Source organism: Metopolophium dirhodum, chromosome 3 (genome assembly GCF_019925205.1).
Source record: "Metopolophium dirhodum isolate CAU chromosome 3, ASM1992520v1, whole genome shotgun sequence".
Classification (NCBI taxonomy): domain Eukaryota; kingdom Metazoa; phylum Arthropoda; class Insecta; order Hemiptera; family Aphididae; genus Metopolophium; species Metopolophium dirhodum.
In genome coordinates, this window is record NC_083562.1 from 31,245,299 (window position 1) to 31,354,824 (window position 109,526).

General features: G+C 38.5%; 26 protein-coding genes across 26 annotated transcripts; 9 read left to right on the forward strand and 17 right to left on the reverse strand.

Annotated features, from left to right (window-relative positions):
* Window positions 1-3,265: 3,265 nt before the first annotated feature.
* On the reverse strand, window positions 3,266-3,803 carry LOC132940514 (histone H2A-like). Its single transcript, XM_061008168.1, has one exon. The coding sequence runs from the start codon at window positions 3,705-3,707 to the stop codon at window positions 3,330-3,332; it is 378 nt and encodes a 125-aa protein (XP_060864151.1). The 5' UTR covers window positions 3,708-3,803; the 3' UTR covers window positions 3,266-3,329.
* Window positions 3,804-4,079: 276 nt separating this feature from the next.
* Window positions 4,080-4,545, forward strand: LOC132940513 (histone H2B-like). Its single transcript, XM_061008167.1, has one exon. It carries the CDS (start codon window positions 4,116-4,118, stop codon window positions 4,494-4,496), a length of 381 nt encoding a protein of 126 aa, XP_060864150.1. The 5' UTR covers window positions 4,080-4,115; the 3' UTR covers window positions 4,497-4,545.
* Window positions 4,546-10,746: 6,201 nt separating this feature from the next.
* On the reverse strand, window positions 10,747-11,228 carry LOC132940516 (histone H4). The gene has a single exon (XM_061008170.1). It carries the CDS (start codon window positions 11,098-11,100, stop codon window positions 10,789-10,791), a length of 312 nt encoding a protein of 103 aa, XP_060864153.1. The 5' UTR covers window positions 11,101-11,228; the 3' UTR covers window positions 10,747-10,788.
* Window positions 11,229-14,725: 3,497 nt separating this feature from the next.
* LOC132941942 (histone H2A-like) lies at window positions 14,726-15,444 on the reverse strand. The gene has a single exon (XM_061010202.1). It carries the CDS (start codon window positions 15,165-15,167, stop codon window positions 14,790-14,792), a length of 378 nt encoding a protein of 125 aa, XP_060866185.1. The 5' UTR covers window positions 15,168-15,444; the 3' UTR covers window positions 14,726-14,789.
* Window positions 15,445-19,689: 4,245 nt separating this feature from the next.
* Window positions 19,690-20,155, forward strand: LOC132940975 (histone H2B-like). Its single transcript, XM_061008810.1, has one exon. It carries the CDS (start codon window positions 19,726-19,728, stop codon window positions 20,104-20,106), a length of 381 nt encoding a protein of 126 aa, XP_060864793.1. The 5' UTR covers window positions 19,690-19,725; the 3' UTR covers window positions 20,107-20,155.
* Window positions 20,156-23,633: 3,478 nt separating this feature from the next.
* LOC132941404 (histone H1A, sperm-like) lies at window positions 23,634-24,350 on the reverse strand. Its single transcript, XM_061009442.1, has one exon. It carries the CDS (start codon window positions 24,284-24,286, stop codon window positions 23,672-23,674), a length of 615 nt encoding a protein of 204 aa, XP_060865425.1. The 5' UTR covers window positions 24,287-24,350; the 3' UTR covers window positions 23,634-23,671.
* A 2,006-nt stretch (window positions 24,351-26,356) lies between these two features.
* LOC132940336 (histone H4) lies at window positions 26,357-26,755 on the reverse strand. Its single transcript, XM_061007863.1, has one exon. It carries the CDS (start codon window positions 26,708-26,710, stop codon window positions 26,399-26,401), a length of 312 nt encoding a protein of 103 aa, XP_060863846.1. The 5' UTR covers window positions 26,711-26,755; the 3' UTR covers window positions 26,357-26,398.
* A 4,649-nt stretch (window positions 26,756-31,404) lies between these two features.
* LOC132940331 (histone H3) lies at window positions 31,405-32,440 on the forward strand. Its single transcript, XM_061007859.1, has one exon. The coding sequence runs from the start codon at window positions 31,444-31,446 to the stop codon at window positions 31,852-31,854; it is 411 nt and encodes a 136-aa protein (XP_060863842.1). The 5' UTR covers window positions 31,405-31,443; the 3' UTR covers window positions 31,855-32,440.
* Window positions 32,441-34,763: 2,323 nt separating this feature from the next.
* LOC132940334 (histone H2A-like) lies at window positions 34,764-35,301 on the reverse strand. Its single transcript, XM_061007861.1, has one exon. The coding sequence runs from the start codon at window positions 35,203-35,205 to the stop codon at window positions 34,828-34,830; it is 378 nt and encodes a 125-aa protein (XP_060863844.1). The 5' UTR covers window positions 35,206-35,301; the 3' UTR covers window positions 34,764-34,827.
* A 1,296-nt stretch (window positions 35,302-36,597) lies between these two features.
* Window positions 36,598-37,063, forward strand: LOC132940332 (histone H2B-like). The gene has a single exon (XM_061007860.1). It carries the CDS (start codon window positions 36,634-36,636, stop codon window positions 37,012-37,014), a length of 381 nt encoding a protein of 126 aa, XP_060863843.1. The 5' UTR covers window positions 36,598-36,633; the 3' UTR covers window positions 37,015-37,063.
* Window positions 37,064-40,541: 3,478 nt separating this feature from the next.
* On the reverse strand, window positions 40,542-41,251 carry LOC132940329 (histone H1A, sperm-like). Its single transcript, XM_061007857.1, has one exon. The coding sequence runs from the start codon at window positions 41,192-41,194 to the stop codon at window positions 40,580-40,582; it is 615 nt and encodes a 204-aa protein (XP_060863840.1). The 5' UTR covers window positions 41,195-41,251; the 3' UTR covers window positions 40,542-40,579.
* Window positions 41,252-43,265: 2,014 nt separating this feature from the next.
* Window positions 43,266-43,663, reverse strand: LOC132940337 (histone H4). The gene has a single exon (XM_061007865.1). It carries the CDS (start codon window positions 43,617-43,619, stop codon window positions 43,308-43,310), a length of 312 nt encoding a protein of 103 aa, XP_060863848.1. The 5' UTR covers window positions 43,620-43,663; the 3' UTR covers window positions 43,266-43,307.
* Window positions 43,664-48,210: 4,547 nt separating this feature from the next.
* LOC132940330 (histone H3) lies at window positions 48,211-49,253 on the forward strand. Its single transcript, XM_061007858.1, has one exon. It carries the CDS (start codon window positions 48,257-48,259, stop codon window positions 48,665-48,667), a length of 411 nt encoding a protein of 136 aa, XP_060863841.1. The 5' UTR covers window positions 48,211-48,256; the 3' UTR covers window positions 48,668-49,253.
* A 2,322-nt stretch (window positions 49,254-51,575) lies between these two features.
* On the reverse strand, window positions 51,576-52,113 carry LOC132940335 (histone H2A-like). The gene has a single exon (XM_061007862.1). It carries the CDS (start codon window positions 52,015-52,017, stop codon window positions 51,640-51,642), a length of 378 nt encoding a protein of 125 aa, XP_060863845.1. The 5' UTR covers window positions 52,018-52,113; the 3' UTR covers window positions 51,576-51,639.
* Window positions 52,114-52,389: 276 nt separating this feature from the next.
* Window positions 52,390-52,855, forward strand: LOC132941039 (histone H2B-like). The gene has a single exon (XM_061008888.1). The coding sequence runs from the start codon at window positions 52,426-52,428 to the stop codon at window positions 52,804-52,806; it is 381 nt and encodes a 126-aa protein (XP_060864871.1). The 5' UTR covers window positions 52,390-52,425; the 3' UTR covers window positions 52,807-52,855.
* A 4,986-nt stretch (window positions 52,856-57,841) lies between these two features.
* LOC132941415 (histone H1A, sperm-like) lies at window positions 57,842-58,551 on the reverse strand. The gene has a single exon (XM_061009459.1). The coding sequence runs from the start codon at window positions 58,492-58,494 to the stop codon at window positions 57,880-57,882; it is 615 nt and encodes a 204-aa protein (XP_060865442.1). The 5' UTR covers window positions 58,495-58,551; the 3' UTR covers window positions 57,842-57,879.
* A 2,015-nt stretch (window positions 58,552-60,566) lies between these two features.
* Window positions 60,567-60,999, reverse strand: LOC132941502 (histone H4). Its single transcript, XM_061009589.1, has one exon. The coding sequence runs from the start codon at window positions 60,918-60,920 to the stop codon at window positions 60,609-60,611; it is 312 nt and encodes a 103-aa protein (XP_060865572.1). The 5' UTR covers window positions 60,921-60,999; the 3' UTR covers window positions 60,567-60,608.
* Window positions 61,000-64,548: 3,549 nt separating this feature from the next.
* On the reverse strand, window positions 64,549-65,086 carry LOC132941500 (histone H2A-like). Its single transcript, XM_061009587.1, has one exon. It carries the CDS (start codon window positions 64,988-64,990, stop codon window positions 64,613-64,615), a length of 378 nt encoding a protein of 125 aa, XP_060865570.1. The 5' UTR covers window positions 64,991-65,086; the 3' UTR covers window positions 64,549-64,612.
* A 4,256-nt stretch (window positions 65,087-69,342) lies between these two features.
* On the forward strand, window positions 69,343-69,808 carry LOC132941499 (histone H2B-like). The gene has a single exon (XM_061009586.1). It carries the CDS (start codon window positions 69,379-69,381, stop codon window positions 69,757-69,759), a length of 381 nt encoding a protein of 126 aa, XP_060865569.1. The 5' UTR covers window positions 69,343-69,378; the 3' UTR covers window positions 69,760-69,808.
* Window positions 69,809-73,286: 3,478 nt separating this feature from the next.
* Window positions 73,287-73,996, reverse strand: LOC132941498 (histone H1A, sperm-like). Its single transcript, XM_061009585.1, has one exon. It carries the CDS (start codon window positions 73,937-73,939, stop codon window positions 73,325-73,327), a length of 615 nt encoding a protein of 204 aa, XP_060865568.1. The 5' UTR covers window positions 73,940-73,996; the 3' UTR covers window positions 73,287-73,324.
* A 2,013-nt stretch (window positions 73,997-76,009) lies between these two features.
* Window positions 76,010-76,491, reverse strand: LOC132941501 (histone H4). Its single transcript, XM_061009588.1, has one exon. The coding sequence runs from the start codon at window positions 76,361-76,363 to the stop codon at window positions 76,052-76,054; it is 312 nt and encodes a 103-aa protein (XP_060865571.1). The 5' UTR covers window positions 76,364-76,491; the 3' UTR covers window positions 76,010-76,051.
* Window positions 76,492-79,988: 3,497 nt separating this feature from the next.
* LOC132941153 (histone H2A-like) lies at window positions 79,989-80,609 on the reverse strand. The gene has a single exon (XM_061009091.1). It carries the CDS (start codon window positions 80,428-80,430, stop codon window positions 80,053-80,055), a length of 378 nt encoding a protein of 125 aa, XP_060865074.1. The 5' UTR covers window positions 80,431-80,609; the 3' UTR covers window positions 79,989-80,052.
* Window positions 80,610-80,802: 193 nt separating this feature from the next.
* Window positions 80,803-81,268, forward strand: LOC132941248 (histone H2B-like). The gene has a single exon (XM_061009209.1). It carries the CDS (start codon window positions 80,839-80,841, stop codon window positions 81,217-81,219), a length of 381 nt encoding a protein of 126 aa, XP_060865192.1. The 5' UTR covers window positions 80,803-80,838; the 3' UTR covers window positions 81,220-81,268.
* Window positions 81,269-90,897: 9,629 nt separating this feature from the next.
* Window positions 90,898-91,815, forward strand: LOC132940636 (transcription initiation factor TFIID subunit 11-like). The gene has a single exon (XM_061008352.1). The coding sequence runs from the start codon at window positions 90,898-90,900 to the stop codon at window positions 91,408-91,410; it is 513 nt and encodes a 170-aa protein (XP_060864335.1). The 3' UTR covers window positions 91,411-91,815.
* A 1,761-nt stretch (window positions 91,816-93,576) lies between these two features.
* Window positions 93,577-98,807, reverse strand: LOC132940637 (uncharacterized). The gene is made up of 9 exons (XM_061008353.1): window positions 98,741-98,807; window positions 97,206-97,372; window positions 96,914-97,123; window positions 96,541-96,739; window positions 96,263-96,415; window positions 95,917-96,176; window positions 95,714-95,834; window positions 93,861-94,112; window positions 93,577-93,755 (listed from the first exon to the last, which is right to left on the reverse strand). Exons 2-9 carry the CDS (start codon window positions 97,329-97,331, stop codon window positions 93,577-93,579), a joined length of 1,500 nt encoding a protein of 499 aa, XP_060864336.1. The 5' UTR covers window positions 97,332-97,372; window positions 98,741-98,807.
* Window positions 98,808-98,810: 3 nt separating this feature from the next.
* LOC132940639 (uncharacterized) lies at window positions 98,811-100,288 on the reverse strand (the record flags this gene model as incomplete). The annotated part of the gene is made up of 4 exons (XM_061008354.1): window positions 100,043-100,288; window positions 99,553-99,736; window positions 99,062-99,306; window positions 98,811-98,996 (listed from the first exon to the last, which is right to left on the reverse strand). Coding segments are annotated over exons 1-4 (861 nt in total), but the record flags the coding sequence as incomplete, so codon positions are not given.
* Between the last annotated feature and the right edge of the window lie 9,238 nt (window positions 100,289-109,526).

Genomic DNA, 109,526 nt, shown 5'->3' on the forward strand with positions numbered 1-109,526 from the left:
AAACAGTTGGCCACCAAAGCCGCACGTAAGAGCGCACCCGCCACCGGAGGAGTGAAAAAACCACATCGTTACCGTCCGGGAACCGTTGCCCTCCGTGAAATCCGTCGTTATCAGAAGAGCACAGAACTTTTGATCCGCAAATTGCCGTTCCAACGTCTAGTGCGCGAGATCGCCCAGGACTTCAAGACCGACCTGCGTTTCCAGAGCTCCGCGGTCATGGCGTTGCAAGAAGCTAGCGAGGCATACTTGGTAGGTCTGTTCGAAGACACCAATCTTTGCGCGATCCACGCCAAGCGTGTCACCATCATGCCAAAGGACATCCAGTTGGCCCGTCGCATCCGCGGTGAACGTGCTTAACTTTGATCATCGTCATTAGTTACCATACCTTAAAAAGGCCCTTTTCAGGGCCACCAAAACGTACTTGTATTCTGGCGATGGGGATGAATAGTGATTGTTAATATTACACTAGCGGCAGTATAATTATATTATTACATAATTATTATACCTGATATGAGACAATAATAAATAAAAAAAAACCCTGTCCAGAATTATTAGATTGGGAATCGAGTAAATTCGACGGTGCCGACTATCGTCTGTTTATTTATAGATGTTCGTGTCACGCTCTCTGGGGAAGTTTGATAAACAGGTACGCCATTCACCATGTAAACATTGACGTTTTTATTACTGATTATCGATGACTAAACAACAATTATCCAGGATTCTCGGTGTTTATGTGGCTTCAATTAAGTAAAATTCCGAAAGACCCATGTTGACATTGTAGACGGGTATAATATGGTTAGGTATAACTTACTCAGTCGCTCACGTGTTAATATTAATATTTTCATAACCACGGATCGACAGACAACACATAATAATGGAATTGCAAAGGGGTTATTTTTAGAATGTTTTTACCAAATTTCTTGTTATCGACGGTAATAGCCGCGTCACGTTATTTACAATACAGTCAAGTGTACTAATCACGATACTTTATCGCGTCGTGATTTCCCAAATAACCGAAAACAGATATTAGAATAATATACTTCAGAATATATTTCATTGTTTAATTGCTAATCATCTGATTACCCCGATAATTCGTGCTATATTAATTTCTTGGTTTATTCGATTGACGTCTTGTCGTCAAATTATACAATATAATATTATACTAGCTTTAATTGTAATGTCACAATCGAACCAAAAGTGAACAATCGTCGTTGCTAGGCTTTAAAATATTATTGCCTATTTACAGTTAATACCGGGTGATTCTTTTATCAAACAACAATCAATATTTCATAAAGTGTAAATTTTTTAGTCTTTTATTTTTACATTCCAAAGCGGAATCTTTTTCTTGGTATTTCGATACACGAAAATCGAATTTGGGGCGAGTAGTTTATGAGTTATACGTGTTTAAAGTTTTTGATGAGCGGAGTGGAGTGGTACGGAGTCACCCAGCGAAATGTTTATCCACTTCTATGTATCGAAATGCTAAGAAAAATATTCTGCTTTGGAATATAAAATTAAAAAACACTATAATATGTTGTCATATACATAAAAGTAAAAAACTTAAAAAATTATAAGTATAAAAAAATATTTTTTTTAATAAAAACGTTGTTTTATGAGCGACTTGAAACAATGTAAAAAAATTTTTTCAAAAAATTTACACTTTACGAAGTATTGAGTGTTGTTTGACAAAAGAATCACCCGGTATAGTTAATGCCTACAATAATATGATACAAATTTAATGAAAACTCGTAAAGGTGTAACTATAAAATACTAGTCTACATGGGTTAATCAATTGCCTCATGATACATTTTGTTGATTTTGAATATACAAAAAAAATATATTTTGATTATTCATAAAATAATCAAAACTCATCCTGGTCCGACTTATATTGAAACAAATTTTCCGATTGTTGTTGAAAGTATTAAGACGCTTGATACTTCAGGTTTGCTACTCATGGGTAAGGTAGGTGCAAAGTTAAGCCTTTTTCTCGGTCTTCTTGGGCAAGAGCACTGCTTGGATGTTGGGCAACACACCACCTTGAGCGATGGTCCCTCCGGACAACAATTTGTTCACCTCCTCGTCGTTCCTGATGGCCAATTGTAAATTCCGATAGGTTAGGTTAGGTTAGGTTAGGTTAGGTTTCCAAATGTCTTGTTATCGACGGTAATACCCGCATCACGGTATTTACAATACAGTTAAGTCCTAATCTCGATACTTTATCGCGTCGTCATTTCCCAAATAACCGAAAACAGATACATATTAGAATATTTTTAGAATATATTTTGTATTTCATTGTTTGATTGCTAATCATCTGATTACCTCGTGCTATATTCATTTCCGGGTTTATTTGATTGACGTCTTGTCAAATTATACAACATAACTAGATTATTTTTAATGTCACAATCAAACCGTCAAAATATTTTGTTCTACTTATACAGTTAACACCGGGCGATTCTTTTATCAAACAACAATCAATATTTCATAGTGTAATTTTTTTTTTTTTTTACGTCGTTTCAAGTCGCTTATAAAACAACGTTTTTATTAAAAAAATTATATTTTTAAATATTTTTTATCCTTATAATTTTTTAAGTTTTTTACTTTTTTATACGACAACATAGTGTTTTTTAATTTTATATTCCAAAGCAGAATATTTTTCTTGGTATTTCGATACATGAAAATCGAATTTGGGACGAGTAGTTGATGAGTTATAAGTATTTAAAGTTTTGATGAGCGGAGTGGAGTGTTACGGGGTTACCCCGCGAAATGTTTGTCCACTTCTATGTATCGAAATACTAAGAAAAATATTCTGCTTTGGAATATAAAATTAAAAAACACCACGTGTCGTATAAAAGAGTAAAAAACTTAAAAAATATGAAAACGTTGTTTTGTAAGCCGCCATCGCCAGTGGTCAGCGTAGCCATATTTGAGTAAAATTAGCGTCTAATTCGAAACATTCGTTTGACGACGAGCCATCTTATTTTGACAGTGTACCTATAATAATTCGATGTGATCATTTTTTTGTAATCCGATTTTTAAGGTTAAAGGCCACAAGACGTGACGGCTTCCTCGAAATATGAAGGAAATGGAATGAAGTCACTTGAGAATCGTTATCCAAGTATATTTAATGTAAGATCGCGCCCGGTCTCGATTAAAAAATGTCAAGGCATTCGCTTAAAAATCTGAAAGCAACAACAGCTACACGTGTAGTACTACCTACACTGCCTAGTGCATCTGCTGAAAAAACTTCGGACCGACGTTTGTTTTGATTTTGGTGGCCCTGAAAAGGGCCGTTTTATTAACTGTGTTTGTTGGGTAAGGGGTATCGAAAGTTAAGCCTTCTTCTCGGTCTTCTTGGGCAAGAGCACGGCTTGGATGTTGGGCAACACACCACCTTGAGCGATGGTCACTCCGGACAACAATTTGTTCAACTCCTCGTCGTTCCTGATGGCCAATTGCAAATGTCTGGGGATGATACGAGACTTCTTGTTGTCACGGGCCGCGTTACCGGCCAACTCCAAAACTTCAGCTGCCAAGTACTCCATGACGGCGGCCAGGTATACCGGTGCTCCGGCTCCGACACGTTCGGCGTAGTTTCCTTTTCTCAACAGACGATGGATACGACCGACCGGGAACTGGAGTCCGGCGCGGGACGACCTGGTCTTGGATTTGCCTCCCTTCGATTTTCCTGCTTTGCCGCGTCCGCTCATGATTTTTATAGTGCTTGGTATGGTTCAGATTCGATACTAGATGAGACTGATGTATAATTTTCCTGAAATTTTCGTTTATATAGTAAAATTGTGGATAGCAATTCTGTGATTGGACAGAGATAACAACACTACGATACTACGTCACACCGTTCGGTTGATTTTCATTACCAAACGTTGTGGTTTTCGTTCGGCATAATCGTGAAACGTACTCGTGGAGAAATTTCCATTTTCCGTTGTTATGGACTAATCGACGATTCTATTTATACCGTCATCACTGTGGGTTTTTACACCAATAAACGAACGGCATGTCGCTTGGATTTGGTAATATATACCCAGTGATGTAATATCAAATTATCACTCAGTACACAACGTTTCAGTAGTCAACAAGTCTATTTACAACTATTCGAAATGGCTCCAGGAGGAAAATCGGCGGGCAAAGCAATGAAGAAGTCGTCCGGCAAGGCACAAAAGAACATCGCCAAGTCCGACAAGAAGCGCAAGCCCAAGAGGAAAGAATCGTACGCAATTTACATCTACAAAGTGTTGAAACAAGTACATCCCGACACCGGAGTCTCGTCCAAAGCCATGAGCATCATGAACAGCTTCGTCAACGACCTGTTCGAGCGCATCGCCGCCGAATCCAGTCGTCTGGCCCACTACAACAAACGTTCGACCATTACCAGCCGGGAAATCCAAACTGCCGTCCGACTCTTGTTGCCCGGTGAATTGGCCAAGCACGCCGTCAGTGAAGGAACCAAGGCTGTGACCAAGTACACCAGCTCCAAATAAGTCTCCCGTTTTGTGAAATATCATTACTCAACTAAAACGGCCCTTTTCAGGGCCACCAATCGCTATAAAATTTCTGTTCTCTCTAACAACCATTATTTTTGAACTAAAACTATCGCACGTAGAATATTTTGAACATTTGCAGTGTGTACAGAGCGGGGAGCACTGCGTGATTATCGGGATAGTTAACGAAAAAAAATGCTGTCCGGTTACGTAAGAAATTTACTGAAACATCGAGTTCTGTGATAGAATGATGTAATATCATCGTGTATTATTATAAATGCGATGGATATTAATAGACGTTGTGCGGGTTTTACCGTCGAAAACAAGAGAATTGGCAAAAACATTCTAAAAATATCCAATCGTATGGGCACGGCAAATTTCATTATTATGTGTTAACTGTCGGTCGATAAGTGGTAATGAAAAAATTAACGTTAATATATTTGAGCGACTGTGAGTAATATCTATACCTAACCAGACTGTAATGTCAACATGGGTCTTTCGAGTTTTTAATTAGATACAATCGGTATCTTACGTAATTGAAGTCATATAAACACCGAGAATCCTGGATAATTATTGTTTATTTATCGACTATCAGTAATAAAAATATATTTATAACAATGTCAATGTTTACTCGGTAAAAGGCGTACCTATTCATCAAACTTCCCCAGAACGCGGGACAAAAGTATCTATAAATAAACAGACTATAATCGGCTGCTAGTGTCGTGTATAATTATAATGTATGTTTTATACGTCGTGGTCTCGTGGATATTGTTACACTGTTGAATTATTCGATTCCCGACAGTTATCCAAATTAGATAATATAGTCTATCCAAATAACAAAAATGACCATCCGCCAAATTCTGGTTCAAGTGCCACGGTTGTACCAAAAGTAAGGAAAGGCGCCCAGGAAACGCAAATAGTCGGGTAAAAAAGAAATTCACGAAAAAAAATGGCGTCCGGTTATTCAAGGATTTTATCGGTCCCTATGATGTTTCTTGGAAAACATATAATAGTATACTATAAATTCGATGGATATTCGTATCATTAATAGCCGCCGTGCAGCTATTACCGTCGAAAACAAGAGAATTGGCAAAAACATTCTAAAAATATCCAATCGTATGGGCACGGCAAATTTCATTATTATGTGTTAACTGTCGGTCGATAAGTGGTAATGAAAAAATTAACGTTAATATATTTGAGCGACTGTGAGTAATATCTATACCTAACCAGACTGTAATGTCAACATGGGTCTTTCGAGTTTTTAATTAGATACAATCGGTATCTTACGTAATTGAAGCCATATAAACACCGAGAATCCTGGATAATTATTGTTTATTTATCGACTATCAGTAATAAAAATATATTTATAACAATGTCAATGTTTACTCGGTAAAAGGCGTACCTATTCATCAAACTTCCCCAGAACGCGGGACAAAAGTATCTATAAATAAACAGACTATAATCGGCTGCTAGTGTCGTGTATAATTATAATGTATGTTTTATACGTCGTGGTCTCGTGGATATTGTTACACTGTTGAATTATTCGATTCCCGACAGTTATCCAAATTAGATAATATAGTCTATCCAAATAACAAAAATGACCATCCGCCAAATTCTGGTTCAAGTGCCACGGTTGTACCAAAAGTAAGGAAAGGCGCCCAGGAAACGCAAATAGTCGGGTAAAAAAGAAATTCACGAAAAAAAATGGCGTCCGGTTATTCAAGGATTTTATCGGTCCCTATGATGTTTCTTGGAAAACATATAATAGTATACTATAAATTCGATGGATATTCGTATCATTAATAGCCGCCGTGCAGCTATTACCGTCGAAAACAAGAGAATTGGCAAAAACATTCTAAAAATATCCAATCGTATGGGCACGGCAAATTTCATTATTATGTGTTAACTGTCGGTCGATAAGTGGTAATGAAAAAATTAACGTTAATATATTTGAGCGACTGTGAGTAATGTCAACATGGGTCTTTCGAGTTTTTAATTAGATACAATCGGTATCTTACGTAATTGAAGCCATATAAACACCGAGAATCCTGGATAATTATTGTTTATTTATCGACTATCAGTAATAAAAATATATTTATAACAATGTCAATGTTTACTCGGTAAAAGGCGTACCTATTCATCAAACTTCCCCAGAACGCGGGACAAAAGTATCTATAAATAAACAGACTATAATCGGCTGCTAGTGTCGTGTATAATTATAATGTATGTTTTATACGTCGTGGTCTCGTGGATATTGTTACACTGTTGAATTATTCGATTCCCGACAGTTATCCAAATTAGATAATATAGTCTATCCAAATAACAAAAATGACCATCCGCCAAATTCTGGTTCAAGTGCCACGGTTGTACCAAAAGTAAGGAAAGGCGCCCGAGGAAACGCAAATAGTCGGGTAAAAAAGAAATTCACGAAAAAAAATGGCGTCCGGTTATTCAAGGATTTTATCGGTCCCTATGATGTTTCTTGGAAAACATATAATAGTATACTATAAATTCGATGGATATTCGTATCATTAATAGCCGCCGTGCAGCTATTACCGTCGATAACAAGGAATTTGGTAAAAACGTTCTAAAATAACTCATCAATGAAAAACCTATAGAAATACCGATACAAGCAATAATGTACCGACGTAATTAAAATGTTATTATCATGTTAAATCGTTTATTACGTCACCGAGTTAGCAAATTGTCCGTGTCGATAAATATTTAATTCAATTCAAGTCTAAAATGGTAAATTTGAGCACCCAAAATAAAATTAAAACAAACTTACGCGTAAAACACCGACTCTTCGACGAAACGTAGAGATGTGTCATAATATGTATCAAGGACAGACGTTCAGATAGTCCGCCGCCGAAGAAACAGCTGCCTTCGTCCCGCTCCGAACTGAAATTTGAAAGTAATCGAAATATTTGATCGAAAATAACCCGAACGTAACGAAATGTGCGAGTTTTAGTTATATTCTTTACCGCTTAACGACTTGTCTTTCTATTCACGTCTCGGTTTATTTGAATTATTAGAACGTCAACACAATTGGCGATTGTCACAGGTGATATAAATATAACATTATAATTTGATAATAAATAATATTCATGTCGTTAATAGCCAGTGTGCGGGTCACAAGGAATTTGGTAAAAACATTCTAAAAATAACTGATCAATGAAAAACCTATAGAAATACCGATACGGGCAATAGTATCTCGACGTAATTAAATGTTATTATTAGTCTGCTATAAATAACATTGAATTTGGGAATTCCTTAACAATTGTAACCGATGTTTTTATTTTAATTAATTGCAATATAATCCAAACCGCAACTGGGTGCGTTCATCACCCGTCCATAGTCTGAAACGACCAAACGCGAACACACTTTTATAAAATATGTTTTTCTAAATCACGCGTCATACCAAAATCGTACACAGCTTACAAAAAATGTACGAAAAAATATAGTTGGTGAGAGAAGTGCGAGTCATAAAATTGGTGGTCCTGAAAAGGACCGTTTTTAAGGGAGGAAGAGGGATAGTATTTTTACTACCGCACTACTTCTTTTTGGGAGCCTGCGTGTTTTCTTGATCGGAGTCTTCTTCGATTTGGGTTTGACGGCGGCCGGCTTTTTCGCTTTGGCTGGGGCCTTCTTTGGTGTAGTCGCCTTGGGCTTCGCCGCAGCGGTCTTTTTCGCTTTTTTGGCTGCTGGTTCACCCGCCGCGGGTTTCTTGGCGGCTACGAGCTTCTTCTTCTTCGGTGTCTCCGGCGGCTTTGACTTTTTTGACGATGGATTTCTTCTTTTTGGCTACAACGGCCTTTTTTCGGCTTGACCTCGGCGACGGGCAACTTGAAGTGTCCCGAAGCGCCGGTTCCCTTGGTCTGGACGACGGTACCGTTGGCGACGGCGGCTTTCAAAACTTCCTGATGAAAGGCGCCAGCTTGGCGGGGTCGACTTTGTAGTTGGCGGCCAAGTATTTCTTGATGGCCGTGTAACGACGAACCCTTTCTTCTCCTTGAGCTCCTTGATGGCCGACGTGACCATCACGGCGGTGGTCGGGTGCAACGCAACGGTCTTCTTGACTTTAGAAGCCGACAACTTCTTCTTGGCAGGGGGACTTCTTCGCGGCCGGCGATGCGGCGGACTGGAGCCGGAGTTGTGGCGACGGTGTCTGTCATGTTGATGATGAAATTGTTCAGGTATATATTTAAAACGATGGATAATTCGACTGTTAACTGCGGCGATACCAAGTGTGTTAAAAAAAATGTGTAAATATATACAGTGCACCGTGCCAACTAGTAAACCAGTGTGATTCGCGTCGTCCTCCGAGCTACGGTTGTACAATCGTTTTTCACAATATCTCAACGGGAAATGTTGGTAAAAAATCTGGCTTTGAACTTTTTCGGAAAGCTAACTAAATTCTAAACGATCGCCAATGGTTATTGCATCGCCACCCAGTACCACGAAACCACCACGAGTCGTTATTTCCACACTTTCCGACCGGGTTTTCGTAAACCGTATTTGAAGGTCTGCCGTATGACTGAAACCAGTCGAAAATTTACAAAAATATTTTGGATTAATTCTCCACGAGTTCCCCGAGACCATAGAATTTGCAGATTTCCAATCGATCGATTTCCCGACGAACAGCGGCTGTTCGAATATGACGGTTTTAGGACTCTGCTACGGCACGGCGTCACCGGCGTTTCTACCTGAAATTTTAACGAGGCAGACCTTATCAATAAATCTCGTCTTCATCGTACTTAACCGAAATCATGTTGAATAAATAATAATTATAATGACACATTGTGAGAGGACTTCGGCCGAAACTCAATGCAGATTACCAACAATTTATGTTCATTTGTATGCACTTTTTGTCCCGACCTACCGATGGACCTGATAGCGTGATAAGACGTCTGAAAACTGATTTGGATACATTAAAATATTTACTTGAGATCGATAACAACACATTTTCTCGTTCCTAAACTCCTGACGTTAGGTTAGGTTAGGTTAGGTTAACGTTTCCTAAACTCCCGACGTTAGGTTAGGTTAGGTCAGGTTAACGTTTCCTAAACTCCTGTCGATTTTGTTTAAATATTAAATATTTTCCAAAATTTTAAATTCAAATAAAATAAATAAATAATCTTAAAATGTGTGCTGATCGACCTCAAGACAAGTAGTCATATTAACAACTGCAAATAGGTGTTCAGGAGTCTCATCGCGTTATATCTGGATAGACGAAAAGTTAAAATAAAAAAATAAAAATGAACGTGAATTGTTTACGGTTCACCTGCGCAACGTCGTGGCCTGTACACGTACACGCATTTGTTGTGTCCGTCTTACAAGTGATAAAGTACATGAAAAAATTCACGCAATGCCCTCAGTTAATTCGAAGTTTCGTTGTAATTAGTTAAAATAAAACCATGGATTAAGAATTTCCCAAATGAAATTTTATTTATAACTGCATCAATGATTTAACTTATAATGACATTTAATTACGTCGAGATATTATTATTATTCCCCGTCCCGGTATTTCTATAGAAACAAATTTTCTGAATTTTAGTTCCTACAACAATAATTTACATTTTCTACGTTTTTGGACACCCTTTTTGCAAGTATTCTCAATATCATTCTTTGAGGTTTTTCATTGGTGAGTTATTTTTAGAATGTTTTCACCAAATTGTTTGTTATCGACGGTAATACCCGCACAACGGCTATTAATAATATGAATATCTATCGTGTTCATAGCACCTATACTATTATCCATGTCATCATGGTTAATCTATCACATTATAGGAACCGATGTTTCTTGTAATATAACAATTATAATGTACATAATGAAATTCGAAAAAAAAACATTCTAAAAATAAATCATTAAACAAAAACCTCTTAGCTTATTCATGGTAGGTTCACGAAACGAATGACGTAGTGAAATAGTGAATCACCACTGGAATTCGCAAAAAAGCTTTTTTTGTAATATTGAATTCAAAGTCCCGCAATATAATAATATCATAACAAGATTAAGGTTATTTCTATGTTTTGACTTACGGTAGTATTTCAATTATAATCATGAAAAAAAAAAATATTATAGAATATAATCTGTTATATTCGGAACGTTATTCCGCGTGTTTTTTTTCTTAAACAAATTGGGAATTATCATTTACGCCAACGAATAACCAACTTGAACGGAATATTTCTTTACTCTAAGGTTTTATAAGCGAGATATATTATGGCATCATCATATGGTGGCCCTGAAAAGGGCCTTTTTAAGATGTTTTTAAACTTCAGCAGTAAGTATTTAACCTCCGAAACCGTACAGAGTACGACCTTGTCGTTTGAGAGCGTACACGACGTCCATGGCGGTGACGGTCTTCCTCTTGGCGTGCTCGGTGTACGTGACTGCGTCACGGATCACGTTTTCCAGGAATACCTTCAGAACTCCACGGGTCTCTTCGTAGATCAAACCGGAAATACGTTTAACACCGCCTCGGCGAGCCAACCGACGGATGGCGGGCTTGGTGATTCCCTGGATGTTATCACGGAGCACTTTACGATGACGTTTCGCGCCTCCTTTTCCCAGACCTTTTCCTCCTTTGCCTCGTCCTGTCATTTTGAATGTTGGAAATAGTGTTGGACAACTTGCTCGGATGTGAACTGAACGTTGACTGATACTTTTCTTCAGGTCGCAGTCCCTTTTAAACGTTTCTCACGACACCGAACCACCAATCGGAACCATGACCGGTTATCCCCCCACCCCCGCCGCTAAAATTCTAAACGTTAAACATCGTCCAATGAGGACGACGCATACCGTTCCCATTTACGTATATATACCGGTCGACAGTGTGTTCGAACCACATCAGTCGTCCGACATCCACGTTTTGCACACCAACCCAGAACAATCTAATCCAGCAGCGCAATGGCACGTACCAAGCAGACAGCTCGTAAATCTACCGGCGGAAAGGCGCCCAGGAAACAGTTGGCCACCAAAGCCGCACGTAAGAGCGCACCCGCCACCGGAGGAGTGAAAAAACCACATCGTTACCGTCCGGGAACCGTTGCCCTCCGTGAAATCCGTCGTTATCAGAAGAGCACAGAACTTTTGATCCGCAAATTGCCGTTCCAACGTCTAGTGCGCGAGATCGCCCAGGACTTCAAGACCGACCTGCGTTTCCAGAGCTCCGCGGTCATGGCGTTGCAAGAAGCTAGCGAGGCATACTTGGTAGGTCTGTTCGAAGACACCAATCTTTGCGCGATCCACGCCAAGCGTGTCACCATCATGCCAAAGGACATCCAGTTGGCCCGTCGCATCCGCGGTGAACGTGCTTAACTTTGATCATCGTCATTAGTTACCATACCTTAAAAAGGCCCTTTTCAGGGCCACCAAAACGTACTTGTATTCTGGCGATGGGGATGAATAGTGATTGTTAATATTACACTAGCGGCAGTATAATTATATTATTACATAATTATTATACCTGATATGAGACAATAATAAATAAAAAAAAACCCTGTCCAGAATTATTAGATTGGGAATCGAGTAAATTCGACGGTGCCGACTATCGTCTGTTTATTTATAGATGTTCGTGTCACGCTCTCTGGGGAAGTTTGATAAACAGGTACGCCATTCACCATGTAAACATTGACGTTTTTATTACTGATTATCGATGACTAAACAACAATTATCCAGGATTCTCGGTGTTTATGTGGCTTCAATTAAGTAAAATTCCGAAAGACCCATGTTGACATTGTAGACGGGTATAATATGGTTAGGTATAACTTACTCAGTCGCTCACGTGTTAATATTAATATTTTCATAACCACGGATCGACAGACAACACATAATAATGGAATTGCAAAGGGGTTATTTTTAGAATGTTTTTACCAAATTTCTTGTTATCGACGGTAATAGCCGCGTCACGTTATTTACAATACAGTCAAGTGTACTAATCACGATACTTTATCGCGTCGTGATTTCCCAAATAACCGAAAACAGATATTAGAATAATATACTTCAGAATATATTTCATTGTTTAATTGCTAATCATCTGATTACCCCGATAATTCGTGCTATATTAATTTCTTGGTTTATTCGATTGACGTCTTGTCGTCAAATTATACAATATAATATTATACTAGCTTTAATTGTAATGTCACAATCGAACCAAAAGTGAACAATCGTCGTTGCTAGGCTTTAAAATATTATTGCCTATTTACAGTTAATACCGGGTGATTCTTTTATCAAACAACAATCAATATTTCATAAAGTGTAAATTTTTTAGTCTTTTATTTTTACATTCCAAAGCGGAATCTTTTTCTTGGTATTTCGATACACGAAAATCGAATTTGGGGCGAGTAGTTTATGAGTTATACGTGTTTAAAGTTTTTGATGAGCGGAGTGGAGTGGTACGGAGTCACCCAGCGAAATGTTTATCCACTTCTATGTATCGAAATGCTAAGAAAAATATTCTGCTTTGGAATATAAAATTAAAAAACACTATAATATGTTGTCATATACATAAAAGTAAAAAACTTAAAAAATTATAAGTATAAAAAAATATTTTTTTTAATAAAAACGTTGTTTTATGAGCGACTTGAAACAATGTAAAAAAATTTTTTCAAAAAATTTACACTTTACGAAGTATTGAGTGTTGTTTGACAAAAGAATCACCCGGTATAGTTAATGCCTACAATAATATGATACAAATTTAATGAAAACTCGTAAAGGTGTAACTATAAAATACTAGTCTACATGGGTTAATCAATTGCCTCATGATACATTTTGTTGATTTTGAATATACAAAAAAAATATATTTTGATTATTCATAAAATAATCAAAACTCATCCTGGTCCGACTTATATTGAAACAAATTTTCCGATTGTTGTTGAAAGTATTAAGACGCTTGATACTTCAGGTTTGCTACTCATGGGTAAGGTAGGTGCAAAGTTAAGCCTTTTTCTCGGTCTTCTTGGGCAAGAGCACTGCTTGGATGTTGGGCAACACACCACCTTGAGCGATGGTCCCTCCGGACAACAATTTGTTCACCTCCTCGTCGTTCCTGATGGCCAATTGTAAATTCCGATAGGTTAGGTTAGGTTAGGTTAGGTTAGGTTTCCAAATGTCTTGTTATCGACGGTAATACCCGCATCACGGTATTTACAATACAGTTAAGTCCTAATCTCGATACTTTATCGCGTCGTCATTTCCCAAATAACCGAAAACAGATACATATTAGAATATTTTTAGAATATATTTTGTATTTCATTGTTTGATTGCTAATCATCTGATTACCTCGTGCTATATTCATTTCCGGGTTTATTTGATTGACGTCTTGTCAAATTATACAACATAACTAGATTATTTTTAATGTCACAATCAAACCGTCAAAATATTTTGTTCTACTTATACAGTTAACACCGGGCGATTCTTTTATCAAACAACAATCAATATTTCATAGTGTAATTTTTTTTTTTTTTTACGTCGTTTCAAGTCGCTTATAAAACAACGTTTTTATTAAAAAAATTATATTTTTAAATATTTTTTATCCTTATAATTTTTTAAGTTTTTTACTTTTTTATACGACAACATAGTGTTTTTTAATTTTATATTCCAAAGCAGAATATTTTTCTTGGTATTTCGATACATGAAAATCGAATTTGGGACGAGTAGTTGATGAGTTATAAGTATTTAAAGTTTTGATGAGCGGAGTGGAGTGTTACGGGGTTACCCCGCGAAATGTTTGTCCACTTCTATGTATCGAAATACTAAGAAAAATATTCTGCTTTGGAATATAAAATTAAAAAACACCACGTGTCGTATAAAAGAGTAAAAAACTTAAAAAATATGAAAACGTTGTTTTGTAAGCCGCCATCGCCAGTGGTCAGCGTAGCCATATTTGAGTAAAATTAGCGTCTAATTCGAAACATTCGTTTGACGACGAGCCATCTTATTTTGACAGTGTACCTATAATAATTCGATGTGATCATTTTTTTGTAATCCGATTTTTAAGGTTAAAGGCCACAAGACGTGACGGCTTCCTCGAAATATGAAGGAAATGGAATGAAGTCACTTGAGAATCGTTATCCAAGTATATTTAATGTAAGATCGCGCCCGGTCTCGATTAAAAAATGTCAAGGCATTCGCTTAAAAATCTGAAAGCAACAACAGCTACACGTGTAGTACTACCTACACTGCCTAGTGCATCTGCTGAAAAAACTTCGGACCGACGTTTGTTTTGATTTTGGTGGCCCTGAAAAGGGCCGTTTTATTAACTGTGTTTGTTGGGTAAGGGGTATCGAAAGTTAAGCCTTCTTCTCGGTCTTCTTGGGCAAGAGCACGGCTTGGATGTTGGGCAACACACCACCTTGAGCGATGGTCACTCCGGACAACAATTTGTTCAACTCCTCGTCGTTCCTGATGGCCAATTGCAAATGTCTGGGGATGATACGAGACTTCTTGTTGTCACGGGCCGCGTTACCGGCCAACTCCAAAACTTCAGCTGCCAAGTACTCCATGACGGCGGCCAGGTATACCGGTGCTCCGGCTCCGACACGTTCGGCGTAGTTTCCTTTTCTCAACAGACGATGGATACGACCGACCGGGAACTGGAGTCCGGCGCGGGACGACCTGGTCTTGGATTTGCCTCCCTTCGATTTTCCTGCTTTGCCGCGTCCGCTCATGATTTTTATAGTGCTTGGTATGGTTCAGATTCGATACTAGATGAGACTGATGTATAATTTTCCTGAAATTTTCGTTTATATAGTAAAATTGTGGATAGCAATTCTGTGATTGGACAGAGATAACAACACTACGATACTACGTCACACCGTTCGGTTGATTTTCATTACCAAACGTTGTGGTTTTCGTTCGGCATAATCGTGAAACGTACTCGTGGAGAAATTTCCATTTTCCGTTGTTATGGACTAATCGACGATTCTATTTATACCGTCATCACTGTGGGTTTTTACACCAATAAACGAACGGCATGTCGCTTGGATTTGGTAATATATACCCAGTGATGTAATATCAAATTATCAATTTTCCGCGGATGCCCACATCTCTTGACGATAAAACCCAAAATCGCACCACCAACAACCAAACCCCAAACCCTGCCACCGACAACTCAATCTTTTACACCACCCCTGCCCCCACCAACAACTACAATAAAACCCCAAACCCGCTCGTACGCTGCAGCCACCACCGGCCAAGCGCCCCCACCACCACCACCACCACCACCAAAACCGACCAGTCCCGAAGCCCCACAAATTAACCTGTCCCTCATTTTAAACCTCCTGACCAACCTCTTAACAGCCATAGTAAACAACCAGGACCCCAAAACCCTGATACAAACAGCAATACAATCATTCTTAAACATACTATCCCCCCAAAATGGATAACTTAAAAATTCTATTTTGGAACTCAAACGGCATTAACCACAAACTTGACGAACTGCGCTCTTTAGCACTAAAACTGAAAACCGACATAATCCTACTTAACGAAACCCACCTAAAACCCTCGGCCAGACTTCACATTCCTAACTTTTTTACGTACAGGAACGACCTGCCGCCCGTGCGGGGCTCGCCCGCCCACGGAGGCACGGCCGTTCTCGTCAACCGACGTATCGTTCACCAACCAGTTACTCTAAACACAACCATCCAAACCTCTTCCATCCTCGTACAACTCAACGGCCACGAAGTACTTATTTCAGCCGTATACAAACCACCCGGAACCCTACTAACGACAAACGACCTCGACCTTTTGACAAAGAGTGCCGAATGGCAAATTTCGGCAGGCGACTTCAACGCCAAACATCCGCTGTGGTATAGCCACACGACTAACGCTGCCGGCCGTGTCCTCTTTGACCACGCACAACAATCGGACTACTCTGTAACTGCTCCCTCTTCTCCCACACATTTCCCGACATGCACACGATACAGACCTGACATACTCGACATCGCCCTCGTACGACTACCCTATCAAACCCAAATCACTAACCTCAACGAACTATCTTCCGACCACAACCCCATTCTTCTAGATACACTCTGCACTCCGATCTCTTCTTCTCCACCGGTTACGAATCGGTTTATTAACTGGAAAAAATACACGACAACTCTCGCGAACTTACCGAACTCAACCACTCAACCGACCAACGACCGCGAGTCTATCGACCTGGCAATCGAAAACCTCACAAAACATATCCAACAAGCGGTTGAATCCAGCGTATACGTACCGACACGCAAACACCCGTCCACTGTAGTACCAGACTACATTAAACTGGAAATACAAGACAAAAACCGTATACGCCGTGAATGGCAAATAAACCGCGACCCGACAATTAAACGACAACTAAACGCCAAAATATCTCTCATACGTACCTTACTCGCAACGCACAATACTGACCAATGGGACATCTTTCTTAACTCACTAGACCACCAAGACGGTTCAATATACAAACTCAACAAATGTCTCTTACACAAACGTCCAGCATCTCACCCACTAACCGGCCCCGACGGCCTAGTTTTTCCGGCCAACGAACGAGCAGAGCTGATAGCCGACTCGCTCGAACGTCAATTTCAAACAAACCCCGGCCCCGACTTACCAGACGTAACCGCTCACTCCCAGTACCTACAAGGCCTTGACATCACCCGATCTAACCTCTTTACCACTCCCGGCCAGATACAAGACATAATTCGCAACCTTCGCAAAAAGAAAGCCCCAGGTGACGACCTCATCACCAACACGGCTCTTAAATTCCTACCGAACAACGTTATACTGTCCCTTACTCGGATCATCAACAGCGCCTTCAGAATCTGCTACTTTCCCCTTGCCTGGAAAAAAGCAGTCATCATCTCCATTCCCAAACCTGGCAAAGACCATAAACAACCCGAAAACTATAGACCAATCGCCCTCCTCTCCTCCCTGTCCAAAATTTACGAACGACTCATCCTCACCCACCTACAAGACAAACTCAAAAACAAAATCCGTCCCGAACAGTTCGCCTTCAGACCCGAACACTCGACCACACTACAACTGACCAAACTCACCCACCAACTGAGCGAAAACTTTAACAACGACTTAAACACTGCTTCCGTCTTCCTCGACGTGGAGAAAGCCTTCGACCGCGTCTGGCACGAAGGCCTACTCTACAAACTCTCCAAACTCAACATCTCGTTAGAAATCGTAAAAATCATCCAATCCTTTCTCACCGACCGTACTTTTACCACTAAAATCGAACATTCCTTCTCTACTACCAGACACGTACTCGCAGGAGTCCCTCAGGGCTCCTGTCTCTCACCGACGCTATACTTGACGTACATTAACGACATTCCAACGACTCCTAAAGCCAACCTCTCGCTCTTCGCTGACGACACGATGTTCTTTACTAGTAACAAAAACCCCAAACGTGCAACCATACAACTACAACACCAACTCAACCTCGCGTCCAACTGGTTCCACAGGTGGCGAATCAAAATAAACCCGACCAAAACAGTAGGAGTCCTCTTCGGGCGTTCTAATACAACCCACATTCCACCTCTAACCATCGATAACCAACCCGTTAACTGGTCAAAACAGGCCAAATACTTAGGCGTCACGATTGGACGTAAACTTACATTCAACCAACACATTCAAGACGTAACCAAAAAAGCTACCCGCGTCCGTGGTATGCTTTACCCCTTACTTAACCGTACCAGTCCCGTTCCGCTGAAAACAAAACTTAACATACTTAAACTCTACGTGACCCCTATACTTACATATGCTGGCTCTTCCTGGGCACCCTTTATCGGCCCCTCCCATTGGAGACGTATTGAATCCGTCCAAAACATCGGCATACGCACGATAACCGGTATGCCCACTATCGTTAGAAACTCGGCCCTTTTAAAATCAGCCAACTTCAAATCTATTCAAAATTCCATTTGCTCTCAATCAAAAACAATGTTCTACAAAAACTCTTTTTCCGAATACGATCATATCCGCCTCTTAGGTAAAACCCACTCCCCTCCAACCACCAAACGTTTACTCAAACCATACCCATTAAATTGGACTGACTAACATAACTGAACCTACCAATCAACCCCAAAATCCATCCACTAGTAGAGGCACAAGCCTGGAATAGTAAACGGCATAGCCACCCCTCCCAAAGCAAAGCAAAGCAAAGTCAAATTATCAAATTCAAAATTGGTACCCCAATCCACTTAATTAAGCTTATCCAATCGTTCTTATCCGACAGATATTTTAACGTTCGTGTCGATAATTCTGTCTCCAGTAACCGTCCAATCAGAGCAGGTGTGCCACAAGGCTCCTGCCTGTCACCATACCTATACCTGATATACACAAACGACATACCTGTTAACGCTAACAGCAGTCTCGCTTTATTCGCCGACGACACCATGTTTCTAGCCTCAAATCGTAACCCTAAATACGCAATTAATGCACTTCAAAGGCAAATTAACCTGGCCTTAACATGGTTCAAAAACTGGAGGCTAGGCATCAACACAAGTAAGACAGTAGCTATTTTGTTCAACAAAAACACCACGTTTAATTTGAGTCAAATTACCATGGCAGGTGTACCCATCCCGTGGACAAACCATGCAAAGTACCTTGGAGTCACTTTCGACAAATACCTAACATTCAACAACCACGTCAAAAATACTCTCGTCAAAGCGCGCAGATGCAAAAATATGCTCAACCCAGTCCTAAATAGCCGCAGCCCAGTGCCGCTCAAATCCAAAATTCAAATCTATCTCATGTACATAAGACCTCTCTTAACATACGCCGCCGAGGCCTGGGGCCCTTGTATTTCGCCATCTAACTGGAATCTCATTGAATCAGTTCAGACCAGTTGCGTACGGTCCAGTGCTGGCCTCTTGAGATTCGTATCAAACCAGAACATTCGTGACTCTGCCAGAATAAAAACCATACATGAAGTAGTAAAGGATAATTCAAAAAGACTATTCTATCAAAACACCTTCTCAAACCACAATCATATTAAAAACTTGGGCCGTGATGAAGCCGTATCGACAATAAGATCAACTCCTAAAATACGACCATTCGATTGGTCACAGTCATAGTATACCTAAACCTACCTGCCATATCATTCATCTCTTAATAGGCATCCGCCTGAAAAGAGCACATAGACCAATCTATGGTCGTCCTACTTGCAATGCAATGCAAAAAATCAAATTATCACTCAGTACACAACGTTTCAGTAGTCAACAAGTCTATTTACAACTATTCGAAATGGCTCCAGGAGGAAAATCGGCGGGCAAAGCAATGAAGAAGTCGTCCGGCAAGGCACAAAAGAACATCGCCAAGTCCGACAAGAAGCGCAAGCCCAAGAGGAAAGAATCGTACGCAATTTACATCTACAAAGTGTTGAAACAAGTACATCCCGACACCGGAGTCTCGTCCAAAGCCATGAGCATCATGAACAGCTTCGTCAACGACCTGTTCGAGCGCATCGCCGCCGAATCCAGTCGTCTGGCCCACTACAACAAACGTTCGACCATTACCAGCCGGGAAATCCAAACTGCCGTCCGACTCTTGTTGCCCGGTGAATTGGCCAAGCACGCCGTCAGTGAAGGAACCAAGGCTGTGACCAAGTACACCAGCTCCAAATAAGTCTCCCGTTTTGTGAAATATCATTACTCAACTAAAACGGCCCTTTTCAGGGCCACCAATCGCTATAAAATTTCTGTTCTCTCTAACAACCATTATTTTTGAACTAAAACTATCGCACGTAGAATATTTTGAACATTTGCAGTGTGTACAGAGCGGGGAGCACTGCGTGATTATCGGGATAGTTAACGAAAAAAAATGCTGTCCGGTTACGTAAGAAATTTACTGAAACATCGAGTTCTGTGATAGAATGATGTAATATCATCGTGTATTATTATAAATGCGATGGATATTAATAGACGTTGTGCGGGTTTTACCGTCGAAAACAAGAGAATTGGCAAAAACATTCTAAAAATATCCAATCGTATGGGCACGGCAAATTTCATTATTATGTGTTAACTGTCGGTCGATAAGTGGTAATGAAAAAATTAACGTTAATATATTTGAGCGACTGTGAGTAATATCTATACCTAACCAGACTGTAATGTCAACATGGGTCTTTCGAGTTTTTAATTAGATACAATCGGTATCTTACGTAATTGAAGTCATATAAACACCGAGAATCCTGGATAATTATTGTTTATTTATCGACTATCAGTAATAAAAATATATTTATAACAATGTCAATGTTTACTCGGTAAAAGGCGTACCTATTCATCAAACTTCCCCAGAACGCGGGACAAAAGTATCTATAAATAAACAGACTATAATCGGCTGCTAGTGTCGTGTATAATTATAATGTATGTTTTATACGTCGTGGTCTCGTGAATATTGTTACACTGTTGAATTATTCGATTCCCGACAGTTATCCAAATTAGATAATATAGTCTATCCAAATAACAAAAATGACCATCCGCCAAATTCTGGTTCAAGTGCCACGGTTGTACCAAAAGTAAGGAAAGGCGCCCAGGAAACGCAAATAGTCGGGTAAAAAAGAAATTCACGAAAAAAAATGGCGTCCGGTTATTCAAGGATTTTATCGGTCCCTATGATGTTTCTTGGAAAACATATAATAGTATACTATAAATTCGATGGATATTCGTATCATTAATAGCCGCCGTGCAGCTATTACCGTCGAAAACAAGAGAATTGGCAAAAACATTCTAAAAATATCCAATCGTATGGGCACGGCAAATTTCATTATTATGTGTTAACTGTCGGTCGATAAGTGGTAATGAAAAAATTAACGTTAATATATTTGAGCGACTGTGAGTAATATCTATACCTAACCAGACTGTAATGTCAACATGGGTCTTTCGAGTTTTTAATTAGATACAATCGGTATCTTACGTAATTGAAGCCATATAAACACCGAGAATCCTGGATAATTATTGTTTATTTATCGACTATCAGTAATAAAAATATATTTATAACAATGTCAATGTTTACTCGGTAAAAGGCGTACCTATTCATCAAACTTCCCCAGAACGCGGGACAAAAGTATCTATAAATAAACAGACTATAATCGGCTGCTAGTGTCGTGTATAATTATAATGTATGTTTTATACGTCGTGGTCTCGTGGATATTGTTACACTGTTGAATTATTCGATTCCCGACAGTTATCCAAATTAGATAATATAGTCTATCCAAATAACAAAAATGACCATCCGCCAAATTCTGGTTCAAGTGCCACGGTTGTACCAAAAGTAAGGAAAGGCGCCCAGGAAACGCAAATAGTCGGGTAAAAAAGAAATTCACGAAAAAAAATGGCGTCCGGTTATTCAAGGATTTTATCGGTCCCTATGATGTTTCTTGGAAAACATATAATAGTATACTATAAATTCGATGGATATTCGTATCATTAATAGCCGCCGTGCAGCTATTACCGTCGAAAACAAGAGAATTGGCAAAAACATTCTAAAAATATCCAATCGTATGGGCACGGCAAATTTCATTATTATGTGTTAACTGTCGGTCGATAAGTGGTAATGAAAAAATTAACGTTAATATATTTGAGCGACTGTGAGTAATATCTATACCTAACCAGACTGTAATGTCAACATGGGTCTTTCGAGTTTTTAATTAGATACAATCGGTATCTTACGTAATTGAAGCCATATAAACACCGAGAATCCTGGATAATTATTGTTTATTTATCGACTATCAGTAATAAAAATATATTTATAACAATGTCAATGTTTACTCGGTAAAAGGCGTACCTATTCATCAAACTTCCCCAGAACGCGGGACAAAAGTATCTATAAATAAACAGACTATAATCGGCTGCTAGTGTCGTGTATAATTATAATGTATGTTTTATACGTCGTGGTCTCGTGGATATTGTTACACTGTTGAATTATTCGATTCCCGACAGTTATCCAAATTAGATAATATAGTCTATCCAAATAACAAAAATGACCATCCGCCAAATTCTGGTTCAAGTGCCACGGTTGTACCAAAAGTAAGGAAAGGCGCCCAGGAAACGCAAATAGTCGGGCAAAAAAGAAATTCACGAAAAAAAATGGCGTCCGGTTATTCAAGGATTTTATCGGTCCCTATGATGTTTCTTGGAAAACATATAATAGTATACTATAAATTCGATGGATATTCGTATCATTAATAGCCGCCGTGCAGCTATTACCGTCGATAACAAGGAATTTGGTAAAAACGTTCTAAAAATAACTCATCAATGAAAAACCTATAGAAATACCGATACAAGCAATAATGTACCGACGTAATTAAAATGTTATTATCATTTAAATCGTTTATACGTCACCGAGTTAGCAAATTGTCCGTGTCGATAAATATTTAATTCAATTCAAGTCTAAAATGGTAAATTTGAGCACCAAAATAAAATTAAAACAAACTTACGCGTAAACACCGACTCTTCCGACGAAACGTAGAGATGTGTCATAATATGTATCAAGGACAGACGTTCAGATGTCCGCCGCCGAAGAAACAGCTGCCTTCGTCCCGCTCCGAACTGAAATTTGAAAGTATCGAAATATTTGATGAAAATAACCCGAACGTAACGAAATGTGCGAGTTTTAGTTATATTCTTTACCGCTTAACGACTTGTCTTTCTATTCACGTCTCGGTTTATTTGAATTATTAGAACGTCAACACAATTGGCGATTGTCACAGGTGATATAAATATAACATTATAATTTGATAATAAATAATATTCATGTCGTTAATAGCCAGTGTGCGGGTCACAAGGAATTTGGTAAAAACATTCTAAAAATAACTGATCAATGAAAAACCTATAGAAATACCGATACGGGCAATAGTATCTCGACGTAATTAAATGTTATTATTAGTCTGCTATAAATAACATTGAATTTGGGAATTCCTTAACAATTGTAACCGATGTTTTTATTTTAATTAATTGCAATATAATCCAAACCGCAACTGGGTGCGTCTCACCCGTCCATAGTCTGAAACGACCAAACGCGAACACACTTTATAAAATATGTTTTTCTAAATCACGCGTCATACCAAAATCGTACACAGCTTACAAAAATGTACGAAAAAATATAGTTGGTGAGAGAAGTGCGAGTCATAAAATTGGTGGTCCTGAAAAGGACCGTTTTAAGGGAGGAAGAGGGATAGTATTTTACTACCGCACTACTTCTTTTTGGGAGCTGCGGTTTTCTTGATCGGAGTCTTCTTCGATTTGGGTTTGACGGCGGCCGGCTTTTTCGCTTTGGCTGGGGCCTTCTTTGGTGTAGTCGCCTTGGGCTTCGCCGCAGCGGTCTTTTTCGCTTTTTTGGCTGCTGGTTCACCCGCCGCGGGTTTCTTGGCGGCTACGAGCTTCTTCTTCTTCGGTGTTCCGGCGGCTTTGACTTTTTTGACGATGGATTTCTTCTTTTTGGCTACAACGGCCTTTTTCGGCTTGACCTCGGCGACGGGCAACTTGAAGTGTCCCGAAGCGCCGGTTCCCTTGGTCTGGACGACGGTACCGTTGGCGACGGCGGCTTTCAAAAACTTCCTGATGAAAGGCGCCAGCTTGGCGGGGTCGACTTTGTAGTTGGCGGCCAAGTATTTCTTGATGGCCGGTAACGACGAACCTTTCTTCTCCTTGAGCTCCTTGATGGCCGACGTGACCATCACGGCGGTGGTCGGGTGCAACGCAACGGTCTTCTTGACTTTAGAAGCCGACAACTTCTTCTTGGCAGGGGACTTCTTCGCGGCCGGCGATGCGGCGACTGGAGCCGGAGTTGTGGCGACGGTGTCTGTCATGTTGATGATGAAATTGTTCAGGTATATATTTAAAACGATGGATAATTCGACTGTTAACTGCGGCGATACCAAGTGTGTTAAAAAAATGTGTAAATATATACAGTGCACCGTGCCAACTAGTAAACCAGTGTGATTCGCGTCGTCCTCCGAGCTACGGTTGTACAATCGTTTTTCACAATATCTCAACGGGAAATGTTGGTAAAAATCTGGCTTTGAACTTTTTGGAAAGCTAACTAAATTCTAAACGATCGCCAATGGTTATTGCATCGCCACCCAGTACCACGAAACCACCACGAGTCGTTATTTCCACACTTCCGACCGGGTTTTCGTAAACCGTATTTGAAGGTCTGCCGTATGACTGAAACCAGTCGAAAATTTACAAAAATATTTTGGATTAATTCTCCACGAGTTCCCCGAGACCATAGAATTTGCAGATTTCCAATCGATCGATTTCCCGACGAACAGCGGCTGTTCGAATATGACGGTTTTAGGACTCTGCTACGGCACGGCGTCACCGGCGTTTCTACCTGAAATTTTAACGAGGCAGACCTTATCAATAAATCTCGTCTTCATCGTACTTAACCGAAATCATGTTGAATAAATAATAATTATAATGACACATTGTGAGAGGACTTCGGCCGAAACTCAATGCAGATTACCAACAATTTATGTTCATTTGTATGCACTTTTTGTCCCGACCTACCGATGGACCTGATAGCGTGATAAGACGTCTGAAAACTGATTTGGATACATTAAAATATTTACTTGAGATCGATAACAACACATTTTCTCGTTCCTAAACTCCTGACGTTAGGTTAGGTTAGGTTAGGTTAACGTTTCCTAAACTCCCGACGTTAGGTTAGGTTAGGTCAGGTTAACGTTTCCTAAACTCCTGTCGATTTTGTTTAAATATTAAATATTTTCCAAAATTTTAAATTCAAATAAAATAAATAAATAATCTTAAAATGTGTGCTGATCGACCTCAAGACAAGTAGTCATATTAACAACTGCAAATAGGTGTTCAGGAGTCTCATCGCGTTATATCTGGATAGACGAAAAGTTAAAATAAAAAAATAAAAATGAACGTGAATTGTTTACGGTTCACCTGCGCAACGTCGTGGCCTGTACACGTACACGCATTTGTTGTGTCCGTCTTACAAGTGATAAAGTACATGAAAAAATTCACGCAATGCCCTCAGTTAATTCGAAGTTTCGTTGTAATTAGTTAAAATAAAACCATGGATTAAGAATTTCCCAAATGAAATTTTATTTATAACTGCATCAATGATTTAACTTATAATGACATTTAATTACGTCGAGATATTATTATTATTCCCCGTCCCGGTATTTCTATAGAAACAAATTTTCTGAATTTTAGTTCCTACAACAATAATTTACATTTTCTACGTTTTTGGACACCCTTTTTGCAAGTATTCTCAATATCATTCTTTGAGGTTTTTCATTGGTGAGTTATTTTTAGAATGTTTTCACCAAATTGTTTGTTATCGACGGTAATACCCGCACAACGGCTATTAATAATATGAATATCTATCGTGTTCATAGCACCTATACTATTATCCATGTCATCATGGTTAATCTATCACATTATAGGAACCGATGTTTCTTGTAATATAACAATTATAATGTACATAATGAAATTCGAAAAAAAAACATTCTAAAAATAAATCATTAAACAAAAACCTCTTAGCTTATTCATGGTAGGTTCACGAAACGAATGACGTAGTGAAATAGTGAATCACCACTGGAATTCGCAAAAAAGCTTTTTTTGTAATATTGAATTCAAAGTCCCGCAATATAATAATATCATAACAAGATTAAGGTTATTTCTATGTTTTGACTTACGGTAGTATTTCAATTATAATCATGAAAAAAAAAATATTATAGAATATAATCTGTTATATTCGGAACGTTATTCCGCGTGTTTTTTTTCTTAAACAAATTGGGAATTATCATTTACGCCAACGAATAACCAACTTGAACGGAATATTTCTTTACTCTAAGGTTTTATAAGCGAGATATATTATGGCATCATCATATGGTGGCCCTGAAAAGGGCCTTTTTAAGATGTTTTTAAACTTCAGCAGTAAGTATTTAACCTCCGAAACCGTACAGAGTACGACCTTGTCGTTTGAGAGCGTACACGACGTCCATGGCGGTGACGGTCTTCCTCTTGGCGTGCTCGGTGTACGTGACTGCGTCACGGATCACGTTTTCCAGGAATACCTTCAGAACTCCACGGGTCTCTTCGTAGATCAAACCGGAAATACGTTTAACACCGCCTCGGCGAGCCAACCGACGGATGGCGGGCTTGGTGATTCCCTGGATGTTATCACGGAGCACTTTACGATGACGTTTCGCGCCTCCTTTTCCCAGACCTTTTCCTCCTTTGCCTCGTCCTGTCATTTTGAATGTTGGAAATAGTGTTGGACAACTTGCTCGGATGTGAACTGAACGTTGACTGATACTTTTCTGCTTTGCTTTGCTTTGAAAGGGATGGCTATGCCGTTTACTATTCCAGGCTTATGCCTCTACTAGTGGATGGAAATTAAGAAGAAATGGTTAAATTTATTGTTCTGTCCAAGAGAGTGGGTAGGGTTTCAATTTACGTTTAGTATTTGGGGGAGGGTGTGTTTTACCTAGAAGTCGGATGTGAGTATGATTCGAGAAAGAATTTTTGTAGAACATTGATTTGGTTTGGGAACGAATGGAGGTTTGAATAGATTTGAAATTTGTCGATTTTAGAAGGACCGAATTTCTAACGATAGTGGGCATACGCGTTATGGTGCGTATGCCGATGTTTTGGACGGATTCGATTTGGTTCCATTGAGAGGGTCCTATAAAGGGTGCCCAAGAAGAGCCAGCGTACGTTAGGATTGGTGAGACGTAAAGTTTTAGTATGTTAAGTTTCGTTGTCGTTGGGACGGGGCTAGTGCGATTTAGTATGGGGTAAAGCAAACCTCGGATGCGGGTGGCCTTTTTGGTGATGTTTTGAATATGTTTGCCGAAAGTGAGTTTGCGCCCGATGGTGACGCCGAGGTATTTTGCTTTGTCGGACCAGTTAATGGAGTGGTTGTCGAGTAGTAGTGGTGGTACGTGGGTGGTATTTGAGTGTCCGAAAATGATACCTACAGTTTTGGTCGCGTTTATTTTGATTCGCCATCGGTGAAACCATGTGGTTGCAAGGTTAAGTTGGTGTTGTAACTGTATGGCGGCTCGTTTTTGGTTGTGGTCGTAAGTAAAGAACATCGTGTCGTCGGCGAATAACGAGAGATGAGCTTTTGAAGTCGTCGGAATGTCGTTTATGTAGGTCAAGTAGAGAGTTGGTGATAGGCAGGATCCTTGAGGGACGCCTGCGAGAATGTGTCTGGTGGACGAGAAAGAGTCTTCGATTTTAGCGATAAAAGTGCGGTCGGTGAGAAAGGATTCTATAATTTTAATGATTTCGGTCGGGATGTTGAGTTGAGAAAGTTTGTAAAGGAGTCCGGCGTGCCAGACTCTGTCGAAAGCTTTCTCCACATCAAGAAATATAGAAGCGGTGTTAATGTTGTTGTTAAAGTTCTGGCTGAGTTGGTGAGTGAGTTTGGTCAGTTGGTGGGTAGTAGAGTGTTCGGGTCTGAAGGCAAACTGTTCTGGGCGGATTTTGTCACGGAGTATGTTTTGCAGGTGAGTGAGTATGAGTCGTTCGTAGATTTTTGATAGGGAGGAAAGCAGAGCGATTGGGCGGTAGTTTACGGGTAGTTTGTGGTCTTTGCCTGGTTTGGGAATGGAAATTATGACTGCTTTTTTCCAGGCAAGTGGAAAGTAGCAGATTCTGAAGGAGCTGTTTATAATTTGCGTTAGGGATAGTAAGATATTGTTGGGAAGAAATTTAAGAGCCGTGTTGGTGATGAGATCATCGCCTGGGGCTTTCTTCTTGCGAAGGTCGCTTATGATTTTTTGAACGGTGCCGGGGGTGGTGAACAGGTTAGATTTTATAGTATTGTGGTTTTGTAGTGAATGGTAGTACGCGGTCACTTCTGGTATGTCGGGACCGGGGTTGGTTTGGAATTGTTGTTCGAGAGAGTCCGCTATCAGCTCGGCTCGGTCTTTGGCCGGAAAGACAAGACCGTTTGGCCCGGTCAGAGGGTGAGAAGCTGGACGTTTATGAAGGAGGCTTTTGTTGAGTTTGTAAATGGAGTTGTCTTGTTGGTCGAGAGAGTTTAGGAAGGAGTCCCATTGGTCAGTTTTGTGAGTTAGAAGTAATGTACGAATTAGTGCGATTTTGGCGTTAAGTTGGCGTTTAACGGTTGGGTCACGGTTTCTCTGCCATAGACGGCGTAGTTGGTTTTTTCCAGTTATTTCTAGTTTTATGTAGTCGGGAAGTAAGAGGGACGAGTTTTTGAGTTTAGGAGTAAATACGCTAGCTTCGATAGCGTGTTGCAGGTTTTTGGTCAGACAATCGACTGCTAGGTCAATTGAATGTTTGTCATTTGTCGGTGGTACGGGAGAGTTTGGTAAGTTGGTAAGGATCGTTTTGTATTTTGTCCAGTTAATGAAGCGGTTAGTAGTAGGAGGAGACGATGAGATCGGAGTACATAGAGTCTCCAGAAGTATAGGGTTATGGTCGGAAGATAGTTCGTTGAGGTTTTCGATTTGGGTCGGGTATGGTAGACGTGCGAGGGCGATGTCGAGTACGTCGGGTCTGTGACGGGTGTAAGTGGGAAAATGTGTGGGGGAAGAGGGGGCAGTAATGACATAGTCCGAATGTTGAACGTGATCGAAGAGAACACGGCCGGCTGCGTTTGTTGAGTGGCTGTACCACAGTGGGTGTTTGGCGTTGAAATCGCCTGCCGATATTTGCCATTCCGCGCTTTGGGTAAGTAAGTCTAAGTCAGGTGTCGAGAGAGTGGCGCCAGGTGGTTTGTATACCGCTGATACAAGTATTTCATGGTTGTTAAGTTTGATAAGGACTGAAGAGGTTTGAATGGTTGTGTTAAGAGTCATAGGTTGGTGGACGATGCGACGGTGAATAAGGACGGCCGTGCCGCCGTGAGGGGGCGAGCCCCGGGTAGTCGGTAGGTCGTTCCTGTACGTGAAGTAATTTGGAATGTGAAGGTTGGTGGAGGGAGATAGACGAGTTTCGTTAAGTAAGATTATGTCGGTTTTTAGTTGGAGCGCGAGAGCTGTTAGTTCATTAAGTTTGTGTGTAATACCGTTGGAGTTCCAAAACAGGATTTTTAAGTTATTCATTGGGAGGCGTGAGAATTGTCAGGAATGCTTTTATGGTCGTTTCCATCAGTGTTTTGGGGTCCTGGTTGGTTGCCAGGGCAGTCAGTAGGTTGGTCAGGAGGTTTAGAATCAGGGACAGGTTGATTTGTGGTGCTTGGGGAGTGGGGGAGGTGGAAGCTGCTCCGGCAGTTGCAGTAGCGTAGGACAGGGTGGGCCTAGGTGCAGGTGGGGGAGGTGGTGTTTTTTGAATAGGAAGGGTTTTGTTTGGTTTTTGGACGGTTTGGGCCTGAGTTTGTGGTTTTGGTTGGTTTTGGGCCAGTAAGTGGGGGCAACCTCGGAAATTTGCGGTATGTGATCCGCCGCAGTTGCAGCATGTGGGGGCCTGTTCGCGGGTTTTTTGGCAGTCGCTAGCCAAGTGGTTTCCTGCACATTTCACACATCTGGGTGGGTGACCGCAGTTGCGTGAACCGTGGCCGAAGCGTTGGCACGAAAAGCATTGGGCTGGGCCGGAGGGTTTGAGGGGTTCGACGGAAATTTGTATATAGAAGAGATTGTTTAACAGGAAAATGTCTTTTGAATTTGGATTTGACGCGATGTGTACCACACAAATTGGCATCGGTTTTTCCGGGGTGCCGAAACGGCGGATGAATTTAACGGAGAATCCAAGGGTTTCCAGCTCCCCTTGGATTTCGTCGACCGGGATATCATGTGGGATGCCCTTCAGCACGACTTTGATGGATCGTTCTTCGGGGAGTGAAAAGGTGTGGAATTCGATACCATGATGCAGTAGGGTTTTCTGGATTAGTCGGAAAAGGGTCGCGTCAGAAGTTTGGACGGTGACTTGGCCGTTGGAGGACGATTTGGCGGTTAGAGAGGTAGGGGCAAGGTTTGGGAGGGCGTAGATCACGGGAGCGATCTTCCGCCAGGAGCCGGAGCTTAGCATAATTGGTGGTGGTCTAGCGGATGTAGGTTTAATCGGAGTTTTTGGTGTGTTTGGTGCGGAAGTAGATTGATTAGATGCGGTGGTGGTTTGATTTGGTGTGGAGGTTATTTGGTTTAGTGAGGAGGAGGTTTGGTTTTGTACGGAGGTGGTCTGATTTTGTGCGGAGCTATTTGTTTGGTTTGGTTTAGGTACGGAAGTTAATGTATCTGTAGATTGTACGGAAGTTAGTGAGGATCGAGAGTGTTGTGTCGAGGCGCTTGAGTCAGAGAAGGAGTCTAACGTTTCGGAGTCGGAAGTTTTTGATGGTGTTGGAGAGGGAGGAGCAGAACGCTGACGTGCGAATTTTAGTAGGTGGTTGGTAGGGGGGTTACCCCCTTTGCGTTTTTTGCCCATGTTTGATTGGCGTGGGTTTGTTTAGGGAGGGGATGGGTTGCTGTGGCTATGTGAGGGCGCGGCCCCACGACAGCTATAACGGAGGGACGTCGCTTCCGCGACGGCTTACTTGTGGGCGCTGGTGCCCTGTTGGAGAGCGGTGAAAACGGCTGTTTGAGTTGAAGGTTCGTGGTGTGAACCGTAGGCGCTGGAGCCCTGTTGAAGCAGTGAGAACGGCTGTTTTGAGGTTGTGGGTTCGTGGTGTGAACCGTGGGCGCTGTTGCCCTGTTGAAGCGGTGAGAACGGCTGGCTGTAGAGTAGTTGGCAGAGGACGTCTTGCTCGGATGTGAACTGAACGTTGAATGATACTTTTCTTCAGGTCGCAGTCCCTTTTAAACGTTTCTCACGACACCGAACCACCAATCGGAACCATGACCGGTTATCCCCCCACCCCCGCCGCTAAAATTCTAAACGTTAAACATCGTCCAATGAGGACGACGCATACCGTTCCCATTTACGTATATATACCGGTCGACAGTGTGTTCGAACCACATCAGTCGTCCGACATCCACGTTTTGCACACCAACCCAGAACAATCTAATCCAGCAGCGCAATGGCACGTACCAAGCAGACAGCTCGTAAATCTACCGGCGGAAAGGCGCCCAGGAAACAGTTGGCCACCAAAGCCGCACGTAAGAGCGCACCCGCCACCGGAGGAGTGAAAAAACCACATCGTTACCGTCCGGGAACCGTTGCCCTCCGTGAAATCCGTCGTTATCAGAAGAGCACAGAACTTTTGATCCGCAAATTGCCGTTCCAACGTCTAGTGCGCGAGATCGCCCAGGACTTCAAGACCGACCTGCGTTTCCAGAGCTCCGCGGTCATGGCGTTGCAAGAAGCTAGCGAGGCATACTTGGTAGGTCTGTTCGAAGACACCAATCTTTGCGCGATCCACGCCAAGCGTGTCACCATCATGCCAAAGGACATCCAGTTGGCCCGTCGCATCCGCGGTGAACGTGCTTAACTTTGATCATCGTCATTAGTTACCATACCTTAAAAAGGCCCTTTTCAGGGCCACCAAAACGTACTTGTATTCTGGCGATGGGGATGAATAGTGATTGTTAATATTACACTAGCGGCAGTATAATTATATTATTACATAATTATTATACCTGATATGAGACAATAATAAATAAAAAAAAACCCTGTCCAGAATTATTAGATTGGGAATCGAGTAAATTCGACGGTGCCGACTATCGTCTGTTTATTTATAGATGTTCGTGTCACGCTCTCTGGGGAAGTTTGATAAACAGGTACGCCATTCACCATGTAAACATTGACGTTTTTATTACTGATTATCGATGACTAAACAACAATTATCCAGGATTCTCGGTGTTTATGTGGCTTCAATTAAGTAAAATTCCGAAAGACCCATGTTGACATTGTAGACGGGTATAATATGGTTAGGTATAACTTACTCAGTCGCTCACGTGTTAATATTAATATTTTCATAACCACGGATCGACAGACAACACATAATAATGGAATTGCAAAGGGGTTATTTTTAGAATGTTTTTACCAAATTTCTTGTTATCGACGGTAATAGCCGCGTCACGTTATTTACAATACAGTCAAGTGTACTAATCACGATACTTTATCGCGTCGTGATTTCCCAAATAACCGAAAACAGATATTAGAATAATATACTTCAGAATATATTTCATTGTTTAATTGCTAATCATCTGATTACCCCGATAATTCGTGCTATATTAATTTCTTGGTTTATTCGATTGACGTCTTGTCGTCAAATTATACAATATAATATTATACTAGCTTTAATTGTAATGTCACAATCGAACCAAAAGTGAACAATCGTCGTTGCTAGGCTTTAAAATATTATTGCCTATTTACAGTTAATACCGGGTGATTCTTTTATCAAACAACAATCAATATTTCATAAAGTGTAAATTTTTTAGTCTTTTATTTTTACATTCCAAAGCGGAATCTTTTTCTTGGTATTTCGATACACGAAAATCGAATTTGGGGCGAGTAGTTTATGAGTTATACGTGTTTAAAGTTTTTGATGAGCGGAGTGGAGTGGTACGGAGTCACCCAGCGAAATGTTTATCCACTTCTATGTATCGAAATGCTAAGAAAAATATTCTGCTTTGGAATATAAAATTAAAAAACACTATAATATGTTGTCATATACATAAAAGTAAAAAACTTAAAAAATTATAAGTATAAAAAAATATTTTTTTTAATAAAAACGTTGTTTTATGAGCGACTTGAAACAATGTAAAAAAATTTTTTCAAAAAATTTACACTTTACGAAGTATTGAGTGTTGTTTGACAAAAGAATCACCCGGTATAGTTAATGCCTACAATAATATGATACAAATTTAATGAAAACTCGTAAAGGTGTAACTATAAAATACTAGTCTACATGGGTTAATCAATTGCCTCATGATACATTTTGTTGATTTTGAATATACAAAAAAAATATATTTTGATTATTCATAAAATAATCAAAACTCATCCTGGTCCGACTTATATTGAAACAAATTTTCCGATTGTTGTTGAAAGTATTAAGACGCTTGATACTTCAGGTTTGCTACTCATGGGTAAGGTAGGTGCAAAGTTAAGCCTTTTTCTCGGTCTTCTTGGGCAAGAGCACTGCTTGGATGTTGGGCAACACACCACCTTGAGCGATGGTCCCTCCGGACAACAATTTGTTCACCTCCTCGTCGTTCCTGATGGCCAATTGTAAATTCCGATAGGTTAGGTTAGGTTAGGTTAGGTTAGGTTTCCAAATGTCTTGTTATCGACGGTAATACCCGCATCACGGTATTTACAATACAGTTAAGTCCTAATCTCGATACTTTATCGCGTCGTCATTTCCCAAATAACCGAAAACAGATACATATTAGAATATTTTTAGAATATATTTTGTATTTCATTGTTTGATTGCTAATCATCTGATTACCTCGTGCTATATTCATTTCCGGGTTTATTTGATTGACGTCTTGTCAAATTATACAACATAACTAGATTATTTTTAATGTCACAATCAAACCGTCAAAATATTTTGTTCTACTTATACAGTTAACACCGGGCGATTCTTTTATCAAACAACAATCAATATTTCATAGTGTAATTTTTTTTTTTTTTTTACGTCGTTTCAAGTCGCTTATAAAACAACGTTTTTATTAAAAAAATTATATTTTTAAATATTTTTTATCCTTATAATTTTTTAAGTTTTTTACTTTTTTATACGACAACATAGTGTTTTTTAATTTTATATTCCAAAGCAGAATATTTTTCTTGGTATTTCGATACATGAAAATCGAATTTGGGACGAGTAGTTGATGAGTTATAAGTATTTAAAGTTTTGATGAGCGGAGTGGAGTGTTACGGGGTTACCCCGCGAAATGTTTGTCCACTTCTATGTATCGAAATACTAAGAAAAATATTCTGCTTTGGAATATAAAATTAAAAAACACCACGTGTCGTATAAAAGAGTAAAAAACTTAAAAAATATGAAAACGTTGTTTTGTAAGCCGCCATCGCCAGTGGTCAGCGTAGCCATATTTGAGTAAAATTAGCGTCTAATTCGAAACATTCGTTTGACGACGAGCCATCTTATTTTGACAGTGTACCTATAATAATTCGATGTGATCATTTTTTTGTAATCCGATTTTTAAGGTTAAAGGCCACAAGACGTGACGGCTTCCTCGAAATATGAAGGAAATGGAATGAAGTCACTTGAGAATCGTTATCCAAGTATATTTAATGTAAGATCGCGCCCGGTCTCGATTAAAAAATGTCAAGGCATTCGCTTAAAAATCTGAAAGCAACAACAGCTACACGTGTAGTACTACCTACACTGCCTAGTGCATCTGCTGAAAAAACTTCGGACCGACGTTTGTTTTGATTTTGGTGGCCCTGAAAAGGGCCGTTTTATTAACTGTGTTTGTTGGGTAAGGGGTATCGAAAGTTAAGCCTTCTTCTCGGTCTTCTTGGGCAAGAGCACGGCTTGGATGTTGGGCAACACACCACCTTGAGCGATGGTCACTCCGGACAACAATTTGTTCAACTCCTCGTCGTTCCTGATGGCCAATTGCAAATGTCTGGGGATGATACGAGACTTCTTGTTGTCACGGGCCGCGTTACCGGCCAACTCCAAAACTTCAGCTGCCAAGTACTCCATGACGGCGGCCAGGTATACCGGTGCTCCGGCTCCGACACGTTCGGCGTAGTTTCCTTTTCTCAACAGACGATGGATACGACCGACCGGGAACTGGAGTCCGGCGCGGGACGACCTGGTCTTGGATTTGCCTCCCTTCGATTTTCCTGCTTTGCCGCGTCCGCTCATGATTTTTATAGTGCTTGGTATGGTTCAGATTCGATACTAGATGAGACTGATGTATAATTTTCCTGAAATTTTCGTTTATATAGTAAAATTGTGGATAGCAATTCTGTGATTGGACAGAGATAACAACACTACGATACTACGTCACACCGTTCGGTTGATTTTCATTACCAAACGTTGTGGTTTTCGTTCGGCATAATCGTGAAACGTACTCGTGGAGAAATTTCCATTTTCCGTTGTTATGGACTAATCGACGATTCTATTTATACCGTCATCACTGTGGGTTTTTACACCAATAAACGAACGGCATGTCGCTTGGATTTGGTAATATATACCCAGTGATGTAATATCAAATTATCAAATTCAAAATTGGTACCCCAATCCACTTAATTAAGCTTATCCAATCGTTCTTATCCGACAGATATTTTAACGTTCGTGTCGATAATTCTGTCTCCAGTAACCGTCCAATCAGAGCAGGTGTGCCACAAGGCTCCTGCCTGTCACCATACCTATACCTGATATACACAAACGACATACCTGTTAACGCTAACAGCAGTCTCGCTTTATTCGCCGACGACACCATGTTTCTAGCCTCAAATCGTAACCCTAAATACGCAATTAATGCACTTCAAAGGCAAATTAACCTGGCCTTAACATGGTTCAAAAACTGGAGGCTAGGCATCAACACAAGTAAGACAGTAGCTATTTTGTTCAACAAAAACACCACGTTTAATTTGAGTCAAATTACCATGGCAGGTGTACCCATCCCGTGGACAAACCATGCAAAGTACCTTGGAGTCACTTTCGACAAATACCTAACATTCAACAACCACGTCAAAAATACTCTCGTCAAAGCGCGCAGATGCAAAAATATGCTCAACCCAGTCCTAAATAGCCGCAGCCCAGTGCCGCTCAAATCCAAAATTCAAATCTATCTCATGTACATAAGACCTCTCTTAACATACGCCGCCGAGGCCTGGGGCCCTTGTATTTCGCCATCTAACTGGAATCTCATTGAATCAGTTCAGACCAGTTGCGTACGGTCCAGTGCTGGCCTCTTGAGATTCGTATCAAACCAGAACATTCGTGACTCTGCCAGAATAAAAACCATACATGAAGTAGTAAAGGATAATTCAAAAAGACTATTCTATCAAAACACCTTCTCAAACCACAATCATATTAAAAACTTGGGCCGTGATGAAGCCGTATCGACAATAAGATCAACTCCTAAAATACGACCATTCGATTGGTCACAGTCATAGTATACCTAAACCTACCTGCCATATCATTCATCTCTTAATAGGCATCCGCCTGAAAAGAGCACATAGACCAATCTATGGTCGTCCTACTTGCAATGCAATGCAAAAAATCAAATTATCACTCAGTACACAACGTTTCAGTAGTCAACAAGTCTATTTACAACTATTCGAAATGGCTCCAGGAGGAAAATCGGCGGGCAAAGCAATGAAGAAGTCGTCCGGCAAGGCACAAAAGAACATCGCCAAGTCCGACAAGAAGCGCAAGCCCAAGAGGAAAGAATCGTACGCAATTTACATCTACAAAGTGTTGAAACAAGTACATCCCGACACCGGAGTCTCGTCCAAAGCCATGAGCATCATGAACAGCTTCGTCAACGACCTGTTCGAGCGCATCGCCGCCGAATCCAGTCGTCTGGCCCACTACAACAAACGTTCGACCATTACCAGCCGGGAAATCCAAACTGCCGTCCGACTCTTGTTGCCCGGTGAATTGGCCAAGCACGCCGTCAGTGAAGGAACCAAGGCTGTGACCAAGTACACCAGCTCCAAATAAGTCTCCCGTTTTGTGAAATATCATTACTCAACTAAAACGGCCCTTTTCAGGGCCACCAATCGCTATAAAATTTCTGTTCTCTCTAACAACCATTATTTTTGAACTAAAACTATCGCACGTAGAATATTTTGAACATTTGCAGTGTGTACAGAGCGGGGAGCACTGCGTGATTATCGGGATAGTTAACGAAAAAAAATGCTGTCCGGTTACGTAAGAAATTTACTGAAACATCGAGTTCTGTGATAGAATGATGTAATATCATCGTGTATTATTATAAATGCGATGGATATTAATAGACGTTGTGCGGGTTTTACCGTCGAAAACAAGAGAATTGGCAAAAACATTCTAAAAATATCCAATCGTATGGGCACGGCAAATTTCATTATTATGTGTTAACTGTCGGTCGATAAGTGGTAATGAAAAAATTAACGTTAATATATTTGAGCGACTGTGAGTAATATCTATACCTAACCAGACTGTAATGTCAACATGGGTCTTTCGAGTTTTTAATTAGATACAATCGGTATCTTACGTAATTGAAGTCATATAAACACCGAGAATCCTGGATAATTATTGTTTATTTATCGACTATCAGTAATAAAAATATATTTATAACAATGTCAATGTTTACTCGGTAAAAGGCGTACCTATTCATCAAACTTCCCCAGAACGCGGGACAAAAGTATCTATAAATAAACAGACTATAATCGGCTGCTAGTGTCGTGTATAATTATAATGTATGTTTTATACGTCGTGGTCTCGTGAATATTGTTACACTGTTGAATTATTCGATTCCCGACAGTTATCCAAATTAGATAATATAGTCTATCCAAATAACAAAAATGACCATCCGCCAAATTCTGGTTCAAGTGCCACGGTTGTACCAAAAGTAAGGAAAGGCGCCCAGGAAACGCAAATAGTCGGGTAAAAAAGAAATTCACGAAAAAAAATGGCGTCCGGTTATTCAAGGATTTTATCGGTCCCTATGATGTTTCTTGGAAAACATATAATAGTATACTATAAATTCGATGGATATTCGTATCATTAATAGCCGCCGTGCAGCTATTACCGTCGAAAACAAGAGAATTGGCAAAAACATTCTAAAAATATCCAATCGTATGGGCACGGCAAATTTCATTATTATGTGTTAACTGTCGGTCGATAAGTGGTAATGAAAAAATTAACGTTAATATATTTGAGCGACTGTGAGTAATATCTATACCTAACCAGACTGTAATGTCAACATGGGTCTTTCGAGTTTTTAATTAGATACAATCGGTATCTTACGTAATTGAAGCCATATAAACACCGAGAATCCTGGATAATTATTGTTTATTTATCGACTATCAGTAATAAAAATATATTTATAACAATGTCAATGTTTACTCGGTAAAAGGCGTACCTATTCATCAAACTTCCCCAGAACGCGGGACAAAAGTATCTATAAATAAACAGACTATAATCGGCTGCTAGTGTCGTGTATAATTATAATGTATGTTTTATACGTCGTGGTCTCGTGGATATTGTTACACTGTTGAATTATTCGATTCCCGACAGTTATCCAAATTAGATAATATAGTCTATCCAAATAACAAAAATGACCATCCGCCAAATTCTGGTTCAAGTGCCACGGTTGTACCAAAAGTAAGGAAAGGCGCCCAGGAAACGCAAATAGTCGGGTAAAAAAGAAATTCACGAAAAAAAATGGCGTCCGGTTATTCAAGGATTTTATCGGTCCCTATGATGTTTCTTGGAAAACATATAATAGTATACTATAAATTCGATGGATATTCGTATCATTAATAGCCGCCGTGCAGCTATTACCGTCGAAAACAAGAGAATTGGCAAAAACATTCTAAAAATATCCAATCGTATGGGCACGGCAAATTTCATTATTATGTGTTAACTGTCGGTCGATAAGTGGTAATGAAAAAATTAACGTTAATATATTTGAGCGACTGTGAGTAATATCTATACCTAACCAGACTGTAATGTCAACATGGGTCTTTCGAGTTTTTAATTAGATACAATCGGTATCTTACGTAATTGAAGCCATATAAACACCGAGAATCCTGGATAATTATTGTTTATTTATCGACTATCAGTAATAAAAATATATTTATAACAATGTCAATGTTTACTCGGTAAAAGGCGTACCTATTCATCAAACTTCCCCAGAACGCGGGACAAAAGTATCTATAAATAAACAGACTATAATCGGCTGCTAGTGTCGTGTATAATTATAATGTATGTTTTATACGTCGTGGTCTCGTGGATATTGTTACACTGTTGAATTATTCGATTCCCGACAGTTATCCAAATTAGATAATATAGTCTATCCAAATAACAAAAATGACCATCCGCCAAATTCTGGTTCAAGTGCCACGGTTGTACCAAAAGTAAGGAAAGGCGCCCAGGAAACGCAAATAGTCGGGCAAAAAAGAAATTCACGAAAAAAAATGGCGTCCGGTTATTCAAGGATTTTATCGGTCCCTATGATGTTTCTTGGAAAACATATAATAGTATACTATAAATTCGATGGATATTCGTATCATTAATAGCCGCCGTGCAGCTATTACCGTCGATAACAAGGAATTTGGTAAAAACGTTCTAAAAATAACTCATCAATGAAAAACCTATAGAAATACCGATACAAGCAATAATGTACCGACGTAATTAAAATGTTATTATCATTTAAATCGTTTATACGTCACCGAGTTAGCAAATTGTCCGTGTCGATAAATATTTAATTCAATTCAAGTCTAAAATGGTAAATTTGAGCACCAAAATAAAATTAAAACAAACTTACGCGTAAACACCGACTCTTCCGACGAAACGTAGAGATGTGTCATAATATGTATCAAGGACAGACGTTCAGATGTCCGCCGCCGAAGAAACAGCTGCCTTCGTCCCGCTCCGAACTGAAATTTGAAAGTATCGAAATATTTGATGAAAATAACCCGAACGTAACGAAATGTGCGAGTTTTAGTTATATTCTTTACCGCTTAACGACTTGTCTTTCTATTCACGTCTCGGTTTATTTGAATTATTAGAACGTCAACACAATTGGCGATTGTCACAGGTGATATAAATATAACATTATAATTTGATAATAAATAATATTCATGTCGTTAATAGCCAGTGTGCGGGTCACAAGGAATTTGGTAAAAACATTCTAAAAATAACTGATCAATGAAAAACCTATAGAAATACCGATACGGGCAATAGTATCTCGACGTAATTAAATGTTATTATTAGTCTGCTATAAATAACATTGAATTTGGGAATTCCTTAACAATTGTAACCGATGTTTTTATTTTAATTAATTGCAATATAATCCAAACCGCAACTGGGTGCGTCTCACCCGTCCATAGTCTGAAACGACCAAACGCGAACACACTTTATAAAATATGTTTTTCTAAATCACGCGTCATACCAAAATCGTACACAGCTTACAAAAATGTACGAAAAAATATAGTTGGTGAGAGAAGTGCGAGTCATAAAATTGGTGGTCCTGAAAAGGACCGTTTTAAGGGAGGAAGAGGGATAGTATTTTACTACCGCACTACTTCTTTTTGGGAGCTGCGGTTTTCTTGATCGGAGTCTTCTTCGATTTGGGTTTGACGGCGGCCGGCTTTTTCGCTTTGGCTGGGGCCTTCTTTGGTGTAGTCGCCTTGGGCTTCGCCGCAGCGGTCTTTTTCGCTTTTTTGGCTGCTGGTTCACCCGCCGCGGGTTTCTTGGCGGCTACGAGCTTCTTCTTCTTCGGTGTTCCGGCGGCTTTGACTTTTTTGACGATGGATTTCTTCTTTTTGGCTACAACGGCCTTTTTCGGCTTGACCTCGGCGACGGGCAACTTGAAGTGTCCCGAAGCGCCGGTTCCCTTGGTCTGGACGACGGTACCGTTGGCGACGGCGGCTTTCAAAAACTTCCTGATGAAAGGCGCCAGCTTGGCGGGGTCGACTTTGTAGTTGGCGGCCAAGTATTTCTTGATGGCCGGTAACGACGAACCTTTCTTCTCCTTGAGCTCCTTGATGGCCGACGTGACCATCACGGCGGTGGTCGGGTGCAACGCAACGGTCTTCTTGACTTTAGAAGCCGACAACTTCTTCTTGGCAGGGGACTTCTTCGCGGCCGGCGATGCGGCGACTGGAGCCGGAGTTGTGGCGACGGTGTCTGTCATGTTGATGATGAAATTGTTCAGGTATATATTTAAAACGATGGATAATTCGACTGTTAACTGCGGCGATACCAAGTGTGTTAAAAAAATGTGTAAATATATACAGTGCACCGTGCCAACTAGTAAACCAGTGTGATTCGCGTCGTCCTCCGAGCTACGGTTGTACAATCGTTTTTCACAATATCTCAACGGGAAATGTTGGTAAAAATCTGGCTTTGAACTTTTTGGAAAGCTAACTAAATTCTAAACGATCGCCAATGGTTATTGCATCGCCACCCAGTACCACGAAACCACCACGAGTCGTTATTTCCACACTTCCGACCGGGTTTTCGTAAACCGTATTTGAAGGTCTGCCGTATGACTGAAACCAGTCGAAAATTTACAAAAATATTTTGGATTAATTCTCCACGAGTTCCCCGAGACCATAGAATTTGCAGATTTCCAATCGATCGATTTCCCGACGAACAGCGGCTGTTCGAATATGACGGTTTTAGGACTCTGCTACGGCACGGCGTCACCGGCGTTTCTACCTGAAATTTTAACGAGGCAGACCTTATCAATAAATCTCGTCTTCATCGTACTTAACCGAAATCATGTTGAATAAATAATAATTATAATGACACATTGTGAGAGGACTTCGGCCGAAACTCAATGCAGATTACCAACAATTTATGTTCATTTGTATGCACTTTTTGTCCCGACCTACCGATGGACCTGATAGCGTGATAAGACGTCTGAAAACTGATTTGGATACATTAAAATATTTACTTGAGATCGATAACAACACATTTTCTCGTTCCTAAACTCCTGACGTTAGGTTAGGTTAGGTTAGGTTAACGTTTCCTAAACTCCCGACGTTAGGTTAGGTTAGGTCAGGTTAACGTTTCCTAAACTCCTGTCGATTTTGTTTAAATATTAAATATTTTCCAAAATTTTAAATTCAAATAAAATAAATAAATAATCTTAAAATGTGTGCTGATCGACCTCAAGACAAGTAGTCATATTAACAACTGCAAATAGGTGTTCAGGAGTCTCATCGCGTTATATCTGGATAGACGAAAAGTTAAAATAAAAAAATAAAAATGAACGTGAATTGTTTACGGTTCACCTGCGCAACGTCGTGGCCTGTACACGTACACGCATTTGTTGTGTCCGTCTTACAAGTGATAAAGTACATGAAAAAATTCACGCAATGCCCTCAGTTAATTCGAAGTTTCGTTGTAATTAGTTAAAATAAAACCATGGATTAAGAATTTCCCAAATGAAATTTTATTTATAACTGCATCAATGATTTAACTTATAATGACATTTAATTACGTCGAGATATTATTATTATTCCCCGTCCCGGTATTTCTATAGAAACAAATTTTCTGAATTTTAGTTCCTACAACAATAATTTACATTTTCTACGTTTTTGGACACCCTTTTTGCAAGTATTCTCAATATCATTCTTTGAGGTTTTTCATTGGTGAGTTATTTTTAGAATGTTTTCACCAAATTGTTTGTTATCGACGGTAATACCCGCACAACGGCTATTAATAATATGAATATCTATCGTGTTCATAGCACCTATACTATTATCCATGTCATCATGGTTAATCTATCACATTATAGGAACCGATGTTTCTTGTAATATAACAATTATAATGTACATAATGAAATTCGAAAAAAAAACATTCTAAAAATAAATCATTAAACAAAAACCTCTTAGCTTATTCATGGTAGGTTCACGAAACGAATGACGTAGTGAAATAGTGAATCACCACTGGAATTCGCAAAAAAGCTTTTTTTGTAATATTGAATTCAAAGTCCCGCAATATAATAATATCATAACAAGATTAAGGTTATTTCTATGTTTTGACTTACGGTAGTATTTCAATTATAATCATGAAAAAAAAAAATATTATAGAATATAATCTGTTATATTCGGAACGTTATTCCGCGTGTTTTTTTTCTTAAACAAATTGGGAATTATCATTTACGCCAACGAATAACCAACTTGAACGGAATATTTCTTTACTCTAAGGTTTTATAAGCGAGATATATTATGGCATCATCATATGGTGGCCCTGAAAAGGGCCTTTTTAAGATGTTTTTAAACTTCAGCAGTAAGTATTTAACCTCCGAAACCGTACAGAGTACGACCTTGTCGTTTGAGAGCGTACACGACGTCCATGGCGGTGACGGTCTTCCTCTTGGCGTGCTCGGTGTACGTGACTGCGTCACGGATCACGTTTTCCAGGAATACCTTCAGAACTCCACGGGTCTCTTCGTAGATCAAACCGGAAATACGTTTAACACCGCCTCGGCGAGCCAACCGACGGATGGCGGGCTTGGTGATTCCCTGGATGTTATCACGGAGCACTTTACGATGACGTTTCGCGCCTCCTTTTCCCAGACCTTTTCCTCCTTTGCCTCGTCCTGTCATTTTGAATGTTGGAAATAGTGTTGGACAACTTGCTCGGATGTGAACTGAACGTTGACTGATACTTTTCTTCAGGTCGCAGTCTCTTTTAAACGTTTCTCACGACACCGAACCACCAATCGGAACCATGACCGGTTATCCCCCCACCCCCGCCGCTAAAATTCTAAACGTTAAACATCGTCCAATGAGGACGACGCATACCGTTCCCATTTACGTATATATACCGGTCGACAGTGTGTTCGAACCACATCATCATCATTTATTCAACGTTCAGTTCACATCCGAGCAAGACGTCCTCTGCCAACTACTCTACAGCCAGCCGTTCACACCGCTTCAACAGGGCAACAGCGCCCACGGTTCACACCACGAACCTACAACCTCAAAACAGCCGTTCTCACTGCTTCAACAGGGCTCCAGCGCCCACGGTTCACACCACGAACCTTCAACTCAAACAGCCGTTTTCACCGCTCTCCAACAGGGCACCAGCGCCCATAAGTAAGCCGTCGCGGAAGCGACGTCCCTCCGTTTTAGCTGTCGTGGGGCCGCGCCCTCACATAGCCACAGCATCCCATCCCCTCCCTTTAACACACACACCCACGCCTATCAAACATGGGCAAAAAACGCAAAGGGGGAAACCCTCCTACCAACCACTTACTTAAAATATCACGTCAACGTTCTGCTCCCCCCTCTCCAACTCCGTCAGGAACTTCTGGCTCCGAAACTCTAGACTCCTTTTCTGACTCAAGCATCTCGACTCAACACTCTCATTCCTCACTAAACTCCGTACTATCTACAGATACATTACTTCCTGCATCAACCAACCCCGTCCCAACAACCCAATCACCGTACAAATCTCCAACAATCCCCAGACCACCTCCCATAATCCTGAGCTCCGTTTCCTGGCGTAAGGTCGCGCCCACCATTTACGCACTCCCCAACTTGCAACCAAGCTCTCTGTCGGCCAAGGCCTCCGGCGAACGGGTGACCTTAAAGGCCGCCGATGCGACCCTTTTCCGGCTAATCCAAAAAACTCTACTGAAACTTAGTATCGAATTCCACACCTTTTCACTCCCCGAAGAACGATCCCTTAAGGTAGTTCTGAAGGGAATACCCAATGACATAACCTCTGATGAACTCAAGGACGAACTTGAGTCCCTGGGTTTTTCCGTTAAATTCGTCCGCCGCTTTGGAACCCCAGACAAACCAATGCCTATATGTCTCGTGCATATCGCTGCCAACCCGACTGCCAAGGATATATTTCTCCTCACTAACTTGTTCTACTTAGAAATCTCGGTCGAACCCCTTAAACCCTCCGGCCCAGCCCAGTGCTTCTCGTGCCAACGCTTTGGCCATGGTTCCCGTAACTGTGGTCACCCGCCACGGTGTGTTAAATGCGCTGGTAACCACGCTGCCAACGTCTGCCCCAAAACCCCTGAACTTGCTCCGACTTGCTGCAACTGTGGCGGTCCGCACACGGCAAACTTTCGAGGCTGCCCCCACTTCTTGGCCCAAAAACAGCAAGTATCTCCACCACCGAACCAAAAGTCCGCCCAACAACAAGTCTCACAGCCAATCCCGACCTCTCCTCCACCACCACCTCCCCACCAGCAAAACTCTACAATCACTTACTCTGCAGCAACTTCTAAATCAGCGAACACTTCTCTAGTTTCTCCAATCCCACAATTTAACTTACCAATTATTCTCAACCTGCTCACCAACCTACTGACTGCACTATCTAACAATCAAGATCCAAAATCACTCATAGAAACTACAATTAAAACATTCCTGTCCATTCTCTCACCCCCAAATGAATAACTTAAAAATCCTATTTTGGAACTCCAACGGCATCAAAAACAAACTCAACGAACTACGCTCCCTCGCTCTCCTACTGAAAACTGACATAATCCTACTAAATGAAACCCGTCTATCTCCTTCTACCCAACTTCACATTCCAAATTTCTTCACATACAGGAATGACCTGCCGCCCGTCCGCGGCTCGCCTGCTCACGGCGGCACGGCTGTTCTAATCCACCGACGCATCATTCATCAACCTATAACTCTTAACACACTCATTCAAACCTCTTCTGTCCTCATCCAACTAAACGGCCACGAAGTCCTTGTATCAGCGGTATACAAACCACCAGGTGCAACACTCACGTCTCACGACTTGGACTTGTTGACCCAAAGTGCCGAATGGCAAATCTCTGCAGGTGACTTCAACGCCAAACACCCTCTCTGGTTTAGCCACTCGACAAACGCTGCCGGTCGCGTACTTTTCGACCACGTTCAACAATCGGACTATACCATCACTGCTCCCTCATCCCCCACACACTTCCCGACAAACGCTAGATACAGACCTGACATACTTGACATCGCACTCGTTCGACTACCTTATCCTACTCACATCGACAACCTCAACGAGCTATCTTCTGACCACAACCCTATCCTTCTGGAGACCTTGTGTACTCCGGTATCATCGTCCCCTCCAACGACTAACCGCTTCATTAACTGGACAAAATACAAGACAATCCTATCCAACTTACCAAGCCCAACTGAACGACCGACCATCAACAGTGAGTCAATCGACTTGGCAATTGATACTCTCACCAAAAACATACAACACGCGATCGAAGCTAGCGTATTTACCCCTAAACACAAAAACTCTTCCTTTTTACTACCTGACTACATAAAACTTGAAATAACTGAAAAAAACCAATTACGCCGTCAATGGCAAAGAAACCGTGACCCGACTACCAAACGTCAACTTAACGCCAAAATCTCACTAATCAGAACTTTACTCGAAACTCACAAAACTGACCAGTGGGACATTTTTCTTAATTCTCTTGACCATCAGGACGGCTCTATATACAAACTAAACAAATGTCTCCTCCACAAACGTCCTGCATCCCACCCTCTCACCGGCCCCAACGGTCTAGTTTTTCCGGCCATCGATCGAGCCGAGCTGATAGCTGACTCTCTCGAACTCCAATTCCAACCAAACCCTGGTCCCGACCTTCCAGAAGTTTCTGCCCACTCCAACTTACTTCGAAACATAAGTATCACCAAATCTAATTTATTCACCACCCCTGGCACAATCCAAAAAATCATAAACAACCTCCGCAAAAAGAAAGCCCCTGGTGTCGATCTCATCACCAACACTGCTCTTAAATTTCTACCGAATAACATTCTATTTTCCCTAACACAAGTTATAAATTGCTCCCTCAGAATTTGCTACTTTCCACGTGCTTGGAAAAAAGCAGTAATAATTTCCATCCCTAAGCCGGGTAAAGATCACAAACTTCCCGAAAATTACCGACCTATCGCTCTACTCTCCTCAATATCAAAAATTTACGAACGAATCATCCTCTCTCACCTTCAAACCAATCTTCGAGACAAAATCCGCCCAGAACAATTTGCCTTCAGACCTGAACACTCTACCACTCTACAACTGACCAAACTTACTCACCAACTTAGTCAGAACTTTAACAAAAACGTTAACACCGCCTCCATTTTCCTTGACGTGGAAAAAGCCTTCGACCGGGTCTGGCACGTCGGCCTCCTCTACAAACTGTCCCAACTCAACATCTCGACTGAAATCGTTAAAATCATCGAATCCTTTCTCACTGACCGCACTTTTGTCACAAAAATCGAAGACTCATTCTCGTCCACCAGACACATACTCGCAGGCGTCCCTCAAGGATCCTGCCTCTCACCTACTCTCTACTTGACTTACATTAACGACATACCAACAACTCCTAAAGCTCACCTCTCACTATTCGCTGACGACACTATGTTCTTTACTTTCGACAAAAACCCGAAACGTGCAGCCATACAATTACAACACCAACTCAACCTAGCTACCACATGGTTTCATCGCTGGAAAATCAAAATAAACCCTACCAAAACAATAGGTATTCTTTTCGGACGTTCCAATACTACTCACATCCCACCACTACTACTCGACAACCATCCAGTGACTTGGTCCAATCATGCCAAATACCTCGGCGTTACAATAGGACGCAAACTCACCTTCGACAAACACGTTCAAGACATCACCAAAAAAGCCACTCGCGTCCGCGGAATTCTTTACCCCATTCTCAACCGTTCTAGCCCTGTCCCAAAATCTTCAAAGCTCAATATTCTAAAACTCTACGTCTCTCCAATTCTTTCATATGCTGGCCCCTCTTGGGCTCCTTTCATCGGTCCCTCACATTGGAGACGTATCGAATCTGTTCAAAACATCGGCATTCGCACGATAACGGGTTTACCCACTATCGTTAAAAATTCGGTCCTTCTAAAATCGACAAATTTCAAATCTATTCAAAACTCCATTCGTTCCCAAACCAAATCAATGTTCTACAAAAATTCTTTCTCGAATCATACTTACATCCGACTTCTAGGTAAAACACACCCTCCCCCAAATACTAAACGTAAATTGAAACCCTACCCACTCTCTTGGGCAGACCAATAAATCTAACCATTTCTTCTTAATTTCCATCCACTAGTAGAGGCATAAGCCTGGAATAGTAAACGGCATAGCCATCCCTTTCAAAGCAAAGCAAAGCAAAGTTCGAACCACATCAGTCGTCCGACATCCACGTTTTGCACACCAACCCAGAACAATCTAATCCAGCAGCGCAATGGCACGTACCAAGCAGACAGCTCGTAAATCTACCGGCGGAAAGGCGCCCAGGAAACAGTTGGCCACCAAAGCCGCACGTAAGAGCGCACCCGCCACCGGAGGAGTGAAAAAACCACATCGTTACCGTCCGGGAACCGTTGCCCTCCGTGAAATCCGTCGTTATCAGAAGAGCACAGAACTTTTGATCCGCAAATTGCCGTTCCAACGTCTAGTGCGCGAGATCGCCCAGGACTTCAAGACCGACCTGCGTTTCCAGAGCTCCGCGGTCATGGCGTTGCAAGAAGCTAGCGAGGCATACTTGGTAGGTCTGTTCGAAGACACCAATCTTTGCGCGATCCACGCCAAGCGTGTCACCATCATGCCAAAGGACATCCAGTTGGCCCGTCGCATCCGCGGTGAACGTGCTTAACTTTGATCATCGTCATTAGTTACCATACCTTAAAAAGGCCCTTTTCAGGGCCACCAAAACGTACTTGTATTCTGGCGATGGGGATGAATAGTGATTGTTAATATTACACTAGCGGCAGTATAATTATATTATTACATAATTATTATACCTGATATGAGACAATAATAAATAAAAAAAAACCCTGTCCAGAATTATTAGATTGGGAATCGAGTAAATTCGACGGTGCCGACTATCGTCTGTTTATTTATAGATGTTCGTGTCACGCTCTCTGGGGAAGTTTGATAAACAGGTACGCCATTCACCATGTAAACATTGACGTTTTTATTACTGATTATCGATGACTAAACAACAATTATCCAGGATTCTCGGTGTTTATGTGGCTTCAATTAAGTAAAATTCCGAAAGACCCATGTTGACATTGTAGACGGGTATAATATGGTTAGGTATAACTTACTCAGTCGCTCACGTGTTAATATTAATATTTTCATAACCACGGATCGACAGACAACACATAATAATGGAATTGCAAAGGGGTTATTTTTAGAATGTTTTTACCAAATTTCTTGTTATCGACGGTAATAGCCGCGTCACGTTATTTACAATACAGTCAAGTGTACTAATCACGATACTTTATCGCGTCGTGATTTCCCAAATAACCGAAAACAGATATTAGAATAATATACTTCAGAATATATTTCATTGTTTAATTGCTAATCATCTGATTACCCCGATAATTCGTGCTATATTAATTTCTTGGTTTATTCGATTGACGTCTTGTCGTCAAATTATACAATATAATATTATACTAGCTTTAATTGTAATGTCACAATCGAACCAAAAGTGAACAATCGTCGTTGCTAGGCTTTAAAATATTATTGCCTATTTACAGTTAATACCGGGTGATTCTTTTATCAAACAACAATCAATATTTCATAAAGTGTAAATTTTTTAGTCTTTTATTTTTACATTCCAAAGCGGAATCTTTTTCTTGGTATTTCGATACACGAAAATCGAATTTGGGGCGAGTAGTTTATGAGTTATACGTGTTTAAAGTTTTTGATGAGCGGAGTGGAGTGGTACGGAGTCACCCAGCGAAATGTTTATCCACTTCTATGTATCGAAATGCTAAGAAAAATATTCTGCTTTGGAATATAAAATTAAAAAACTCCGCTCATCAAAAACTTTAAACACGTTATAACTCATAAAACTACTCGCCCCCAAATTCGATTTTCGTGTATCGAAATACCAAGAAAAAGATTCCGCTTTGGAATGTAAAAATAAAAAGACTCAAAAAATTTACACTTTATCGAAGTATTGATTGTTGTTTGACAAAAGAATCACCCGGTATAGTTAATGCCTACAATAATATGATACAAATTTAATGAAAACTCGTAAAGGTGTAACTATAAAATACTAGTCTACATGGGTTAATCAATTGCCTCATGATACATTTTGTTGATTTTGAATATACAAAAAAAATATATTTTGATTATTCATAAAATAATCAAAACTCATCCTGGTCCGACTTATATTGAAACAAATTTTCCGATTGTTGTTGAAAGTATTAAGACGCTTGATACTTCAGGTTTGCTACTCATGGGTAAGGTAGGTGCAAAGTTAAGCCTTTTTCTCGGTCTTCTTGGGCAAGAGCACTGCTTGGATGTTGGGCAACACACCACCTTGAGCGATGGTCCCTCCGGACAACAATTTGTTCACCTCCTCGTCGTTCCTGATGGCCAATTGTAAATTCCGATAGGTTAGGTTAGGTTAGGTTAGGTTAGGTTTCCAAATGTCTTGTTATCGACGGTAATACCCGCATCACGGTATTTACAATACAGTTAAGTCCTAATCTCGATACTTTATCGCGTCGTCATTTCCCAAATAACCGAAAACAGATACATATTAGAATATTTTTAGAATATATTTTGTATTTCATTGTTTGATTGCTAATCATCTGATTACCTCGTGCTATATTCATTTCCGGGTTTATTTGATTGACGTCTTGTCAAATTATACAACATAACTAGATTATTTTTAATGTCACAATCAAACCGTCAAAATATTTTGTTCTACTTATACAGTTAACACCGGGCGATTCTTTTATCAAACAACAATCAATATTTCATAGTGTAATTTTTTTTTTTTTTTACGTCGTTTCAAGTCGCTTATAAAACAACGTTTTTATTAAAAAAATTATATTTTTAAATATTTTTTATCCTTATAATTTTTTAAGTTTTTTACTTTTTTATACGACAACATAGTGTTTTTTAATTTTATATTCCAAAGCAGAATATTTTTCTTGGTATTTCGATACATGAAAATCGAATTTGGGACGAGTAGTTGATGAGTTATAAGTATTTAAAGTTTTGATGAGCGGAGTGGAGTGTTACGGGGTTACCCCGCGAAATGTTTGTCCACTTCTATGTATCGAAATACTAAGAAAAATATTCTGCTTTGGAATATAAAATTAAAAAACACCACGTGTCGTATAAAAGAGTAAAAAACTTAAAAAATATGAAAACGTTGTTTTGTAAGCCGCCATCGCCAGTGGTCAGCGTAGCCATATTTGAGTAAAATTAGCGTCTAATTCGAAACATTCGTTTGACGACGAGCCATCTTATTTTGACAGTGTACCTATAATAATTCGATGTGATCATTTTTTTGTAATCCGATTTTTAAGGTTAAAGGCCACAAGACGTGACGGCTTCCTCGAAATATGAAGGAAATGGAATGAAGTCACTTGAGAATCGTTATCCAAGTATATTTAATGTAAGATCGCGCCCGGTCTCGATTAAAAAATGTCAAGGCATTCGCTTAAAAATCTGAAAGCAACAACAGCTACACGTGTAGTACTACCTACACTGCCTAGTGCATCTGCTGAAAAAACTTCGGACCGACGTTTGTTTTGATTTTGGTGGCCCTGAAAAGGGCCGTTTTATTAACTGTGTTTGTTGGGTAAGGGGTATCGAAAGTTAAGCCTTCTTCTCGGTCTTCTTGGGCAAGAGCACGGCTTGGATGTTGGGCAACACACCACCTTGAGCGATGGTCACTCCGGACAACAATTTGTTCAACTCCTCGTCGTTCCTGATGGCCAATTGCAAATGTCTGGGGATGATACGAGACTTCTTGTTGTCACGGGCCGCGTTACCGGCCAACTCCAAAACTTCAGCTGCCAAGTACTCCATGACGGCGGCCAGGTATACCGGTGCTCCGGCTCCGACACGTTCGGCGTAGTTTCCTTTTCTCAACAGACGATGGATACGACCGACCGGGAACTGGAGTCCGGCGCGGGACGACCTGGTCTTGGATTTGCCTCCCTTCGATTTTCCTGCTTTGCCGCGTCCGCTCATGATTTTTATAGTGCTTGGTATGGTTCAGATTCGATACTAGATGAGACTGATGTATAATTTTCCTGAAATTTTCGTTTATATAGTAAAATTGTGGATAGCAATTCTGTGATTGGACAGAGATAACAACACTACGATACTACGTCACACCGTTCGGTTGATTTTCATTACCAAACGTTGTGGTTTTCGTTCGGCATAATCGTGAAACGTACTCGTGGAGAAATTTCCATTTTCCGTTGTTATGGACTAATCGACGATTCTATTTATACCGTCATCACTGTGGGTTTTTACACCAATAAACGAACGGCATGTCGCTTGGATTTGGTAATATATACCCAGTGATGTAATATCAAATTATCACTCAGTACACAACGTTTCAGTAGTCAACAAGTCTATTTACAACTATTCGAAATGGCTCCAGGAGGAAAATCGGCGGGCAAAGCAATGAAGAAGTCGTCCGGCAAGGCACAAAAGAACATCGCCAAGTCCGACAAGAAGCGCAAGCCCAAGAGGAAAGAATCGTACGCAATTTACATCTACAAAGTGTTGAAACAAGTACATCCCGACACCGGAGTCTCGTCCAAAGCCATGAGCATCATGAACAGCTTCGTCAACGACCTGTTCGAGCGCATCGCCGCCGAATCCAGTCGTCTGGCCCACTACAACAAACGTTCGACCATTACCAGCCGGGAAATCCAAACTGCCGTCCGACTCTTGTTGCCCGGTGAATTGGCCAAGCACGCCGTCAGTGAAGGAACCAAGGCTGTGACCAAGTACACCAGCTCCAAATAAGTCTCCCGTTTTGTGAAATATCATTACTCAACTAAAACGGCCCTTTTCAGGGCCACCAATCGCTATAAAATTTCTGTTCTCTCTAACAACCATTATTTTTGAACTAAAACTATCGCACGTAGAATATTTTGAACATTTGCAGTGTGTACAGAGCGGGGAGCACTGCGTGATTATCGGGATAGTTAACGAAAAAAAATGCTGTCCGGTTACGTAAGAAATTTACTGAAACATCGAGTTCTGTGATAGAATGATGTAATATCATCGTGTATTATTATAAATGCGATGGATATTAATAGACGTTGTGCGGGTTTTACCGTCGAAAACAAGAGAATTGGCAAAAACATTCTAAAAATATCCAATCGTATGGGCACGGCAAATTTCATTATTATGTGTTAACTGTCGGTCGATAAGTGGTAATGAAAAAATTAACGTTAATATATTTGAGCGACTGTGAGTAATATCTATACCTAACCAGACTGTAATGTCAACATGGGTCTTTCGAGTTTTTAATTAGATACAATCGGTATCTTACGTAATTGAAGTCATATAAACACCGAGAATCCTGGATAATTATTGTTTATTTATCGACTATCAGTAATAAAAATATATTTATAACAATGTCAATGTTTACTCGGTAAAAGGCGTACCTATTCATCAAACTTCCCCAGAACGCGGGACAAAAGTATCTATAAATAAACAGACTATAATCGGCTGCTAGTGTCGTGTATAATTATAATGTATGTTTTATACGTCGTGGTCTCGTGGATATTGTTACACTGTTGAATTATTCGATTCCCGACAGTTATCCAAATTAGATAATATAGTCTATCCAAATAACAAAAATGACCATCCGCCAAATTCTGGTTCAAGTGCCACGGTTGTACCAAAAGTAAGGAAAGGCGCCCAGGAAACGCAAATAGTCGGGTAAAAAAGAAATTCACGAAAAAAAATGGCGTCCGGTTATTCAAGGATTTTATCGGTCCCTATGATGTTTCTTGGAAAACATATAATAGTATACTATAAATTCGATGGATATTCGTATCATTAATAGCCGCCGTGCAGCTATTACCGTCGAAAACAAGAGAATTGGCAAAAACATTCTAAAAATATCCAATCGTATGGGCACGGCAAATTTCATTATTATGTGTTAACTGTCGGTCGATAAGTGGTAATGAAAAAATTAACGTTAATATATTTGAGCGACTGTGAGTAATATCTATACCTAACCAGACTGTAATGTCAACATGGGTCTTTCGAGTTTTTAATTAGATACAATCGGTATCTTACGTAATTGAAGCCATATAAACACTCCTGGATAATTATTGTTTATTTATCGACTATCAGTAATAAAAATATATTTATAACAATGTCAATGTTTACTCGGTAAAAGGCGTACCTATTCATCAAACTTCCCCAGAACGCGGGACAAAAGTATCTATAAATAAACAGACTATAATCGGCTGCTAGTGTCGTGTATAATTATAATGTATGTTTTATACGTCGTGGTCTCGTGGATATTGTTACACTGTTGAATTATTCGATTCCCGACAGTTATCCAAATTAGATAATATAGTCTATCCAAATAACAAAAATGACCATCCGCCAAATTCTGGTTCAAGTGCCACGGTTGTACCAAAAGTAAGGAAAGGCGCCCAGGAAACGCAAATAGTCGGGTAAAAAAGAAATTCACGAAAAAAAATGGCGTCCGGTTATTCAAGGATTTTATCGGTCCCTATGATGTTTCTTGGAAAACATATAATAGTATACTATAAATTCGATGGATATTCGTATCATTAATAGCCGCCGTGCAGCTATTACCGTCGAAAACAAGAGAATTGGCAAAAACATTCTAAAAATATCCAATCGTATGGCACGGCAAATTTCATTATTATGTGTTAACTGTCGGTCGATAAGTGGTAATGAAAAAATTAACGTTAATATATTTGAGCGACTGTGAGTAATATCTATACCTAACCAGACTGTAATGTCAACATGGGTCTTTCGAGTTTTTAATTAGATACAATCGGTATCTTACGTAATTGAAGTCATATAAACACCGAGAATCCTGGATAATTATTGTTTATTTATCGACTATCAGTAATAAAAATATATTTATAACAATGTCAATGTTTACTCGGTAAAAGGCGTACCTATTCATCAAACTTCCCCATCCAGAACGCGGGACAAAAGTATCTATAAATAAACAGACTATAATCGGCTGCTAGTGTCGTGTATAATTATAATGTATGTTTTATACGTCGTGGTCTCGTGGATATTGTTACACTGTTGAATTATTCGATTCCCGACAGTTATCCAAATTAGATAATATAGTCTATCCAAATAACAAAAATGACCATCCGCCAAATTCTGGTTCAAGTGCCACGGTTGTACCAAAAGTAAGGAAAGGCGCCCAGGAAACGCAAATAGTCGGGTAAAAAAGAAATTCACGAAAAAAAATGGCGTCCGGTTATTCAAGGATTTTATCGGTCCCTATGATGTTTCTTGGAAAACATATAATAGTATACTATAAATTCGATGGATATTCGTATCATTAATAGCCGCCGTGCAGCTATTACCGTCGAAAACAAGAGAATTGGCAAAAACATTCTAAAAATATCCAATCGTATGGGCACGGCAAATTTCATTATTATGTGTTAACTGTCGGTCGATAAGTGGTAATGAAAAAATTAACGTTAATATATTTGAGCGACTGTGAGTAATATCTATACCTAACCAGACTGTAATGTCAACATGGGTCTTTCGAGTTTTTTAATTAGATACAATCGGTATCTTACGTAATTGAAGCCATATAAACACCGAGAATCCTGGATAATTATTGTTTATTTATCGACTATCAGTAATAAAAATATATTTATAACAATGTCAATGTTTACTCGGTAAAAGGCGTACCTATTCATCAAACTTCCCCAGAACGCGGGACAAAAGTATCTATAAATAAACAGACTATAATCGGCTGCTAGTGTCGTGTATAATTATAATGTATGTTTTATACGTCGTGGTCTCGTGGATATTGTTACACTGTTGAATTATTCGATTCCCGACAGTTATCCAAATTAGATAATATAGTCTATCCAAATAACAAAAATGACCATCCGCCAAATTCTGGTTCAAGTGCCACGGTTGTACCAAAAGTAAGGAAAGGCGCCCAGGAAACGCAAATAGTCGGGTAAAAAAGAAATTCACGAAAAAAAATGGCGTCCGGTTATTCAAGGATTTTATCGGTCCCTATGATGTTTCTTGGAAAACATATAATAGTATACTATAAATTCGATGGATATTCGTATCATTAATAGCCGCCGTGCAGCTATTACCGTCGAAAACAAGAGAATTGGCAAAAACATTCTAAAAATATCCAATCGTATGGGCACGGCAAATTTCATTATTATGTGTTAACTGTCGGTCGATAAGTGGTAATGAAAAAATTAACGTTAATATATTTGAGCGACTGTGAGTAATATCTATACCTAACCAGACTGTAATGTCAACATGGGTCTTTCGAGTTTTTAATTAGATACAATCGGTATCTTACGTAATTGAAGCCATATAAACACCGAGAATCCTGGATAATTATTGTTTATTTATCGACTATCAGTAATAAAAATATATTTATAACAATGTCAATGTTTACTCGGTAAAAGGCGTACCTATTCATCAAACTTCCCCAGAACGCGGGACAAAAGTATCTATAAATAAACAGACTATAATCGGCTGCTAGTGTCGTGTATAATTATAATGTATGTTTTATACGTCGTGGTCTCGTGGATATTGTTACACTGTTGAATTATTCGATTCCCGACAGTTATCCAAATTAGATAATATAGTCTATCCAAATAACAAAAATGACCATCCGCCAAATTCTGGTTCAAGTGCCACGGTTGTACCAAAAGTAAGGAAAGGCGCCCAGGAAACGCAAATAGTCGGGTAAAAAAGAAATTCACGAAAAAAAATGGCGTCCGGTTATTCAAGGATTTTATCGGTCCCTATGATGTTTCTTGGAAAACATATAATAGTATACTATAAATTCGATGGATATTCGTATCATTAATAGCCGCCGTGCAGCTATTACCGTCGATAACAAGGAATTTGGTAAAAACGTTCTAAAAATAACTCATCAATGAAAAACCTATAGAAATACCGATACAAGCAATAATGTACCGACGTAATTAAAATGTTATTATCATTTAAATCGTTTATACGTCACCGAGTTAGCAAATTGTCCGTGTCGATAAATATTTAATTCAATTCAAGTCTAAAATGGTAAATTTGAGCACCAAAATAAAATTAAAACAAACTTACGCGTAAACACCGACTCTTCCGACGAAACGTAGAGATGTGTCATAATATGTATCAAGGACAGACGTTCAGATGTCCGCCGCCGAAGAAACAGCTGCCTTCGTCCCGCTCCGAACTGAAATTTGAAAGTATCGAAATATTTGATGAAAATAACCCGAACGTAACGAAATGTGCGAGTTTTAGTTATATTCTTTACCGCTTAACGACTTGTCTTTCTATTCACGTCTCGGTTTATTTGAATTATTAGAACGTCAACACAATTGGCGATTGTCACAGGTGATATAAATATAACATTATAATTTGATAATAAATAATATTCATGTCGTTAATAGCCAGTGTGCGGGTCACAAGGAATTTGGTAAAAACATTCTAAAAATAACTGATCAATGAAAAACCTATAGAAATACCGATACGGGCAATAGTATCTCGACGTAATTAAATGTTATTATTAGTCTGCTATAAATAACATTGAATTTGGGAATTCCTTAACAATTGTAACCGATGTTTTTATTTTAATTAATTGCAATATAATCCAAACCGCAACTGGGTGCGTCTCACCCGTCCATAGTCTGAAACGACCAAACGCGAACACACTTTATAAAATATGTTTTTCTAAATCACGCGTCATACCAAAATCGTACACAGCTTACAAAAATGTACGAAAAAATATAGTTGGTGAGAGAAGTGCGAGTCATAAAATTGGTGGTCCTGAAAAGGACCGTTTTAAGGGAGGAAGAGGGATAGTATTTTACTACCGCACTACTTCTTTTTGGGAGCTGCGGTTTTCTTGATCGGAGTCTTCTTCGATTTGGGTTTGACGGCGGCCGGCTTTTTCGCTTTGGCTGGGGCCTTCTTTGGTGTAGTCGCCTTGGGCTTCGCCGCAGCGGTCTTTTTCGCTTTTTTGGCTGCTGGTTCACCCGCCGCGGGTTTCTTGGCGGCTACGAGCTTCTTCTTCTTCGGTGTTCCGGCGGCTTTGACTTTTTTGACGATGGATTTCTTCTTTTTGGCTACAACGGCCTTTTTCGGCTTGACCTCGGCGACGGGCAACTTGAAGTGTCCCGAAGCGCCGGTTCCCTTGGTCTGGACGACGGTACCGTTGGCGACGGCGGCTTTCAAAAACTTCCTGATGAAAGGCGCCAGCTTGGCGGGGTCGACTTTGTAGTTGGCGGCCAAGTATTTCTTGATGGCCGGTAACGACGAACCTTTCTTCTCCTTGAGCTCCTTGATGGCCGACGTGACCATCACGGCGGTGGTCGGGTGCAACGCAACGGTCTTCTTGACTTTAGAAGCCGACAACTTCTTCTTGGCAGGGGACTTCTTCGCGGCCGGCGATGCGGCGACTGGAGCCGGAGTTGTGGCGACGGTGTCTGTCATGTTGATGATGAAATTGTTCAGGTATATATTTAAAACGATGGATAATTCGACTGTTAACTGCGGCGATACCAAGTGTGTTAAAAAAATGTGTAAATATATACAGTGCACCCGTGCCAACTAGTAAACCAGTGTGATTCGCGTCGTCCTCCGAGCTACGGTTGTACAATCGTTTTTCACAATATCTCAACGGGAAATGTTGGTAAAAATCTGGCTTTGAACTTTTTGGAAAGCTAACTAAATTCTAAACGATCGCCAATGGTTATTGCATCGCCACCCAGTACCACGAAACCACCACGAGTCGTTATTTCCACACTTCCGACCGGGTTTTCGTAAACCGTATTTGAAGGTCTGCCGTATGACTGAAACCAGTCGAAAATTTACAAAAATATTTTGGATTAATTCTCCACGAGTTCCCCGAGACCATAGAATTTGCAGATTTCCAATCGATCGATTTCCCGACGAACAGCGGCTGTTCGAATATGACGGTTTTAGGACTCTGCTACGGCACGGCGTCACCGGCGTTTCTACCTGAAATTTTAACGAGGCAGACCTTATCAATAAATCTCGTCTTCATCGTACTTAACCGAAATCATGTTGAATAAATAATAATTATAATGACACATTGTGAGAGGACTTCGGCCGAAACTCAATGCAGATTACCAACAATTTATGTTCATTTGTATGCACTTTTTGTCCCGACCTACCGATGGACCTGATAGCGTGATAAGACGTCTGAAAACTGATTTGGATACATTAAAATATTTACTTGAGATCGATAACAACACATTTTCTCGTTCCTAAACTCCTGACGTTAGGTTAGGTTAGGTTAGGTTAACGTTTCCTAAACTCCCGACGTTAGGTTAGGTTAGGTCAGGTTAACGTTTCCTAAACTCCTGTCGATTTTGTTTAAATATTAAATATTTTCCAAAATTTTAAATTCAAATAAAATAAATAAATAATCTTAAAATGTGTGCTGATCGACCTCAAGACAAGTAGTCATATTAACAACTGCAAATAGGTGTTCAGGAGTCTCATCGCGTTATATCTGGATAGACGAAAAGTTAAAATAAAAAAATAAAAATGAACGTGAATTGTTTACGGTTCACCTGCGCAACGTCGTGGCCTGTACACGTACACGCATTTGTTGTGTCCGTCTTACAAGTGATAAAGTACATGAAAAAATTCACGCAATGCCCTCAGTTAATTCGAAGTTTCGTTGTAATTAGTTAAAATAAAACCATGGATTAAGAATTTCCCAAATGAAATTTTATTTATAACTGCATCAATGATTTAACTTATAATGACATTTAATTACGTCGAGATATTATTATTATTCCCCGTCCCGGTATTTCTATAGAAACAAATTTTCTGAATTTTAGTTCCTACAACAATAATTTACATTTTCTACGTTTTTGGACACCCTTTTTGCAAGTATTCTCAATATCATTCTTTGAGGTTTTTCATTGGTGAGTTATTTTTAGAATGTTTTCACCAAATTGTTTGTTATCGACGGTAATACCCGCACAACGGCTATTAATAATATGAATATCTATCGTGTTCATAGCACCTATACTATTATCCATGTCATCATGGTTAATCTATCACATTATAGGAACCGATGTTTCTTGTAATATAACAATTATAATGTACATAATGAAATTCGAAAAAAAAACATTCTAAAAATAAATCATTAAACAAAAACCTCTTAGCTTATTCATGGTAGGTTCACGAAACGAATGACGTAGTGAAATAGTGAATCACCACTGGAATTCGCAAAAAAGCTTTTTTTTGTAATATTGAATTCAAAGTCCCGCAATATAATAATATCATAACAAGATTAAGGTTATTTCTATGTTTTGACTTACGGTAGTATTTCAATTATAATCATGAAAAAAAAAATATTATAGAATATAATCTGTTATATTCGGAACGTTATTCCGCGTGTTTTTTTTCTTAAACAAATTGGGAATTATCATTTACGCCAACGAATAACCAACTTGAACGGAATATTTCTTTACTCTAAGGTTTTATAAGCGAGATATATTATGGCATCATCATATGGTGGCCCTGAAAAGGGCCTTTTTAAGATGTTTTTAAACTTCAGCAGTAAGTATTTAACCTCCGAAACCGTACAGAGTACGACCTTGTCGTTTGAGAGCGTACACGACGTCCATGGCGGTGACGGTCTTCCTCTTGGCGTGCTCGGTGTACGTGACTGCGTCACGGATCACGTTTTCCAGGAATACCTTCAGAACTCCACGGGTCTCTTCGTAGATCAAACCGGAAATACGTTTAACACCGCCTCGGCGAGCCAACCGACGGATGGCGGGCTTGGTGATTCCCTGGATGTTATCACGGAGCACTTTACGATGACGTTTCGCGCCTCCTTTTCCCAGACCTTTTCCTCCTTTGCCTCGTCCTGTCATTTTGAATGTTGGAAATAGTGTTGGACAACTTGCTCGGATGTGAACTGAACGTTGACTGATACTTTTCTTCAGGTCGCAGTCCCTTTTAAACGTTTCTCACGACACCGAACCACCAATCGGAACCATGACCGGTTATCCCCCCCCACCCCCGCCGCTAAAATTCTAAACGTTAAACATCGTCCAATGAGGACGACGCATACCGTTCCCATTTACGTATATATACCGGTCGACAGTGTGTTCGAACCACATCAGTCGTCCGACATCCACGTTTTGCACACCAACCCAGAACAATCTAATCCAGCAGCGCAATGGCACGTACCAAGCAGACAGCTCGTAAATCTACCGGCGGAAAGGCGCCCAGGAAACAGTTGGCCACCAAAGCCGCACGTAAGAGCGCACCCGCCACCGGAGGAGTGAAAAAAACCACATCGTTACCGTCCGGGAACCGTTGCCCTCCGTGAAATCCGTCGTTATCAGAAGAGCACAGAACTTTTGATCCGCAAATTGCCGTTCCAACGTCTAGTGCGCGAGATCGCCCAGGACTTCAAGACCGACCTGCGTTTCCAGAGCTCCGCGGTCATGGCGTTGCAAGAAGCTAGCGAGGCATACTTGGTAGGTCTGTTCGAAGACACCAATCTTTGCGCGATCCACGCCAAGCGTGTCACCATCATGCCAAAGGACATCCAGTTGGCCCGTCGCATCCGCGGTGAACGTGCTTAACTTTGATCATCGTCATTAGTTACCATACCTTAAAAAGGCCCTTTTCAGGGCCACCAAAACGTACTTGTATTCTGGCGATGGGGATGAATAGTGATTGTTAATATTACACTAGCGGCAGTATAATTATATTATTACATAATTATTATACCTGATATGAGACAATAATAAATAAAAAAAAACCCTGTCCAGAATTATTAGATTGGGAATCGAGTAAATTCGACGGTGCCGACTATCGTCTGTTTATTTATAGATGTTCGTGTCACGCTCTCTGGGGAAGTTTGATAAACAGGTACGCCATTCACCATGTAAACATTGACGTTTTTATTACTGATTATCGATGACTAAACAACAATTATCCAGGATTCTCGGTGTTTATGTGGCTTCAATTAAGTAAAATTCCGAAAGACCCATGTTGACATTGTAGACGGGTATAATATGGTTAGGTATAACTTACTCAGTCGCTCACGTGTTAATATTAATATTTTCATAACCACGGATCGACAGACAACACATAATAATGGAATTGCAAAGGGGTTATTTTTAGAATGTTTTTACCAAATTTCTTGTTATCGACGGTAATAGCCGCGTCACGTTATTTACAATACAGTCAAGTGTACTAATCACGATACTTTATCGCGTCGTGATTTCCCAAATAACCGAAAACAGATATTAGAATAATATACTTCAGAATATATTTCATTGTTTAATTGCTAATCATCTGATTACCCCGATAATTCGTGCTATATTAATTTCTTGGTTTATTCGATTGACGTCTTGTCGTCAAATTATACAATATAATATTATACTAGCTTTAATTGTAATGTCACAATCGAACCAAAAGTGAACAATCGTCGTTGCTAGGCTTTAAAATATTATTGCCTATTTACAGTTAATACCGGGTGATTCTTTTATCAAACAACAATCAATATTTCATAAAGTGTAAATTTTTTAGTCTTTTATTTTTACATTCCAAAGCGGAATCTTTTTCTTGGTATTTCGATACACGAAAATCGAATTTGGGGCGAGTAGTTTATGAGTTATACGTGTTTAAAGTTTTTGATGAGCGGAGTGGAGTGGTACGGAGTCACCCAGCGAAATGTTTATCCACTTCTATGTATCGAAATGCTAAGAAAAATATTCTGCTTTGGAATATAAAATTAAAAAACACTATAATATGTTGTCATATACATAAAAGTAAAAAACTTAAAAAATTATAAGTATAAAAAAATATTTTTTTTAATAAAAACGTTGTTTTATGAGCGACTTGAAACAATGTAAAAAAATTTTTTCAAAAAATTTACACTTTACGAAGTATTGAGTGTTGTTTGACAAAAGAATCACCCGGTATAGTTAATGCCTACAATAATATGATACAAATTTAATGAAAACTCGTAAAGGTGTAACTATAAAATACTAGTCTACATGGGTTAATCAATTGCCTCATGATACATTTTGTTGATTTTGAATATACAAAAAAAATATATTTTGATTATTCATAAAATAATCAAAACTCATCCTGGTCCGACTTATATTGAAACAAATTTTCCGATTGTTGTTGAAAGTATTAAGACGCTTGATACTTCAGGTTTGCTACTCATGGGTAAGGTAGGTGCAAAGTTAAGCCTTTTTCTCGGTCTTCTTGGGCAAGAGCACTGCTTGGATGTTGGGCAACACACCACCTTGAGCGATGGTCCCTCCGGACAACAATTTGTTCACCTCCTCGTCGTTCCTGATGGCCAATTGTAAATTCCGATAGGTTAGGTTAGGTTAGGTTAGGTTAGGTTTCCAAATGTCTTGTTATCGACGGTAATACCCGCATCACGGTATTTACAATACAGTTAAGTCCTAATCTCGATACTTTATCGCGTCGTCATTTCCCAAATAACCGAAAACAGATACATATTAGAATATTTTTAGAATATATTTTGTATTTCATTGTTTGATTGCTAATCATCTGATTACCTCGTGCTATATTCATTTCCGGGTTTATTTGATTGACGTCTTGTCAAATTATACAACATAACTAGATTATTTTTAATGTCACAATCAAACCGTCAAAATATTTTGTTCTACTTATACAGTTAACACCGGGCGATTCTTTTATCAAACAACAATCAATATTTCATAGTGTAATTTTTTTTTTTTTTTACGTCGTTTCAAGTCGCTTATAAAACAACGTTTTTATTAAAAAAATTATATTTTTAAATATTTTTTATCCTTATAATTTTTTAAGTTTTTTACTTTTTTATACGACAACATAGTGTTTTTTAATTTTATATTCCAAAGCAGAATATTTTTCTTGGTATTTCGATACATGAAAATCGAATTTGGGACGAGTAGTTGATGAGTTATAAGTATTTAAAGTTTTGATGAGCGGAGTGGAGTGTTACGGGGTTACCCCGCGAAATGTTTGTCCACTTCTATGTATCGAAATACTAAGAAAAATATTCTGCTTTGGAATATAAAATTAAAAAACACCACGTGTCGTATAAAAGAGTAAAAAACTTAAAAAATATGAAAACGTTGTTTTGTAAGCCGCCATCGCCAGTGGTCAGCGTAGCCATATTTGAGTAAAATTAGCGTCTAATTCGAAACATTCGTTTGACGACGAGCCATCTTATTTTGACAGTGTACCTATAATAATTCGATGTGATCATTTTTTTGTAATCCGATTTTTAAGGTTAAAGGCCACAAGACGTGACGGCTTCCTCGAAATATGAAGGAAATGGAATGAAGTCACTTGAGAATCGTTATCCAAGTATATTTAATGTAAGATCGCGCCCGGTCTCGATTAAAAAATGTCAAGGCATTCGCTTAAAAATCTGAAAGCAACAACAGCTACACGTGTAGTACTACCTACACTGCCTAGTGCATCTGCTGAAAAAACTTCGGACCGACGTTTGTTTTGATTTTGGTGGCCCTGAAAAGGGCCGTTTTATTAACTGTGTTTGTTGGGTAAGGGGTATCGAAAGTTAAGCCTTCTTCTCGGTCTTCTTGGGCAAGAGCACGGCTTGGATGTTGGGCAACACACCACCTTGAGCGATGGTCACTCCGGACAACAATTTGTTCAACTCCTCGTCGTTCCTGATGGCCAATTGCAAATGTCTGGGGATGATACGAGACTTCTTGTTGTCACGGGCCGCGTTACCGGCCAACTCCAAAACTTCAGCTGCCAAGTACTCCATGACGGCGGCCAGGTATACCGGTGCTCCGGCTCCGACACGTTCGGCGTAGTTTCCTTTTCTCAACAGACGATGGATACGACCGACCGGGAACTGGAGTCCGGCGCGGGACGACCTGGTCTTGGATTTGCCTCCCTTCGATTTTCCTGCTTTGCCGCGTCCGCTCATGATTTTTATAGTGCTTGGTATGGTTCAGATTCGATACTAGATGAGACTGATGTATAATTTTCCTGAAATTTTCGTTTATATAGTAAAATTGTGGATAGCAATTCTGTGATTGGACAGAGATAACAACACTACGATACTACGTCACACCGTTCGGTTGATTTTCATTACCAAACGTTGTGGTTTTCGTTCGGCATAATCGTGAAACGTACTCGTGGAGAAATTTCCATTTTCCGTTGTTATGGACTAATCGACGATTCTATTTATACCGTCATCACTGTGGGTTTTTACACCAATAAACGAACGGCATGTCGCTTGGATTTGGTAATATATACCCAGTGATGTAATATCAAATTATCAAATTTTTGATATTGAGGAGAGTAGAGCGATGGGTCGGTAATTTTCGGGAAGTTTGTGATCTTTACCCGGCTTAGGGATGGAAATTATTACTGCTTTTTTCCAAGCACGTGGAAAGTAGCAAATTCTGAGGGAGCAATTTATAACTTGTGTTAAGGAAAGTAGAATGTTATTCGGTAGAAATTTAAGAGCAGTGTTGGTGATGAGATCGACACCAGGGGCTTTCTTTTTGCGGAGGTTGTTTATGATTTTTTGGATTGTGCCAGGGGTGGTGAATAAATTAGATTTGGTGATACTTATGTTTCGAAGTAAGTTGGAGTGGGCAGAAACTTCTGGAAGGTCGGGACCAGGGTTTGGTTGGAATTGGAGTTCGAGAGAGTCAGCTATCAGCTCGGCTCGATCGATGGCCGGAAAAACTAGACCGTTGGGGCCGGTGAGAGGGTGGGATGCAGGACGTTTGTGGAGGAGACATTTGTTTAGTTTGTATATAGAGCCGTCCTGATGGTCAAGAGAATTAAGAAAAATGTCCCACTGGTCAGTTTTGTGAGTTTCGAGTAAAGTTCTGATTAGTGAGATTTTGGCGTTAAGTTGACGTTTGGTAGTCGGGTCACGGTTTCTTTGCCATTGACGGCGTAATTGGTTTTTTTCAGTTATTTCAAGTTTTATGTAGTCAGGTAGTAAAAAGGAAGAGTTTTTGTGTTTAGGGGTAAATACGCTAGCTTCGATCGCGTGTTGTATGTTTTTGGTGAGAGTATCAATTGCCAAGTCGATTGACTCACTGTTGATGGTCGGTCGTTCAGTTGGGCTTGGTAAGTTGGATAGGATTGTCTTGTATTTTGTCCAGTTAATGAAGCGGTTAGTCGTTGGAGGGGACGATGATACCGGAGTACACAAGGTCTCCAGAAGGATAGGGTTGTGGTCAGAAGATAGCTCGTTGAGGTTGTCGATGTGAGTAGGATAAGGTAGTCGAACGAGTGCGATGTCAAGTATGTCAGGTCTGTATCTAGCGTTTGTCGGGAAGTGTGTGGGGGATGAGGGAGCAGTGATGGTATAGTCCGATTGTTGAACGTGGTCGAAAAGTACGCGACCGGCAGCGTTTGTCGAGTGGCTCAAAAGTCGAGTGGCATCAAAAATTTACGAACGAATCATCCTCTCTCACCTTCAAACCAATCTTCGAGACAAAATCCGCCCAGAACAATTTGCTTTCAGACCTGAACACTCTACCACTCTACAACTGACCAAACTTACTCACCAACTTAGTCAGAACTTTAACAAAAACGTTAACACCGCCTCCATTTTCCTTGACGTGGAAAAAGCCTTCGACCGGGTCTGGCACGTCGGCCTCCTCTACAAACTGTCCCAACTCAACATCTCGACTGAAATCGTTAAAATCATCGAATCCTTTCTCACTGACCGCACTTTTGTCACAAAAATCGAAGACTCATTCTCGTCCACCAGACACATACTCGCAGGCGTCCCTCAAGGATCCTGCCTTTCACCTACTCTCTACTTGACTTACATTAACGACATACCAACAACTCCTAAAGCTCACCTCTCACTATTCGCTGACGACACTATGTTCTTTACTTTCGACAAAAACCCGAAACGCGCAGCCATACAATTACAACACCAACTCAACCTAGCTACCACATGGTTTCATCGCTGGAAAATCAAAATAAACCCTACCAAAACAATAGGTATTCTTTTCGGACGTTCCAATACTACTCACATCCCACCACTACTACTCGACAACCATCCAGTGACTTGGTCCAATCATGCCAAATACCTCGGCGTTACAATAGGACGCAAACTCACCTTCGACAAACACGTTCAAGACATCACCAAAAAAGCCACTCGCGTCCGCGGAATTCTTTACCCCATTCTCAACCGTTCTAGCCCTGTCCCAAAATCTTCAAAGCTCAATATTCTAAAACTCTACGTCTCTCCAATTCTTTCATATGCTGGCCCCTCTTGGGCTCCTTTCATCGGTCCCTCACATTGGAGACGTATCGAATCTGTTCAAAACATCGGCATTCGCACGATAACGGGTTTACCCACTATCGTTAAAAATTCGGTCCTTCTAAAATCGACAAATTTCAAATCTATTCAAAACTCCATTCGTTCCCAAACCAAATCAATGTTCTACAAAAATTCTTTCTCCAATCATACTTACATCCGACTTCTAGGTAAAACACACCCTCCCCCAAATACTAAACGTAAATTGAAACCCTACCCACTCTCTTGGGCAGACCAATAAATCTAACCATTTCTTCTTAATTTCCATCCACTAGTAGAGGCATAAGCCTGGAATAGTAAACGGCATAGCCATCCCTTTCAAAGCAAAGCAAAGTCAAATTATCAAACTATTTGCTGATACGTACCAAGAACAGTTCACACCAAATCGTGGCCCAGTCCTCCCCGAAGTAATTAGCAGCCTAACATCTATCTTTGACGCACAAGTCAGTAGTAATGATTACACAACCCCTGGGTCCATCAAAGACATCATAAACCATCTACCCAAACGGAAAGCCCCCGGCGAAGATCATATCACGAATAACGCACTTAAAAACGCTCCGAATAATTTTATTCTCAGGCTAACGCATATATACAACGGTTGCATTCGACTTTGTTTCTTCCCGGACGACTGGAAAAGAGGTCAGATCATAACCATACCTAAACCGGGGAAAAACCACGCTGACCCCGTTAGTTACCGTCCTATCACGCTCCTACCCACTATTGCCAAGATGTTTGAAATAATCATCCTCAGAAAACTAAAGTGCCAAACTGAGCACCTGATCAGAGATGAACAGTTTGCCTTCCGTCGTCAACACTCTACCGTTCTTCAACTAATTAAGCTCACGGACCAGCTCTGCAAAAATCGAAACGACAAAAAATTCACTCCGGCTATTTTTCTCGACGTAGAAAAGGCCTTCGATAAGGTCTGGCACGAAGGTTTACTCCACAAGCTATTCAAAATTGGTACCCCAATCCACTTAATTAAGCTTATCCAATCGTTCTTATCCGACAGATATTTTAACGTTCGTGTCGATAATTCTGTCTCCAGTAACCGTCCAATCAGAGCAGGTGTGCCACAAGGCTCCTGCCTGTCACCATACCTATACCTGATATACACAAACGACATACCTGTTAACGCTAACAGCAGTCTCGCTTTATTCGCCGACGACACCATGTTTCTAGCCTCAAATCGTAACCCTAAATACGCAATTAATGCACTTCAAAGGCAAATTAACCTGGCCTTAACATGGTTCAAAAACTGGAGGCTAGGCATCAACACAAGTAAGACAGTAGCTATTTTGTTCAACAAAAACACCACGTTTAATTTGAGTCAAATTACCATGGCAGGTGTACCCATCCCGTGGACAAACCATGCAAAGTACCTTGGAGTCACTTTCGACAAATACCTAACATTCAACAACCACGTCAAAAATACTCTCGTCAAAGCGCGCAGATGCAAAAATATGCTCAACCCAGTCCTAAATAGCCGCAGCCCAGTGCCGCTCAAATCCAAAATTCAAATCTATCTCATGTACATAAGACCTCTCTTAACATACGCCGCCGAGGCCTGGGGCCCTTGTATTTCGCCATCTAACTGGAATCTCATTGAATCAGTTCAGACCAGTTGCGTACGGTCCAGTGCTGGCCTCTTGAGATTCGTATCAAACCAGAACATTCGTGACTCTGCCAGAATAAAAACCATACATGAAGTAGTAAAGGATAATTCAAAAAGACTATTTTATCAAAACACCTTCTCAAACCACAATCATATTAAAAACTTGGGCCGTGATGAAGCCGTATCGACAATAAGATCAACTCCTAAAATACGACCATTCGATTGGTCACAGTCATAGTATACCTAAACCTACCTGCCATATCATTCATCTCTTAATAGGCATCCGCCTGAAAAGAGCACATAGACCAATCTATGGTCGTCCTACTTGCAATGCAATGCAATCAAATTATCACTCAGTACACAACGTTTCAGTAGTCAACAAGTCTATTTACAACTATTCGAAATGGCTCCAGGAGGAAAATCGGCGGGCAAAGCAATGAAGAAGTCGTCCGGCAAGGCACAAAAGAACATCGCCAAGTCCGACAAGAAGCGCAAGCCCAAGAGGAAAGAATCGTACGCAATTTACATCTACAAAGTGTTGAAACAAGTACATCCCGACACCGGAGTCTCGTCCAAAGCCATGAGCATCATGAACAGCTTCGTCAACGACCTGTTCGAGCGCATCGCCGCCGAATCCAGTCGTCTGGCCCACTACAACAAACGTTCGACCATTACCAGCCGGGAAATCCAAACTGCCGTCCGACTCTTGTTGCCCGGTGAATTGGCCAAGCACGCCGTCAGTGAAGGAACCAAGGCTGTGACCAAGTACACCAGCTCCAAATAAGTCTCCCGTTTTGTGAAATATCATTACTCAACTAAAACGGCCCTTTTCAGGGCCACCAATCGCTATAAAATTTCTGTTCTCTCTAACAACCATTATTTTTGAACTAAAACTATCGCACGTAGAATATTTTGAACATTTTCAGTGTGTACAGAGCGGGGAGCACTGCGTGATTATCGGGATAGTTAACGAAAAAAAATGCTGTCCGGTTACGTAAGAAATTTACTGAAACATCGAGTTCTGTGATAGAATGATGTAATATCATCGTGTATTATTATAAATGCGATGGATATTAATAGACGTTGTGCGGGTTTTACCGTCGAAAACAAGAGAATTGGCAAAAACATTCTAAAAATATCCAATCGTATGGGCACGGCAAATTTCATTATTATGTGTTAACTGTCGGTCGATAAGTGGTAATGAAAAAATTAACGTTAATATATTTGAGCGACTGTGAGTAATATCTATACCTAACCAGACTGTAATGTCAACATGGGTCTTTCGAGTTTTTAATTAGATACAATCGGTATCTTACGTAATTGAAGTCATATAAACACCGAGAATCCTGGATAATTATTGTTTATTTATCGACTATCAGTAATAAAAATATATTTATAACAATGTCAATGTTTACTCGGTAAAAGGCGTACCTATTCATCAAACTTCCCCAGAACGCGGGACAAAAGTATCTATAAATAAACAGACTATAATCGGCTGCTAGTGTCGTGTATAATTATAATGTATGTTTTATACGTCGTGGTCTCGTGGATATTGTTACACTGTTGAATTATTCGATTCCCGACAGTTATCCAAATTAGATAATATAGTCTATCCAAATAACAAAAATGACCATCCGCCAAATTCTGGTTCAAGTGCCACGGTTGTACCAAAAGTAAGGAAAGGCGCCCAGGAAACGCAAATAGTCGGGTAAAAAAGAAATTCACGAAAAAAAATGGCGTCCGGTTATTCAAGGATTTTATCGGTCCCTATGATGTTTCTTGGAAAACATATAATAGTATACTATAAATTCGATGGATATTCGTATCATTAATAGCCGCCGTGCAGCTATTACCGTCGAAAACAAGAGAATTGGCAAAAACATTCTAAAAATATCCAATCGTATGGGCACGGCAAATTTCATTATTATGTGTTAACTGTCGGTCGATAAGTGGTAATGAAAAAATTAACGTTAATATATTTGAGCGACTGTGAGTAATATCTATACCTAACCAGACTGTAATGTCAACATGGGTCTTTCGAGTTTTTAATTAGATACAATCGGTATCTTACGTAATTGAAGCCATATAAACACCGAGAATCCTGGATAATTATTGTTTATTTATCGACTATCAGTAATAAAAATATATTTATAACAATGTCAATGTTTACTCGGTAAAAGGCGTACCTATTCATCAAACTTCCCCAGAACGCGGGACAAAAGTATCTATAAATAAACAGACTATAATCGGCTGCTAGTGTCGTGTATAATTATAATGTATGTTTTATACGTCGTGGTCTCGTGGATATTGTTACACTGTTGAATTATTCGATTCCCGACAGTTATCCAAATTAGATAATATAGTCTATCCAAATAACAAAAATGACCATCCGCCAAATTCTGGTTCAAGTGCCACGGTTGTACCAAAAGTAAGGAAAGGCGCCCAGGAAACGCAAATAGTCGGGTAAAAAAGAAATTCACGAAAAAAAATGGCGTCCGGTTATTCAAGGATTTTATCGGTCCCTATGATGTTTCTTGGAAAACATATAATAGTATACTATAAATTCGATGGATATTCGTATCATTAATAGCCGCCGTGCAGCTATTACCGTCGAAAACAAGAGAATTGGCAAAAACATTCTAAAAATATCCAATCGTATGGGCACGGCAAATTTCATTATTATGTGTTAACTGTCGGTCGATAAGTGGTAATGAAAAAATTAACGTTAATATATTTGAGCGACTGTGAGTAATATCTATACCTAACCAGACTGTAATGTCAACATGGGTCTTTCGAGTTTTTAATTAGATACAATCGGTATCTTACGTAATTGAAGCCATATAAACACCGAGAATCCTGGATAATTATTGTTTATTTATCGACTATCAGTAATAAAAATATATTTATAACAATGTCAATGTTTACTCGGTAAAAGGCGTACCTATTCATCAAACTTCCCCAGAACGCGGGACAAAAGTATCTATAAATAAACAGACTATAATCGGCTGCTAGTGTCGTGTATAATTATAATGTATGTTTTATACGTCGTGGTCTCGTGGATATTGTTACACTGTTGAATTATTCGATTCCCGACAGTTATCCAAATTAGATAATATAGTCTATCCAAATAACAAAAATGACCATCCGCCAAATTCTGGTTCAAGTGCCACGGTTGTACCAAAAGTAAGGAAAGGCGCCCAGGAAACGCAAATAGTCGGGTAAAAAAGAAATTCACGAAAAAAAATGGCGTCCGGTTATTCAAGGATTTTATCGGTCCCTATGATGTTTCTTGGAAAACATATAATAGTATACTATAAATTCGATGGATATTCGTATCATTAATAGCCGCCGTGCAGCTATTACCGTCGATAACAAGGAATTTGGTAAAAACGTTCTAAAAATAACTCATCAATGAAAAACCTATAGAAATACCGATACAAGCAATAATGTACCGACGTAATTAAAATGTTATTATCATTTAAATCGTTTATACGTCACCGAGTTAGCAAATTGTCCGTGTCGATAAATATTTAATTCAATTCAAGTCTAAAATGGTAAATTTGAGCACCAAAATAAAATTAAAACAAACTTACGCGTAAACACCGACTCTTCCGACGAAACGTAGAGATGTGTCATAATATGTATCAAGGACAGACGTTCAGATGTCCGCCGCCGAAGAAACAGCTGCCTTCGTCCCGCTCCGAACTGAAATTTGAAAGTATCGAAATATTTGATGAAAATAACCCGAACGTAACGAAATGTGCGAGTTTTAGTTATATTCTTTACCGCTTAACGACTTGTCTTTCTATTCACGTCTCGGTTTATTTGAATTATTAGAACGTCAACACAATTGGCGATTGTCACAGGTGATATAAATATAACATTATAATTTGATAATAAATAATATTCATGTCGTTAATAGCCAGTGTGCGGGTCACAAGGAATTTGGTAAAAACATTCTAAAAATAACTGATCAATGAAAAACCTATAGAAATACCGATACGGGCAATAGTATCTCGACGTAATTAAATGTTATTATTAGTCTGCTATAAATAACATTGAATTTGGGAATTCCTTAACAATTGTAACCGATGTTTTTATTTTAATTAATTGCAATATAATCCAAACCGCAACTGGGTGCGTCTCACCCGTCCATAGTCTGAAACGACCAAACGCGAACACACTTTATAAAATATGTTTTTCTAAATCACGCGTCATACCAAAATCGTACACAGCTTACAAAAATGTACGAAAAAATATAGTTGGTGAGAGAAGTGCGAGTCATAAAATTGGTGGTCCTGAAAAGGACCGTTTTAAGGGAGGAAGAGGGATAGTATTTTACTACCGCACTACTTCTTTTTGGGAGCTGCGGTTTTCTTGATCGGAGTCTTCTTCGATTTGGGTTTGACGGCGGCCGGCTTTTTCGCTTTGGCTGGGGCCTTCTTTGGTGTAGTCGCCTTGGGCTTCGCCGCAGCGGTCTTTTTCGCTTTTTTGGCTGCTGGTTCACCCGCCGCGGGTTTCTTGGCGGCTACGAGCTTCTTCTTCTTCGGTGTTCCGGCGGCTTTGACTTTTTTGACGATGGATTTCTTCTTTTTGGCTACAACGGCCTTTTTCGGCTTGACCTCGGCGACGGGCAACTTGAAGTGTCCCGAAGCGCCGGTTCCCTTGGTCTGGACGACGGTACCGTTGGCGACGGCGGCTTTCAAAAACTTCCTGATGAAAGGCGCCAGCTTGGCGGGGTCGACTTTGTAGTTGGCGGCCAAGTATTTCTTGATGGCCGGTAACGACGAACCTTTCTTCTCCTTGAGCTCCTTGATGGCCGACGTGACCATCACGGCGGTGGTCGGGTGCAACGCAACGGTCTTCTTGACTTTAGAAGCCGACAACTTCTTCTTGGCAGGGGACTTCTTCGCGGCCGGCGATGCGGCGACTGGAGCCGGAGTTGTGGCGACGGTGTCTGTCATGTTGATGATGAAATTGTTCAGGTATATATTTAAAACGATGGATAATTCGACTGTTAACTGCGGCGATACCAAGTGTGTTAAAAAAATGTGTAAATATATACAGTGCACCGTGCCAACTAGTAAACCAGTGTGATTCGCGTCGTCCTCCGAGCTACGGTTGTACAATCGTTTTTCACAATATCTCAACGGGAAATGTTGGTAAAAATCTGGCTTTGAACTTTTTGGAAAGCTAACTAAATTCTAAACGATCGCCAATGGTTATTGCATCGCCACCCAGTACCACGAAACCACCACGAGTCGTTATTTCCACACTTCCGACCGGGTTTTCGTAAACCGTATTTGAAGGTCTGCCGTATGACTGAAACCAGTCGAAAATTTACAAAAATATTTTGGATTAATTCTCCACGAGTTCCCCGAGACCATAGAATTTGCAGATTTCCAATCGATCGATTTCCCGACGAACAGCGGCTGTTCGAATATGACGGTTTTAGGACTCTGCTACGGCACGGCGTCACCGGCGTTTCTACCTGAAATTTTAACGAGGCAGACCTTATCAATAAATCTCGTCTTCATCGTACTTAACCGAAATCATGTTGAATAAATAATAATTATAATGACACATTGTGAGAGGACTTCGGCCGAAACTCAATGCAGATTACCAACAATTTATGTTCATTTGTATGCACTTTTTGTCCCGACCTACCGATGGACCTGATAGCGTGATAAGACGTCTGAAAACTGATTTGGATACATTAAAATATTTACTTGAGATCGATAACAACACATTTTCTCGTTCCTAAACTCCTGACGTTAGGTTAGGTTAGGTTAGGTTAACGTTTCCTAAACTCCCGACGTTAGGTTAGGTTAGGTCAGGTTAACGTTTCCTAAACTCCTGTCGATTTTGTTTAAATATTAAATATTTTCCAAAATTTTAAATTCAAATAAAATAAATAAATAATCTTAAAATGTGTGCTGATCGACCTCAAGACAAGTAGTCATATTAACAACTGCAAATAGGTGTTCAGGAGTCTCATCGCGTTATATCTGGATAGACGAAAAGTTAAAATAAAAAAATAAAAATGAACGTGAATTGTTTACGGTTCACCTGCGCAACGTCGTGGCCTGTACACGTACACGCATTTGTTGTGTCCGTCTTACAAGTGATAAAGTACATGAAAAAATTCACGCAATGCCCTCAGTTAATTCGAAGTTTCGTTGTAATTAGTTAAAATAAAACCATGGATTAAGAATTTCCCAAATGAAATTTTATTTATAACTGCATCAATGATTTAACTTATAATGACATTTAATTACGTCGAGATATTATTATTATTCCCCGTCCCGGTATTTCTATAGAAACAAATTTTCTGAATTTTAGTTCCTACAACAATAATTTACATTTTCTACGTTTTTGGACACCCTTTTTGCAAGTATTCTCAATATCATTCTTTGAGGTTTTTCATTGGTGAGTTATTTTTAGAATGTTTTCACCAAATTGTTTGTTATCGACGGTAATACCCGCACAACGGCTATTAATAATATGAATATCTATCGTGTTCATAGCACCTATACTATTATCCATGTCATCATGGTTAATCTATCACATTATAGGAACCGATGTTTCTTGTAATATAACAATTATAATGTACATAATGAAATTCGAAAAAAAAACATTCTAAAAATAAATCATTAAACAAAAACCTCTTAGCTTATTCATGGTAGGTTCACGAAACGAATGACGTAGTGAAATAGTGAATCACCACTGGAATTCGCAAAAAAGCTTTTTTTGTAATATTGAATTCAAAGTCCCGCAATATAATAATATCATAACAAGATTAAGGTTATTTCTATGTTTTGACTTACGGTAGTATTTCAATTATAATCATGAAAAAAAAAATATTATAGAATATAATCTGTTATATTCGGAACGTTATTCCGCGTGTTTTTTTTCTTAAACAAATTGGGAATTATCATTTACGCCAACGAATAACCAACTTGAACGGAATATTTCTTTACTCTAAGGTTTTATAAGCGAGATATATTATGGCATCATCATATGGTGGCCCTGAAAAGGGCCTTTTTAAGATGTTTTTAAACTTCAGCAGTAAGTATTTAACCTCCGAAACCGTACAGAGTACGACCTTGTCGTTTGAGAGCGTACACGACGTCCATGGCGGTGACGGTCTTCCTCTTGGCGTGCTCGGTGTACGTGACTGCGTCACGGATCACGTTTTCCAGGAATACCTTCAGAACTCCACGGGTCTCTTCGTAGATCAAACCGGAAATACGTTTAACACCGCCTCGGCGAGCCAACCGACGGATGGCGGGCTTGGTGATTCCCTGGATGTTATCACGGAGCACTTTACGATGACGTTTCGCGCCTCCTTTTCCCAGACCTTTTCCTCCTTTGCCTCGTCCTGTCATTTTGAATGTTGGAAATAGTGTTGGACAACTTGCTCGGATGTGAACTGAACGTTGACTGATACTTTTCTTCAGGTCGCAGTCCCTTTTAAACGTTTCTCACGACACCGAACCACCAATCGGAACCATGACCGGTTATCCCCCCACCCCCGCCGCTAAAATTCTAAACGTTAAACATCGTCCAATGAGGACGACGCATACCGTTCCCATTTACGTATATATACCGGTCGACAGTGTGTTCGAACCACATCAGTCGTCCGACATCCACGTTTTGCACACCAACCCAGAACAATCTAATCCAGCAGCGCAATGGCACGTACCAAGCAGACAGCTCGTAAATCTACCGGCGGAAAGGCGCCCAGGAAACAGTTGGCCACCAAAGCCGCACGTAAGAGCGCACCCGCCACCGGAGGAGTGAAAAAACCACATCGTTACCGTCCGGGAACCGTTGCCCTCCGTGAAATCCGTCGTTATCAGAAGAGCACAGAACTTTTGATCCGCAAATTGCCGTTCCAACGTCTAGTGCGCGAGATCGCCCAGGACTTCAAGACCGACCTGCGTTTCCAGAGCTCCGCGGTCATGGCGTTGCAAGAAGCTAGCGAGGCATACTTGGTAGGTCTGTTCGAAGACACCAATCTTTGCGCGATCCACGCCAAGCGTGTCACCATCATGCCAAAGGACATCCAGTTGGCCCGTCGCATCCGCGGTGAACGTGCTTAACTTTGATCATCGTCATTAGTTACCATACCTTAAAAAGGCCCTTTTCAGGGCCACCAAAACGTACTTGTATTCTGGCGATGGGGATGAATAGTGATTGTTAATATTACACTAGCGGCAGTATAATTATATTATTACATAATTATTATACCTGATATGAGACAATAATAAATAAAAAAAAACCCTGTCCAGAATTATTAGATTGGGAATCGAGTAAATTCGACGGTGCCGACTATCGTCTGTTTATTTATAGATGTTCGTGTCACGCTCTCTGGGGAAGTTTGATAAACAGGTACGCCATTCACCATGTAAACATTGACGTTTTTATTACTGATTATCGATGACTAAACAACAATTATCCAGGATTCTCGGTGTTTATGTGGCTTCAATTAAGTAAAATTCCGAAAGACCCATGTTGACATTGTAGACGGGTATAATATGGTTAGGTATAACTTACTCAGTCGCTCACGTGTTAATATTAATATTTTCATAACCACGGATCGACAGACAACACATAATAATGGAATTGCAAAGGGGTTATTTTTAGAATGTTTTTACCAAATTTCTTGTTATCGACGGTAATAGCCGCGTCACGTTATTTACAATACAGTCAAGTGTACTAATCACGATACTTTATCGCGTCGTGATTTCCCAAATAACCGAAAACAGATATTAGAATAATATACTTCAGAATATATTTCATTGTTTAATTGCTAATCATCTGATTACCCCGATAATTCGTGCTATATTAATTTCTTGGTTTATTCGATTGACGTCTTGTCGTCAAATTATACAATATAATATTATACTAGCTTTAATTGTAATGTCACAATCGAACCAAAAGTGAACAATCGTCGTTGCTAGGCTTTAAAATATTATTGCCTATTTACAGTTAATACCGGGTGATTCTTTTATCAAACAACAATCAATATTTCATAAAGTGTAAATTTTTTAGTCTTTTATTTTTACATTCCAAAGCGGAATCTTTTTCTTGGTATTTCGATACACGAAAATCGAATTTGGGGCGAGTAGTTTATGAGTTATACGTGTTTAAAGTTTTTGATGAGCGGAGTGGAGTGGTACGGAGTCACCCAGCGAAATGTTTATCCACTTCTATGTATCGAAATGCTAAGAAAAATATTCTGCTTTGGAATATAAAATTAAAAAACACTATAATATGTTGTCATATACATAAAAGTAAAAAACTTAAAAAATTATAAGTATAAAAAAATATTTTTTTTAATAAAAACGTTGTTTTATGAGCGACTTGAAACAATGTAAAAAAATTTTTTCAAAAAATTTACACTTTACGAAGTATTGAGTGTTGTTTGACAAAAGAATCACCCGGTATAGTTAATGCCTACAATAATATGATACAAATTTAATGAAAACTCGTAAAGGTGTAACTATAAAATACTAGTCTACATGGGTTAATCAATTGCCTCATGATACATTTTGTTGATTTTGAATATACAAAAAAAATATATTTTGATTATTCATAAAATAATCAAAACTCATCCTGGTCCGACTTATATTGAAACAAATTTTCCGATTGTTGTTGAAAGTATTAAGACGCTTGATACTTCAGGTTTGCTACTCATGGGTAAGGTAGGTGCAAAGTTAAGCCTTTTTCTCGGTCTTCTTGGGCAAGAGCACTGCTTGGATGTTGGGCAACACACCACCTTGAGCGATGGTCCCTCCGGACAACAATTTGTTCACCTCCTCGTCGTTCCTGATGGCCAATTGTAAATTCCGATAGGTTAGGTTAGGTTAGGTTAGGTTAGGTTTCCAAATGTCTTGTTATCGACGGTAATACCCGCATCACGGTATTTACAATACAGTTAAGTCCTAATCTCGATACTTTATCGCGTCGTCATTTCCCAAATAACCGAAAACAGATACATATTAGAATATTTTTAGAATATATTTTGTATTTCATTGTTTGATTGCTAATCATCTGATTACCTCGTGCTATATTCATTTCCGGGTTTATTTGATTGACGTCTTGTCAAATTATACAACATAACTAGATTATTTTTAATGTCACAATCAAACCGTCAAAATATTTTGTTCTACTTATACAGTTAACACCGGGCGATTCTTTTATCAAACAACAATCAATATTTCATAGTGTAATTTTTTTTTTTTTTTACGTCGTTTCAAGTCGCTTATAAAACAACGTTTTTATTAAAAAAATTATATTTTTAAATATTTTTTATCCTTATAATTTTTTAAGTTTTTTACTTTTTTATACGACAACATAGTGTTTTTTAATTTTATATTCCAAAGCAGAATATTTTTCTTGGTATTTCGATACATGAAAATCGAATTTGGGACGAGTAGTTGATGAGTTATAAGTATTTAAAGTTTTGATGAGCGGAGTGGAGTGTTACGGGGTTACCCCGCGAAATGTTTGTCCACTTCTATGTATCGAAATACTAAGAAAAATATTCTGCTTTGGAATATAAAATTAAAAAACACCACGTGTCGTATAAAAGAGTAAAAAACTTAAAAAATATGAAAACGTTGTTTTGTAAGCCGCCATCGCCAGTGGTCAGCGTAGCCATATTTGAGTAAAATTAGCGTCTAATTCGAAACATTCGTTTGACGACGAGCCATCTTATTTTGACAGTGTACCTATAATAATTCGATGTGATCATTTTTTTGTAATCCGATTTTTAAGGTTAAAGGCCACAAGACGTGACGGCTTCCTCGAAATATGAAGGAAATGGAATGAAGTCACTTGAGAATCGTTATCCAAGTATATTTAATGTAAGATCGCGCCCGGTCTCGATTAAAAAATGTCAAGGCATTCGCTTAAAAATCTGAAAGCAACAACAGCTACACGTGTAGTACTACCTACACTGCCTAGTGCATCTGCTGAAAAAACTTCGGACCGACGTTTGTTTTGATTTTGGTGGCCCTGAAAAGGGCCGTTTTATTAACTGTGTTTGTTGGGTAAGGGGTATCGAAAGTTAAGCCTTCTTCTCGGTCTTCTTGGGCAAGAGCACGGCTTGGATGTTGGGCAACACACCACCTTGAGCGATGGTCACTCCGGACAACAATTTGTTCAACTCCTCGTCGTTCCTGATGGCCAATTGCAAATGTCTGGGGATGATACGAGACTTCTTGTTGTCACGGGCCGCGTTACCGGCCAACTCCAAAACTTCAGCTGCCAAGTACTCCATGACGGCGGCCAGGTATACCGGTGCTCCGGCTCCGACACGTTCGGCGTAGTTTCCTTTTCTCAACAGACGATGGATACGACCGACCGGGAACTGGAGTCCGGCGCGGGACGACCTGGTCTTGGATTTGCCTCCCTTCGATTTTCCTGCTTTGCCGCGTCCGCTCATGATTTTTATAGTGCTTGGTATGGTTCAGATTCGATACTAGATGAGACTGATGTATAATTTTCCTGAAATTTTCGTTTATATAGTAAAATTGTGGATAGCAATTCTGTGATTGGACAGAGATAACAACACTACGATACTACGTCACACCGTTCGGTTGATTTTCATTACCAAACGTTGTGGTTTTCGTTCGGCATAATCGTGAAACGTACTCGTGGAGAAATTTCCATTTTCCGTTGTTATGGACTAATCGACGATTCTATTTATACCGTCATCACTGTGGGTTTTTACACCAATAAACGAACGGCATGTCGCTTGGATTTGGTAATATATACCCAGTGATGTAATATCAAATTATCACTCAGTACACAACGTTTCAGTAGTCAACAAGTCTATTTACAACTATTCGAAATGGCTCCAGGAGGAAAATCGGCGGGCAAAGCAATGAAGAAGTCGTCCGGCAAGGCACAAAAGAACATCGCCAAGTCCGACAAGAAGCGCAAGCCCAAGAGGAAAGAATCGTACGCAATTTACATCTACAAAGTGTTGAAACAAGTACATCCCGACACCGGAGTCTCGTCCAAAGCCATGAGCATCATGAACAGCTTCGTCAACGACCTGTTCGAGCGCATCGCCGCCGAATCCAGTCGTCTGGCCCACTACAACAAACGTTCGACCATTACCAGCCGGGAAATCCAAACTGCCGTCCGACTCTTGTTGCCCGGTGAATTGGCCAAGCACGCCGTCAGTGAAGGAACCAAGGCTGTGACCAAGTACACCAGCTCCAAATAAGTCTCCCGTTTTGTGAAATATCATTACTCAACTAAAACGGCCCTTTTCAGGGCCACCAATCGCTATAAAATTTCTGTTCTCTCTAACAACCATTATTTTTGAACTAAAACTATCGCACGTAGAATATTTTGAACATTTGCAGTGTGTACAGAGCGGGGAGCACTGCGTGATTATCGGGATAGTTAACGAAAAAAAATGCTGTCCGGTTACGTAAGAAATTTACTGAAACATCGAGTTCTGTGATAGAATGATGTAATATCATCGTGTATTATTATAAATGCGATGGATATTAATAGACGTTGTGCGGGTTTTACCGTCGAAAACAAGAGAATTGGCAAAAACATTCTAAAAATATCCAATCGTATGGGCACGGCAAATTTCATTATTATGTGTTAACTGTCGGTCGATAAGTGGTAATGAAAAAATTAACGTTAATATATTTGAGCGACTGTGAGTAATATCTATACCTAACCAGACTGTAATGTCAACATGGGTCTTTCGAGTTTTTAATTAGATACAATCGGTATCTTACGTAATTGAAGCCATATAAACACCGAGAATCCTGGATAATTATTGTTTATTTATCGACTATCAGTAATAAAAATATATTTATAACAATGTCAATGTTTACTCGGTAAAAGGCGTACCTATTCATCAAACTTCCCCAGAACGCGGGACAAAAGTATCTATAAATAAACAGACTATAATCGGCTGCTAGTGTCGTGTATAATTATAATGTATGTTTTATACGTCGTGGTCTCGTGGATATTGTTACACTGTTGAATTATTCGATTCCCGACAGTTATCCAAATTAGATAATATAGTCTATCCAAATAACAAAAATGACCATCCGCCAAATTCTGGTTCAAGTGCCACGGTTGTACCAAAAGTAAGGAAAGGCGCCCAGGAAACGCAAATAGTCGGGTAAAAAAGAAATTCACGAAAAAAAATGGCGTCCGGTTATTCAAGGATTTTATCGGTCCCTATGATGTTTCTTGGAAAACATATAATAGTATACTATAAATTCGATGGATATTCGTATCATTAATAGCCGCCGTGCAGCTATTACCGTCGATAACAAGGAATTTGGTAAAAACGTTCTAAAAATAACTCATCAATGAAAAACCTATAGAAATACCGATACAAGCAATAATGTACCGACGTAATTAAAATGTTATTATCATTTAAATCGTTTATACGTCACCGAGTTAGCAAATTGTCCGTGTCGATAAATATTTAATTCAATTCAAGTCTAAAATGGTAAATTTGAGCACCAAAATAAAATTAAAACAAACTTACGCGTAAACACCGACTCTTCCGACGAAACGTAGAGATGTGTCATAATATGTATCAAGGACAGACGTTCAGATGTCCGCCGCCGAAGAAACAGCTGCCTTCGTCCCGCTCCGAACTGAAATTTGAAAGTATCGAAATATTTGATGAAAATAACCCGAACGTAACGAAATGTGCGAGTTTTAGTTATATTCTTTACCGCTTAACGACTTGTCTTTCTATTCACGTCTCGGTTTATTTGAATTATTAGAACGTCAACACAATTGGCGATTGTCACAGGTGATATAAATATAACATTATAATTTGATAATAAATAATATTCATGTCGTTAATAGCCAGTGTGCGGGTCACAAGGAATTTGGTAAAAACATTCTAAAAATAACTGATCAATGAAAAACCTATAGAAATACCGATACGGGCAATAGTATCTCGACGTAATTAAATGTTATTATTAGTCTGCTATAAATAACATTGAATTTGGGAATTCCTTAACAATTGTAACCGATGTTTTTATTTTAATTAATTGCAATATAATCCAAACCGCAACTGGGTGCGTCTCACCCGTCCATAGTCTGAAACGACCAAACGCGAACACACTTTATAAAATATGTTTTTCTAAATCACGCGTCATACAATCGTAGAGCTTACAAAAATGTATGAAAAAATATAATAGTTGGTGAGAGAAGTGCGAGTCATAAAATTTGGTGGTCCTGAAAAGGACCGTTTTAAGGAAGGAGGATAGTATTTTACACTACCGCACTACTTCTTTTTGGGAGCTGCGGTTTTCTTGATCGGAGTCTTCTTCGATTTGGGTTTGACGGCGGCCGGCTTTTTCGCTTTGGCTGGGGCCTTCTTTGGTGTAGTCGCCTTGGGCTTCGCCGCAGCGGTCTTTTTCGCTTTTTTGGCTGCTGGTTCACCCGCCGCGGGTTTCTTGGCGGCTACGAGCTTCTTCTTCTTCGGTGTTCCGGCGGCTTTGACTTTTTTGACGATGGATTTCTTCTTTTTGGCTACAACGGCCTTTTTCGGCTTGACCTCGGCGACGGGCAACTTGAAGTGTCCCGAAGCGCCGGTTCCCTTGGTCTGGACGACGGTACCGTTGGCGACGGCGGCTTTCAAAAACTTCCTGATGAAAGGCGCCAGCTTGGCGGGGGTCGACTTTGTAGTTGGCGGCCAAGTATTTCTTGATGGCCGGTAACGACGAACCTTTCTTCTCCTTGAGCTCCTTGATGGCCGACGTGACCATCACGGCGGTGGTCGGGTGCAACGATTGTTGAACGTGATCAAAGAGAACACGGCCGGCTGCGTTTGTTGAGTGGCTGTACCACAGTGGGTGTTTGGCGTTGAAATCGCCTGCCGATATTTGCCATTCCGCGCTTTGAGTAAGTAAGTCTAAGTCAAGTGTCGAGATAGTGGCGCCAGGTGGTTTGTATACCGCTGATACAAGTATTTCATGGTTGTTAAGTTTGATAAGGACTGAAGAGGTTTGAATGGTTGTGTTAAGAGTCATAGGTTGGTGGACGATGCGACGGTGAATAAGGACGGCCGTGCCGCCGTCAGGGGGCGAGCCCCGGGTAGTCAGTAGGTCGTTCCTGTACGTGAAGTAATTTGGAATGTGAAGGTTGGTGGAGGGAGATAGACGAGTTTCGTTGAGTAAGATTATGTCGGTTTTTAGTTGGAGCGCGAGAGCTGTTAGTTCATTAAGTTTGTGTGTAATACCGTTGGAGTTCCAAAACAGGATTTTTAAGTTATTCATTGGGAGGCGTGATAATTGTCAGGAATGCTTTTATGGTCGTTTCTATCAGTGTTTTGGGGTCCTGGTTGGTTGCCAGGGCAGTCAGTAGGTTGGTCAGGAGGTTTAGAATCAGGGACAGGTTGATTTGTGGTGCTTAGGAGTGGGGGAGGGGGGAGCTGCTCCGGCAGTTAAAGTAGCGTAGGACAGGGTGGGCCTAGGTGCAGGTGGGGGAGGTGGTGTTTTTTGAATAGGAAGGGTTTTGTTTGGTTTTGGGATGGTTTGGGCCTGAGTTTGTGGTTTTGGTTGGTTTTGAGCCAGTAAGTGGGGGCAACCTCGGAAATTTGCGGTATGTGATCCGCCGCAGTTGCAGCATGTTGGGGCTTGTTCGCGGGTTTTTTGGCAGTCGCTAGCCAAGTGGTTACCTGCACATTTCACGCATCTAGGTGGGTGACCGCAGTTGCGTGAACCGTGGCCGAAGCGTTGGCACGAAAAGCATTGGGCAGGGCCAGTGGATTTAAGGGGTTCGATGGAAATTTGTATATAGAAAAGATTGTTTAACAGGAAAATGTCTTTGGAATTGGGATTTGATGCGATGTGTACCACACAAATTGGCATCGGTTTTTCCGGGGTGCCGAAACGGCGGATGAATTTTACGGAATAACCCAGGGACTCAAGTTCATCCTTGAGTTCGTCAGAAGTTATGTCATTAGGTATTCCCTTCAGAACTACCTTGATGGATCGTTCTTTGGGGAGTGAAAAGGTGTGGAATTCGATACCATGATGCAGTAGAGTTTTTTGGATCGCATCAGAAGTTTGGACGGTGACTTGGCCGTTGGAGGACGATTTGGCGGTTAGAGAGGTAGGGGCAAGGTTTGGGAGGGCGTAGATCACGGGAGCGATCTTCCGCCAGGAGCCGGAGCTTAGCATGATTGGTGGTGGTCTGGCGGATGTAGGTTTAGTCGGAGTTTTTGGTGTGTTTGGTGCGGAAGTAGATTGTTTAGATGCGGAGGTGGTTTGATTTACTGTGGAGGTTATTTGATTTAGTGTGGAGGAGGTTTGGTTTTGTACGGAGGTGGTCTGATTTTGTGCGGAGCTATTTGTTTGGTTTGGTTTAGGCACGGAAGTTGATTTAGTAGATGTCTCAGAGGACGCAGAGGACAGTGAGTGGTTTGTAGAAAGGCTACAGTCAGAGAGAGAGTCTAAGGTTTCAGAGTCGGAAGTATTTGGTTTTATTTGAGGGGGAGAAAATGTGCGTTGCCGTGCAACTTTCAGAGGTGGGTTGTAAGTGGAGTTACCCGTTTTACGTTTTTGTTTGCCCATAGTCAAGGTTGTGGTCAACCTTTTTCTAGGGAGGGGACGGGGATGCTGTGGCTATGTGAGGGCGCGGCCCACGACAGCTGGTTGCGGAGAGGCACGTCGCTTTCGCGGCGGCTTACTTGTGGGCGCTGGTGCCCTGTTGAAGCAGTGAGAACGGCTGTTTTGAGGTTATAGGTTCGTGGTGTGAACCGTGGGCGCTGTTGCCCTGTTGAAGCGGTGAGAACGGCTGGCTGCAGAGTATAGTTGGCAGAGGGCGTCTTAACAGGATAACTGTTGGCTGGATACTGATAATGATAACTGTGTAGGACTGATGTGAATGATGATGATACCAAGTGTGTTAAAAAAAAAAACTTTGCTTTGCTTTGGGAGGGGTGGCTATGCCGTTTACTATTCCAGGCTTGTGCCTCTACTAGTGGATGGATTTTGGGGTTGATTGGTAGGTTCAGTTATGTTAGTCAGTCCAATTTAATGGGTATGGTTTGAGTAAACGTTTGGTGGTTGGAGGGGAGTGGGTTTTACCTAAGAGGCGGATATGATCGTATTCGGAAAAAGAGTTTTTGTAGAACATTGTTTTTGATTGAGAGCAAATGGAATTTTGGATAGATTTGAAGTTGGCTGATTTTAAAAGGGCCGAGTTTCTAACGATAGTGGGCATACCGGTTATCGTGCGTATGCCGATGTTTTGGACGGATTCAATACGTCTCCAATGGGAGGGGCCGATAAAGGGTGCCCAGGAAGAGCCAGCATATATAAGTATAGGGGTCACGTAGAGTTTAAGTATGTTAAGTTTTGTTTTCAGCGGAACGGGACTAGTACGGTTAAGTAAGGGGTATAGCATACCACGGACGCGGGTAGCTTTTTTGGTTACGTCTTGAATGTGTTGGTTGAATGTAAGTTTACGTCCAATCGTGACGCTTAAGTATTTGGCCTGTTTTGACCAGTTAACGGGTTGGTTATCGATGGTTAGAGGTGGAATGTGGGTTGTATTAGAACGCCCGAAGAGGACGCTTACTGTTTTGGTCGGGTTTATTTTGATTCGCCACCTGTGGAACCAGTTGGGCGCGAGGTTGAGTTGGTGTTGTAGTTGTATGGTTGCACGTATGGTTTTTATTACTAGTAAAGAACATCGTGTCGTCAGCGAAGAGTGAGAGGTTGGCTTTAGGAGTCGTTGGAATGTCGTTAATGTACGTCAAGTATAGCGTCGGTGAGAGACAGGAGCCCTGAGGGACTCCTGCGAGTACGTGTCTGGTAGTAGAGAAGGAGTGTTCGATTTTAGTGGTAAAAGTACGGTCGGTGAGAAAGGATTGGATGATTTTTACGATTTCTAACGAGATGTTGAGTTTGGAGAGTTTGTAGAGTAGGCCTTCGTGCCAGACGCGGTCGAAGGCTTTCTCCACGTCGAGGAAGACGGAAGCAGTGTTTAAGTCGTTGTTAAAGTTTTCGCTCAGTTGGTGGGTGAGTTTGGTCAGTTGTAGTGTGGTCGAGTGTTCGGGTCTGAAGGCGAACTGTTCGGGACGGATTTTGTTTTTGAGTTTGTCTTGTAGGTGGGTGAGGATGAGTCGTTCGTAAATTTTGGACAGGGAGGAGAGGAGGGCGATTGGTCTATAGTTTTCGGGTTGTTTATGGTCTTTGCCAGGTTTGGGAATGGAGATGATGACTGCTTTTTTCCAGGCAAGGGGAAAGTAGCAGATTCTGAAGGCGCTGTTGATGATCCGAGTAAGGGACAGTATAATGTTGTTTGGTAGGAATTTAAGAGCCGTGTTGGTGATGAGGTCGTCACCTGGGGCTTTCTTTTTGCGAAGGTTGCGAATTATGTCTTGTATCTGGCCGGGAGTGGTAAAGAGGTTAGATCGGGTGATGTCAAGGCCTTGTAGGTACTGGGAGTGAGCGGTTACGTCTGGTAAGTCGGGGCCGGGGTTTGTTTGAAATTGACGTTCGAGCGAGTCGGCTATCAGCTCTGCTCGTTCGTTGGCCGGAAAAACTAGGCCGTCGGGGCCGGTTAGTGGGTGAGATGCTGGACGTTTGTGTAAGAGACATTTGTTGAGTTTGTATATTGAACCGTCTTGGTGGTCTAGTGAGTTAAGAAAGATGTCCCATTGGTCAGTGTTGTGCGTTGCGAGTAAGGTACGTATGAGAGATATTTTGGCGTTTAGTTGTCGTTTAATTGTCGGATCGCGGTTTATTTGCCATTCGCGGCGTATACGGTTTTTGTCTTGTATTTCCAGTTTAATGTAGTCTGGTACTACAGTGGACGGGTGTTTGCGTGTCGGTACGTATACGCTGGATTCAACCGCTTGTTGGATATGTTTTGTGAGGTTTTCGATTGCCAGGTCGATAGACTCACGGTCGTTGGTCGGTTGAGTGGTTGAGTTCGGTAAGTTCGCGAGAGTTGTCGTGTATTTTTTCCAGTTAATAAACCGATTCGTAACCGGTGGAGAAGAAGAGATCGGAGTGCAGAGTGTATCTAGAAGAATGGGGTTGTGGTCGGAAGATAGTTCGTTGAGGTTAGTGATTTGGGTTTGATAGGGTAGTCGTACGAGGGCGATGTCGAGTATGTCAGGTCTGTATCGTGTGCATGTCGGGAAATGTGTGGGAGAAGAGGGAGCAGTTACAGAGTAGTCCGATTGTTGTGCGTGGTCAAAGAGGACACGGCCGGCAGCGTTAGTCGTGTGGCTATACCACAGCGGATGTTTGGCGTTGAAGTCGCCTGCCGAAATTTGCCATTCGGCACTCTTTGTCAAAAGGTCGAGGTCGTTTGTCGTTAGTAGGGTTCCGGGTGGTTTGTATACGGCTGAAATAAGTAGTTCGTGGCCGTTGAGTTGTACGAGGATGGAAGAGGTTTGGATGGTTGTGTTTAGGGTAACTGGTTGGTGAACGATACGTCGGTTGACGAGAACGGCCGTGCCTCCGTGGGCGGGCGAGCCCCGCACGGGCGGCAGGTCGTTCCTGTACGTAAAAAAGTTAGGAATGTGAAGTCTGGCAGAGGGTTTTAGGTGGGTTTCGTTAAGTAGGATTATGTCGGTTTTCAGTTTTAGTGCTAAAGAGCACAGTTCGTCAAGTTTGTGGTTAATGCCGTTTGAGTTCCAAAATAGAATTTTTAAGTTATCCATTTTGGGGGGATAGTATGGTTAAGAATGATTGTATTGCTGTTTGTATCAGGGTTTTGGGGTCCTGGTTGTTTACTATGGCTGTTAAGAGGTTGGTCAGGAGGTTTAAAATGAGGGACAGGTTAATTTGTGGGGCTTCGGGACTGGTCGGTTTTGGTGGTGGTGGTGGTGGTGGGGGCGCTTGGCCGGTGGTGGCTGCAGCGTACGAGCGGGTTTGGGGTTTTATTGTAGTTGTTGGTGGGGGCGGGGGTGGTGTAAAAGATTGAGTTGTCGGCGGCAGGGTTTGAGGTTTGGTTGTTGGTGGTGCGATTTTGGGTTTTATCGTCAAGAGATGTGGGCATCCGCGGAAATTAGCCGTATGAGGCCAGCCGCAATTGCAGCATGTCGGGGTTTGCTCGGGAGTTTTTTGGCATTCAGATGCCAAGTGATTTCCTGCGCACTTGACGCATGTGGGTGGGGTCGGTAGTTTCGACGGTTATTTGTCCATTGGATGTGGTTTTGGCTGTAATTGCCGATGGAGTGAAGTTCGGAAGTTTGTAAATGGTTGGTGCGATTTTTCGCCAGGACGCAGAGTTTAAGATTAAGGGAGGTGGCCTGATTTGCTTGGGTTTGGCTGATGTCGGGGTTTGTTGTTCGGATGTTTTGGCTGGTGGAGGTTTAGTAGTCGGGGCGGAGTGTTGGGCGGATTTGTTTGACTCGGTGTCGGAAGAGGAGCAGTTTGACGACATTGATATTGATGAGTCGGTCGACGGAGTTGGAGAGGGGGGGAATCCCTCTGTGGACCTTTTAGGATGGTGGACGGTGGGGATGGTGAGGCACGTGGACGTCCCTTCTTGGAACTCCCGGGTGTATGCGCGGGGCCCTTCCGCTTGTTAGCTGTTTTGCCCATAGCAAGACCGTAACAAGCTCGGGGTTTAACACTGTAGCTCTGAAAAGAGCGATTTTCTGGTGGTGTGACGGGTGGGTTTAGGGGGGTTTGGTTTGGTCAGGGATGGGATTCTGCGGCAATGAGAGGGCGCGGCCCCTCGACAGATAAACGGTGGGAGGTGGATACCCGTCGCTTTCGCGACGGCTTACCTTGGGCGCTGGTGCCCTGTTGAAGAGCTGTGTAAACGGCTGTTTTGAGTTGAAGGTTCGTGGTGTGAACCGTGGGCGCTGGAGCCCTGTTGAAGCAGTGAAAACGGCTGTTTTGAGGTTGTAGGTTCGTGGTGTGAACCGTGGGCGCTGTTGCCCTGTTGAAGCGTTGAAAAGGGCTGGCTGTAGAGTAGTTTGCAGAGGACGTCTTGCTCGGATGTGAACTGAACGTGAACTGATGATGTGATTAATGATGTGTGATGTAAAAAAAAAAAAAAAATGTGTAAATATATACAGTGCACCGTGCCAACTAGTAAACCAGTGTGATTCGCGTCGTCCTCCGAGCTACGGTTGTACAATCGTTTTTCACAATATCTCAACGGGAAATGTTGGTAAAAATCTGGCTTTGAACTTTTTGGAAAGCTAACTAAATTCTAAACGATCGCCAATGGTTATTGCATCGCCACCCAGTACCACGAAACCACCACGAGTCGTTATTTCCACACTTCCGACCGGGTTTTCGTAAACCGTATTTGAAGGTCTGCCGTATGACTGAAACCAGTCGAAAATTTACAAAAATATTTTGGATTAATTCTCCACGAGTTCCCCGAGACCATAGAATTTGCAGATTTCCAATCGAACGATTTCCCGACGAACAGCGGCTGTTCGAATATGACGGTTTTAGGACTCTGCTACGGCACGGCGTCACCGGCGTTTCTACCTGAAATTTTAACGAGACAGACTTTATCAATAAATCTCGTCTTCATCGTACTTAACCGAAATCATGTTGAATAAATAATAATTATAATGACACATTGTGAGAGGACTTCGGTCGAAACTCAATGCAGATTACCAACAATTTATGTTCATTTGTATGCACTTTTTGTCCCGACCTACCGATGGACCTGATAGCGTTTTCATGTTTTACGAATCTATTAGAACAATTAAATAATTGTATAGTTAAATCCATAAAAACAAAAATTTTAAAATCATTTTTAGTCTTAACTACAATAAGGGTTATTCTTAAATTAACTGAAAAGAGCCAAACTATTCCAACAGTCAATTTAAACTATAGTTATAACTTCTCAAGTTAATTAGAAAATTAAGTTAACTTCAACTCTAACTTTAGTTAATGCCTACCTACCTTTTATATTTATGACGTTTGTAATTTACGGGCAGAATATCGTGGATCTCAAAACTTACGATTCCATGTTGATCACGAACGAAGTGGTACAGAAACAAGCGGTGCATGAGCCCATGGTGTCACAGAAATTGCACCGACTACGCAGGACCTACGACAACAAAGAAGATCAGCTGACGCAAGAGTTGGACAGCGACAATAACAGTTCTCCTGTAGACTCAAAAGACGTTGTAAGGCAGCATACTTCGAACGAGCACGAGGATTCTAAACAGTCGAACGAGGTCCAAAGTTCTGAACAGTCGAACGAGGTCCAGGACTCTCAGCAGACCAACGAGGTGCCGGACTCTGAACAGTCTAACAATGACAACGAGAAAATTTCCCGAGAGCTCTCGGACCCCGATTCCTACGAATCCGAAGAAACCGAAGGGTCCCACGAGTCCGGAGAGAACACCGACGATGACAAAGAGGACAGAGAGAAAAGCGATACAGACGATACAGTTAGTCCATCCCCATCAGAAAAGACGTAATTTCAATACATAATCCGCTATTAATCGTTGCCTACATATATCATAATATTATATTATGGCACACATTTTTTGGACGGTCATCCTGACCTAAGTTAATGTAACCATAATGATAATAAATTCTTCACCCTTATAGTATTCATAATTTTATTTATAAATCCATCAATTGTATATCAATATAATTTAATTCTTTGTGACTTTTTTATTCTAATACATTATATTATATTATGCATTCCGATTAAATGACTCGTAGCCTACTAGCCTATATTAAAATAAACAATACTACCTATATTATTGACAGGATTCTTTTATAGCTAATATATTTTCCCGATTTTACTGTATAGAAAATATTTATTAAATAACCGAGCGAAAATCTGCTGTTGCTTCTTTTTTTATCAAACCGCTATTTTACGCCTAAGTATCGCGTCTTGACCTGTGCATCCATGACCCATCTCGATATTTTTTCTTTTCCTTGACATGAATTCATTGAGACATTATATTATTATATTATGCTGTACAAGAACGTTGGAAGTCGGAACAAAAAAATGACTCACCATTATAATATGATTTTATTATCGTTGGTAATTGGTGACCTGCATGTGGCCAGTTATACAATTATGATTTTTTGTTTAATTATAATCTGTATAGTGTAGGTTACTTGGGCTTTTTCACTGGCAGAGTTTACATGAACTAAATTTTACCTGACTTTTGTCACTGGCGGAGTTTACATGCACCCTATCTATATACTTATATACAAAGAAGTTATTATTACATAGGTAATTTCAAAATAATGATTATTTTATTCTCATTTCAAGCTTCAATATAAAAGTGCAATATACATTTTTAGATCCTAAGCTAAATTTACACGACATGTGATTTTTTTTGTGTCCGAAGACACTCTCTCTAGCATAACAGTTTCTCTGATCTTCAACTAATGGACTAACTTTTGGGGAACTTTCTTGCAGCAAAATGGATATAGTTTGTAATTTTAAGTATGTACTTTTCGAATAATCGGAAAAAATAACAAGAACAAGTTGGGCAAGTGGGTACAACTCTGATGTACTGGCGTACTGCTTTAGGTGTCGAATGTGATCACTGTAATGTATGTTAATCTAATGATATACCATATTGTATATAGTATATGAAAAACGGTTCTGAGAGGAATCAATGTGTCACATAATAGACCTATAAAGAAATGGACTGATAACAGATAGAGTGACGTCCAGGGGATAAAGTTGCTAGAAAAAGATAGCATACGACTTAGGTACCATATTATAATACCCACTGGCCATTAATATCGAGACAGAGATGGAATAGTAGAACAACAACGATAAAAACATTTTAAAAAAAGATAGTATACACCTTATGTCAGGTCCCACTATATTACGCAAGTATTGACTATCTCTTTGTAATAATGTTGGCACTTGAGCACGTGTGTCCCAAAAATCAGGGGCCACTTTACCACTCATTACCATGTAAATATTTTTCAATTCTGTTTGTGGGACATTAAACTAGACTAATGGATCGTACATTTCCATGACTTACAATGCTTTTAACTCATGTATCTTGCGCATCCGCAATAAAACTTACATTTTTTTAAATGGCAACATGTAATTTTAATATCACATTCAGGTTCATCGATTTTTTTCAAGCCATTTTGATGTATTAACTTGTGTCCTAAACCCAAAATTGACTAAACTAGAGCTAAGTAGAATTTAAAAATGTAAAAATTTAATTTAGGTAATTTTTTTTTCTAACTGTACGTACTTATTTTTTTCTTCTAAACACCGTGAAACAAACAATCAAAATTATTATTATTAAACTAATTACCTAACTATTTACTATTTATGAATTATTATCTTATTTTATTATGACGCATTATGAAATAACAGTTTAAGCATGTATTTTCAAGAAACAAAATTTCTACTTTATTTCTTTTAACATTACTATACATTTTTATTTACAATTTAATTTACAGAAATTACAAACAGAAACTATTCAATAAACTGAAAGTCCCTCCGTCGTGTAAAGTGCATGCCTCAAATCGATGTAAACACTCACGATTAGTTGCTGCCAGTATTTGGTTTTCGTTTAGGAGGTAACATGCGTGTGTAATTTTGTTCTTTAAATCTTGGATGTTGATTGAAGGATCAGCATACACAACATTTTTCAAGTATCCCCACAAAAAAAATCTAACGGTGTTAGATCTGGTGACCTTGGGGGCCACTCCACTGGTCCATGTGTTGCAATACATTTTTCGCCAAATCTTACTCTCAAAAATTCTTGGACAATTCGGGCATTATGAGCAGGTGCTCCGTTTTGCTGATAATAAATGTTTTTACGTATATCTAATGGTAAATCATCAAGGAGTTATTGCAAGTCATCATGCAAAAAATCTATGTATCTTCTTCCCGTTTAAGTTCCGTCATAGAAATGGGGCCCAAGTAACTTACCACCAATCAAACCAACCCATACATTTGTACCCCAACATGTTTGGAAGTTTGTAGTAACAGCCCAGTGAGGATTTTCATTCGACCAATAACGATTGTTTTGCTTATTTAATATTCCATTATTAGTAAATTTACTTTCATCAGTCCACAAAATACGATTAATTAATAATGGATCATCCTCAGACGTCACCATAAACCAAGAAATAAAATTTAATCTTTTTTCTGGGTCTGTTATGCGTAAATGTTGGACTAAGTCTGGTTTGTAAGGGTGTAGTTTATTTTATTTTTAAATCTTATGAACTAAAGTTTTAGGTATGCCAACTTCATGTCCGATGTGTCTAACAGACGAACGTGGGTTAAGATGTACATACGCTAAAACTTGATTTTCAATAATTTCATTGACATGTTGATTTACCCGTGGTTGTTGTTGAACAGCATTTGTTCTATTAAATTAACCAGTTTCAATCAATGACTTTTCAAGTTTTTGAACGTAAGTACGATTGGGGTGATACCGATCTGGATATTGTTGAGCGTACATTCGTGTTGCTTCTCGTGCGTTTCTGTTACATTTTCCGTAGATCAATAATAACTGTACTCTTTCACTATTATTCATGATTAATATTTTATTCTAACAAAATTCAAACTAAAACTTTATAATACCTAAAGGTGTTGACAATAGCGAACATAAAACGTCGAACTACTAAGACCGCAATGACACATGACTCTGATAATGAGTTCCATTATACCTAATATAAAAATAGCTAATGACATTTTTATAGGTACCTATAGGTAGATAACAAAACTAGAAACACCAATGCTCATTATTATTTTAATAGAGACTTAATTATAATTCTGATGGAAACAAAAATACACTTCTTCTTCTTTTTTGGTTTCGGACAATTGAGACCATATGCAATTTCATAATGTGTAATAATAAAATAAGCAGGGCTTGAAACCGATTGAAAAAATTTCGATTTCGGTTTCGATTTTGGATACCGGTTTCTAATTTTTTCGATTTCGGTTTCAATTTTTCAATACCGGTATTACGAAATTTCGGTTTCGGTTTCGATTTTGGATACCGGTTTCTAAATTTTTCGATTTCGGTTTCAATTTTTCAATACCGGTATTAGGAAATTTCGGTTTCGGTTTCAATATTTCTAAATCGATATTAGGAAATTTTGGTTTTGATTTCGGTTTTGTATGCTGGTTTCTGCATTTTTAAAAACGGATTTAAAGCAGACTTTAAGTTATAATTATAATTAGTTTTATTATACTTAAATAGTTAAATACTTAATATGATTTTTTAATTTTTGATAAAAATAAGAGCAATATTTCAATAGGAGTGATTTTGTAATTTTATTCTACAAATTACAAGCTTTAAGGAACCGAGAACTAAATTATTTCAATAGTTTAAAGTGTTTAAACTTTAAAGATAGTACCTACATTTATCACTAGAATATCTTTTTTTCTGATATATTTTATGAATAACAATGAAATAATACTAGATTGTTTTAAAAACAAAATAAATATATACCTATAGTAAAAAAGGATTATAAATTCACAATAATATAGTATTTTCACTTGAAATTTTTTTTTTGAATAGTTAAACACAAATTTATGAACACTGAAAATTATAAAAATTAAAACACAATTTTAACTATTTACAACAGAAAAAAATTATGGTTCCTGTTACCTATAATAATCAATTATTATTACAAGTACTATTTTATATTACCACATTGTTTTACACCAAAGCCAATATTTAATAATATTAATATCATGATAAAGAAAATTATTAATATTTAATATTCACATTCTTTATTATTATTATTATTATTTAACAATTATTTATTTACATTTTTTAAATTGTTCATTACATCTAATAACCATTATAGCCTCCAAAAGTTCTTCATCTAAAGATGCACGCAAATCTGAAACTATAAATTTCAGTCCCGAAAAACTTCTTTCCACGCTGACCTGAAAATTTAATATTTGGTGTACTTAATTTAAAATATTCACATCAAATATACTAATAATAATTATGAGTATATAAGTATACTTGAGTGGCAGGAATTGCTAAGAGAACACAAGCTAACTCATATATTTCAGCATGACTTTCTTTTTGGTTTTCCCAATATTTCATTAAAATATCAGTGTAAGGAATTCGCTGGACGTTTTTAAAATAATTTAAAATGGCTGTTATAGTTTGTGTAGGATTTGAAGAAGTGGACGATTGAGATAAATTAGATGATTGTGAAGACAGAAAATTTTCAAAAAAATCTTCTGAATGTTGGCCACTTGTGTCAACCTCGTTATGAACTAAAAGTTAAAAATATTTCTTACAATTATTATATTATATTATCAAATTGCTCAACTACTTAGTGTTTGTAATTATATTTGTTTACCTGCAGCATCTAAAGATGAGTTGGACCTATTCAATTCAGGATTCTTATCTTTTAATAACTGTAAAGTCTCCCAAGTTTCAACAAGGCGATTAATTGCAAGATCTTGTTGATCATGAGTCAGTAAGCACTGATATCTGGGATCAACATAAATAGCTGTAACATTTTATAAATAATACATTTAATGGATTTAAAATATTTAATAAATTTATGTTTAGGTAGACATAATACTATAATGCATTTAGGTACACATTCTGATTGAATAAAAACATATTATATACCCGCTAAGAATTTGCTATTTTCCAAATATTTTTCCTTAAGTTCTTTCTCCATAGCTATTTTTATGGTCTTAGCTAGAATTGAACCATCTGCAGTTAATCCATGTATAGCTTTGAGCCATATACCGTAAAAATCACCTAAATTTAGGTCTTGCTTTTGTAATGCAAGTGTAGCTGTCTTTGCAGGATTAAGAGCATTAACCTACATTTAGAATGATAAAAAATTAAAGCATAATTCACCATAAGAGAATTTTAAATTCTAAGTTTTGGTATTTTTTTTAGATTTTTGGACTTTGTTTTGTTTTTAAACAAGGCGGTATATTAGGTACAATAGGTTTATTATTTATTATTTAGTATGATTAGTTATTTAACTTACAACACTTTGTATTGACTCCCATTCACAGTCCCTTAGTCTAACATCTGGGTTTGTTCCATCGTGCAGCTTACAAAATTCTTTCAACTCTAACAGTCTGTAGATCATGTTGTATAGAAAATTCCACCTAGTCTCTATATCAATTACAGCATACTTTAAATGTTTTCTTTTCAACCAACTAGCATATTTTGGGGTTCTGAGCTTTTTTACAACCTATAGAAAATATTTATATTTAATATACAATCAAAATTAAAGATACAAATTAACTATTAAGAATATTTTATTTTAAAATTACCTTTCTAGCTTCAATTATACAACTGGTTATAGGTGCATTTTTTAAACCATGCAGAACACATAATTGTAAGGAATGCACAGAACATCTTATGCACGATGTTATTGATTTAGGTTCTATACCATTCATTACAAATCTTTGAAAATCTTCCACTTCCTTGTTTGTATTATCTATTACAAAAAAATATTAAGTTAAATTTAAATGAATATAATACAATTTGGTTCTAATAATAATCTTAATTTAGTGATTTATTATAAAATGTCCTTTTGTTCAATTACTAGGCAATTAAGAGACTAATATTATTCATAATATATAAAGGTTAATCTTAAAATCTTACACATGGGAGGTGTAGACATTAATTTTTATTTGAACAAATTCAGCAATTTAATATTTTTATAAAACCTAACCTAACCTACGTAAGTATATTATTAGTTATACCTATTTTTATATTTAAAAAAAAAAAAAAATTTTATTCAAGTACCTATTTATTATATATAAAATATACTGCGTTTTGTAATATTTAAAACCATACTACCTACATTAATGAATTAAAAAAAAATTTGAAAGTTTGAAACTGGAATCAATTAATAGGAATTTTATAGAATATATTAGAGGTATTTTCAGCTTTTGAAAATGTTCTTATGAATTATGATCAGTTATGAACGGGATAATGATAATATGTAACATTCGTACAAGCTAATTCTTAGTGGTTACTGGTTAGTGTTTAGTGGTATACCTCGAGTATAAAACTAAAATAACACTTTAATAATTATTCTTTCTTAAACTAAGTTATTAACTTTTCAATTTCTGTATATCATTTTTTGTATCTAATATAAAATATAAATGATACAAATATCATAATATAAAAAATATATACTTACAAATTACCAAGGCTGGGCAAGTTAATGATTTTTTTTAACTCAGTTAAGTTAAGTTAATATGCACCAATAACAAAAAGTTAAAAGTTAAATGTTAATTTAAATATAGGTTAACTCAGTTAATTTAAAATTTAATTCACACTTTTTGTCAACTTTTTAGTAAGTTAAAAAAAAGTTAATTTGTTTAATTTGTTAATTTGTACAACGCTAGCGTATTTAATTTTTGCCCAACCCAAAACTAAATAATAGGATATAATGTTAATACTTCATACAGTATTTCCATATAAGTTAGATTCGAATGATATAAATTTTTAACTTTAAACAATTTATGATACATATTTTTTGACATGAAAACGAAATAGACTGAAATAGACTGAAATAGTGAAATATTATAAAATTAAAAACACAATAAATTAACTTAATTTACTTCTTAAAATGAAAAATTAACTCGTTAATTTCACGTTAATTAAGGAAGAAATTTAGTAAGTTAACAGTTAAGTTAATGAAAAGCCAAAAGTAACTAGTTAAGTTAAAAAGTTAAAATAAAATTAACTTTTTAACTTAACTTTAACTTTTTAACTCGTTAATGCCCAGCCTTGCAAATTACAATAAATTTAATTGAATAAAGTTAATGTAATTATGAGATTTTTTACAACTTACCATCATTTTCGAAATCATCATTAAAAAGTTCACCCTCAATATCATCTATTGATAAAGATGTTCCTTCTCCATTTTCATATTCCAAGTCAATATCAGAATCAGAATCATTTTCATTTAAATTGGGTACTATCACATTTATTTCTTCACATTCATCATTCATTATTCTCGCTAACTTCACCATATTTGATGCATTATCACAAGTGATACTATAAATTTGTTGTTTAACCATATCATACTTTTGTAACACTTCAAGAAGCTAAACAATTAATAAAAAAAAATTTAATTTAACTCAAAATGAGTAGGCATTAATATTTAATTTACCATTTTTTTAAAATTATCGGCAGTGTGTTGTTCATGAACTTCTTTCATCGCTAAAGTTGCCAAACAAACTCTACCATTTTTTACATACTGGATATTCACTCCCATTATAGAACGGTTGTGGCGTTTAACACAATCAATTTTCAGACTAATTAATTTATTGTTGACATCATTAGTTATTTCTTTGATGATTGTATTTGAGGCCAAAAAAATATTTTTCTTAATGTTGTGTGAATTGATTGTAAATCCTAATTTATAATAAAAAATAAAAATAACAAATTACTTACATATTATTATAATATTATAATATTACACATTGATTGAATATTAATACAATAAATGGGTATATTACTATATTGTAATACACAATGTATTTAAAATGAAAGTCAATAAAAAAATAACTCCCTATAAAATTATTAAAAACATATAACCAAGTAAAAATTAAAATTAAAAATAGAATAAAATATGATGATAAAATCATTTACACTAGGTACCTTCACCAATTGCTGCTGTGAGGGGATCCAAAATTTTTTTGAATCCTGAATCGTGAAATATAGTTAGAGGACGTCCATTGACTGTTACCATTTCGGTACAGGCTTCTAGTACTTTAAATTTATCAATATTTACATATAATTTTTTCTTTGAAACATTTATCATAGAATCCAACGGACCACATTTCTAAAAAAATTATATTGTATAGGTATAACTTTTTTTTATTATTAACATAAAATTCATTAGCAACAATATTAATAACTTTTGAGGATTTCAATTTTAAAAAAGTATTTTCAAAAGTAGTTTTCTTATTTTTAAGATCTAAAGCCGGGTCCAGAACAATTCATTGGTTAAAGTAGTTAGAACAAAGTATAGGTACATTGTTCTTATAGTTAAATATTGGATGAACTTTACTTATAAATGTATAATAAATACAAATGCGTAGGGAGAGTTAAATAATATAACTATATAATTAAATTGATAAATATTTACTTTTGATGGAAATAAATCGGTATCACTATTATGTTGACGCTTATTTTGACCATCATCATTTTTTACTGTTTGTAAATTAATATATTCGTTATGATGGTAACTACGAATATGGGTTTCTAGATTATTGCTATGGCGACCTTTTAAAATAGGTTTTATACATCCTCCAACAGTACATTTGGACTCATTTGTTTCATTATTGAAAGTGAAAAATAAACGGCCAACAGGATTGGTATTTTTTCTACCCATGATTTCTTATGTAAATTAATGAAACAATATATATAATATAATTAAATCATTTAGTAAAAATAAAATTGAAAAAGTTAACCTTAGCGATAAAAATTAAATAATAGGTACTTACCAATTAAAATAAATATAGTATCAATTTTGTCGTGGATGGACTCGTAGTTATAAACTTAAAACTTGCAAGTTGTACATAAAAAAAGTAAACCGATAAGGAACTACACTATAATTAACGATGACAAACACGCAGACTGCACTACTGCAAACACTTAATGTCTCTGCTCCCCACGGCCTACACACTGCAGCAGCGGTGATGGTCGTACGATCACTCACATAAATTAAAACCCTTGCTATTTTCAGTTTTTCCTGGTATTGTACCTCTATAAATAATTGGTTCTAGCAATAATTATTATATGATTTTCTTATTATTTATATTTTATAATTTGATTATAATAGTATTAGTATTATACTATTCAGTATTTAATAGCTTAAAGCCGCATTCCCACGACTGGTGTACTTGGCCAATATTTGGTACTGGTGGTTACTTGCCATGCCGTCGGATCGGCATACTTGTACAATTATTTGTCACTGGTGCCGTTCCCGATGATTGTCGGTAAATGTGACACAAGTGAAAGGAACAGCCAATATACTTGTACCACTGATCACACGACTGGTTCGTGTAGACCAGTAAAAACAGTAGCATGCTAACATTGGTCCAGAGGCCAGAGACGCCAAAGTTATAGTAGGTATTAATAATTCAAATAATATAATATTTTTTCATTGTACATTAATGTATTAACAATATTGTTAGAATTTTTTTTTGTTTATATAGTTGACAATGTTTATATTATGCACAATGCACATGTTTGAGATCGATTAGCGTTTTTTGTTGGAATTTTACGTAGGTACTACATATTTTATATGACCTACCACCTACGTATACTTATTTACGTTTTATTATGAATGGGTACAATGTATCATATGCAAATAATATATGATAGGTAATATACAAATTAAATGAATAAAAAATAATAACGTTATTTTGGTATCATAATATAGGTACCTAACTAACCACCTGCGTACTAACTAGGAATAATCTGTCCTCCCTTATATTTGATATCAAATAACCCATTTGGTGAATTTTTGAAGAGAAAGTTATATATGACCATATATTTTTAGATTCTGAGCAAATCGATGAATGTAATGATTTTAATATAATGATGTGTGGGTGATTTTTAAAAAATATATTTCTTGTCTGTGTACATGATAAGTGATCGAAATAATGCTTCTATTTTCAACTTCAGTATCTTTTCCAGTGTGAAAATTAATCTAGTTGGTGCATTCGTGAGGTCAACATTTATAACTCCAAGTACCTATCTAGTTTCCAAAAGCACCGGAAAAAAAAGGAAAAACGGGAATTTTTACGCAAATTCAGTTTAAATCGATTTTGGATTTTGGAGTAACTCTATAAAAAATAACCGTAGATACATGAAATTTTCATAGATTATTATCCATAAAAACCTTTCAAAATTAATGACTCATGTTGAACTATTTCCATATTATGCCTATGCATATTCAATTACTGTTTATTATTAGTTTTTTTAAATAATGTCAATAAAAAAATGTTTGCACTGTCAAAAAACTTAAAAATGTAATACAAGGTTTCTCGTAAGTTAAGAATTTAAAAAAAGCGTAAATATCTACAGTCATTTTTTATAAGCGTCTGAAGTTCGAATTTTGTCAAAATTCGTAAAAATCAAATATATATACCAATTATTTTGAGTTAAAAATGCATAAAAAAAATGTTTATAAGCATTTAAATTTCAAAAGTTGAATTAATTTTTATAACTTTAAGGATTGAAATTTTAAACAATAGGCTCCACGTATATATAGTTCATTCTGTAACTAAAAAAACTAAAAAATATATAAACAGTTTTTTGATTGATATTTTAAGTTCAAATTTGGATGTAGTTACATATTATTAATAATATAAGTACCTATTTAACTTGAATACTTAGTAGCTACACTGTAGGTACAATGTATTATTGTGGATCCGTAGATCGTAGTACCTACTCACATGCACCATGCACGAATAAGAGTAAATCATCTATGCACAATAGTTTATATTTGTATGGTTGCTATAATACTGTTATAATGTTTAAGTATTAAATGGAGATGGACATATGTTGTAAATTATTAAAAAACAAAATATAAGTATAAGTTAATTAATTAATAGTATCTATGTAGAATATAGGTGAATGAAAACTGTAAACAGTTTTAACTCATAATTAGAGCGCGGATTTGTATGCACTTAAAAGTATTGAAATATGCCATATAATATGCAGTAAAAATCATGAAAATATGCAAAAAATATGCAGTAAAAATCATGAAAATATGCAAAAATATGGAGTCAAAATCATAAAAATATGTAAAAAATATGCAAAAATTTTTTATTTATTTAAAATTTACAATACAACTTATAATAATTAATTACTTAAATAGGTACTTCGTAAAAAAAAATTTAGGGAATTTTCTGAAAAACTTAATTTATTTTTAAAATTGTATTTATTATTAAAATGAATAATCATGTGCATTTCAAGTTTTTCTTCTGTGAAGCTGTATCGTTTATTGGTTAACATATTTTTAAAAACTGAGAACGAACGTTCGACGTCAACCGAAGTTATTGGGGAATATTTGAAGCAACTTAGTATTGTCGGGTCTTCATAAAGATCTTCGAGCTGAACGTTTTCGCGGTATGTCGATAACCGACTGACACAGCAAGAGCGATTAAGTTTACGTCGTAATCGATTATTTATCTTATAAAAGTTTAAATAAATATATATATACATTATTATTTAGTGACTATGAAATTTAGTTTTAATTTTTCTACTTGACAAAATATTATTTTATACATTTTTTTAAATTTTCGCTTCAATATGCAATAAATTTTGAATTTTGCCAAAATATGCAAAAATATGCAATAACCTTTAAGTATGCAGAAATATGCAAAAAAAATTTTCTCCATTAGCTTCAAATTATGATGATTCGTGGAGATAACTGACAACAACCCAAAAATATTAAAAGGAAAAAAATATGCAATTGCATAGAAATCCGCGATCTACTCATAATATACCTGGATAGTACAACCTTTTTTTGAGTAAGGAATACATAAATACCTATTTGGCTATTTAATATTCTATTACATATTTAGGTAGCTATATAGATATAAATAGATATAAAACACAACGAAGTTACTTGATACGAATTTGATGTATTGTCGTCATCCACCACCTTCTCTTCTTTGGACATCTGACATTTTTTTAATGTTTACCACACATAACAATTTATGCGAAGAACACACTAGTGTTTTGTCGTTGTCACTTATCATGAGTGCTTGACTTGGCAAAATTAAAGTAGGAGGACTGTTTACTTTTCAAAAAAGAAAGACCCCATCACTTGTTAAACGTTATTGAGCCACGGAGGCTATGCCCCATTGCCCCCACACACCCCTAATACCCTTTTGAAATCATATGAAAAATATTTATAAATTATCATTTAAAAAAAAAAAAATACAAGTTAATATAAGACATAGGTAATATCACTCTATATACTATATTATAGTATAAATAATAAAAAAACTCAAAAGGATAATAAAAGTAAATTGATTAATAGATAATAGTTTACTAATAATTGGTTAATATTTACTAATTTATATATAGATCCGTATTCCGTAGTCATGAAATAATCCATATTCGATATTCCATAAGAAAAATTCTGATTGTATCTTGCGCATTAAATAACAATCTAATAAATTAAATATTAATAGAACCATATACGGGCCGTCACCTGTCAAATGTGCTGCCCAATAAATAATTAATAACTATTATTAATATTATTTATTATTCATTACTATTATAATAAAAGCATAAAACAACTATAATAATTTTTCAAATAATGAAATGGTTATCAACATTTTAATCATAATCCCATGGGTGTATCAATGCAATTTACGTATTTACGTACATATTAAAATAACTTACGTTAATTAAAAAAAAAGCATTATTTAAAATATTAAAATTAAAAAAATTGAGTTATAAGTTATAACAACGGTTTCCAATTTTTTTCGATTTCGGTTTTGAATTTATTACCGGTATCAATTTTTTCCGATTTCGGTTTTGACTTTAATACCGGTATCCAATTTTTTTCGGTTTCGGTTTTAGATTATAATACCGGTATCCAATTTTTTTCGGTTTCGTTTTCGATTTTGATTTCGGTTTCGGTTTTTTAACGGTTTATACCGATTTCTGAAACCGGTTTTGAAATCGGTTTCAAGCCCTGGTTATAACAACGGTTTCCAATTTTTTTCGATTTCGGTTTTGAATTTAATACCGGTATCCAATTTTTTGCGGTTTCGGTTTTAAATTATAATACCGGTATCAATTTTTTCCGATTTCGGTTTTGACTTTAATACCGGTATCCAATTTTTTTCGGTTTCGGTTTTAGATAATAATACCGGTATCCAATTTTTTTCGGTTTCGTTTTCGATTTTGATTTCGGTTTCGGTTTTTTAACGGTTTATACCGATTTCTGAAACCTAACCGTTCAAGCCCTGAAAATAAGATAATAATTCATATATAGTAAATAGTTAGGTAATTAATTTAATAATAATAATTTTGATTGTTTGTTTCACGGTGCTTAGAAGAAAAAAATAAGTACGTACAGTTAGAAAAAAAAATTACTTAAATTAAATTTTTAAATTTTTAAATTCTACTTAGCTCTAGTTTAGTCAATTTTTGGTTTAGGACACAAGTTGATACATCAAAATAACTTGAAAAAAATCGATGAACCCGAATGTGATATTAAAATTACAGGTTGCCATTTAAAAAAATGTAAGTTTATTATTGCGCATGCGCAAGATACATGAGTTAAAAACATTGTAAGTCATAGAAATTTATGATCCATTAGTCTAGTTTAATGTCCTGCAAACAGAATTGAAAAATATTTACATGGTAATGAGTGGTAAAGTGGCCCCTGATTTTTGGGACACACGGTATACAAAGAAGTTATTATTACATAGGTAATTTCAAAATAATGATTATTTTATTCTCATTTCAAGCTTCAATATAAAAGTGCAATATACATTTTTAGATCCTAAGCTAAATTTACACGACATGTGATTTTTTTTGTGTCCGAAGACACTCTCTCTAGCATAACAGTTTCTCTGATCTTCAACTAATGGACTAACTTTTGGGGAACTTTCTTGCAGCAAAATGGATATAGTTTGTAATTTGAAGTAGGTACTTCTCGAATAATCGGAAAAAATAATAACAAGAACAAGTTGGGCAAGTGGGTACAACTCTGATGTACTGGCGTACTGCTTTAGGTGTCGAATGTGATCACAGTAATGTATGTTAATCTAATGATATACCATATTGTATATAGTATATGAAAAACGATTCTGAGAGGAATCAATGTGTCCCATAATAGACCTATAAAGAAATGGACTGATAACAGATAGAGTGACGTCCAGGGGATAACGTTGCTAGAAAAAGATAGCATACGACTTAGGTACCATATTATAATACCCACTGGCCATTAATATCGAGACAGAGATGGAATAGTAGAACAACAACGATAAAAACATTTAAAAAAAAGATAGTATACACCTTATGTCAGGTCCCACTATATTACGCAAGTATTGACTATATCTCTTTGTAATATATTGGCACTTGAGCACTAGGTAACCTTCAATGTTGAGTAAATTAATTTAAAAAGGTAATTACCTAAGTTATATGAATCGCTACTTATAGAGATATATGTAATAAAGTTACTTTACACGTTACTCAAATAAAATTGTAATGAAATTACTTTACTTTTCAAATAGAAAATAAATTAAGTATACGTTACCTACACGTTGTAAAAAAAAACTATATTATTTTAATTTCTAAGCAATTCATTGTCATTTTACAAGCAACCTACCTAAAAAGTAACACACTATAGAAAAGTATGTACAGTCAAAATATGAAACACGAATAAACGATACAGCTGTCAACTAATGAACACATATCAAAAACGGAATATTAATTAACAGCTTTAAATCATGTAATTAAATATTATATAAAAATAAAACCATAACAATTATTTCAGTGACGACTATCTTCAAATAAATATGTATTGCTGATAAAAAATATTAAGAAAAACCCACCTAAAAACATTTATTTCAAACTTACCTGTTGGCGGCATACCTGTAAATAGCTTTTTTAATACAAATTTTACTTTTAGTGAAAATTAATAATAAGCTTATTTAAATGGCAATTTTATACGTTGATAGAAAAAAATTTGGAAGATTTTACTTTTTTCGAACTTGAGTGTCGCGGCCTAATGAAAAAAAGGTGGGTAAGTGGATGTTGCTCTGCTGTACAGTCGGTTACAAGTGGGTCACTGTAATAGATGGTGTTAAATTTGAATTCAATGATTTAATAATATCATTGTATAAGAAAAACGATTCTGAGCAAAAACGGTCAGTCAGCCTATGATATTACTAAGTATATTTTGATGATATTATTGTGAATAAAGTAATTTATATATAACCTATTTACGTGGAGCCTTGTTTTAAATTTTCAATCCTTAACCATAAAAGTTAAACATTTTATACATTTTTAACTACTAAATAATTAATAAATTATAAATTTGATAAATGTTGTCAAAATTTGAACTATAAATGCTTAAAAAAAAAAATTGTGCCTATGTATTTTTAATATTTTTCAACTGCTATTAGAACGATATATCAGGAGCCTTATATTAAATTTTCACGCTTTTTTACCCAACAAATAAAATTTTATTGATATTTTGACCCCCCAAAGTACCAACTAGATTCACTTTCCTATCAGAAAAGTTACTGTTGAAGAAAATCCAAGCACTTTTACTGTCCTAAATGGTGATGACAGACACAACAATTAAAAAACACATCATATTAAAATCAATACATTCATCGTTCCACTCAGAATCTAAAATGTAACTCAATTTTTACAATTTTCTAAAAAATATTGTTTTTTTATCATAAATAAAATGTCATCTTGCCACCTGGGATATTATAATAATGTTATAATAAAAAATTAAAAAATACTTTTCATTCATTGGTACAACCGTGGCCCTTGAACTATAGAAGTTGGTGGATGGTCTTTTTTGTAATTTGGATAATTTACCGAACATGAGAAAACACTTTATAATAATTGTTGAAGGAAAAACGCACGTTAAACAGTTAATTTAGGTAAGAGTCGGAATAATTATAATTTATAATATTTAAAACTTAAAAGACCCGAAAGGCCGAAACTGTCGGGAATCGAATTATTTAACAGTGTAACAATATCCACGAGACCACGACGTATAAAACATACATTATTATAATACACGCGAGTACACGACACTACCAGCTGAATATCGTCTGTTTATTTATAGATACTTTTGTCCCGCTTTCTGGGGAAGTTTGATACTAAACCCCTGTTTGGTATATATACGTGGAGCTAATGAGGTTTAAAAGCTATAGGTATGTGATTTGTACCATAATTCATATACCTAGTACCTATACAATGGAGGTAACCTATGAGGCCTACGAAAATGCATATATTATGTTGCGCGTGGGTTAGAGAAAGAGAAAGAGTACAACAAATTGTGCACTAACATATAGATACCCCAACTCTATCATATCCATATACGAGTATATTAGGTATACATTATTACAGTAACCAACTCAATGTGACGAGGTACATTTGACACTCACAGCAGAGCGATTTGTCAGTTTTTTTTTTTTGGCAGGTATTAAAGTTATCCAATTTCGAGATTTTAACCAACGTGCAACGTAGATATATTTACTATAATTGTTTTTTGTCGTTACATGGCAGCCAAATGATTCTTAATTAATTGTCGTAATCATATTCACGATTATTATAATTGTTATTATTTATAGATAAAATATAGCAGCACAAAAAAATCTCAGCTGGTACATTCGTCCCACCGCCTCCCACTCCTGGCGTAAACGCACATGCAGTCCACTTTTTGTTTTTATATTAACTACCTATATTTATGTATTATATTCCTAAATCATACCTATTTATTAATATTATATTTAGCCGCAGGAAAAACGAAAAGGAACATCCATGGATGTATTCAAAATTCGCTAATAGGAGCTGGTCTTGCAGGACCGAGAAGGTGTTGCATACTACAGGTACAGTGAATATAAGGGTACAGTTTTACCCATTTGTCATAATAATGTATTACGGTAGGCACAGTCACACAGGATTGTTGTATTCTTTTCAATAAAGACAAAAATGTCCTTATATAATCCTAACAACACAGTAAACGTATAGCTAGCTAGTCTATATTATATTCAAAATAAGAACTTACCTCGACGGCGATAAGTTTTCGTCCGCGACAGTCAGACTCTTCTCCTGCCGAGTCGACGCTAGAATCCAGTGCTTTGAAACAAAGCCACGCAAATGCGCAGAAGTTAGCTATTTAGGCTTGTTCTTATTCTGAATAGAGTATATAATCAGTGGTGTAAATATAGGGGGATGCAGGCAATACTGCTGCATTTGGACTCTAATGTTGATATAGTATTTCTGTCAGTTATAGGCAGCAAAAAAAGGCCTTTCAGAATACTACCTAAGTATTATTTTTTATATAGGTTTTGCCGGTTTTGAAAAATTGTATATTTACGCCGCTAATTATTACTGTTTCCTTCCAGCTTTCGTGGATGCTATGCTATGAAATGAAAATAATATGTAATTATATATAAATATTTATAGTCTTTATAGGTTATTTTATATTAATTGTATTAGTTTTATCCTATAGAGCAGGAATGGGCAACTCAATGCTACTATAGAGGGCCAATATTGAAAGTGCGAAAATCTAGCAGGCCAGAGAACATAATAAGGAAAAAAAAACCAATATGTTAACTATGCTCCTATAAATAATATAATAGTTCAGTACTAGATAAGAATTAATATCTACGTTTTACGATAAATATTGATTTTAATAATTTTATAAATATAAAAAACTAAGCCGTCGCGGGACACCTGGCTGATATGAAACATCAAACATTTTTTTTGGTTAATAATGTTGAAAATTGAAACGCCATGGTCGACATCTATAACATTGCCCTGATCACCGGTGTCGACTAGTCGTCCACAAATATATAGTATTCACTTTAACGGTTCATAATTTCGATTGGCATTTGGCGATGAGA

Coding starts and splice junctions, on each gene's coding strand:
- LOC132941502 (XM_061009589.1), bottom strand. CDS start 60,920: ATGACAGGACGAGGCAAAGGAGGAAAAGGTCTGGGAAAAGGAGGCGCG.
- LOC132940637 (XM_061008353.1), bottom strand. CDS start 97,331: ATGAATGGTATAGAACCTAAATCAATAACATCGTGCATAAGATGTTCT. Junction 96,416..96,540: donor AAATAGCAAATTCTTAGCGG/GTATATAATATG, acceptor AAAATGTTACAG/CTATTTATGTTGATCCCAGA. Junction 94,113..95,713: donor TAATGAACAATTTAAAAAAT/GTAAATAAATAA, acceptor CTTACAAACCAG/ACTTAGTCCAACATTTACGC.
- LOC132941499 (XM_061009586.1), top strand. CDS start 69,379: ATGGCTCCAGGAGGAAAATCGGCGGGCAAAGCAATGAAGAAGTCGTCC.
- LOC132940335 (XM_061007862.1), bottom strand. CDS start 52,017: ATGAGCGGACGCGGCAAAGCAGGAAAATCGAAGGGAGGCAAATCCAAG.
- LOC132941501 (XM_061009588.1), bottom strand. CDS start 76,363: ATGACAGGACGAGGCAAAGGAGGAAAAGGTCTGGGAAAAGGAGGCGCG.
- LOC132940331 (XM_061007859.1), top strand. CDS start 31,444: ATGGCACGTACCAAGCAGACAGCTCGTAAATCTACCGGCGGAAAGGCG.
- LOC132941039 (XM_061008888.1), top strand. CDS start 52,426: ATGGCTCCAGGAGGAAAATCGGCGGGCAAAGCAATGAAGAAGTCGTCC.
- LOC132940975 (XM_061008810.1), top strand. CDS start 19,726: ATGGCTCCAGGAGGAAAATCGGCGGGCAAAGCAATGAAGAAGTCGTCC.
- LOC132941248 (XM_061009209.1), top strand. CDS start 80,839: ATGGCTCCAGGAGGAAAATCGGCGGGCAAAGCAATGAAGAAGTCGTCC.
- LOC132940332 (XM_061007860.1), top strand. CDS start 36,634: ATGGCTCCAGGAGGAAAATCGGCGGGCAAAGCAATGAAGAAGTCGTCC.
- LOC132941415 (XM_061009459.1), bottom strand. CDS start 58,494: ATGACAGACACCGTCGCCACAACTCCGGCTCCAGTCGCCGCATCGCCG.
- LOC132941153 (XM_061009091.1), bottom strand. CDS start 80,430: ATGAGCGGACGCGGCAAAGCAGGAAAATCGAAGGGAGGCAAATCCAAG.
- LOC132940334 (XM_061007861.1), bottom strand. CDS start 35,205: ATGAGCGGACGCGGCAAAGCAGGAAAATCGAAGGGAGGCAAATCCAAG.
- LOC132940516 (XM_061008170.1), bottom strand. CDS start 11,100: ATGACAGGACGAGGCAAAGGAGGAAAAGGTCTGGGAAAAGGAGGCGCG.
- LOC132940636 (XM_061008352.1), top strand. CDS start 90,898: ATGACGTTTGTAATTTACGGGCAGAATATCGTGGATCTCAAAACTTAC.
- LOC132941942 (XM_061010202.1), bottom strand. CDS start 15,167: ATGAGCGGACGCGGCAAAGCAGGAAAATCGAAGGGAGGCAAATCCAAG.
- LOC132940513 (XM_061008167.1), top strand. CDS start 4,116: ATGGCTCCAGGAGGAAAATCGGCGGGCAAAGCAATGAAGAAGTCGTCC.
- LOC132941404 (XM_061009442.1), bottom strand. CDS start 24,286: ATGACAGACACCGTCGCCACAACTCCGGCTCCAGTCGCCGCATCGCCG.
- LOC132940330 (XM_061007858.1), top strand. CDS start 48,257: ATGGCACGTACCAAGCAGACAGCTCGTAAATCTACCGGCGGAAAGGCG.
- LOC132940337 (XM_061007865.1), bottom strand. CDS start 43,619: ATGACAGGACGAGGCAAAGGAGGAAAAGGTCTGGGAAAAGGAGGCGCG.
- LOC132940336 (XM_061007863.1), bottom strand. CDS start 26,710: ATGACAGGACGAGGCAAAGGAGGAAAAGGTCTGGGAAAAGGAGGCGCG.
- LOC132940329 (XM_061007857.1), bottom strand. CDS start 41,194: ATGACAGACACCGTCGCCACAACTCCGGCTCCAGTCGCCGCATCGCCG.
- LOC132941498 (XM_061009585.1), bottom strand. CDS start 73,939: ATGACAGACACCGTCGCCACAACTCCGGCTCCAGTCGCCGCATCGCCG.
- LOC132941500 (XM_061009587.1), bottom strand. CDS start 64,990: ATGAGCGGACGCGGCAAAGCAGGAAAATCGAAGGGAGGCAAATCCAAG.
- LOC132940514 (XM_061008168.1), bottom strand. CDS start 3,707: ATGAGCGGACGCGGCAAAGCAGGAAAATCGAAGGGAGGCAAATCCAAG.